This window comes from Onychomys torridus, chromosome 4 (assembly GCF_903995425.1).
Source record: "Onychomys torridus chromosome 4, mOncTor1.1, whole genome shotgun sequence".
In the NCBI taxonomy this organism is placed as follows: Eukaryota; Metazoa; Chordata; class Mammalia; order Rodentia; family Cricetidae; genus Onychomys; species Onychomys torridus.
In genome coordinates, this window is record NC_050446.1 from 140793403 (window position 1) to 140921256 (window position 127854).

The 127854-nt window shown below is 49.8% G+C and overlaps 5 protein-coding genes across 7 annotated transcripts; 1 reads left to right on the forward strand and 4 right to left on the reverse strand.

The window, feature by feature from the left end:
- Window positions 1-2507: 2507 nt before the first annotated feature.
- On the reverse strand, window positions 2508-27926 carry Bpifb4 (BPI fold containing family B member 4). The gene is made up of 16 exons (XM_036186676.1): window positions 27812-27926; window positions 26906-26968; window positions 25888-26401; window positions 24866-24970; window positions 24050-24193; window positions 22718-22781; window positions 22310-22370; window positions 21267-21358; window positions 19589-19792; window positions 17906-17959; window positions 15420-15590; window positions 12347-12414; window positions 10692-10734; window positions 8729-8792; window positions 5708-5784; window positions 2508-2778 (listed from the first exon to the last, which is right to left on the reverse strand). Exons 1-16 carry the CDS (start codon window positions 27915-27917, stop codon window positions 2755-2757), a joined length of 1854 nt encoding a protein of 617 aa, XP_036042569.1. The 5' UTR covers window positions 27918-27926; the 3' UTR covers window positions 2508-2754.
- Window positions 27927-34944: 7018 nt separating this feature from the next.
- Bpifb3 (BPI fold containing family B member 3) lies at window positions 34945-50597 on the reverse strand. Of its 2 annotated transcripts, none has more exons than XM_036186591.1 (16): window positions 50438-50597; window positions 48684-48809; window positions 47776-47932; window positions 46156-46260; window positions 45692-45832; window positions 44667-44730; window positions 43696-43756; window positions 42814-42905; window positions 42507-42686; window positions 40345-40398; window positions 38786-38956; window positions 38225-38292; window positions 37278-37320; window positions 36428-36491; window positions 35925-36001; window positions 34945-35225 (listed from the first exon to the last, which is right to left on the reverse strand). In XM_036186591.1, exons 2-16 carry the CDS (start codon window positions 48793-48795, stop codon window positions 35196-35198), a joined length of 1419 nt encoding a protein of 472 aa, XP_036042484.1. In that variant the 5' UTR covers window positions 48796-48809; window positions 50438-50597; the 3' UTR covers window positions 34945-35195. The 2 variants fall into 2 exon arrangements, with proteins under 2 accessions (XP_036042484.1, XP_036042483.1); XM_036186590.1 differs by lacking the exon at window positions 50438-50597 and adding an exon at window positions 50350-50396.
- A 5026-nt stretch (window positions 50598-55623) lies between these two features.
- Bpifb6 (BPI fold containing family B member 6) lies at window positions 55624-66780 on the reverse strand. Its single transcript, XM_036183273.1, has 15 exons — window positions 66681-66780; window positions 65507-65606; window positions 64543-64647; window positions 63932-64081; window positions 63718-63772; window positions 63211-63271; window positions 62450-62541; window positions 61604-61777; window positions 60128-60178; window positions 59602-59775; window positions 59033-59100; window positions 57465-57510; window positions 56691-56754; window positions 56270-56346; window positions 55624-55656 (listed from the first exon to the last, which is right to left on the reverse strand). Exons 1-15 carry the CDS (start codon window positions 66778-66780, stop codon window positions 55624-55626), a joined length of 1350 nt encoding a protein of 449 aa, XP_036039166.1.
- Window positions 66781-79662: 12882 nt separating this feature from the next.
- Window positions 79663-97311, reverse strand: Bpifb2 (BPI fold containing family B member 2). The gene is made up of 15 exons (XM_036183114.1): window positions 97206-97311; window positions 94580-94673; window positions 92966-93070; window positions 91598-91744; window positions 90242-90302; window positions 89137-89197; window positions 85062-85153; window positions 84675-84863; window positions 84398-84451; window positions 83706-83876; window positions 83121-83188; window positions 82993-83038; window positions 82331-82394; window positions 81946-82022; window positions 79663-79704 (listed from the first exon to the last, which is right to left on the reverse strand). Exons 1-15 carry the CDS (start codon window positions 97309-97311, stop codon window positions 79663-79665), a joined length of 1377 nt encoding a protein of 458 aa, XP_036039007.1.
- Window positions 97312-102419: 5108 nt separating this feature from the next.
- On the forward strand, window positions 102420-117199 carry Sun5 (Sad1 and UNC84 domain containing 5). Of its 2 annotated transcripts, XM_036183281.1 has the most exons (13): window positions 102420-102493; window positions 104114-104172; window positions 104327-104401; window positions 105242-105308; window positions 105980-106041; window positions 106581-106630; window positions 107746-107780; window positions 108376-108484; window positions 112447-112525; window positions 113393-113508; window positions 115202-115369; window positions 115824-115910; window positions 117056-117199. In XM_036183281.1, the coding sequence occupies exons 1-13, from the start codon at window positions 102420-102422 to the stop codon at window positions 117197-117199; spliced, it is 1125 nt and encodes a 374-aa protein (XP_036039174.1). The 2 variants fall into 2 exon arrangements, with proteins under 2 accessions (XP_036039174.1, XP_036039175.1); XM_036183282.1 differs by lacking the exon at window positions 104327-104401.
- The last annotated feature ends 10655 nt before the right edge of the window (window positions 117200-127854 follow it).

Genomic DNA, 127854 nt, shown 5'->3' on the forward strand with positions numbered 1-127854 from the left:
TTCATAACTAAGAATTTGTCTAAGACACTGGGCTTTTCAAGGATATTTGGAACTGACAAGGGTCTCTGGGCTCTTGAAGTTAGACCTAATGCGTTTTTCTCTATGAGATGGTCATAAACCTCCAGGAACCAAAAGAAGACTGTTATAGTTTGAACCTGAAATGTCCCCCCACATGCTCATGTTATGTCCAGGTAGTGGTACTGTTTGGGGATGCTGTGGGGCCTTTACCAGCCTTAGCTGGTAGAAACAGGACACTGGGTTTGAGCCCTTCAAAGTTCTAGCCTTACTCTACTATCAGTCCAGCTTCTGCTTCCCGTTCTGCCCAGATCTGAACATCATGCCACAGGCTCCCACCAGCACGGACTCCACGCACTATGCCTGCCCACCACAATGGACTGAAACTGAGCCAAGAAAACCCCTCCTCCCTTAGGGTATTTCTGTTTACTTACAGGGATGGGAGAAGCACCTAATACAGTTAGTTCAGCTCTTCTAATAGCTTCCTGCTTTAGGATTCACCAGGGTTGGAGAGGTGGGCAGTGGTTAAGCCAGAGGACCTGGTTTGGATTCCCTGTACCCATAAGGCAAATAACAACCCTCTGTAGTTCCAGGGAATCCAATGCCCTCTTCTGGCCTCTACAGGTACTGCACAAACATGCACAGGCATACATGCAGGCAAAACAGTCACATAAAATAAAGGAATCTTTAAAAAGAATTTGCCAAATCTGTTTCTAACCACAGTGAATATAGGTTGAGTACCTACTATGTGCCAGCCTCAATGCTAAACATCTCAGGAAAAAATGATAATTTTATTTAGTAGCCTCACATCCACAAGCACATGAGAAAATTGAGTTTCAGGAAGGCTGAAAATTTTACCAAGTGTCAGAGGTAGGATTGGAGTCTTCTTTTTCTTTTAATTAATACTTTTATTAATTCTTTGAGCATAATTATTTTTCATACACCTATACAGCGCATTTTTAGCTGAGGACCTTTTGAATGTTTATATAAAGTATTTTTTCATGTATTGTTTTATATGTATGGGCATTTTAGTATGTACCACTTGTCAATGCCTACAAAGACCAGAAGAGGTGTTGAATCTCCTGGGCCTGGAATTACAGACAGTTGTCAGTTGCGATATGAGTGCTGGGAATTGAGCCTGGGTCCTCAGGAAGACAGCAGTGCTCTTAACTGCTGAGCTATATCTCTCCAGTACCTATTTTTAATTCTTACCAAAAAAACTATGTATATGTGTGTATATGTTTCAGGGTGTATGCACATGTGAACAGATGCCCATGAAGGCCAGGAGAGGGTAAAGATGCCAGATCTTCTTGGAGCTGGAGTCCAAGGTGGTTATGTGCTACTCAGCATTGGCACTGGAGTCTGACCTCAGGTCCTCTGCAAACACAATATGCTCTCCTAATCCCTGAGACATCCCTCCAGCCTCTAGAGTCTCCTTTTTCTAATTCCAAACTCTTTTGTCTCAGTGAGCTCCTGATGTAATGAGTACAAAGCTGTCTGTCTGTGGGTTGCCTGCTACAGAACACTGCGTGGCTATTTTAAATGATGAAGAGATGGTTATTGCCCTCCAGTGTTTCTAGAAGTTTGGGAGTGTGTCAGCTGTGAGGGGATAATTCTGTGGCCAGAGCCCAGAGTTCGTTGAATGTGCCACCATTGGCTGTGTGTTTAGAAGCCAATGACTGGTACCCACAGGACTGCTTTGGGAACCTGCTTGTCCTCAGAGATATTGCCCTTCCTGTGAGGATTGTAAAACTTTAAGCCTACATGAAACCTTGTACAACCAACAACTTTGGACTGGAGGCAACAGAGCAGTGAACAGTTAAGGCATAGGTCCCAGAGCCAAGCCACAAAGTCCAAGCCTCAGCTGTGTGACATTGGTCAAGTCCCCGAATTTCTCAGTGCCTGTTTCATCACCTGTGAATGGGGGTCAGTCATCCTGGTTCCTGGCCCCTGATGCTCCCGTGGGGTTAAATGGCATCAAGTCCTAATAGCCCTGTACTGAATCTGCAGACTTAAGCTCTCAGAGGATGAGTCAGAAGGAAAGTGTGTGTGTGTGTTAGTTTGGGGAACCTGGGATACATCTGCCCACCCTTCTGTCCCTAGCAAGTCACAGCTGAAAACCAAGAGGAGGGAAGGAGAAACCAAAGGCACAGGCGACTGGGAACCCCGGTCATAATGGCACCAGGAGTTAGGCCGTGACGATCTTCTATAATGTGATCCCTGTTGGCTTTGAATTTATTATTTCTGGATCCAGACCCTTCCTGTGCATTGAGCAGTGATGGGGAAACAGGCAAGAGGGATGAGCCAAGGTGAGTGCAGAAGGAAGCCACTAAAAGCTGAATCCAAGTCCCTATCCTCACCCCCACTCCTCTGCGGGGTCCTCAGTATGTCAGATCCAGGCAGATAGAGCTTCACTGCCAATGTCCAAAGCACACTCAAGGACAGAGGAAATTCTGGGCCCCAGGAGGGTCCTTCATGGAGACACCCCAAATGCAGGGAAAGTGAAATGTTTTATTGAAAGCACAAGATCTCAGTCCCCATGCTGTCCTGAGCATGGCATTGTTGGCCAATGGGCAGTGGCTGGATCCTTTCCCAGGGTGGAGGCAGGAGGGGAGGAGGGTGGGAGAGTTGGGGGGAGACCTGTGGTGAAGACTGAAGGGACCTGGAACCAGGACAGTGTCCAGGCGATCCTCTTTGGAGCTGGTTCTGACTTCTTCTCACAGTATCTGCTTCTGTCACTCATGTGCTCAGCACCAGAAGGTCCTTCAGGGCAGAAGAGATAACCAGGTGAGCAGAGGGGGCACCAGCTGCATCTCATGGGATGAACAGTCGGTCAGCCTGTGGACCACCTGTGTGGACCTTATCTTGCCCTGAACAGAGGATCTTGGGCAAAGTAGGGGACACTTCACATTTTGTCCCTCATATTTTTCATCCAAATCAGAGAAGTGGGTCTCTGTATAACTTAAAGGATGTTATACAACAAAATAAATAGTTCATAGATTGTAACCTAACAAAATGCCCATTGTGAGTCTGTCTTAATACTGATAGTTGAATGAACACATAAATAATGAGAGTTGAGGGACAGCTTTTCTTACATAAGAATTCTGGTTAATAAGCATAAAGGGAATTACACATGCAGCAAACTGAAACAGACAACCCATGGCAATAATTATTGCTGACAGAAATCAAAGTGAGTGGAGATGCAATAGGAAGCTGGACATGTGGGTATCTGTGAATTCCCCCACAAGGTGTGTGTGAGTGTCACAATCCACCCACAAGGTGTGTGTGTGCCTGTCAGAGTGACAGAGGGTGGCTTCACACTGAGGAAGCCTAGCAGGAGCCAGGTAGTAACAACCAGGGAGACTGTCCAGGAGAAGCCAAGTGGATATACAGTGTCCTGAGAGGTGATGGTGGGAGAGACCACCCCAGCCTCATCACAAGGCCGTGTCTGCTCTGTCAAAGCTGAGGGCCCCCCCACAAACAGAAAATGCCACAGTTGTAAGGCCAAGGAAATGTGAGGCTGCATGAGATGGCAGAACGCAAAGGAGACCAGACAAGACAACACAATCTGGGACACTCCAGAGCAGATCCTGAGCAGCACAGAGGACATGTGGGTGGGCTGGTGGAGCCATGCACTGGCACTCACTGCTTGGCTTTGGGTGGCAAGCTCTAGTTATATAAGAAGCTAACACAAGGGGAAGCTGGGAAATAGCATGCTGGAACAATCTAGTCTCACTCTCTTTTCAAATTTTCCTGTAAATTTAAAATAATATCAAAACAAAAAGATAAAATAAATGCCTAGCTTTGTGTAAAAACGACAAGAAAAAACATCACAAGAGGCTGCAAGCCCAGGTCCAGAGCTGACCTTACCTTCAAACTTTCCACATGTGTTTACACCTCCTTACAGTACTGTGCTATTTCCTAATTATTCTGGATAAATTCAAATCATATAGTTTAATTTAGAGATCAACACAATTCCCTTACTGGGATCTGAAGGAGAACTAAAACACAAGTCATTAATATAAAATAATAGGTCTTTTGATGTGGAAATAATTTTTCAGGAAGGAAAAACTCATTGCTACTTTTTCATAAAAGCCTGGAGGGTAGGGACAGGCCCATAGAGGGGCAGTGTTTGGAGTCACCGCATATTATTTCCCCTTAAACTCCAGCAGAGTAACTTTGGGTAAGTAGCCTGCCCTGTTGATATTCATTCCTCCAAGTGTGTGAACTGTCCACCATGACCACTGCCACCACTGTATAGGTCCAAAAGTCAGCTGAATACTTTGCTGGGCCTGGGGCTGGGCTGTGACTGAACTCATGATCTGGTACATGGGACACATGCCCAGAAAATGGTGAAATGATGACAGGGAGACCAAATCCATGTCGGCCCTGTTCCTGTGTCGCAGCCCCTTGGTTACACTAGCCATTCTGCTAATGTGGAGTCACGTGATTTCTCCCTCAAACACCACGAGATGGGAACTGCTGTTCCCCATTGACTGACAAAGAAACAGGTTCAGATATTGCCAGTCCTGTAGACACTCAAAGGATGGGGCCAGGGCAGGCACCCCTGGGGATAGTTCCAGACATACACTGTCTGTCCAAGGTCACTATCATCTCCCTAATCTACTCTCCAGATGTGGAGGGAGTGTTGCTCCCCAGGCCAAGATCCAGTCACAATGTGTGTGTGTGCTTTGCACACCCAGAGCAGTGCAACTACATGAAGCATTCTGCAAGGCATAATTCCCCATGTGGAAGAAAGGGTCATTCAGTCCTTTCTGGGAGTATGTTCTGAGGATATAAACTCTGAGCTTAGGGTCTCAGATGTCCCTCCTGCAGCATTACACTGGTGGCGCTGGTAATGACAGACAGTTCCAGAAGGCCTACTGCATGCCAAGGGCTGTGCAAATCCCTTCCACATGAATCTCATTTTATTCTAAAAGTAGCCTGGTGACTAGTGACTCTGACCAGAGAGTGAAAACCAGAGAGGTTGTGTAACCTTCCCAAGGCAGAGGTTAGAGCCAGGCAGAGGTCCTCATTTAAGCCCAGTGCCCTGTGGATCGGAGCCATGACTGAAGTAGAAATTCTAGAAAGATCAGAATGAATGCCAGCAAGTATCTGATGGGATGACTTCTGGCTTGAATGTCCACCTAAGAGATACACAGACTGAACCATGCCTATACTTCCCACACACTGCATGCTGAGCATACATGTCTTTTATAATGAAAACAAAGCCCCTGAATTTGAACTTCAGGGCACCTGCCATCAGCAATTAGCCAATTACTTCATGAGTGTGGATCTCTGCTAGGCTGGGGTAGTCAGGTTGGAGCTAAGATTGAGCTTGCTTCCAGCCTCTGGTAGTGTGAGCACAGAGTAGGTGTTCAGTGAACTCAGTCACACTTCAACTTGGCATAGCTGCCGCTGCTTGGAGCCTCAGCTTTCCCAGCTGGAAAAGGGGGGCAGCAGGCACAGAAGTCTTCAGCTTTGTACCATGTTCTCTCACTTTGGTCCTGTGCTTTGAAAGGGAAAAACTCGAGTTGTCCCAACACACACACACACACACACACACACGCACACGCACACACACACACACACACACACACACACACACACACACACACACACACATTTTCTCTCAAAGTGGGCAAAGTTGATGGCAAGAGCCGAAAGCAAAACTGCCTTCATCTCTCCTTACCTCCAACACGTCAATGTCGGCGTTGCTGAAGTCAATGTTCAGGATTTTGGGCAGAGGGACTCCAGAACCCAGTAGAGCTGTAACAGGGGTGGGGGAGTCAAGTCAGGTATGGTCTATGTGGCCAAGAGGTGGCAGCCTGGCCAAAAGCAACCAGCATTTGCAAGACCATAGCTGCCTTTTCTGCCTCTCAAGCTTTGTCCTTGAGGTTCCTGCCCAGAAACCCAGGCTGGCCTCAGACTTGCTATGTAGCAGAGGTTGATTTGAACTTCTGATCCTCCTGCCTCTATCTCCAAGCACTGGAATTATAGGCATGCACTACCATGGCCACTTTATGGTGCTGGGGACTGAACACAGGACTTCATGAATACTAGGAAAGCACTCTATCAACTGAGCCACATCCCAGCCCCTCCCTGGTGGGTTCTGTGCCTCCCCTGAGACTGTTCCCAAGTCTTGTCATCTACAGTGCCTCCTAGACCTTAGGCCAGTAACTCCAGGCAGCTGCTACTTCTGCCCCATTCCTGACTTCTGCCATTAGAGAAACCAGAACGCATTAATTCTGCTTTTCTGTACTTGTCACACTTAACCCATATCAGTTCCTGAGGGACTATGTCCTTAGCATAAGAGAGCAGGAAAAAATATTTGCTGAGTGAAGAAACAGAATGATACATGTGGGTCCCCAACATGTGAGTCACCATGGAGTTTGGTTTGGTTTAAGATGTCAGAAGTGAAAAAGAAGGAAGAGGCTGGGATGACTCAGCCTGAGAAGGGGCTTGCTGGACAAACCTGGTGATATGAGTTCAATCAGAACCCATATAAAGGAAAAGAGAGAGAACCAACTCCACACAGTTGTCTCCACATATGCACTGTGGCACACACACACACACACACACACACACACACACACACACACACACACACATACACACCTCCTCCCATTATCATCATTATCATCATCATCAGAAATGAAACTTTAAAAACAAAGTCAGAGGCTATATAGATTTGCTGGTTAATGTTCTAGAAAGAAGAAAGGGAAAGAGGAAGGTGGAAGAAAGTGTAGTTAGCTTTCCTGAGGCCACTAGAACTTGAAGCTGGGGATGTGTGGTGCCTGACCTACACGGGTAACTACACTGTTTCCCAGTGTCCTTTGGCCACAGAATACTTTTAAGATTCTATTGTTTTGTGGACCTACTTTGGGAAGTGTATATCTAGTCAAATCTCTCACTTTTGAAGGGGATAGATTGTATTTGAACTTTCTAAGCCAAAAGGATTTTCCTCAAGGATACCATGGTGGTTTGAAAGAAAATGGCCCCAAAGGGAGTGGTACTGTTAGGAGGTGTGTCCTTGTTGGAGTGGGTGTGGTCTCATTGAAGAAGTGTGTCACTGTGGAGGTGGGCTTTGAGGTCTCATATATGCTCAAAATACCTACCTCACAGTGTTTTAGACTACTTTTTGTTGCCTGCAAGATGTGAGACCCTTGGCTACAGCTACAGCACCATGTCTGCCTACACTCTGCCATGTCCCACCATGATGATACTGGATTGGACCTCTGAACTGTAAGCAAGCCACCCCAATTAAATATTTTCCTTTATAAGAGTTGCTGTGGTCATGGTGTCTCTTCACAGCAATGAAAATTCTAACTAAAACAGAAGTTGGTATCAGGGACTGGGGTATTGTGATAAGCCTGACCATATTTTTGTTTGGAGGAATTTAGACTTTGGTATTTTGGGTTAGGAAAGCAATGACGTGCTTTAAGCACTGCTTAATGGACCATACCAGTAGGAGCATGGAAGACAGAAGTGCTAAATGTTATTTGAACTGTTGGGGGCTCACTCAAGAGGCTTCAGAGAAGAATATTACATGTGCCCTAGAGATCAACTTGTGATATTTTGGTGAAAGAATATAGCTACTTTTTGCCCTTGTCTTAAGAGTCTACCTAAGGCTAAAGTGAAGAGTTTTGGACTAATTCTGTTGGCAAAGGAAATCTCAAAACAGCCTAGTATAGACCCTGTCATGTGGTTATTAGAATTAACTCTAATGAAGATTTATAATGAAAAGGAGCAAACTGAGCAAATATAAGTACAAAATGTTCAGACTGAGAAAAGGGACCACCAGGAAATAGAATGGAGCTAAATCCTGTGAGGAAGTGTGTCACTGTGGAGGCAGGCTTTGAGGTCTCACACATGCTCAAGATACTGCCCAGTGTTTTAAACTGCTTCTCGTTGCCTGCAAGATGTAGGACTCTCACCTAGAGCTGCAGCACCGTGTCTGCCTGTCCTCTGCCATGTCCCATCATGCTGGTAATGGACTGAACCTCTGAACTGTCAGCTATGAAGTTAAATGTTTTCCTTTTTAAGACTTGCTGTTGTCATGGTGTCTCTTCACAACAATAGAAACCCTAACTAAGACAGATACCAAGCCAGGTCAAGAGCCTCTGGGGATACTTTACTCTATCCCTGCTGGATTTTTGTGGCACTTAAGGAGTCAGGAGGAACTTGAGGGTGTAAAAAACAAGAGAAAGAGAAAGAAAAGGAAATACTAAATATTTGGATGCTTAGATGACTTATCTCTGGGTGAAGCCTTCTAAAATTTATTCTGTGGTTCATAAAATTTACAGTTTTTATAGGAATCAAATAAATGAAGCCATCAGCCAAACATAAAGCAGATGTGGAAGCTGGGAACCATGCTGTTCCCTGTCAACAGAAATGTGGGCATTTGTTACTTGCTACATAAAGATAAATGTTAAAGTGAGCATGGTGGCATACAACTGTAATCCCAACATGTAAGAAGCCGAGGCAGGAGGATTGAATCTTGCTTGGGTGAGATCCTGTCTCAAAACAATCTAAGAATAATTCTTATTAACTTGTAAGCTTGAAGAGCATTTGCCTTCAGAAACTTATTCTATTTAATGAAGTCCTCAGAAATGGCACTGTACAATATAACTGTACACTCAATGTACCAAATAAGCCAGTCACTAGGTCCCTGACTCACATGCCCCAGAGAGGCTTGGATACCCACTCTTACCATTCATCGCTGGCATAAAAGCTAGGTCAAAGATCTTCTCAACCAGCATTTCCAAGATGAACACCTGAGGAAAAAGAACTGAGCTCAGACAGGCATGCAGCCAGCAATGACAGATCCTAGAGGACCTGGGGGACCTGGAGTCTAATGTGTAGGCCTAGTGCTGCTTGAGAGAACTCCAGAGACCCCAGATGGCAGCCCCTTGGTACCTTTGGTACACCTGATCACAGTACAGAAAGATGAGGATCAAGACTGCTAAGAGGCAAGTGGGAAAGGAGGCTTGGCCCTTCCCCCAGGAGGCTAAGGAGCCATAGCTAGCCTGCACATCCCAGCTCAGCCTCTAGGGGCCTGTGGAAAGGCTCTGTACCCCTCTGACCTTGAACTTCCTCAAATGTGCAGTAGATCCACCTGCAAGGACTCTGGGGATTATGTGGGAACCCTGTCACCTGCCTGGCCTTCAGCCATTAGTCACATAGGCCCCTGTGTCCATGAACCCTTGATTCTGAGGACTCCATCAATGTGCTTCAAAATGTTGGAAAACAGAATTACATCTACTCTGAGGCAAGAAGATTGCCATGAGTTCAAGGTAAGCCTTGGCTAGTAATATAAGACTGTCTCAACAACAAAAAAGAAAATTTATTTTTAATATGCACTAAATGTGTTTGAATTCATTCTTCTCATCATGATTCTCCAAGCAATGTAGATAATAATTAGTCACATATCACATCATCTAGATCAGATGGAAAGTTCGCAGAAAGATTGGATGGCCGCATGGAAACACTGCACCATTCATACACAGGGCATGAGCATCCTGGGGGCCCTGGAGCTGATCCCTCACTGCCCTTGGCTGCTCTAGGCTTCAGGTTCCCTGTCTGCAAACAGGAGTAGATGTGGACAATCCCTACTACATTATTGAAAATCAGAGCAAGTGAGGTGTGTAAACACACGCCACAGGACTCGGCACAAGCTGTGTGGTCACCCCTCCATGACTCTGCTACAAGTCACAGAAGTCTCTAAGTTTACAGTCCTTATTTAAAAGGGCAGTTTCCTAACTGCCACAAGAATGCTGCAAGAACCAATCGAGAAAAGCTCTGCAAGTTGGAAAAGGCTCATTTGCAGCTGTTGGCGTGCCTGGGGACTCTGCATTCCCATTATGCTCATGGTGTGGTACTCCTCCCCACCAGGAGTCGAGAGATGTCTGTTCTAGGTGGAGCTACACCCAGGCATCTGTGAAGATGGGGAGCGTTTCTCTGCCTAGCATTGAGCTGGTGACATTGATGTCACTGGTGACAGGGTTTGGGGGTGGAGAAAGCTGGAGAAGCTCAAAAACAAGGGACGGGATGATGGGTCTGCCTTTCTTATCATGTGCAGAAGAAACCCACCCAAGCCTGGCCAAAGCCAGTTATTTTGAGAGAGACTTGGGGGAGGGGCACCCTTAGGAAGCCTTAGTTAGGGAACCCAGGAGTAAAAAAAAAGCAATGTTGCTGGGAATCAGTCCTAACTCTGAATACCTCAGATTCATGGACCCTTAAAGGCAGCTCTCTAGGACCCAAAATTTAGAAGAGAAATGAATCCAAACCTATTTCTTTTCTGTAGGAGAAAATGGAGTCTCAGAATGTGTGGGTAATGTTCACAGTCACACATGGGTCAGCCCACAAATGTCAAGAGGAGAGAGGGACCCCAAGCACCTGGTTGCCCTGGGTCCTCCTTGTTCTGAAGAAAAGGGAGTTGGGTGAGGCCCTGGGTGTCAACTAAAATGAGCAGTGCCATTGGCAACAAGCAGGAGCTGTGAGTTCACACCTCGCCCCTTTCTCCATCCAGCCTCAGTCTCCCTCCATGAGAAGGGGTGACAGTGCAGTGCCAGCCCCCTGTGATGCCCACAACCAAGCTGGGCTCAGCTAGGTTCAGAAGACATGACCCCCTCAAAAGATCTTTTCTGATGCCTAAACCCGAAGTTTTTACTTACATCGAAGTTGCCCACATTTGAAGTTCTGAGGTTGAGGCTGGTCCTGCAGTGAAAGAAAGTAGCTCATTAAAAACAGCAATGGCCCAGGACTCATGACCACTGTCAGAAGCCTCCACGAGCACGCATGGGAAGACTCTCATCCTGTCAGGAATGATTACAGCAATTCACTCTCCTATACTGAGCACTGTGAACGTTTCAGACACCAGCCTAACAGCAGTAAGCCTGAAATTACAGCTTTGTCACAGACTGGCTATGCAATCTTAAGGACTTCACCTCTCTGTGCCTCAGTTTCCTCACTGTGAGAGTAGAGGTCTGCCAGGACTAGATGGGGGGAGGGTCCCTATGAAGTAGTTGGCACCATGTGCGTTATGTAGCCAGTGCCCTATGTGGATACCCACTGACTCTATCTCACTTAATCCTCCTTGCACCTCCATGCTGCTGGTTCTCTTGGCTCAGCCACAAAGCTAGGGAGGGGTAGCAGGATTCACCCTGAGCTCGTGCAATCCACGCCTGTGTTAAACTGGGAAGGGAGGCTTGGGTGTGAGCTCACACTCCACAACAAAGGGGTCTCTGTCTCACTGCACCCCACAGCCCTGCCTTAAGGGGACTCAGACTCTCCCCAGAGGCAGAGGAAAGAAGACTTTCCTGGCTGGACATCATGAGGTCCATACCCAGCCCGCTCCTCCCCACTCCACCCAAATGCCTTCTCACTGCAAAGTGTCCATGTCACTCTCCCCACAGAGAAGCCCAACTCTCCTCTCCAGAAGTCCTGGCTCTCCCATGGCTGTTCTTCTCACCAGACCTGGCTGGCCATCCCTGAACCATCCTGGGTGACCTGCTAGCACCACCTGTGAGTGTCTGGACTTCCTAAACACTGATTGTCAAAAGGAAAACTCACCCTGACCTAAGTGTGTGCTGAGGGTCCAAAGTGGGAACTCTTTAATCTTGAAATGGATGTGACAGTAACCCTTATTTCTGCAGAATTTGGTCAAGGTTAAATAGAGAAACTTCCCGAACCTTCCTCAGTCCTGCACCAGAGGCACCCAATGGATGGCAGCCTTTTGTCATGAATCTTATGAAGTAGAGGCTGTTGTCCTTATCTTCAGATGGGAAGCCTGGGGCTCAGAGAAGTCATCTGGCTGACATCACACAGTCAGTCAGTGATCACATCAGGATCTAAATGGTATTGCTGGACTCTAGACACAGTGCTCACCGTTCAGGACAGTGGGCACTGGACCTGCACTGGCTCCTGGCTCTACTCTGTGTAGCATTGAGCTAGCACATGCACCTCTCTGAACCCTAGTTTCTCGTCTCTAAAACAGGAGAATGAGGACCCTGATATCATGGGCCTTTAGGAAGGCCACAATATGTGGACTAAGGACTAAGAGCAATTTATTGCCACCAGCACTGTGGTGAGCCCTGAGGCACTTCTTGGCACAACAGGTGTTTTAGGCTCTATTTCTGCCTTTGGCCCATAGTGGTCTCAGCAGACAGGCTACGGTCACCTCTGTAGCCCCTTGAATTTAGTCAGCCCTCACAGCCACACAGGAGACCTCGACCCCAAGCCTGGTGGCCTTGCGTGAAGCAGCACCGCCAGCCTCAGTACAGAAGACACTCTCTGAGGAGCAGAAGCCCATGGCCACAGACTCTCTTACTTGTCCAGCTTGGCGTCAATCATGAGCTTGTCCCCCTCCACGGAAAATGAGGCCAAGAGGTCTGTGTCCTGGAGGGAGAGGAGGAGTATAAGCATCCTTGTGCTCATGCAGGCTGCTGCAGGCCGGGTGCTCACAGTGTTCAGAGCCCACTGGTGCCCCATTCACCTGCAGGCCAGATGCTCACAGTGTTCAGAGCCCACTGGTGCCCCATTCACCTGAGCATGGTGAGTCACTCCTTGGCCAAAAGGCCTGGCCTCCTCATAAGCACGAGACTACTAAGAGTACCCCAAAAGCTATGGCTTGCATTCAGGAGTCAGCAAGCACCCAGTACTGTTTCCACTTACGTCTCTGTACTGGCTGAGTGAACATTTCTCAGAGACATGCCCAAGACTTACACTGTGGGTGTTAACAGATACCCTCAAGATCCCTTCAGGAGAGGACTTGCAGCCTATTGAATTTGCTGGGAATGAGTCACTGAAGATGCAATTGGACAATATCCCTGCCAATCATAATCGCCCTGCCCCATAAGAGAGGCATAAAATGTCTAGTCTCCCCAGCCGGGCAGTGGTGGCACACGCCTTTAATCCCAGCACTTGGGAGGCAGAGGCAGGCTGATCTCTGTGAGTTCGAGCGAGATCCAGGAAAGGCACAAAGCTACACAGAGAAACCCTGTCTTGAAAAAAAAAAAAAAAAAAAAAAAGTCTTGTCTCCCCTCCCCAGCAAAAGTTGTCATAGGAAAATTTTTATTGTCCCCATAGCCTTCCCCTAATAAATAAAATAAAACAGCCTTCTGAAAATTAAAGTCTGCCTCCAACAAACTGAGGGAGCAGTGTTGGTAAGACATTAGTGGGGAAGACCTAGGGCCCCGGTGAGAGGCAGGGGTCTAAGCTGGCACAGGAAGCCATCCTGAGGAAGCAGTGTTTGTGCTGAGGACTGAAGGGTGTGTAGGGTTTGAGCAGATGAAAAGGGGTGGGAGAGTCATCCAGGCTATAGAAAGGGGGCACCTGCAAAGGTCCTGAGGCATGAAAGAGGGAAGTATTATATAACAGAAGTCTGAGCAACACGGAGATGAGAGGATTCGGAGGCTGAGGTAGAGTGATCTGGGCCAGGCCAGGCCGGACTGTGGGCCCAGGAAGCCAGGACTACAATCTCAGTGGTGTACCACTATGGCAGAGGGATTAGCTTGCTCACAAGGTAGGTAGAGCCCTTGTTCCCATTTCCAGATAAATGGCATCCAGATCAAATGGCCCCTCACTCCCTGTCCACTCCTTCCTCAGCCAAGGCAACCACCTTTCAGCCTAAAAGTAGCTCATTGGTCCCCAACCCTGGGAACAACCACTGTGAAGACACAGCAGATGGCACCAGAGCCCTGAGGGCCTGTCTGAAGCCTCCTTGGGAGGGAGTGGCCTCAGCACACATTCCTTTGCAAAATGGTGGCTCAGCAGCTACTATGTGTTGAGCCTGTGCCAGCCTCTGGGGACCTGACAGTGAGTGGGATCGATCTCTGCCCAGCAATAAACTTGCAAATTTATTTTGTAACATCAGGTTAAGGCTTCAAGCCTGGGAGACACAGTATGGGAGGGTTGTATTTCAGATGAGTGGTATGAAAAGAGAGGGGCTATGCCTAAGATGAGGAGTGTGAGAGACTCCTCTGAGAAGGTGGTATTTGGACAGAAACCTAGTGTAAGCAAGTGAATGAGCCATGCAGACATCAAGGAACAGCCCAAGCAAAGGCCTGTGGTTAGACTATGCCCGACTTTTCTGAAGAGTATTGTGGAGCCAAAACATGACCAAGAGGAGACCTTGCAGTACTTCAGGATGGGGGCAGTCATTTTTAGGAGATTTCTTTCTTCCAGAGGGTTAAGGAAAGCAGGAGAGAAGGATGGTTTTCATTTTTAGAAGACTCCTTGAGAAGTCTTTTGTAGTATGGCAAGGTGACAGGGGTTCACAAGATTTATCATACTTCAAAATAGATGGAGAAGAGAATGTTCAGTTTTTAAAATGCAAAGAAGTAAGTGTGTGAGGAAGATGATAGGGGTGTGAGGTAGGTAATGGGTGTGTGGGGTGATGGATGTGTGGGGTGATGGGTGTGTGGGGTGATGGATGTGTGGGGTGATGGGTGTGTGGGGTGATGGGTGTGTGGGGTGATGGATGGATGTAGTGATGGGTGTGTGGGGTGATGGGTGTGTGGGGTGATGCATGTGTGAGCTGATGGGTGTATGAGGTGATAGATGTATGAGATGATGTATGTATGTGTGATGATGATGGGTGTGTGAGGAGATGAGTGTGAGCTGATGGGTGTGTGAGCTAATGTGTGTGTGTGTCTGTGTCTGTGTGTGAGCTGATGGGTGTGTGAGATGATGTATGTATGTGTGATGATGATGGGTGTGTGAGGAGATGAGTGTGAGCTGATGGGTGTGTGAGCTAATGTGTGTGTGTCTGTGTGTGAGCTGATGGGTGTGTGAGATGATGTGTGTATGAGAGATGATGGGTGTGTAAGATGATGATGATGATGATGATGATGATGTGTGTGTGTGTGTGTGTGTGTGTGTGTGTGTGTGATGGGTGTATCAGCTGATGCCTATGTGAATAGATGAGTGTGCTGATGACCCTGGTTTTGTTACTGAAAACAATATATGTACATTGAAACATCTTATGTCCTATAAATATATCCCGTTATCAGGTAACAATTAAAATAAAGAGGGCTCTCTGCTGTGAAATAATTGTGGAGACCAGGGACTCTCTTCCTTGGCATCATGCAGAAGGTATAACACACAGTAGGGCCCAGAGTGCATTGTCTATGTGGTCTGTCTGAACACTGACAGCTACACTTTCATGATGTCCCCAAAACTGCTCTAAGCACCTTACTAAGGGCCAGCTGCCACTCCTCAAGGAGAAGGAAAAGGTCAGGTTCAGAGACAGAGAGCCTCTAACCCAAAGTCACACAGCCAGAGTGGTAATGGCTGGATGGGAGCCAACTCCCCTAGCCCCAAAGCTGGACAGCTCCTTAGTGAGGACCGTGGGGATGTGAAGAGGATGGAGCCTGCAGAGACTTTAGACCTCAGACACATACCACATCGATGAGGCAGATGGTGGTCTCTACATCATTGGGCTGGGAGACCACAACCTCAGAGGTGGCAAACACCTTCACCAGCGCCTTGTCCTTCTGCAGTGTCACAGATGGGGGATTGGGCACCTGGATCCTGATGGTGAGTGGGCGGGATTCGGGGTACTGCTGGAACACCTGTGGGCAGCATCAGATGGGTGGGCAGGGTCACCAGGAGTGGACTTTTGTCAGTCAACCTCCAAACAGAGTGGAACACATACACCCATCACCTCACACACCTATCACCCCACACACCCATCACCCCACACACCCATCAGCTCAGACTCCATCACAGGAGGCTTACACACTCCAGGAAAAAGCATGGACCCACTGTGGAGGCTGCCTGCCCTCTCTGATCCCCTCACATAGGACCACCATACTAACTACATGTGACAAGACAGAGCCTCAAGCTCAATGCCAGACACATGGAGATGCTCAGGAAATGGCTCAGATCCAAGTGAGGTCTCCTGAAGCCCTGAGCCAGGGGCTGAGCAACAGTCAAAATTTTGTTAATTCAACCACTCAAACTCTGGGACTAGAGGAGAAAGTAAAGGCCAGTGGCAGCTGTTACAGCACACAGTCTGTGGCCAATGAGGGGGCCCAGGGCCCTTTGCACCCTTCCAGGATTTGAAGGTAGCCCCAAGCCATCTCAAGGTAGAGTTCACCAGCAAGGACTGGCTAGGTCCCCTGAGAACCCCAATGCTCGCACTAGAATCTGTTTCTGTGAATCAGATCCCCAAAGCTAACTTGCTGAAAAGATTGGTTTATCACAGTTACTAAATGCTAAGCTAATTCCAGAGAAAACCCTTTCCTAAATGTGGAAAGCAGGCTCCAGACACTGCACAAACCCTTGGTCACTTTCAGAGGGAGAGGGAAGTAACTGTTTTTCAAGCAGAATTTGCCCACGGGTCGGATGAGGGAGATTAGGCCTAAGAAGACAGGTCTTGGTCTTGACTGGGCTGATATCTTCTGTAGGAACTCTTGGTCCATGAACAAACTCAGTAAATTCAGCCATTTAATTCACCCTGCAAACCCGCCTTCAAGGGCATGAACAATTAGTCAGGCGTTTGACCAACTGGCTTTTCACGGAGATTTTCAGGATCATTACCCCAAAACAGGCAGTGTCTCTGAGAGATTAGCAACACCTCCTTCAGAGAGGCCCTAAGGCAGTTGGAACTGTGTCCCTAGATAAGCAGGGCCCCAGGAGGCCACCAGAGCCTGGGTCAAGCTGCTCTCTGTGGCTCTAGCCACTTGCCACTTTGTCTAGCCTCAACTCTGTGACCATCTTGAGTCACTTAAAGCTCTGTGTCCTTGAAGATGGGCTGATCTCTCTGTGCCTGTTGCCCAACTGAGAACAGGAGTCTGTCTCCCAGTGAAAGAAGGGAATCCGGAACAATCTCAGGAGCTGTCCAGGGGCAATGAGCACAGGAAGTGTTCCAGTATCAGAGGTCCCTGGGGGAGCTGCAGAAGCTGAGGACTAAGGGAGCGTCTGCTATTCAAATGCCCACCACACGAGGGCAGTAGTGATCACTTGCTGAGCTTTGTTCCCAATCTCTCCTCACTCTGATCTAGAAGGGGCATATGGAAAGAGAAGGAAAGGTACAGAGGTTGTAAGGAGTATCTTCCACCCGGTGTGGCACTTCCTACCCATCGGGTTCTTTAATGCCAGGGAATAGTCCAAGAACTAGAGTTGGGAATTGAGAGGCATTTGTTATACTTTTACATGGTCGCTTGAAAGGGATTCTGTAAGTAACAGCAAGAACAGCTGTTAACATCTGCCATGCCAAACGCCCACTCTGGGCCTTAGTTTCCAGATGAGAAAACAAGCCTGGACAGATGGTATCATTGGCAGGGGTAACATGCGGGATATGCTGGGTCATGCCCTGCTCTGAACTCCTACCAACTCCCTTTTCAGCTGCCACAAGAATGTGTGTGCCCTCACTGGATATCCCTCTAGACAATCTGGACAAGCCTGTCTCTACAAATGAGGAGAATAAACTCAGAAACGCTAAGACTGTGTCCAAAGTCACACAGAGGAGAGATCACTTGCCTGGAATATGCAAAGCCCTGAGTTCAAACTGCAATACTATATATACCCATCCAAGGAGTAGCACAGCCAGGAAAAGACTGTGCAGGCTAGTCTACCACCAGGGCTCAGAATCTGTCATTCTCACCCTGTATGTGTTCTCTCATAAGTATCTGGCCTCCACACCTATCCTGAACTCCAGGGAACCAGGTTAGAAACCTGCCCAAATGCGAAGTCAAGGTTGTTCCCTGTTTCTTGGTTAACACTGTCTGCAGAGAGCTCTGACCATGACTTCTGTGGTCTCTTAACCAAAAGGGCACCGCTTAAAACTGCAGAGCACTAACTATATACTCCAGTGACATGGAAGCATTCCCCTCAAGACATAAAAGAAGCTAGAGACAAAGACACCTTAGGATCACTTACTTACCTTGGGTATCAAGGCCCCCAGTGTGGATGTGGTGAGTGGAGGGAGCTCTTCAAACTGTGGGACAAGGACAAGGTCATGTGAGTCCTGGGGTGATGGGGACAGGCAGATACTGTAACACAGTTCTTAGATTCCACTGCACAGTAAAACAAACAGATCCCCTAGAAAAGCACACAATCTGAGAGTACACTCCAGAGTGGCCATTGTGTAGCCCACACTGCAGTTGCATGGCTAAATGGATGGGAGCAGCCACTTAGGCTTTCTCTCTACAAATATGGCTTGATGTAGTGAAGGCAAGCCCAAATCTATTGTCGCCAGTGGAATTCTTTAGAAAATCTTTGCCAAGTCCATGTGCACCACTTAGTGTCTACTTGACCTCACTGTTATTCCCTTCATGTCTCTTATTCACTTCCTAAAATGTCAGATGCTAAACAATGAAAATGAGTGCCTCCTGTCAGAGAGAGTGTGTGGGGAGGGAGAGAGGGAGAGGGAGAGAAAGAGGGAGATGGAGATGGAGAGAGAGAGAGAGAGAGAGAGAGAGAGAGAGAGCACTGAACCAAGGCAACAGATAAAACAGCCATTACCTTTTTGCATAGGTGCACTGCTGTCAGGGCACATTAGTCACATGTTCAAACGGGACCTTAAACACTGAAAACAAAGAGTGCCACCTGCACTGGACCTAAATGGCCACCTTCTTCTAAGCAGAATTGCAGATTTTCAAGATTTTGGGAAAAAATGTTTCAAGTATCCCATTCTTAGGAAAAGCAACAAAACTTATGGATTATAATGACATGTCTCAAAACCTCAAATTTTCCAACATATTGGAGGATGGATGGATAGACTGACAGAATGGATAGGTATCTGGGTGGATGATGGATGGGTAGATTGAAAGACGGATAATGAATGGATGGGTTCAGAGATGGATAAATGGATACATAGAGAGATAATGGGTGGTTACCTGGATGGATAATAGATGAATGAGTGGATTGGCTGGTGGATAGATGACTGAATGGGTGTGTGAATGGTCGGATGGGAAGTGCATGGACAAATGGTGAATGGAGAAGCAGATGGACAGATGAGTGGGTGGGTGAGTGGATGGGTAGTTCATGAGAAAGGTATCTGGATGGATAGAAATAAATCGCATGCGGCAAAATATGATCTGGTAAACAGGGTGAGGCACATATGATTGAGACTGCACCATTCTACAGCTGTTCTGAACGTGAGAAATCTCTGAAAGGAGTTGGGAAAGTGGCTCCTGAGCACTGCTCTGGGGTGTTAGTGTTTTGTTTTCATGTCTCTTGATTACTGGTGTGTGCATGTTGACCAACTGAGAGGATTCTAAATATTCATATTAGTGTTACAGTGGATATGCTATGCCTTACATAAAGTACTGAAATAAATCACACCAAAAAGGGAACAACTGCCTCTTCCTGGGACCAGAAGCAGCTTACTGCTGTGCCTATGAAGCTTGAGAGGCTCTGATGGACAGATAATGGATGATAGGTGGGTGGGTGGGTAAAGGATGGATGGATGGATGGATGGATGGATGGATGGATGGATGGGTCACCATCTTTGGACTTAACTGGAGTACAGCGTAAAGGACAGGGCCATCCCCAGTCCTCCCTCTGAAGCATGGGCTAGGAAGACCCCAGACCAAGCACTTCCTGCCCTGCTGGGCTGACTCACCATGCCATCAGTGATGTCGATGTCCAACGCGCCTTGCTTCTGCAGCATGGTCAGCACAGAACCCAGGAAATTGGCTGAGATGGCCAGCTGGGAGTTGGTGTTGTCACCCATAGGAGGGAGTTCTGGCATCTGTGGCCTGGGCATCACAGCTGGCCGCCCCAGGGGATAGTCAATGAGGTCACCTCCTGCCTCCCCAACTAAAGTCTGAGGAGCATAGAAAAGGGGAGGGAAGAAGAAGAGGCTGGAGTCTGGAAGGAGGTGCCTGGGCAGCCCTTCCTGATTGTACCCATGATTCTGAGCTACTCTTGTGGGCAGCTCTTCCTCTACTTGAAAGGGAAGGGGGTCGTGGCAGCTCCTGCTTTATAATCCATTGCAACTACAATTATCACAGACAGTCGTGAGGCACACACATACACTATGGCACAGATCCCATGTCTCAGCCCATCACAGTAAGTCAATGTATGCATGCATCTGTACCTGCACCGTCCACACTGGCCCATCCGTCTCCAAAGAGGATGCCCTGTGCAGTGCTCCAGGTCTTCTCTGTACTCAGAGACCAGCTGCTCTGCCCTCACCTTCCTCCTGCACCTCAGCCACCAGGGACCAGCCACCCTCCCGCTCCTTGCCACCCCTGTCTTCCCCTACTCATCTGCTGTTGCTTTCCTCTCACTGGGCAGGACTTAGCTCAAGGGTTACCTCCTCTTAGAAGCCCTCACTGACTTTGCTAGTGCGTCCTAGTCTCTGTTTTAGGTACTGTCATGGTGCTGGGTCTGTAATTGACTGTTTGCTTAAATGAGTCTCATGGCTTCTCCTATGATAGACCAGAAAGTCCCTTAAAAAGAGGCTCTGTCCTGTTCCCTGCTGTGCTTTCAACACAGGACCCAGGCCTGGCAGCATGCCTCTCCAGTGGACATGTGTGTCCATGCACATGTTACAGTGCAGCCACATAACATGGGCTGCATCTCTGTGCTGAAGTCTCAGGGGAGCACCATAGCCACATGATCCAGGGATGGCCTGCCTGCACAGGGACTGTGCACAGTGAATGCCAGATCCAGGCGGTGCTGGAGGAGTTGTTCACCCAGCTCACAAGATCCAATCTCCCAACTTGACCTCCAGTGAAGTCATGCTCCCCAGGTCAGCACTGGCCACCATGGGAGTGTTTATACTACAGAAAGCAACAAACGATGCCAAACAGAACTTTTGAAAAATCATTAAGAGCAGGTTGTTAACTGCAGACGAACATGCTCATGGCCAGCAGACCATTGTTTATCCAGGGTCCAGCAGCAGCTGCAGACACTAGCAGCTGGATGCCTAGGTTCAGAATCCAGGCGTGCAATCACTAGCTCTCTGACCTTGAGAAAATGGAGCCACCTTTCTGTGCCAGTAAACAAGTCTCACACTGTGGTTCCTATGAGACCAGACTGAGCTCATCAGCAAGAAGCACTCACTTGGGATGTGCCTGGCCTCACAGTAATCACCAAATGGTGCATAAGGATGCTTCCCGGCTCTTTAGCCCTACCCTAATCTACAAAGGGTCCTGTTCAATGTTGTTCACAGCATGTGTAAATGCTGTGTGTGTGTGTGAGTGTGTGTGTGTGTGTGTGTGTGTGTGTGTGTGTGTGTCCAGCCCATGGTAAGTCCACAACTTCAGGGAGAAGGTTTCCAGTCCATCACTTACATTGAGGTCCAACTCGAGGAATTCCCCAGTCACTAGTGGGAGGCTGGAGAAGGTGTATTGCACACTCCCAAGTATCCCCAGAGGCACCAAAGCTGTGGCAAAGGAGAGGGTCACATTACAGTCCCCTTCTCCAGACAGACCCACCTCCAATGCCCCCACGCCTATGGATGTGGTGGGAGCACAGGGTGTAGACCAAAGCCCCAGCTCGTGCTTTAGACAGAGCCAGCTCTTTTCCAACCCCAGCTCTGCCTCTTCCTTGCTGTGTGACTTCAGGCATGTCCCTGCACCTCTCTGGAACTCACTTCCTCCTTTGTAAAGCATGTTTAACATCACCTTTTAGGTTCTGTGGTAGGGTTGGGGGAGAAATCCCAATATTGATGAGCCCTATGAGCTGCAAAGCACAGTGCACCAGGAAACGCCTGCAGCTGCACAATGTCCCACTTGGTTGGATCCACATCTCCCTGACTGCTTGAGATAAACCCTTTGTCTCCTGTGCTTTTTTTCCTCATCCCAGAAAATCATCCTCAAACTGCCTAGTGTCCAGAAGACATGGGCTCCCCAGCAGAGTGGGCTCCACTGTGTGGCTGTGGGAGTCAATCAGTGAAGCATTGTGGGTACTGCCATGTGAGAGATTTTACAGCGCCCATGACACACAGCCACACAGGACTGTCTTGCTTTCAGGATGATCTCCTGGAAATCCAGGACTGGCGGTAGCATTGAATCCTGGTCCTCAGGGCCTGTTCAGTGTCTACACTGACCCCTCTTAGAGAATGAGAACTCTTTCCAATTCCACAGCTGCCAGGGCAGAGCCAGGCTTCCATCCCAGATTCTGGCTGTTGTCTACACCAGGCCTCCCAGGCCCTAAGCAGGGCAGAGCAACAGTAACAGCCCGTGTGGAAGGCCTGGTTATTCTTGTGGAACTGCTCAAGCTTGCAAGGACTGCCCATCACCTGAGGACTCCTCCCAGGGGCTGCAGTGTCCCTGGGGCTAAGTCAAGCAGGCATCAGTAGACATTGGCCACACCACAAAGAAGGAATACTTACAGTCCACGAGACCCAGTTGGTCATTGACAAGACCCAAAACCACATCCACGATGGGGCAAAGCTGTGGAGAGAGACACCATAGAGCTCAGGGGGTGTGGAAGCTGGGGGGTACTGAAGCTGGAGAGCAACATGCACCCATGACAGAAGAAGCAGGTGTTGTAGGTGGATTGACTGTTATCTGTGGGCCCTGACCTCACCACAGCCCAGGGGAGAAGGATCTCTCCTTATTTCCATCCTTAAGATGAGAAATCAATTTAGGGAGGTGATGAGACCTGTCACACAACAAGAAGTATCCCATCTTGCCATTCAACTACCCCAACCCACATGGACATGCCAACCCCCGCTCTTCCCATCCCGCTGGGCCACCTGTCTGACCCTGGAGACATAATCCCTCTCACCCATCCTTACCAAGTCAGGGAGAACGTTGGCCAGCACTCGGTTCACTAAGTTGTCCACCAGGTTGGGGAGAAGTCTACAGATGAAGGGGCAAGATGAGGACAGACTCACAGGCATGGAGGGCTCTGGGCTGTCCACCTACGCCAGTGTCTGGCTCCAGCTCTGAGCACTGAGAGCCCCTGGGACCCAGACAGTGGCACCAGCTGGAAGGCTCTCCCACATAGGCCAACAGCAAACTTATTTCCCTCTCTGCCTCCTTCTTCCTTTCCTCTCTCTCTTTCCCCGCCCCCTCCATTCTCTCCTTTCTAACATCCCTTCCCCCTCATTCCTTCCCCCCTTTCTTCCTTTCTTTTCTCACTTTTCCTTCCTTCTGTCCACAAACCAAACATGTCAGGGGTCTGTCTTACCAGTCTGGGACATCCCAGACTCATAGCTGCCCAGACCTTCCCTCCAACTGTGTGCACCTGTCATTCGACATTCTGAACGATGTGGATGTAAAAGTCTGGGAAGATCTGGGTTCTGGACGTGGAGCCTTGTTTTTTTCTGTCCCTGCCTATCCTGAAGCAACAAGAAGAAAAGCTACACGAGGCAGGGTTTGGAATTCTGGTCGCACAGTGACTCTCTCACTCCTAGAGTCCACATGACATGATGGCTGGGGTGATGGGCCAAAGCCTCAGTCAAACAAGAGAGAAAACGGATTGGGGACACTGAAGACTGAAGGTATGGACAGACGCTCTGCTCTAAGCTGCCATGAGTGTGCCTTCATCCAAGGTCTCCCAGGCCTGGGGAAACATGCTGGCCAACACAGGAATGCCTGGCAGCTCTCTAGACAAAGGATAGGGGCTTGGTCGCTTTGTAGAAAAGATAGAAAAATATCTCACATACACCCTCAGTCAGGGGTACAGTGGCTGTAACCAGATGAGAAAATTCTCCACGGGTTGTGACATTCATGGACACAGGAGCCCTCTTGGATATATTTTCATAAACTGACAACATGCCAGATTCTGTATCAACTGCTTTACATTCATTATCTCAGTTCCCAAAGACAGAGTTTACCCCATTTCACAGATTCCGAATCTACAGCTAAGAGAGCAACAGAGTTGTTCAGGGTCACACAGCAACAACGGAACTGAGATTTGAATCTGGACAGGTCTCTCCAAGGTGGGTGGATGCCCACATCCTGGGCTCAAAGGCACAGCCCTTGAATTACCACCAAGCAGATGCCAGACCACAGCCGGAGCAACAGTGTAGATGTCTAAGCAGGAGTGGGACTATCTTATTTCCTGGGATGGGTGACCGCAGTGCCCTGCAGCCCTGCCCTGTCCCTCTCCATCTCACACTCACCCCCGAAGCAGTTTGACCTTGATGCCTCCCAGGAGGGTGTCGCAACGCTCGATGACCAGCCGCGGGTAGCCTGTGCGGTCCATGGTCAGGCGAACTTTGGCCGTGATGTTTACCTCTACTGCAATATCCAGGAAGCCGATGAGGCTGGAGGAGACCAAGGGACCAAGGAGACCATGAGCCACTCTGACCACCATGTGTCTTGGGACTAGGCAGGCCTGCAAGGCACCTGTCACCTCAGGTTTCAGCACTATTTCTTCTTGACGTCATGATTAGGAGCCCCGGACAAATGCTACCCCACTGCCTCAAGGCAACCTGATAAATCTCCCTCACCCTCAGCCAATGAGAATTTTAAAGCCTGGGAACAAGGTTTGGTACAAACTCTGCTTTGTAAGGTAACCATCCTGACATTTTAGATGTGACCACACCCCACCCCAAGGAAATGACTCTGTGCTAAGACCCATCCTCCAAGGTCTACATACTGGGTAGCTAGGAAGGCACTCTGCCTATGGCTGCAGACAGCCGGAAGAGAAGCATCCTTGCTACCCTGGGCAAGTGAACTCAAGAAGACTCAGTAGCATCAGGAGACTTATCTAAGTGTTGGAACCCAAGCTACTCCCTACCTCCAGCCTCTCAGGCCCTAAATGCCACATGGGCTGCCTTTCCTGCCAAAGGGACCACAGGCTAATTTGGAGTTCAGACACTTGTGCCCCCTTCTCCTCCCACCATGATGGATGCCACAACCATGCATGATGATGATAAGAGGCAACTTGCCCAAGCTCCCCTGTCAGGGACCCCTCCTGAGTCAAGGGCACGCACCTCTTTCCGTTGATGGCCACACGGGTATACAAGCTCAGGTAGACACCCACACCAGGCAGGAGCCGTACAGACACCCGGGGAAGGGTAAGCTCCACGATACGCAGCCTGCATGTGGTCAAAAGAAGTGAGCTAGCCACTGCTGCCATCCCCTGCCTCAGAGCACCCTCCCTCACTCCTCTGTCTCTGCTTCCTACAGTCTGTTCCCCTACCACAGAGATACCTGAGATCCATGAGCAGAACATGGAGAAGTTCAAGGCAGAACTCCATGGCCCAGCATCCCACTCACTGGTGCCATCGCTTTGTACATCTGTGCCTTCCATTCCCTTTGAATCCTTTGCAAAAATACTGCTCCCTGCCAGATCCTTCCTGCACACTCCTCAGACTTCAGCCACGGTACTCAAGCATGAAGCCACCTGCCCTGAACCCCAAGCTGGTGAGTCCCTCATTCTGCACATCCTTGTTCACCAACAGCTTCTGCCAGCCCTTGTGACTGGGATTGAGTCTAGCCTCTTTCTCCAAGCCCACACACCCTACTGGCCAACAAGCTCCCTGGGACTTTGTGCCTGTCCCTAGGTCAACAGTGTCCCTCACATCATAAGAACTCAGTATATTTTTCTAAGTTAAATGACTATGGCAGGGAATCTGGGCATGGCTGGAATTATAACACATAATTATAAGGAATAACTCTAATGTACTTCATAGTGGGATTATGGCATATGGTGTAGTCTGTATGCCACACAGTTTTAAATCTTTGTTTTATTTTTTTTTTCATAAATTGAGTTACTGTGACCATTCTGCAGACCAGTAAACTGAAGCATAAAGATGAAAAGAATGCCCTAATGTCACACACAAGTAAAAGAGACAGTGCTGGGTCTAGGTTTATAGCCTCCTTCATGTGAGCACTGCAAACTGGGGACCTTGAACCTGCCAAGATGGCCAGTCCTTATATCTCCTTAGATAGCCTCAGCACATGGTCACCTGTTTGTGGCTCACCAGTCAGGAGGTAGAGCCCAGTTCCTTACCCAGTGATGCCTTGTACAGTGCTCAGGATGCCTCCTTCACCCAGCACACCAAGCACACCACCTCCTCCGAGAAGTCCTCCATCTCCAAGGAGACCACCTCCTCCAAGCAAGCCACCTTGGCCTGCCAGAATGCCTTCATTCGCCAGGATGCCTCCAGTACCCAGCAGGCCTCCAGGGCCAAGTGCCCCAGTGGCCACACCAGCTGGGATCTCTCCAGGCCGCAGCTCGCGCCGGTGGAGCCTGCTCACGGTGGACGTGTCTGCTGCAGACCTGTACCGCCCGGAGTCCCGGTGGTAGGCATAGTCCGCGTGACGGTAGTCTTCATGTCGTAGGTCCCTGAGGCTCCCGTCAGACTCCAGGATCTCCCCATAGCGATATTTGCCCCCCAGCTGAGCAGTGTTCTCATTCTTCTCAACGTGACCGTATTTGTAATTGCCACCAAGCTGTCTGCCATTGGTGTATATGGGAGGGGGCTCTCGGACATGGAAGTCGTTGTAGGGGACACCACCAACACCTCGGGGGAATTCAGCTCGTCTGTAGTCATCATAGTGGTGTCGACCACCACCCAAAAGGCCACCACTGCCCCCCAGCAAACCCCCACCACCGCTCCCTCCACCCAGCAGGCCCCCACCACCACCCAGCAGCCCCCCACCATGGCTACTACCACCACCCAGAAGCCCTCCACCACCACCCAGCAGCCCCCCACCATGGCTACTACCACCACCCAGAAGCCCTCCACCACCACCCAGCAGGCCCCCACCATGGCTACCACCACCACCCAGCAGCCCCCCACCACTGCTACCACCACCTCCCAGCAGCCCCCCACTACCACCTAGCAGCCCCCCACCACTGCCACTACTGCCACCCAACAGGCCTCCACCCAACAGGTCACCACCACCTCCTCCACTCCCACCGCCAAGCAGGCCCCCCAAGAGACCTCCTCCCCCACCACTGCTCCCTCCACTTCCACCAAGCAGCCCACCCAGGAAGGGCCCACCACCATCACCACGGGCTTTACCCATGGGCACCTCCCTCAGGGCGGAGCGGAAGGCGTCACTCTGCTGCATTGTGCCTGAGATGGCTGTGGAAAGGCACAGGTGTCGGCCAGGGGGCTCCTCTTCCCAGTTCCCAGGCACCTCCTTAAAGCATCACCCTACTTGTGAGGTCTCATCCTGCCCCCCACCCCCGCAAGGGAAAAAACAGCAATAGACCAAGAAAAACGGAGCATCACCCAGTGAGCTCGTGTCCTGGTGTTACCACTGTGCCTTTAGCTAGATTTCCACATCTTTGGGCCAGACTTCAGTGGGATTCCTTTGTATGCCTCCCTTCTGAGTATCCCTCACTTCACAGCGTGGTAAAGTCTACTTTCTCATGAATTATAAATTCCTAGGGAACAGCCTGGGCCAGAATAACAGCCTCCATTTGATGGAATGAAGCTCTCCGATTACTAGGTAAAAAGTCATCTTGAGTCCTCACTGGAGCCCTGGGCAGGGACTGGGGCCACAGCAGGTCCTCGTTTCTCAGGGTACAGAGCAAGGATTTGAGATCTGGAGGCCCCTGTGCCTGACCTTCTGTGTCCTGGGGACTACACACGTCTCCAGAAGTCATCCTATTCACCCTCCTCACACCGGCCCTCAGAGGTGGGGATGGCTCCACCCATTTTCCAGATGAGGAAACTGAGACTTAGGCTTTGAATCTCAGGAAGTCTGGCTCCAGGGCCCAAGTTCTTAACCTCTGCTGTCTACTACCTCGAAAGAATGAGCTGGTGCCTAGAAGGTGGCATCCAAGAGAAAGGGAAGCCATAGCCCAAAGGGAAGAGGTCACCCAGTCACTAACCATGGGGTCTACTGGCATGGGGAGGGTCCTCAGGTACCTCCCCTGCCCCTCCCATGCCACTCATGACCCCCATTGGGGCTGGACTCACCATTGCTCAGCACATCTTTTGTAACTCTGAGGACTGTGTTTGTGCCTTGAGGTGTACCACACACAGCTGCCACAGACAGAGCAGCCACACACCACGCAGTCCACATACTGATGTTGCTTTCCTGTTGAAACAGTGTGTGTCACCACTATGACACATCCTCTATGACACTATGACTATCCTCCCATCCATCCCTTTATCCACCCACCATTCATCCATCTGTCCGTCCACCCACCAATCCGTCTATCTACCCACCCATCTATCCTATCCATCCATCCATCCATCAATTCTCTTACCTATCCACTCACACATCCATTCATCCCTCCATCATCCATCTCTCCTCCTTGTCTTTCATCCATCCAGCTCTGGGCAGTAGGCAGAGATAAGCACCCTCTGCCTAAAAGTCATATGAGAATCCCAAAACCCAGGAAACTGGCAAAGATCACCCATTAGGACATAGTCCACTTTAAAAATTTTTTCAGGTAAAAAAATTGATCTAGTGACAAGATCACTCATTAAACAAATGATCCTAGAGCATGGAAATCTATCACCCAAGACAGAATTTAATAATTGAGCTGCGAGGGCAGGGATGGAATTTTCAAACCAAACAGCACTCTGGCAGCTAGCAGCTCTACAAAGCTCTCCAGCATCTACCATCTACTCATCCACCTACCTGCTCCTTCATCTAGTCTTCTACTCGTTCTTTGCCTCCTATCCAGGCATCCTTCCAGCATTCTAGCCACCCTCCTGTCTATCCCTCATCCAAACAGCTACTAAGTTGTACACCATCCACCAATTCACCCTCCAACCCATCCACCCTCCTATCCATCCATCTATCCATCTGTCTGTCTGGCCACACACCAATCCATACACCTATCTACTCTCCTATCCATCCTCCTATGAATCCATTGGTGCATTTACCTCCCACCCACACATCCATTTTCCTGTCTATCTGCTATCTAAGCAGCTAGACATCCAGTCATATATCTACTCATTCATTAATCCAACAGTTCCCAACCTTCCTAATGCTGCAACCCCCAATACAGCTCCTCACATTGTGGTGACCCCCAACCATAAAATTATATTTGTTGCTACTTCCTAACTATAATTTTGCTACTGTTACAAATCATAATGTACATATTTTGGGAGACAGAGGTTTGTCAAAGGTGTTGTGACCCACAAGTTGAGAACCACTGCAATTCATCCATCCATCCATCTGTCCATCCTTCCTTCCTTCCACTCATCCACACATCCATCAAGGCACTCTCCATACTTCCAATCAGCCAGCACTCTTCCCTCCCTTCGAGTAATGGGATCCATACCATATGCTTGAGGCCATGGCTCTGAATCAAAGCCCTCTAGATTCTGACCCTTAGGCAAAAGACTTTGCCTTTTGGGACCTCTAATTCATAACCACAAAAGTGAGGTATCTAAGCCACACAAGTGGAGCTTAGTAAAGAGCAGTTGTTCATCTTGTTTTAGAGCAACCACCTCCGACCCTCAGGAAGTGAGGGGCATGCTGAGGTGGGGTGAGGCCTGACTTAGGCTTGGTTGCCTGGCTCCCAAGAATCTTTGCCAGCCTCTGCGCCCTTGCCTCCTTCACCCACTTCATCTTCCCAGGCTACTCATTCATCTGCCTCAGAGTATCAGCACTGGACAGTCTCCCATTGTTAACATCAACACCTTCTACTTACACACTCTCTTTTCTTCAACTTGTTCCCACCACTCCTTGAATCTCACAAAACTTCCAAGCTCCGTATGCCCATCTGATCCCAGGAGTTTGGGGGACACTCAAACTTGTGCTAGAGTATTAAGAACTAATATGTCCAAGAACTTTTATCTGGCATCCTCACCTCATCTTGACCTCATGCCTAAAGAACTATGCATTTAAAAAATAATTCTTTTGTTATAAAAAGGACATCAGTGGAGGCATTTCCAGCATCAGCAAGCAACTGAGAGGCACCACAGAGGTAATAAAGGTCCCATTTGGCTCACACTCCTGGGAAAGGTGGGCACAGTTATTGCATGTGTGTGTGTGTGTGTGTGTGTGTGTGTGTGTGTGTGTGTGTGTCCTGATTTGGGCCTGTTTGCTGTTCTCTGAGGTTCTGACAGCTGGCAGGGCTTCCTCACAAGGCCTCAGCCTCCCCTACTAACCTGGACCTGTAACAGGGAAGGGACTCTCCTTACCCTCAATGGGGTGTACAAGTCAATCCTGAGAGTCAATCCTCTGCTATGGCCTGAGTCTGGTCACTGGTCAGCCTTATAAAGTGGCCACAGTCCAAGCAGGGACCCGGACAGGGAAGGGCTGTGCAATTATGACAGACTAGAATTATAAGACCGGAATTCAGATTTTCTCTACAACTTGAGCATTGAGCCCTAAAACCACAAGTTTGTGGTTTGTGGCTAATTCCAAGAAGTGTGTTCAGCCCCGGATGGTGTCATATGAGCTGGAGTTTATCACCCTGATCTGGGCACACTCCTGGAGATCCCAGAAAGACCTTCAGGTGAGCATATCTGGGTTCTAGACCCCCCCAAGGCAGGTACGACCCATTCCAGGTGGCCTGGTGGGTAGATTGGACCTGCTCATCCTCACAGCCTCACCCTGTATGCCCTGTCCTCTCCAAGTTTACATTATTTCTGTGAGGCAAATGGAGGCAAAACATGCCTCATGAGACTGGTTTGGGGACCCTGGGAGGGGGATACAGCTCCAACTATTCACATGTGGGGCAGCTCACAGGTAGAATGCTTTAGATGTACAGAAGATCCCCCTGGCTGACCCAAGTGTTTCAACATGAGAAAAAAAATTGCATGGAGGGCAAAGCTGAGAGAGGCATCCAGTGAACACCACACACCAGCCAGCTCTCATCGGCCTCACCAACATTTGCGTTCTGTGGTACATGCTCTGTCACACTTTATCCAACCACAGAGCCACCTTTAGGTTTCATGATTATCTTACTTTTTATGTATTGAGACAAAGAAAGCCTCATGTATCCCAGGCTGGCCTTAAATTCACCTTGAACTTCTGAGCCTCCTTTATCCATCTCCCTGGGATTACAGCCAGTCACCAGCATGTTAGGTCTGTGTGATGCTCTGGATTCAATCCAAGACCTTCTGTATGATGCTAGTGAGCCCTCACCCAACTGAGCTCCGTCCTCAGCCCTATTTTTATATATTTCAAAGTGAGGTGCAGACAGCAGGATGTGACACTAGCACTCCCACACACAGGCCACAAGTTTTATATAAATTTCCACACAGTGAAAGCGCCAAGCCTGTGATGATTTTATGTATCCATGTAGCCTGCCTCTTAATCACACTATACAACATCCCCTTCCCCCAAACTCTCCTCTTTCCCTTCTCCAGTCACTCCCTACTCCTGCTCCCCTAGAGGCATCCATTGACCACTCTACTGCCCAGGCTCCCCTTGACATCCAAGACACTCTACACTCCTGTCCCTGTCCTCTCCTCATGCTCCTCCCTGTTCCTTGTTACCCTCCTTCCTGCCGCTGGGCCTTTGCACCTGCCAGCCCTGCTGTCCTCCATGCATTTTATCCCCGCTCTGGACCACTCGGCAATCCCTGGACTTCATCTGAGATGTGAATTCTCCAGGAAAACCAGGAGTGTACCCAGCTCTCAGCCCAACACAATCACTGTCGCCAGTATCATGCACAGATGATGGCTGAGTCTCCAGCTGCCTGGGCACTCACTGAGCCCTCCTGCTCCCCACACTCTGCCCCAGACTAGGCCCTGCTCCGCATCTACTTGCTACCACCTCCTCCAGGCCACAGCCCCACCCCCACCCGCTACAGTGAGAGTCCAGGGTGTTCTCTCTCCTGCCAAGGCCAGACTCAAGCCTCCATTGCCAGCCCCACACCAAGCGATGCTTCTTGCCCCTCCCTGGCAGCAAAGGGACTCGGAAGGCAAGTGGCAGAGATTCAAGTCCTGACAAGCTTGGCTTGCGTCACCACAGCATAGTCTGTTTTCCTTGTCAGCTCCTTTTCAGGACTCGGTTTCCCTGTCTGCAGCAGGGGCATCAATGGAACGGCTAAGGACAGAGTCTGGGCATGAGTTCTGCTGCCGTCTTTCTGCCTGCTTAAAGCAAATTGGTGATTGAATCCATCCTGGCCCATGAAACTGAAGTTGGGACCTGGCACACAATGCTTCTAGGGACAGAGCTTTCTCGGCTTCATCATCTAGGGTCCTGGTAGGCTCCACAAGGCCAGACGGGGCATAAGGAAGAAATCCCACGAGAGCTCTGGGATTGGATGACTTCCTCCTCTCTGGCCTCAGCCTGACTCTGGACAGTGAAGAGAGCAGAAGGCTGAGTAGGAAACATCTGGATTATGCCTGAAGCCCCAGGAGACCACAGCCCCTCGTGGTTCCCCGAGTGAGAGCCACTGCCCTGTGTAGAGTGGTTTCTACCCCACCTGCTCTGATCACCAATTTGGACCGCACCTGACCTTCCCTGTGCTTCTCTCTGCACCTCTGTCATGAGAAGTTAGGAGTGGCATTTCCAGTTGATGGTCCCATCTATGGCCCTGGGCTTCCACTGTGTAAAATCTGAATCTCTACTGCCTGGCACCAAGGAGTTGTGCCCCAGACACTGGATAAGCAAACACATCTATCACCATTTAAACTTAAGAAAAATCCAAGAATCCAAATACGCTTTTCTTCACCCGAGGCAGCAGAAACCCATGTGACCTGCTGAAGGCCAAGCCTGGTGTCTGTCTGGGGCTGTCTGTCATTCTTACTACCTTCAGTTCTGAGGCCAGCCCAGCCCCAGTGGCTCTGAGGCTGGCCTGTCTCCCGGGCCACCTTGGCTGTCCTGGAAGGATTAGTGCAGTGGCGGCGCCAGGGAGATCATACGGGCTTAGTGTCCAAAAGGCCCTTTGTCTAGAGCTACGCCGTGAAGTGAGCATGGCGGAAGGACATCCAGATCTCCCAGGAGGTGACTCACCCTGAAGGTGACCCAGCCATGAAGGGAGCCAAGTGTGTGCACGTGTGCTGGGTCACTCTGTGGAGACAGAGAGCCCCAGCTCCACCAGAGCCTCCTCCCCTCAGCTCTGTCCCCTGTATGAATGGTCAGTTCACTAGAACTGCCCATAGGGGGCACTCTTCACACTGTGTCCTATCCCCTATCCTAAAGGTGGAAGTTCAGAACCAGGGTTCTGTATCTGAAGAAGAGACACTGAGTTCAAATCCTGATCTATGTAGCCTTGGCTTGTCACTTTGATTCCCTGCACCTCAGTTTCCTGTACAATAACTGGAAAGCAGGGCTAATTCGAGAAGTCGAACATAAGAACGCAAAGGCGTATGGGAGTGTGCCTAGCCCTCTGTGAGTGTGCGGCACCAGCATCACAGGGTCGCAGCATCACAGTGAACAGCCCAGCTTTGAAATTAGGGTCAACAGGATCTTATGTGAGTCACAAACTTCCTGCTTCTGCCACTTAGGAGCTGTCTGATATCACTTCCCAGAAGCCTCAGTTTCCCAGTTGTAAAACCAGGATTTGTAGCATCTTTTAGCGCAGAGGTCTCAGTCGGTGGTCACCTGGCTCCATTGCTTTTAGGCCTGTGGAATGGTGGGATTCAGTGCCTAGTAGAGTGGTAAGCAGACTCCATCCCTGACTTTGGGGAACTCTCAGTCAAGCATGAGAATTAGACCAGGTGTCTTGATGTGGACACTAAGCACCCCAATGGTGGGGACAAGGGTTCCAGCCTAATTCAGAAGATCCAGGAAGAGGAAGCCATGTGAAGGCCTGGCCAGGTTGCTACTCACTCACACATGCCAGGCTCTCTTTCCAGCACCTGACAAGGGCTGACTTCAGCCCTCTGAGGAACTGGGTAAGAACTGTGACTTCCCCATATCACAGACAAGCACCTGCTGTGCTCTGGATGTGTTCCCTGTATGATGGCGCCAGGTGGAGGTGTTAGGTTTGTGGGGACTCCAGCCTCATGCACAGATGAGTACCACTCCAGCAGGCAAGAGGTGAATTCCACAGCGTGAGAATGGTTCCTAAAGAAAGTATTCCCCCCATCAACCATCACCTCTGTGTGTGTGTGTGTGTGTGTGTGTGTGTGTGTGTGTGTGTGTGTGTGTGTGTTTCCCTCTCCTTTTTCCTCTCCCTCTTCATCTCTTTCCTGTCTTTGGCCTGCTGTCTGGCATTATGGGATGGCACATCAAGAAGAACCCCAACAGACATCAGCCCCTCCATCTTGGATGTCCTGTCCTCTAGAATGGTGAGCCAATAAATTCCCATTCATTGTAAACCAGCCAGTCTTAAACATCTTGTTGCAGTCCATCAGCACATATGGGAATATGGCACTGAGACAGAGCCCAAGGCCGGGCATCTGAGCCCCTTTAGCTGCAATAGAAGACTGCCTGGACCACAGAGTGGGAGCTTGGATGGCTTCCTACCATGTGCATTGGGTGATGCCTGGAAGAAAACCTACTTTACTAATCTTTTTTTGTTTAGTGATGAATTTGTTTGAGCAATGAACTTGAGGGGAACCCCATCCCAGATGTGAGCAGCACCACCATTCCATAGGCTAGAAGCCCAGGGAATAGGACAGGAAGGAGGAGGAAGGAATTTGTGACACACCCCAGTACCATGACATCTGCCTCAGTTGCAGTCCATAGGATGGAGCCAGCCTGTCATAGTCTGAAATCTCCAAAAGCATGAGCTCAAATAAATCCTTTAAACTGTGTCTCCTGGAGAGCTGTCACACTGGTGAATGAAGCTGACCATGCCATGTGTCAAGAGCATTTGACAGTACTCTCTTGTTCTAGAGACATCCCTGTCTTCTCTTTGGGCATCTCTCCAGGGCAGGGTAAGCCTCACTCAGCCTTGCTTCATGGAGTTCCAGCTCCTTTTCTCCTTGGAAAACTCCTACTCATCCCTCAAAATTCAGCTCATATATCCTTCTAAGAAGTGTCCAAAAGTCAGAGACACAGGTTATGGAGGAGGGAGAGTGGGGAATGGACCACAAGGGGAAGGAGAGTTGGGGAGGCAAGACAAGGACTAAGAACTAGGCCCCAGGCCCCTTTGTCTCTTAATAGTTCCTGCTTAGAATGAGGGAGGTCAATGGAAGCCAAGGCCAACGCTGCTCCTGCATCATTAGGGAATGAACCAGCAGGCGGGCACAAGACCAAGGATCAGTTTATTGAAGTTGGGACTGAACCAAGGTGCTCTGTGCTTTGTGAAGCAGACCTGTGGCTGCCCAGCTGTTCCCCACCCTCAAACAAGCAGAGTCACAGGGACAGAGGGCAAGGTGGACCCAGGTGGATAGGGGGCACTTATACTGTCACCAATGCAGGCTAGAGACTGGGAGGAAAACTGAGTGTAGCAGACAGGACTCTGAAGTGCACAGGAAGAGCAGCAGCCATATTGCCTCATGGAGCCACGGTCAGCACAACTGCATTCTGCAAGAACAGGAAATCTCAGTTAGGTCTCCAAGCCCCAGCCCTGCATATCTGTCGCACCTTGTGCCTGGCCACCTGCTCTGAGACCCAGCATTAATGAGGGGTGAGCAGATGAATGTGTCTAAAGTGGGTCAGATTGCTAACTCAGACTTAAGTTCAAGGGCCATTTTTACAAATAACATACTGAATAACCTTAACATCCCCTGGTCTTTATCCTCACCTTAAAAGTTGGTATGGAAACCCCTGTTCTGCTCACTTCCTAGAGCTGTCCCAAGACTCAGAAGTAGACTGATTTGAACAGGTTTGTGGCCAAAAAAAAAAAAGTGTGTTGAGAGTGTGTCACAATCTATTAGTCATGCCTGCCACAGGCACAAGATGAGAGAAGATCAAAACAAGTATTTGCTATCCATGAACCAAAGAACTGTGAGTTCTGTGAGTATATTTGAGGTTCCTTCTTCAGGTCAGACACATCATAATTCAACAGAATTTGGTGATTGATTGACAATGTCTGCCACGGGCAAGGAAGGAAAAGGTAGAAATACATGTGCTATGTATTAGCTGTTTCTAAGATAAGCACTATAGAAATGATACAGAGGCAGGTCAGAGGGTGAGGCAGAGCATGCCCCTCAGAGGTGTCAAACATGTCTCTCCAGGCATAAGATTCAGCGTCATCTGGGGCACATCCACAGGGAAACTCACCTCAATGATGTCTACTGCTGAATTGGCAAAGTTGACATTGAGAATCTTAGGCAGGGGTATCCCAACTTCCAAGTGTTCTGTGAAGAGAAAATGGTTGAAGGCAAAGACGGGGGTGTCTCAAACCCTGACGATGGACAGACATTTCTCCCTACGGGGACTCAGCTTCTTATGGCAAATTCCTACTTACCCTACCATACCCAAACAAAACAAGACAATACCCATCTTTTCTATGTCGCATTTGTGGTTCCCCTTCAGCCACATCTCCTAGAGGAATCAGTCCCTGCACCCTTTGTCAGCTCTAGTTGATACGGCTGCTTCCCACTTGACTGTGGGCACTTAAGCAGGGCCCCGGTGAGGTTAACTCTGGAGGCCCAAAGTAGAGCATGATGGTGCTGGTCACTGCTGTGTGAATGGAAACACTGGCATCTCTCTGGCCTCAGTGCTTCAGTATTCTCATCAGTGCAAGGGAGCGAGGAGCAAATCAGTCTCCAGTTCAGCCATACCATTGAGCCTCTGCACATAGACAGCCCGGGCCACATCACTTAGCCAATCTTCTAGACGGGATGCCTGCAACAGAGGATGGTGTGGGAGGGACTTCATGGGAAATGAGACAGAGAGGCCTGGAAACCTTCACCAAGCCTGAAGAAACAGTTTCTGGCAGGTAATGAATCACCTGAACTGGGCTGTCTACCCAGCACCAAATGAGACTCTGGTTAATGCAGGCTTCACCCTTAGCCTGGGATCTTAGAACACATTTTGTTCTAGAAGATTCCGTGGGTTAGGGTGGGCATGCCTGACAAAGCGAGAAGAAAATGTGTCCAGCTCCAGTACAACTGTGTGAGGTCTGACCTTAGAATTTAGACAGTTTGGGAGCCTTCAGAACATTCTAGAATCTGAGGCTGTCCCTGAGATTTCAGAACCTCAGAAGTCTCTGAGAATCAGGAGCCTCAGGGCTCTGTGGGATTCTGAAATGCTAGAACTTTCTGGGCTCGGGACTTGGTGTGAAGTTCCAGATCTTTGGACCTTGTGAGCCTTTGGACATTTACAAGTGAGGATCCAAGACCTTGGAAGAACACGGGATTGGCTTTTCTAAGATGATCAGTGCCACCTTCACACACACACACACACACACACACACACACACACACATACACACACACACACAATGCATGCACACACATACACTGGTGCACAGGCAAACATAAAGCATGAACACTAGCACACTCCCTCTGTTTTTCTGCTCTGATCTGTTGGCACTGAGCCCACACAGAGGCAGCCATGACCTTGACTCAGCCCCCACTCCCCACCCAAATGTTCTGCCCTCTGCCAAGCTCCTTCTTCCCAGGAACTTACATCAAAAGGTTGGGAAAAGGAGGAGGCCAGCTGGACACTCAGCCTGGCAGAGAGAAGAGAAATATTGAGAATTCCTAGCAGCTCCTCCCTTTCCTGCTGAGACCTGTTCATCTAGCTTACCCTGGCCCACCCCAATCATGGCTTTCCATGGACAAGAAATGGGGCTCGGGCCTAGTTCATCTCTCTCCAACCTCAGCCCAGGGTCTCTGTCTTCCTCCCTGTGAAATGAAGTGCTGTGGCATGAACTGCCACTAGGAGGCAGAGATGAGCAGGCGGGGCATCAATGGAACCACAGGGAAGTTGTGGGTGCCAAAGCAGGGAGCTGTAATACTGGGTGCTGTGGCTCAGGACAGGCAAATCTCAAAGACATCTGGGAAATTCTCTACCACGGGGCCAGGGGCCAGACAGACTTCATAGCCAGAGCACCAGCTGGATAGGGAGGCCTAGATCAATGGGTTTATTGCTTGAGTCTATGTTACAGTGTGCTTTACAAACTGTAAAGTGCTGTGCTGGGAAGTATGTGAAAGTATGAGGAGAATGGTCTTCTGCCTTCATCTTGGCTGTCTGGATTCTCTGGCTATCCAGTTAACATGGGGAAACTAAGGAAGGGGTCCATATGAGGCAGAAGCATCTGCTAGCACTCTGGGGCTCCTGTCCCTGTGGACAGCCTCAGGCTGATGGTACAGGTTACAGCCTCCATGTCTTGGGGCAGGCTCACTGCAAGGGGCGGTCTCTGAGCATAGGGAGCAGGGACGGGGCTAATCAGAGCCACCTACTCTGAGCCCTACTGCTTCATCTGTGACCACCACATCCCCTTTCTGCGGGGCTTAAGGTGAGACAAATCCACTAAACACCCAGCTCAATGTTGTGAACCAATACCAGGTAGCCCCCATGGTAGCCAGTTCCTGACTCTTGTGTCTAGAGGCCACCCTAGGACCCCACATTACCGTTCCAGAGACAGGGATATGTGCAGCTTAGTAGTGGATGGAGCCAGCTGGGCATTTAGAGTCATCACCTGGGGAGAAGAGAGGGCAGATGTTTTGCCTGACTCTACAAGGCATAGGAACAGTAGCCTGGCTGCTAGGAGAACCTCCGGCCATTCCTGCCATGGGTTGCTCAGGTCCTGCTGTGTGGCAGGAGCTGCGGGAGTTCTTGGCTGCAGACCTTGGAGACACCCCCGTTTCACTCAGGAGGGAGCTAGAAGCTCCCCCAGGGCACTTGAGCTAACCTAGAAAGATAGCAGAGGAGACAAACAGGGCAGGTAGAGCACAAGGCATGCTGGGACCAGCAGGCTGAGGCAGGCAGCAAGTTCCTCAGGAGACAGCTGAACAGAGGCAGGCCACTGGGGAGCAACTCCCAGGACTCAAGGAAACAGCATGGGCCCACTGGACCAGAGAAGGATCAGGGGCTGGTGGGAAGCTGGCTAAATGGTTAGGTCTAGTTAGGAGATAATGTGGGGGATCTTGCTGCGCCACGTGGGGCTTCCCACCCTCCTCTCAACCACTTACCCCATTCATCTGGAAGAGGGCTACAGGACTTCCTTGAGGGACAGAAGACAGCACATGGATGGCTGCTGGGATGGAGACTGAGGCCTTCTTGCTCTTCAGCACGACCGTGGGTGCTTTTGTCACCCGTATGGAGAGCAGGAGGTGCTGACCAGGGGGCAGCTTCCCAAGGGCCTGGGAGAGATGAGGAAAGCACAGTGGGCGTGAAGGCAGCTTAGATGCCCAGTATTAGAAACAGTCAGACAGTCAACAGACAGACACATTAACCATCTACTAGGTAAGAGACGCCACGATTGGCATCAAGGGTACAGCCTGACCTAGGCACCTGGTCCCATCAAGGTGGCAAGCCTCTAATCTGTGGAGCCACCAGATCAGACTCCGTGCACGGGCAAAAGCTCCCCCAAGCAAGGTGGGCGTGGTGACGCACATCACAAATCCCAGCACTTGGGAGACAGAAACAAAAGGATCAAGAATGAAAGCTAGCCTTGGCTAAATAACAAGTTTGAGGGTAAAAAGAAAACAACAAACAGAAACTGCCGCAACCCGAGGGCCCTCCCAGCTGTCTTTGCCACCCAACCCCTAGTGCACCTGCCTCCTGCCCTCAAGAGGATCTCCTGAATGTCCAGCCCAGGTCCCTCCTCTCCTGAGACTCCTCTGCCCTTCAGCCTTGAGTCTCTTAGAGATGCAAGTCCCCCTCTCCCTGCTCCCTGAGGCTGCCTAAAGCCATCCCCTTCATGGACTCACAGACCTTGTCCATCACACCCAATGAAGCAGCCACCTGCATCCTCTGTCCCTCTGTCCAACCCCCCTCAGACTCTGCCGCTACTCAAAGATCCCTAAGGTAATAGTAGTCATCTCAACATCAGCATGATTTCTGATTCTCCCAGCTGGACAGTGGTGGGTCCAGTCCCAGATGAATTATGGGGAAGCTGGACCCTAAGATCTTCTTGTACTAATCACAATCCTCGTCCATGACCCTTCCTCTCTGTCTCTCCAGGACAGAGAAGAGCAAGAGCAGAGGACATCTTCAGGTCTGTGGGACCCTTGGGGATGAATCTTATGATTTCCCGCATGGATAATTCAGTAACTCAGGAATCTGGGCTTGGGACATTGGCCTTCAGATTCCAGCATGTGAGTGTCCTGGGGTGGGGGCATGGCTCTGTTCTAAACTGCTGTGTTGTCCTGATTTCCATCACTTCTCAAAACCCAGCTGTCAGTGGGACACACAGAATGCTCTGATTGCATGCTTCCTCCCACTGAGTGTCCACAAGTAATTGGAGGGACCCCAGCAATCAGTGGTCTGGGAAGACTCTCCTGTCCTCTGCCTGCGGCAGTGGCTATGACCACCAAACTCAGGTGGCTTCTAGGACACTCTGGTTCTTTCCTCAGTCAGTCGTGCTATCAGGAAAGAATGTGGTTGTTAGTACTCCACACTTTAGTATGAATTTGGACTCAATATTTATCATGGGTGTCTAGAGAGATGCCCTGGGAAAGACTCTGGAGTCCATTCAGGTCCATGGGGAAAGAGCAATGCTGATGGAACCCCTAAGAGGGCTACGCACCTCTGGAGCCAAAGCTGCCAGGTCGGTCGTTGTCAGTGGGATGTTTCTGGGAACCTGGACATGAGAGCAAACAAGAGGTTAGGGGAAAAGGACAGAATCCCCGCGCATGTGTGCAAGACAGGAGTATGTCCCTCCCACCTTGGCTCGCTACAGACACTCCCACCTATTAGTAATAACCCTGACCCTGTACCAGGTGCCAGATGGTGTGGAACGCTCTTCCCAGCTTCCCTTGCACCGCCCACACAGCAGTTCAGCAGCTGAGCTAAGACTACCCTCACTTTACACAAGGGCTGCTAAAGCTCTGCCCAGGGTTTATCCTTGGCTAGTGACAGACCAGGATGTGCAGGATATGCAACTGAGCTGCCTGTTATCAGACCCCTCTCATTGCTGCCAGACCATATCATAAAGTACAGGCTTGGCCCCAGGTGCTCTTTTCCATCACCCCAGTGATCACTCATGAATATGACCATTTTCAGTCTTTACACATCAGGGGGTTCAGATAAGATTTCCAGCTCTAGCTGAAATGTTAGGAAATGTGATCACACTGGGCCCTTGGGATAGCTAAGTAGTAGTGGTCACCATGGTCCTGTCAGATTGCTAAGCAACAGTGACACCACATAAACCACCTATAAGAACAGATCTGTCCACACTCTGACCCCAGGGCTCCAGGAGCACTCTCAGGCTCAGCCAACATATCATGATGGTGACAGCATAAGATGTGTTCTGGGATGACTTCTCATCACAGAGCTCACAGCCCCAGTCATAGGTCATTCAATGACACATGTTATGAAATATTCCTTTACATTGTGTGAAGGTGTGTTGCTGTGATTGGTTAAATAAAGAGCTGAATGGCCAATAGCTAGGTAGGGAAAAGATAGGCAGGACTTCTGGGGACACAGATGATTCAGAGAGGAAGAAAGTTGGGGTCACTAACCAGAGGCAGAGAAAGCAGCATGAACAGTACAGAGATGTAAATTATAAGAGCTACTGGGACAAGCCTAAGGTAAGGCCAAGCTTTCATAATTAATTACAAGTCTCCATGTTGTTATTTGGGAGCTAGTGGTACAGAAAAAGACTTGCTACATATGGCACCCAATGTATGACACCATATATACCAAGTCTTTCTCTATTCTGCCAGGCCCCAAATAATGACATGGAGAATTATGATTAATTATGAAAGCTTGGCCTATAGCTTAGGCTTGTTTCTAACTAGCTCATGTATCTTAAATTAACCCATATTTTTTAATCTATGTTCTACCATGTGACGTTTTACCTTTCATTCTGTACCTCCAACTTGTCTTGTATCTCCTGGTGTCTCCTTGATTCCTCTTCCCCTCTCTCTCTCTGCCAGGAAGTCCCACCTATACTTCCTGCCTAGCTATTAACCATTCAGCTCTTTATTAAACCAATCAGAAGGCACCTTGGGAAAAATACATCTTTATAATATAAACAAATATTCCACAACACATACATTTCCCCCCTTTAGACTCTGCCTTATGCTCAGCTAAAGACTCCTACCTCTGTCCCCTGGAGACTCCTTCACACCCTGTATGAGGTGACAGGCCAACCCTCTTGCCTTAAGCCTAAGCTATATGTGAGGACTCCCCCATAGCTCAGAGATCACTCTTCCAGGTAAGCTGAGACCAAGAAAATGCCTCTTGTGGGGCTTCTAGAGGCCAGGCCTTTTAAACCACTGGAACAGAAGCAGGGAAGCCCCAGAAGCTCCAGAACAAAAGTGCAAGTGACATCAGGCAAAGTCTAACCCTAGGAGTTTTTTTCTCCAACTCAAATCTACTCTTAAGAAAGTAGATGAGATGTTAGCCATTCCTACATTCGTGTAAAATAGCTTACACTCAAGAAAGGTTCATTGGTGCAAGGACGGGAGGAAAGGTGGCTTCACTCTATGCCAGTTCTGGCTGTGGAGGTGGCTTTCTGGAGGGCTGAGTTTAGAAGGCTTCAGAAGTGAAAGTATGAAGGATTGTTGACATCCTCCTCTAGGACAGGGTGGACAACAGTGTGTGTGCTCTAAACACACCCAACCCTCACTTACAGAGCACAGGCTAAGCAAGGCTGTGAGTGACTATGGGAAAACTCAGCACCAGCCCTGCCAAGGCCGGGGAGCAGGTAGGTGTCCCTACCCAGCATCCCCATATCCTACTCACCACCTCAGGGGTTATGTCTAGATCCAGGGCACCATTGGTCTGCAGGAGCCCAAACACGGTGCTGAAGAGGTAGAGTGGGACAGTCACTTGGGAGGTGTGGTCCTCCTTGGGGGGCACCTTGATGGGGAGGCGTGGCTTGGGGAAATCAATGACATCACCACTTATGCTCTTCACGATGGGCTACAGGGCAGAAGACAGCAGAGACAGTTGGGTCCATGACTGTTCAGCCTCCCGGCCTTGCCCAGGATCCCCATCCACCTTTGTGGCTCCCTCGTTGACCCTGCTGACTTGGTCTTGAGACACTCACGTTCACGTCCAGTTCAATGTACTGGTTGGAGATGAGGGGCAGTGTAGCCAGAGTGAACTCCACAGACCCCAGAGGCCCGAGGGGCACCAGGCCTGCAGGAGAGAGGGGAGAGGACAACCTCAACCAGCTGCCAGGAACAGACCCACTGTCATTTACTGAGCACCTGCTGCATACTTACCTTTAACCCAGAACTCACTGGAGTGCTGCTGTCACCCCACCTCACCTAGCTGGTGGAGGTCCACAGCCCGCAGCTACACAGTGACAAAGCTTGTATTCCTGTTTTTAGGCCTGCTGTGGCTGACCCATGCCTGCCCGATGGTGGTGTTGCCAGAGCACCATCCTGCCCTGTACCTTCTCATACTTTCCCGAGTACAGAGGTCTCCACAAAGCAGAGAGATGGAGTCACTGGGCTGCACGGCTGTGGCTGCCTTGCTAAAGGCTCTGGGCCTGCGGCCTCCATCTCCACAGAGAAACTTTGCCTCCTGTTTCAGCCCCAAGTTCTCAGTGTTTGTCTGTCTGTAGACCCTGGGTGCTCAGTGAGTGTCTGTCTGTCTGTCTGTCTGCAGACCCTGGGTGCTCAGTGAGTGTCTGTCTGCAGGCCCTGGGTGCTCAGTGAATGTCTGTCTGTCTGCAGCAGCTGGCAGGTGGAGATCTCAGATGCAGCTGCCCTGAGGCTCTGCACCCTGTGGCAGGTGGACCTCCTCCCTAGACATCCTCCTTTGTACCCCTTCCTAGGTCTCCACCCTAGGGCTTCCAGTGATTGCCCCAAAGTGGAGTGGATAGTCTGAAGAGAAAGAGTCCCCTCTACCCCCACTTCCCTCCATGGCCACTTGGTCAATGGTAAGAGAAGGATCACAGAGGAGGGGCAGGGCCCCAACTTACTCAGAGTAGCCCCCAAGAGTTCGTTCACCACACCTAGCACGCTGTCCACCACTGGGCACAGCTGTACAGAAGGAGACAGAGGTCACTGGAGAGATAAGGGTGCACCCTGCTTGGGGCAGGAGACAGCTGCCTCTCTCCAAAATGGCTGGTTCTGTGGGGCTGAGGCTCAAAGCAAAGCAGAGTGTGGATTCAGGCTGGGGATGGAGGGTGCAGCGCACATGGGCACCCAATTTCACATCTTTGTTACATGAACCCCATTGGGAAGTGCTAAAGGTTGTTGGGGGTGTGGTAGAGATTAGAGATCACTGAAGCAAGGTCACAATAGCTGCTCTTCCCTCTACAGTCGCAGGTTCGTCCTGCCACCCCAGTGCCAGAAGACCTGTGGTCAGAAGTCCCAAGGTACCCATCACACCCTGCCCTCCACTCACTGAACCCTGTGCTGAGAGTGCACCAAGCAGGCACTTTGCCCACCCAAGTGAGACTCCAGCCCAGCACCTCAGTCTACAGTTGGGGTCAGAAATGAAGGGGCTACCAGCTAAGGTCACAGTTATTGGCAGACACATAAGACAGGGTGAGACAGGACTGGTGCCCCAGCTCCAGCTCGGCACTTGGGGGAGAAGGGCTGCAGGCAGGCGGCTGGTGTAACCTGCAGCACTGGGCAGTCCAGGAAGAGGACCAGACAGAGAAGCCACAGCACAGCCCACCCAGAGTAACAGCCAAGGACTCTGGCAAAAGCGCTTAGCACCGCACATAGCACCAGGTGCCCACTCACAGCCCCAGAGCCCAGGATGAACTTCCTTGGGTCCACCTGAGGTGTCCTCTCCCCTCCCATGGCTCGCTACTTCCTTCAGTCCAGGGTGGACTGTCCATCCGCTTCTACCCACACAGTTCTCCTCACATGTCTTAGGGATGCCAGCTAACTGTCCTTGGCAGCCCTCCCGGGGGGAGTGGGAAGAGGGGGACACACTCACCAGTCCGGGCAGCACTTTGCCCAGTGTCTGTTCTATGAGCCCAAAGATCGGTGTGGGCAGCAGCCTGGGTGGAGGAGACACGAAGGTGGATGGCAGTCCAGGTGGAGCAGGGGTTCTGCCTTTCTCTTGTCTCTTCCTTTGGTGAGGTTGCCAGGGACTTCGGGGACCTATGTTTAAGCCCTGGCTCTGTCCACCCAAGGCTTTAGTTTCTCTGACTAGGCAGCCTCACCCTATCCTATGCCACTGCCAGATTAGAGAGGGACCCACAGATGCCTACTGTGCAGCCTGTGCTCCAGAAGTATCTAACCACCCCTACCCCCAGCCCCTGCTGTCTCACCCAACAATTGTAGACAAGGATCATTTGCATGCACAGCAATGTCTGGCTTAGCATGGGACTCAATAAACATGAATGAATGAATGAATGAATGAATGAATGAATGAATGAATGGGTTGATAGCCTGAGGATAAGCGATATTGGTTGGGCTCAGACCTGCCTGGAGACCATGGGGGTACAGGGTCGTACCCACACAAAGCCACATTCCCAGACAGTGGCTGTACCCTAGGCTTACCACCCCAAGACCATCAGAACAGACACTGGAATTTAAGAAGCCCAAAGCACCCACCCTTGTTAAAGCCTTTACAGAGGACCCCCATCTTTTACTGGAGCTAACACTAAGCGGGCAAGGTCGGGGAGCTGGGGCCTGGCCTAGGATGAAGACAGTGCCAGGGAGACAGAGGTGTGAGCCAGGGGAGGACAGTGCAGCAGTCAGAGACTAGCTTCCATGCCTGCCTCATCTGTGTCTGAGACCTTGGGCAGACCCTTTGCCCTGAGTGGGCTCTGCTCCACTTCTCTAGAGACAGGAGAAGGATGTCACTTGGGAGTAGGTGTGTTGTGAGCTACGGCTTGGTTCTCACTCCTGGGACAAAGCCTGGGACTGCAGGGTACCATGACATTCTCAGGCAAAGCTGGGAGACAGGCACCCCATGATGGATGTGTTCAAGCTGGTCCCAAGCCGGAGACTCACCCTGATGTCAGACTGATGTGGCCCAGGAGTGTGTTGCAGCGCTTAAGGACCAGGATGGGTGTCCCCCGTGGGCTCATGCCCAGGGCCACCTTCGAGGACACATTCACTTCAGCTGCCAGCTGCAGGAGGCCCACCAGGGGACTGCAAGAGCCCCCAATGAGTATGGCCTGCCTCCCAGACCTTCCCCATCTCACCACGCCCAGGTCATGCCCACTCCATCCTTGGGCCTGGATGGCAGGGGACCTGGTCCCCAAGCATCTGCACCCCACTCTTCCCCACCTCAGGCAGTGGAGGAGGGCCTGAGAAATGCCATGGAAGTCTGGGGATCATCAATGAGGTGGGGTTCTCTGAGGGAATGGAATAGAGTGGAGCCTGAGAGGAACAGAATGGGAGTCCCTTGGGAAGGAAGGAGGGTAGGGAAAATGGGGGAGGCAGTGGATAGGGGCTCCCAGAAGCACACTCACCCGGAGCCATGCAGGCTAACCTTGGTGTGCAGGCTCAGCTGCACCCCGAACCCTGCCAGCAGCTTGATTGACACTTTGGGCAGAGTAAGTTCCTCTATCCTCAGCCTAGAGAAGGGGTGAAGTAGGTTGCTCACTCCTACATATGCCGGGGCCTGGGCAGACCCTGACCAGCAGATTCCCGGTATGATCCAGGCTGAGCCATGCATCACAGTTGGAGGCCCTGTCCTATCTGGCAGCCTCCTCAGCACCAATTAGGTCTCTACCTGTGACGTTGGGCCCCACCCAGAGAACACCCTACAAGGGATTTCTTATTATCCTTCCAGCTCATTCTCACTGTTCCTGTCTGGAGCTCCCATTCCTGACACCCTTTTACTTGGCACCCTCTTCCAGCTGGCTGAGGCCTCCTGGCTTTCCTGATTTCAGACAGACATCCCCTCCTCCAGGAAGTCCTCCTTCCTGGTTCTCAGCCTGTAGCTTATAGCCCTGTCATATCAGGCTTTGGCACGTTCTACAGCTCATTGAAGCAAGTACAATATGAGGCTCATTCAGCCAAGTAGGTATGGAGAGATGTGGAATTCAATAATAGTGATAGCATTTACTGAGTGCTCACTGAATACATGGTTCTATTTGGCCTGCTGCATACATATTAACGCCGTCCCGATATCATGGTATCCAGCCAGGACACTTCACACCCCTGCTCTGTGGCTGCCTAACTGTGACTAGGAAAACATCACACTGCTGCTATGTCTCAATGTCCACATGTGTAAAACCCAGACATTGACAAGGTCTACCTCAGAGTGACTCAATGAAGCTGAGCACTCTCAGCTGTCACCAGCCGCCCTCATAGATGTGGGTGCTAAGTAGGGGCCAGGCCCCATCTCCTCTGTCACCACAAGCCTATGCTCCTCGACTGACTAGATGCCCTGATTCACTCCGGCCGTGGCTAAGCAGTGTGAGCTGCAGTCATACACAAACATGGTCCCCTCCACCACTGAGTGAGCACAGCGAGGAGCTTCCCTGTGTGACTTCCACCCACTCACCTGTGGAGGGAGTTAACACGTGTCTCATCTCTGCATTTGGTAGACTAACTTACCAGCAGTGCTTAGGGTCACCTAGAAACCCCTGCTGCTGACTGTTCTGCTAAAAGTATTAGCCACTTGCTCATTTCTTTCATTCTAAACTTACCACAAATCCTGTTTATACAATGAACAGCTCAGATGAGAATTCTTCCCCTCCTTGGTTTTATAATCTACTGTGGTGACAAACCAGTAAAATGTACAGTGTTTACAGACTGAGTGTCCCCTAAAGACCCTCAAGTGTGGGCCAGAGTCTTCTGAACAGACACCCCAAAGAGATGAAGGAAGGAGCCAGACAGACATCTGCCTTAGCCCAGAGAAATCAAGCAACCTTCCCAGGGTCAGACAGCAAGCAACTGCAATTGTCTGCAGCCACACCTGAGGGACAGTGGCGTGAGGCTATCTGGGCCCTGCCAGGCTCACAGTTACTTTCTCCCCCACCTTCCTGCACCACCCTCTGCCTACCAGTTATCCCAGTCCCTCTTCCCAGTGGTAAGTGGGGGAAAGCCTTCCTGCAGAACCCCTCAGAGCCCTGAGGCCTCACCCAGAGAGTTCCTCCACAAGACTGAAGATGCCCCCGTAGCTCAGCAGGCCGCCACCTCCAAGCAACCCTCCTGCGCCCAGGAGGCCCTGGTTCACCGATGTCACTGTTCCCAGCACATTTTGTAGAATAGGGCCCCCAACCAGTGAGTTCTGGATTGCTACAGAGAAAGTAGAAAGAAGAAGATTCAATAAACTCTTCTACCCTGAGAACCAGAACCAAATCCTTTTCTTTGAGCTTAGGAGCTGTTTCCACTAGGATTGACATGTCACATTCAAGAGGTGGGAACTCCTCCCACTGGCCCCACTTATGGTACCCAGGGAGTGTCAGGAATAAATGATCACGCCCCCCTGACAATCCCGGCATCTAAAGACAGACAAACAAAAGACCGGAAAGGGGCAGACACTGCCTAGTGTCAGAGCAAACACCATGTGAGACCCTGAGTCAAACTCAGGCTCCAAATCCCAGTGCCACCTGCAGCCGGAATGGAGAGGGGATCGGGGGATTTGATGGCAGTGCAGGAGCAACCCCAACCTTGAGGTCCACAGCCTGACTCTGTGACTGTGGGCAGGGTGAAGGAGCCCCACTATGGATAGCCCTGCACTGTCCCCGAGATGGTCACCCCAAATACAAGAGGTGGGGATAGACACAGCCAGTCCCTTCTCCATGCCCGTCCCCAGCCCCAGGCAGCTCCACACAGCCCAGTTCTCTGCTCGAGGAAGAGGCATCATGGCCACTGGGGGAGCTGGAGAGCAAGCCCAAGCCAGAGTGTGCTGCTGGCTCCTCCAGGGTCCTCACAGAATATAGCAGAATATGTCAGCTGAGCATTGAGATCCTCAGCACAAATATCTGTCTTGATGCAAACAGTCATAGTCGGATCCCTCCCAGCCTGCCCAACTGCCCCGGCTCACCTTTGCCCAGTTCATCTTTGTCAATCCGAGCAAGTGTGCCCACTGTCTCAAGCAGCCCCAGGCTCGGAGTGGCCAGGCCCCAGAGCAGAAGCAGGGTGTACACACCCAGCATCGTCAGCTGCACACCTGTGGGGGAGGGGGAAGATTTTCCAGGTCTGCACACCTAGCCTGTTCCCTCTTGCTCTCCATCACTGTCACTGTTGCTCTGGGGTCCTCTTTCCTTCCTGGATAGCCAGGTGCGGCTTTATTCCTGCCCTATCCAGCCACCTCATAGGGGAAGCATTGCATTGCCCAGCACAGCTTCCAACGCCAGCATGGAATCCCTTTTTGCAGGTGGGAAAATTGAGGCCCAGAAACTGGAGGAAACTCAACCAAGAGCTAACCACCAGTGGGACCAACATTCCACTCTGAATCCACGTGACTTAATAGTTGTCATGTGGCTCTGTAAGCCTAGCAGGGTCTGGGGTAAATGCTTCAGCGAGACCCTCCTTGACAGCAGGGAGGGAGCTGAGGCTCCAGGTTGCTTCCTTGTGGGCTGCCAATGCCGTTTCAGGACTAGCTGGTCAGAGACACACAGCACTCAGTCTAATATATCCCTCCTCTCCACCTCTATTCCAGTTGTCACTGGCATGGAAAACAGGGCGAAGGCAGAGTGTAAATAGCTGGTTATAACTATAAATCCACAGAGCTGATTTCCCTTTAGGTGTATGTCCATCTATTCCCTCACACTAGATACCCCTCAGTGGCTCCCACTACCCAAGGGATGAGCCCCAGGGCTCCTCACCATTACCCACAAATCTTTCACCATCTTAGTTCTAATATACTAAACCCTGCCCCACCCCAGGGCTTTTGCACATGTTATTCCAGTTGCTAGGAGGTCTCTGTGTCACTTCATGGCTAACTACTAGTCTGTCAGATTTGCTGTCTTCCGGGAGAGGCCCCTCCCCTTGCCCTGTCTGGAGAACCCTACCAATCACTGGGAGATTTATTTTGAGGTCCTTCTCACAAATCGCATTTACTCAAATGTGCCCATATCCTTGCTGGCCAACTCTGTAAGCTACAGGAAGGAGGGGACTGTGTCTTGGGCCTCCATGCAGCTCTCACATGGGCTGGAAGGGCACCTGTCATGGGTGAGGGTAGGATCCAGGAGCTCTTTATTCACTCACCAAGTTGCAGGTTCTAGTACAGACTGAGTCAACCCAGACCTTCTCCTTGGCACGAAGGTACTCAATAGGTACCACATGACCCAGCAATAAACTTGACTGTAAATCCTGTTTACTAAGATGTGGCCCTGAGTGGCCTTGCCACCCTAGGGTCTCTCATAGGAAAAAAATACCAGGATGGTAGGAGGGCAGTCAAATCCCATCATTTAGAGAAAGAAGCTGGCTGGAACTCTGTCATGAGTGATTTGGGCCCTAGCTCAGCCAGCCCTGCCATGGCCTTATATAGCAAGGACTACAGATCTGTAATATGGGTGATTCCCTCCTCTTTCCTTCCAGATGCTCCCAGGCCCCTCTTCCCATTAAGAGTGATTCATTCTGTGCCCATTATTCAAATGAGACAGTAAAAGTCACTACGTCTGTGAAGAGGGTTAGGATGGAGCCAGGCCACTTGGAGCCACCTGGAGCCACCTGGGACCACCTAGGGCCACATGGGGCCACCTTACCAGCCTGTTCGTCCTGCTCTGCAGGTGGGTTCCCAGCCCCTGTCAGCTGCTCTACACCTGAGCCCAGGGGCAGCCCTTATATATCTACAGCAGCTCGCGGACACAAAAGGGGCATGGCCGCCAGAAACCCGTCAGTATGTCATGTCAGGAGCAAATTGTGGTTTTCCCGGAGGACTGAACTAAGCCTTCCTTCTGTGGGGAGAGCCAGGGGCTGGGGTCTGTGCCCAGGGGCGGGAAGAAAGGCATAGGGGCCACAGAGGCCAGTCCTCTCCCCAGCTAGGGTGGGTGGGGCTCTGGCAGCCCCGTAGAGTTCTCTTCAGGTCCCTAACAGCCACCCCAATGGCACAGGGTCCACCTTGCCTCCCTTGCCTACCCTCTAAAATGTCCCAGAGGGAAGGAAGCCGCCTTAAAGCAACTGGACCCTCCTGGTCTCTAATCCAGACACAGGCCTAACATGGAGAAATCCAGGCTGGGAAAAAGGTGGGACCTATTTGAGGAAGGGTCACCAACTCCAACCACCTGCCCCCATGGTTTGGGACCTCCAAGAGTCCAGAGCAGGCAGTTTCAGGAGAATGGTGCAGAGACATTCATTCATTCAATCAGTCAGTCTTTCTATAGCAGGCACTTTGTGGGGTGCCTACTGTTTACCTCATGTGGAGTGTCCCTATGAACAGAAGAGCAACCATGCTCTCAGGGGCTGCCACACCCTTTGGTATTTCAGCAGCCATAAATTGAAAATGATAGAGGATGATAGAATTAATCTTCATAGTGTGATTGATTTAACACCACACACACACACACACACACACACACACACACACACACACACACATGCACACACACACATGCACGCGCACACACACCACACACACACACACACACATACACGCACACACCACACACACACACACACACACACACACACACACACACACACACGACATTCAGCAGCCAGGGAGAGAAAAAATGAGAAGATAAGTGGTGTTGGGGTACTGAGTATGTAGTCAGAAATTCCAAATGGAAGAGGGACCAGCTGGACCCAAAGAGGAAGTGGGAGGGAGTGTAATGGGTACTTGGGAAGGAAGAGCAGTAGTGAGCCCCAGGGTGGCTACCGCATGGCAGCAGGGAGGCCAGTGGGAGTCGTGGAGGTGTAGCCAGCAGGCTACAGTGTGCACCCAAGAGCTGTGGCTGTTTTGTTTTCTTTTGTTACAATCATTTTTTGAGACAGGATCTTTCCGTGGCCTAGACTGGCATGGAACTTGTGACCAGCCTGCCTCAGCCTACCCAGTGTCTGGATTACAGGTGTAAGTCACATGGCTAGCTGGCTTTGGTTTTTATGTGTACAAGTTCTGCAGGTGTCTGTCCCAGCATCCCCTCCTCCAAGAAGCTTTCTGGAACTCTACACTGAGTGAGACGCCACCTCTGAGTTCAGCTGTGCCCGCTGGGCCTACCTGTGTGACAGCCTGTGACAGCACAGGTGGCCACCATGTGTCTGTGGTGTCTCCTTCAGGGCCTTCCAGGGGGATGAGAAAGAGTAATGCCTCTAACCTGGCTGCTCACAGCCATGCTGAAACAGGGACCCACCCTCTTCCTGAGGCAGGCCTGGCCTTTTCCTCCACCACATCTCTCTGAACAGGAAGCATCTTGAAATATGAGACCTGAGCAGAAAGGGACTCTGGGTTCCAAGTGTGTAGCTTGACGAACTTTTAAACTGGGTGCTCCCAAAGCCCCCTAACGTCCCCTCCAAACCATGGCCCACCAAAGTTGACCTCTGTCCTGACACAGTGGATGGGGTGTAGAGTACAATGGTGTGTATGTCCTTCTGTGAGCTCCCTCCTCCTGAACACTCCATGGCCACATAACTGCTTCACATGGCCATGTGAGGAACAGTGTTTCTCTGCCAGGAGCTACTCCACACATGGACGCTCCATGGTTCAGTCGCTTTTACCATCTTCTGTCTGGAAGCACTGGGGCCTTCTGGCAGTTGGTTATTATGAAGGAAGCGACAATGTACATTTTTGTCACATCTTTCTATGGACGTGTGTTTACAGTTTCCATGTCTTGGGTGAACAGTGAGGAGCAGAGTCCACGAGTCCACTCACAAGCCTGAGTGGGGATGAGGGACCACTTTGCATGACCACAGCTATGCCTCTCCTGAGTGGTTATGCTAAGTGGTCCCTCACTCCCAGCCAGGTGCGGGAGTGCTGCCATTACTGCTGCATGGTGCCTGCCAGCACCCAGTAGCCACCATGCACTGAAGACACTGTGAAGGAGGAAGAAGGAACAGCACCTCCCTCGTTTATTCAGCATGGGCTGTGCACACAGCCTCTGCGTATGTAACCGCATCTGGTGCCATCCTGACCCAGTGGGCTTAATTATCATTTCCTACTCCCCCAGGAACCAAGGCCAGGCCAAAGCAGCTGGCCCAAGACCATCACAGCCCAGCCTCAGCCTCAGCCTCCAAGTCACTGGCCACCCAATAAACTCCAAAGACATGAAGGAACGTGAGGGGGTCCAGGGAACCTCAGAGAAGGACGCAGGCACTATTGCCTTGCAGGACCCTCATTTGCCACGTCACGATTGCTGTGACTCTAAGGCCAACCTGGGCTATCTATAGAAACCTTGTCTCAAAAATCTACAGCGGGGGGAGGGAAGCAACACTCCCGAGCTCTCTCTCTCCACACTGACCCTTCGGACCTGCCTGGCCCATCTGTGGTGGGTTCATGTCCTGGGACTGCTCCTCCTGCAGACTGATGCTGGGCAAGAACGTCAGGGAATGTGGGGGCAAGGGTGGTAATGTCCTGGAGGCACCTGAGCAAGCAGTGGACAGAGATGGAAGGCAGGGTAGGTGAGACGCCGCTTTGAGGAGCATCACCATGTCCTTCCCAGGTCAGCTACCCTGGCAGGTCCCTGGGCATTGATAGCTGTGGATCAGCATTGAAGACCTAGCTCAGCTCCCTGTCTGTCTGGGACCTTGCATCTCAGTTACTTTACATGATATATGCAGTGCTCAGAGCTTAGAGAAGAGCGGGGAGGAGACTGGGTGGGACTCAGGCAGGTGAGTTCAAATCCAGCCTCCCATACATGTGTGGGCCCTCGGGGAAGTCACCTCATTTCTCTAGGGTTGAGGGAGTTTTGAAAGGTGAGAAGTCCAGAGGCAGAGGACATCTGTTTTGGAGCCCCAGGAATAGGGTCACCAGGATCCCTTGCCTGGTCCTGTTCTTCCCAGAGCCAATCTGGAGGGTTCTACCACACAGCAAGCATCCAGATCTTTCCCAAAGAAACAGAGACCCTGGCAGGAATTGCCATACGTGAGAGGCTACGCTGTGCCTAGGGTCCCAGTAGAATGGAGGCCTTCCCTCCAACACAATGTGCCTTGGTTTCCTAGCTACACACCGGACCTGGGAAGGTGGCTGTAAGGCTGTAAGTGGCTGTGAGAATGTTCTTGAACACACAGGGACAGTTAGAGCATGGGAGGAATCTCTAACCTACCCGTCAAGTGTGGGTGTGTCAAGTCCCACCCATGGATTAACTAGACACCGGGACCTGCCAGCACTGCTTCAAGGTTGCTATTGTCCCACAGCCCAGGGGATGATGGCTGATGGGATTAGGTGACAGTGAGGGACAAGGGCATGGCCCTGGCATCCGGGCCTTCCTCCTCTGTGGTATGGATCTATGCCAGGTTGGAAGAGAGCCACCTGCCAGGCCTCACGAGCTTAAGAAATCCTGGCCTCCTGGCCAGTCTCTGCACAACATAGGTACCTGCATGTGCCAAACTAAGGCCCACCCACACCCACATCTGTCCCCAACTCCTACATCAGAGACTTGCCATATGCAGACACAAGTGTTGTGACACATGTACATACCAGAGTATGGATGCACACTCAGCCATCACCCTAATCATCTCCAGGTCTGAGCAACAGTGGGTCATAGAAGATGTCTAATATACATATTTTTCAAAGAGATGGATAGTTTTGTATGATTTTACATTCTAGCAGTTATACTAATTTTCAGCATCAACTTAAAATATACACGTTTAACTTAGCTATGTATAAATGTGCATTTATATTAAAAAGAGTCAATTTAAAAACCATGGATCTGGGGATGTAACTCAATGGTAGAGTACTTCCTGGTTTATATGAGGCACAGGTTCCACCCGTAGCAACACAAAAAATGAAATATATATATATAATTCCAAGAAAGGAGGCAGATGGGAGGCACAGGAACACTCTGACAAGGTTTTATGTAAACAGAGGGGTATATACAAACACAGGCAAACAATGCAGACACACAGGCCTTTCTTACATATGACCTGCTGGTGCTATGGTAGCCCCAAATCCCAAACCCACTGTACATGGCCAAATGCTCATACATTTGGTGTTCCCAGACACACCTGGCTCAGAAACACCTGTTTACTTTCTTGAGGCCTCAGAACTCCAGCTGAGGTAGTACTTGTTATACCAGATGGTGTCTGGGCACTGCCTATGATGCCAGTTATATATATATATATATAAGCTTTACAGCAGCCCTGAGGGGATTGGCACTGGTACAGGAGAGGAAATGAGGTTTCCACTGGTGCTATGATTCACCCAAAACACATAGAAAAGAAGAGGCAGGATTGAGTTGAGCCAAGGCAGGCTATCTGTGCCCTGTGCCCTGATGTGCCTTAATGTGACCTGATGTGCCCATCAGGCCACTCTGAGCCTCAACTTCCCTGTTAATGAAATATTGACAGTCATCTCCTCAGCCTTAAGGACTAAAGGAGGTAGCATGGAGAGACTCTGGGGGCACGGGCCCCACATGAATAGAGACATCTTCAGATTACCAAGACCTGGGGCACAGAATTGAGGCAGAAAGGCCCTGGAGAGGAAGTGTGCCGCCCTGGGCTTCCACCATCTTCTCAGTGAATAGGGGTGACCTCACTTGTCTTTCCTATGGGTTCTGGAAGAGTGGGGGAAGGAAAACCATGGGGAGTAACTATCAGCAAATGTTTGGTGCATGCCTAACCTAACCCACCCCAAGGCTGGGCCAGCTTCCCTTCAGATTCCAAGCTGGTCTTAGACCCTAAAACCCATCAAAGAGGACCAAAAACCACACGTTTGTTGGCTACAAAAAGAGACAGAAACACTGCATTGTGTGAGTCTTCTCCCTGTTTATTGCTGAGGCCCTCTAGGCCTCTTATTTTCTCCTGGTCACAGGAAGTAACCACTGGCTGCACGGCCAGGCCCATCTGGCTCACATCTGGGTTCCTCCGCTGGCAGAGTCTTGCCACGGTCATTCCATCTTCAAGCCCAGCACCAGGGCGTCCTGATGGGAGAAGAGAGCTGGGTGAGGAAGTGGTGAAAGGAGTCTCCCAGGCTCAGGAACAGATGGAACCAGCCATGCCCCGGACATGGAAAGCAACACTGTATCAGCCAAGGCCTTGGGACCTGGAAGGTACCTTGGCCCCTCTGAGCCTTAACTTTCTCAACTGTCAAATGGGGACACACCTTGGCACCTCAGAGTAGAGAGAGGGCATGAGAGAAATGTTCACTTAACACCCCAGGCTCAAAAGCTAACATGCCATGAGAAGCTCATATTTGTTGAGCACTTACTATATGCCTTCAGGTCCCTTGTCTCGGAAAGTCAGGACAGCTCTGTGAGGTTGATGTCCACATTCTCACCCCCATTTAAACCCACAAGTGGGGGAGGGGCATAGAGAGATCATGGAGACAGTGCAAGAGAGTTGTAAAATGAAGTCTTCTTCTGTGCAGTCCTAGCCCAGGCCCTTGGTGTGGTACTGGAGGGATTACAATGATGGCCCTCTGCCTTCCCCCATCCTTTCTCTCCAGTTGGCCAGAGGCCAGTTCTTGCTGATCTCCCATTGGCCAAAGTGCTAATTGACGTGGACTGACATGGCCTCCCCCAGCCCCTCCCTCACCTCTACTATGTCCAACTCAGCCAGGTTGTAATTGATAGCCAGAAGGTCTGGAAGTGGGAGCCCAACATGGAGTACATCTGAGAAATAAACACTGGTAAACTGCTTGGCAATCAATTAAGAAGCTGCCTGGAGCTGAATGGTAGGGATTAGTGTCATGATCGATTCATGATGTCTGCTGGCTACACAGGCAGAGGACACCTATCTGCCTTGTGTTTATAGCACAAACCAAAATCTCACTCGTGATGGGAGGTCAAGGGTCAGAGCCCAAATTATGAAATGAGCTTTTGTCTCCAAGAAGGTGACATTAAGACTATATTGGCCTCAATGTTTAGGCACTGGTCATCTACTTCCAAGGCTTTGAGACCACACAGGTGGGAGCCCCCTTTGATAATGTGCATCCTGATTCTTAGAGAAGCCTCACCGTTCACCACAGGGATGTAGGCCTTCTGGAGATAATCAGTGATGAAGCCAGTCAACACCGTCTCCTGGAAGAGAAAGACAGGGAAAAACCCCAACACAGTTCAGCACCCCTCCTCAGCCTACCCTCACCTAGGCCTGGGAAACACAAAAGAGGACATTAGGGACAGCAAACAGCTTGTCTAGCCAGCCTCAGACCTGGGGGCTGGGCCCTGCCTTGCTCCTAATCTCTGTTTGGGTGACACACAGAGCAATGGGTCTTGGTGCAGGAATGGGGACACTCAGGAGGCAGGAGGGGGTGTGTGGCCTGCACTCCTGATGTGACAGAAAATTCAGAGTTCATACTGGCTGTGCATCCACCAGCTCTTTGGGCCTATGAATGTGAGTTATGGCAGCGCCTACCCACAGGCTTTCAGGAGGACTCACATATCCACAAGGTAGTTGCTGATGTCATGTTAGTACCCACTTGATTGGGTGCTGTGCTGGGGGCCCTGTAGCTAGAGACTAATTGATATGACAGCCTGGCTAATCAAGGCCAGCCAGGCTGCTACCATGGTGATTCTTTTAGAATCAACCCATAGAGCTATTCAAGTTGTAGTTGAGAAAGGGAACAAGGACTCAGAGAGGTTAAGAGCCTTCCCCAGGGTCAGAGTGTGTCAGGAGCCCCAGAGAACATGAGTGGCCTTGATCTCTTTACTCTGGCTCCACTGTGGGGCCCATTCCCTGTAGACTCAGTGTTACCTTCAGATGGCCGGGCAAACGCATTTGGGACACTTACATTGAAGTTGCCAACTGAAGAAGACACCCTGGACAGGCTCAGTAAACTGTAAAGGAGAGGGGAGGGTGTGGAGAAAGCATGGTCAGAGCAAGCCACTGAGAGGTGGCCTCCTCAGCTTCACAGCTGCCAACAGGTGCTCCTCTGCAGCCTGTTTGCATATTATCTGTGATGGGACAGTGACCACCACTCATTACCTCCCATTCTGTCCTCACAGCTCACAGCCCTCCTGAATGGCCTCTCATGAACCCTGCTCTTCCAAACTCAGGGTCCTTGGTCATGTCCATAATTCCATTCACAACCCAACAAGCCAGACTCAGATCCTTGAAGGACACAAGGGAAGTCCTTCTTTTCCCCTCTTCAACACAACTCTCAGGAGACCCTAAGACACACCAGCAGCAGGACAGGCCATGAGCAGTCATCTGAGCCTGCCTGTGCATGCCGCATTCTAGCAAAAGACCCTGCATCTCTCCAGTCATTTTAAGCCAGCCATCTGGGCCAACAGTCCCCAGCAGAGACAACAGCCCTGGACCAGGTCACCCAAGCATTCCATCTCTTGGTAACTATGGTTGGTCTAGCCTTGCCTTCGTGACCCCGACTAGACTCCAAGCCTTGGTGGCTATGAGAAGGACTGGACCAGGGCACCTCTTACTGTTGAGGTCCTTTACTATCCAGTGGGGAGGGGCTTCCTGAGAATGTAAGCAGAAAAAAGTTCAGCAGAGAAAGGGAAGGAGGAAGCCAGATTCTTGAGAACTTGGTGTACCTGGATCCCAATGTCACATGAGCCTAAAGATTCCCTCTCAGGCTGTAAGGCAGTTCCAGCTGGAATTCTGCCTCTTGCCTCTGAAAGAATCCTGACACAGCTTAATTCAGATGAATGACTGAGGCAAGTACAGGCATTGGTGAGTGGCTAAGTGTATAACCAGGTGTAATGCGTCATTTCCCCAAGAGTGTAAGAATGAAACAGGATAGTGGACATAAGGTATGTGACTAGCGCTTGACTACAGAAAGCAAATAGAGCTAAAGATGCCCAAAGGAAGTAGCAGCTGAGCTGGACCCTGACCCATTTGGAGGAAATAACAAAAGCATATGAATGGAGGGGACCAAGTTTCAAATCCAGATCCACGATGGAAGAGCAAAGTGAAAGAGCGAGGGCAGAGATTTGAGAAAGGCTCGGGGGCTGGAGGGATGGCTCAGCTGTTAAAGGCTAGGCTCACAACCAAAAATATAAGAGAAAGGCTCAGAGTGTCGAGCTGAGATTTTAAGATAAGATAGTAGGCAGTGTGGGGTCCTTGAGGGTTCCAGAACAGGCTGAATGATCAGAGCAGTCTAGTCATGTGGGCTATGGGAGATGGATCTGGGTGAGAACCTGGAGTTGGAAGCCAAGCAGTGTCACCAGAATGGACAAGAGGAAGAGTAGACAATGGCCAGAGAAGTGTGGTGACAGTGGCATAGAGATGCACTTGTCTGCCAGTCTGTGTTGTAGATGGTATAAAGAGATAGAAGGATGTGAGGTGGGGAATAGAGCCAGGGTTACTACAGAGTTGGCATCATGGGACCAAAGCTCCTACCTGTCCAGAGAGGTGGCCATCTGTAGCCGGTTCTCATGCACTGAGTAGTGTATTTCCAGACCAAGGTGCTGACATAGAGGAGGGAGCAGAGAAGGCAGTGGGTCCTCCATTTGGCATGTCTGCTTCCTGTCCTGTCCTGGAACTGAACCCAGCAACCTCTCCAGGACCCTAGCCCACAATCCTTGCCTCTCCTATCCAGGATCAACATGAACTTAGTAAGTACCTGACCCATGGTTAATGTCTGCACATTACAGTGATAACAGTCTGGGCCTTTGCTCTCTGACTAGGGTGTCCCCAAGCTTCTCAACATCAGCCCCTCCCATGCATAGCTACTGCAACCCTTCAAACATCTCTCAGCCAGCCCTGGGTGTGGGGTTCCTCTAGGCTTCCACGGTTCTCCCGAAGCAGGCTTTACTGTCCTTGGGGGCTGAGAAGTGTGGGAGGGAGAGGAGGCACTAACCCACCATCCTGCATCCACCATCTGTGCCTGACTCTGAACTAAAATCCCAGCACTCTGCAGACTGGGAGCATGCCCAAGGTAAGAGTGGCTACTGATGGACCCCACTCACAGTCTCCAGGAGGAAGAGTGACTTTGGATGTTTGCCGTGTCGACGCACTGCAAACATCTCCAGGCTGCCGTGGAGGTGCATCAGGCTCTTTCCAGCCTTCATGGTGACCTTGGGGGGTTTGTTTATCTTGACCTTGATCAGCAAAGGCTTTGGTTTGTGATAGGCCTTGGCCACCTGCAAAGACCAAGGCATACTCTCAGAGCCAGCCCTTGGACTTCAGTCCAGGGCTGTCTTGGAAAGTAGCTGATTTCTGCTGAAAGTCCAATATGCAAAGGCCCAGCAATGCCTCTTAGGGAAGGAAAGGGGTAAAAAATGACATTTAACTATTTCTGTGATGAATGCAGGACTCACAAGATACTACGGCTGAGCTGTCTGTAGGCTGGACCCAGAGAGTGCTCTGTGGAAAGTTTGGGCTGTCTCCACATTGGGCAAAGGACATGCACATTGAGCAGTTGCCTCTCTAGCCAGTCCCCTTTGCCTGGAGTGCCAAGTGAGTACAGTGGTCACAGGTAACTGGGGCACTCACCTCCGGGATGAAGCCAGCCAGTGTCCTAGTAGTTTGTGACAGCTTACCAACCTACAGAGCAAAGTCAAAATGGGCACTGTGTAAAGTCCAGTTATCCCAACATCCACCTCTCGGCCTTAGGAAGGTGGGGCCTCAGAATCTTCCTTCACCTGCACACACAACTCTGTGCTCAACTAGGAGAGAAACATCCAGCTCCCAAACATCATTTACACACCCCAGATCTCATGGCTCCTGACCCAAGGTCAAACACTGAGAAAACGTTGAATGGCAAAGCAGGGAGATGATAGGAGAATGGCCAGGTGTGATGGATGAGCAGGCAAGGCAAGTTTATGGACAGGTAGGCAAATGGAAGGGAGGACAGTAAAACAGATGAGTGACAGAATGGGGAGGGTGGGCAGATGAGTCGATGGAAGTGTAGGGGGAGGTACCAGTGTGGATGATAATGGGTGGAGTGAAACGCTGAGTAGCTGAGTGGAAACCAGATAGTGCCAGGGAAGAAGATAGATGGACTGATCGGCAGAAGTTGAGTAGATGGTGAGAGGATGGGAGGTAAGATGGTGGGATGGAGCAATGGAGGAAGTGGGGAAGGATGCACAGGTGAGTACCCAGCTGGATGGACAGGTGAGTGGCAGCAAAACCATTGTTGAGAGGTGTGTGGTAATGGTGATGGAGAGGCACACTTATCCACCAGCCTGTGGTGGGTAATGGTGATGGAGAGGTGCACTTATCCACCAGTCTGTGGTGGGTAATGGTGATGGAGAGGCACACTTATCCACCAGTCTGTGGTGGGTAATGGTGATGGAGAGGTGCACTTATCTATCAGTCTGTGGTGGGTAATGGTGATGGAGAGGCACACTTATCCACCAGCCTGTGGTGGGTAATGGTGATGGAGAGGTGCACTTATCCACCAGTCTGTGGTGGGTAATGGTGATGGAGAGGTGCACTTATCTATCAGTCTATTAATGGTATGAAGCCACAGAAGGACATGAGGTGGGGAACAGAACCAGGTCATGAAGACGCAGTGGGTGGGTGATGATTTGGGTAAAAGGAAGGGAGTGGCTTCCAGGGCATGAGAACTGTAAGGAGAGAGGTGCTGTGGTTTCTCAGAGGGTGAAACCTCCTGCTACACAAGCCTTGACCTGATTCCAGTCCCTTGACCCCACAAGGGAAGGAGAGAACCAACTGCAGAAGGTTGCCTTCTGACCTCCACATGTACTCTTTTTTTTACTTTAAAAAAATGTAGGTGGGTCACCAAATGGTTGGTTGTATGGACAGTCAGATATGCAGATGGGTAGACGCAGGTCACATGGGCAGAGGAGTGAATAATAGGCAGGAGCAACTGCCATTGAAACCCCAAGCAGCCTCACATCTCCCGTGCTGTTTCTGCATTTGACCCCTGAGTCATTCCCAAGTACACTAGGCAGACAGAGCCTGTCACTTCTGGAGTAAAGCAGTTGGGGTGTGGTGGCGGCTTACCCTTCTGTCCCTGAGGTTCACTTCCAAAGACTTCTGCAGAAGGGCCAGCTCAGCCGTGAGGAAGGAGGCTGAGAGTAGCAGCTGTGAGTCTTTGGCTGAACCCTCGGGGAATTCCAGTGCTGACCCATCAGTGGCAAGCTGGATGACTTGGCTTTCCTGAAGCTGCACCACAGGCTGGGGTACAACAGGAGCCACGTGGGAATGAAGCCACGGGAGTCTTGATTCTCCAACCACTAGGGCTCAGGTCAGACCTCAAGTCAGCAGGACAGTGTTAGAGCAAAGCAGGTTGCAGGTGGGTAGATGCGGCTTGAGAAGACAAAAGCATCAGCCACTAGATCCCTGGCAGTCTCTACTAAGAGTGTTCAGGTCATCTTAGTGGCTCTGACTCTGTCTTGGGCTCTTATGTGTGCAGAGCATGATATGAGCCCTACTACATCACTCTCAAAAGCAAGGAGACCGGCCCCAGCATGGAAGGAGGAAAGCCACCCAAAGAGGTGACTTCCTGGCCCTGTCATCTACATTCTTGCAAGAGGCTTGCTCATGTGTGTGAGGACCCAGCTCTGCCACTAACTTACTGCAGAAGCCTCTTCCAGCCTGGTCTCTTCCCTGTCTCGGTGTCTCTATATACAATGTCAGGGCTCAGCCACTCTCTGAGAAACATAAATAGTCCAGCAAGAAGTGAGACTAAAGCCACCAGCCTCAGCAGCCTCACTTTGAGCAGGGTGAGAGGGAAATCCTCATAGCTAGGCTCCTCCTACTCATCACCTCCCGGCCACCTGTCGCAGAAGCAGCCACACAAATCCCACCAAGCCCGAGCTCCGCACCCTAGGGACCTTCACTACTTACACTAAAGTCCACCTGGATGTGGCTAGCTGTGGTGGCTGGGGAGGCTGTCAAGGCATATTTAACAGTGCCCATCTGGTCCACAGGCATGGTGTCTGTGGAGAGAGGTTCCTTTCAGATAGGTTCCAGCCCCAGGAGCAGCTAGAAAAGTCAGAAGTAGTTACTGCTTCTGAGCTGGTCTATTCCTCTGTGTGACCCAAGAAGTGGTTTAGACCTTGGTAATCTGTTGTTCTCCTTGCCCAAAGTCTGGGCATTTATTCTCCAGGGCTCTTGCAACAATGATAATATATATGAGGTTGGAATTGTGGGCTGTTCGCAGGTGAGTAAACTGAGGCTGGGGGAAGTAAAGTGACTTCTCTCAGACCCACTGCTGAGGACATGAAGGCAGGGGAGGATCTTCAGTCTCAGCTATTGGATTTCGCTCCTCCTACCCTGGGGGGGGGGGGCCCTGTGGACCCCAAGCGGTCGAGACAGCAGACCTCCTCAGCAAAAGATCAGGAATGCCCAGTTCAGACAATTCATTAGGTCATGAGGCACTAGGGAATGTCTGTAGAGCGGCTGTCATGGAATTCGGGCAGAGAAATGAGAGGTCTCAGGCACCCTGTGGGGTTTCAGGCTTCTCATCTAGATAGTGTGGGGACACCATGTTCTCAGCCTTCCTCTTGTCCTAGAGACAGGCTGGAAACAGCCATGTGAATGGAGGGCATGGGCATTGAAATCCAGCTAATGTGACATCCTGGGTGAAAGAGGGATGATGTCCTCACCAGTCAAATTGGTCCATTTCTTGTTCACATACACCAGGACAGCATCAATGGCTGGACACATCTACAAGCAAAGAAGGCACCAACCTGAGTGTGTTACACACACAGGGAAACTCCACAGTACTCCACAGGGAATCCTCAGACCCCCCCAGCAGGACAAGGGCAGGGGCAGGGGGCACTAAGGCCCAAGTCATGAGACTATCAACAGCAGAAACTGGCCTAGAATTCAGATGACTGCACACCATGCAAAATTGCCAAGGATTCTTTTCCTGGGGCTGGCCATCTGAGCAGGGTTGTCAAGCTGGCACACACATGCTGCTGTTGCCTATGCCTGTGCTTGTGGCAGACATCACTAGATGATCATTGCACTTCTCCTGAATCAGCCACAGACTCTGAACTCTTCTTATACTATCAACCCACCAAGGTCCCTGCCTAAGGGCAAACACACTGGCTGCCCTGGCCACAGCAATTGCACCAAGAAGGGATGAAGACTTGCTCAGGATCACTCACCAGGCCAGGGAGGACCTTGCGCAGGGTGCTGTCCACAAACTTGTTGATAGCCTTGCTGAGACACAGATATGGGGGTGTGGGTGAACAGTACATCAATGATACCAAGTTGGACAGAGGACACAAAGGGACATGGTTATAGTTCAGTGGCTCAGGAAGAGGAATGATAGGGAGGAGCAGGGAGGACCATAGGCTCCCCAGACACAGGACCCCTTACTTGTTAGGCAGATTGGTTTTCACGCTGACCAGGATGACCTCACAGCCCTCACTCCTGAACATGGGGGTGCCTGTCTCCTCATCCTGCAGAAGCCTATCTGTAGCTGTGATGTTCAGGACCACATTGATCTCCATGTTCCCTCCTGTGAAGCTGGAAGACCAGGAAGGCAGGCAGGTGGGCACTGTTGGTATCTCTGCTACTGGGGCTGCTATCCCCACCCTCTTTGCCCACAACTTCAGCATCTAAAAAGGGAGAGGGCAGGATCTAACCCCACATGGTGAAAAAACAGAAAGACATTCTCATAGTCATGCAACCGGTCTTTCTACTCCCCTCTTTGATGGAACTCCGATGCATCTGAAACACTGATCAACTGTAATCACATCCCCAGAGCCTCCCTGACTTCTTCTCTGCTGCTCAGTCCTCTCCCCTTCTACCAATGATTTTTTTCTGTGGCTCTGCTTCACCTGGTTCCCATCAATAGGGAACCCAAATCTTCAATCACCTCAGATCCCAGCACCCACACAATAAACGGTTGATATTCAGTGACTATGCATGGGAGGGCGAGACAAGGGGACAGTCTCCTTCCCCCATTTCTTTCCTCCCACACCAACCTCTTGCCGGTGATGGTCATGCCTGTGGACACACACTGGAAGATGCCCACTCCAGGTACGAAGTTCAATGTGATGACAGGTTCCAGGACATCTTTTACCTTCATGCTTAGAGGGAACAGACATGCACAGTGATGAGAACTGAGAAGATATGACCCAGGTCCTCAACATACTCCTCCACCACCTCACTGGGAGGTCTCACTAAACTTCTTTCCCACGTCTACTAGGACCATCTGAAATGTAAACCAAAGGCTTGGACACTAATCTATGTACAGAAAACCCTCATGTGTGAAGGGAGACACATGGCTGACTCTATGTGACCTTGAGTTCTTCTCTTTCCCTCTTTTGTCCTCAAGTTCTCCAATAACAAACTAGGGAGACTGGATTGGATCGAGGTTTCCCAACAGTGTCACCTTTGATATTTGGGGCTTAGTAATATCTCTGACCTCAACTCATATACACTAATAACACTGGCCTGCTCCTTTGCAAGTTGAGGCCACCAGAAGTATCTCTAGGCAAATGCCCCCCTAGAGACACTGCCACCTCTGGTTCAGAAACACCATTGAGAATCAGGATTACAAGGATGTGGTACACATACCTCCACCTGCCCATCCTGAGCTCTTGATAGACATTGCTAATCTATCCTATTCTGCTAAATCTAGATAGTGCCTCAGAACCCTCCACAGGACAGCAGTCCAGGCAGCCCCAACCAGCCACAATGGTGCTTGCAAGGAGCCCTTTCGTCCCATTACTGGATGACTGTCAACACCCTTCCAGCCCCACTATTTCAAGACTTGTTTCCATTTGATTTCATGTATATTTAATGAGTTCACTTTCTCCTCTAAATGCCCCTGAGCAGAAATGGTTCTCAAGGCATGACTGAGGAGTCCCAGGCCAAAGCAGGAAAAATGCTTGCCTGTACCACCCCGCCTCAATGTCTTGTCCTTCCTGTGGACCTCCTGCTTACTTGCTGAGGCCTTTAATGGCCTTTCCCCCTGGCTGCGGATTGCTAGCCTCAGCAGCCATCTTCTCCAGGATGTGGCTCTCTTCCATGGCACTCTGGACCTCTGGAGGGGAAAGGGTGTCAACTGACTCTCAGCCAGAAAAGGATAGCTGCCAAGAGGAGATGGCAAATATCACCTGGTCCTTGGAGGAAGAATGGGACTCCGCACTGGATGTGAAGAAACCCAGGGCTAGCAGATCAGGCGGAGGGTGTGGCAAGGACAAAGACAGGGAGGGAAATGGGAAGAGCCAGAGAGGGGGCTGAGACAGTGGGGGTTTGGGAATGTTGAGGCAGGGCCATGTGAGGAGAGAGAGGAAGGATGGGAAGAAGGAGGGAGAGGGGCAGGGAACAGACCAGGGGTGAGGGCAGTGAGAGTACAGTGAGAAACCTTGCTAAAGGGTGAGGAGGCAATACAGAACACAACCATGGAGACCTGGAAAGACAGCATAGTAAGTGACCAGAGCACCTCTGGGCGCTGGTTACAACAGGTTTGAGCCTGCACCAAAAGAGTCTGATTTCTCAGGACTGGGGTGTCCAAACCTCAGATGATACTCTGTTAGAAATACCCCCACCCCAGCCCACCAGAGCCATGGGCTAGTTCCCAGAGAGAAAGCAAATACCAAGCCACCATTGACCTCTCACACCTGAACTCAACTGTTTCATGGAGCTGGGCCCGGAGTGAAAAAAGAGCAGCATTCCTAGAGGAGGTTACTCTCACCTGTCACTCAATCCTGCCAGGGAAGAGCCCGTCACCTTGTTTGTGTTTCTCTATACAAACAACATAGACAGGTCACAGGACTTGCCTGAGTCACGCAGCAAGTTGTCAGAGCTGGGACTTGCCCCACACCTGTCACCTCCACAGCCCAAACATGGGCACCAGCCCCTTCCACTAAAGTGAAGGAGGGACTGGAAGGGAGCAGGATTTCTCACTTCACATCTAACTTGAGGGAGTCTGGGAGGTTGGCTCATTTTCTCTGGGTCCCCACTTCCCCTTCTGTAGAATGGAAGGCCGAGAGTAGCTTGTTGCTCCTAGACTGGCTTTGTAGATCGTAGATGTTCAAGCGCCACAGACTTGGAAATGATTACCTATCACCTGCCCTACGTCCCCCGGGCCCCAGCCCAGGGCCCACCCACTCACCATGGTTCATAATATCCATGCCCAACCTCAGAAGAGCCCCAGGGTCAGCTCGAGTTCCAGCCAGCAGGCCACAGAGGACCAGGCACAGGATCCACAGCATGCCTCCACCTGTGCAGAGTACATGGAGTCACTTCAGGGAGTGTACTCTTCATGAGTTCCCTCTCCCTATGGCCATAAAGCAATGTCCAGGCCACACTGCCATATGGGTAATGGGAAGACCAGCTGCAGATCTGTATGAGTTCAAGTGCAGTTCAGTGACCACAGTGCTGGACCCACAGGGGACTCCCATCCATCTGCATCAAGGAGTTTGTCCTGCAGTGTGTACATGGCCACCAAGTCCCTCACTTACTCCAGCCCAGCCTCACTTAACTCTGGAATCCAAATTTCAAACTCAGCCCCTGGAAGTCCCCTGAGACATAGTCTTGCCAATAGGGAAACTGAGAGACACAAGAGGCCTCATAGCCAGAGAATGGCAAGCTGAGTAATGACCTCCTATCTTGGTCCCTCACTGTTCTTAAGAGAGCCATGCTCTACACTGGCCCTCCAGGAATCCTGCCCTCCACTTACCAGCTCCGGAAGTTCTCCCAGCAGGGACCAAGTATGCAGTTCTGGTTTGAGCTATGACTGGAAGGAATCAAGGAGAGGCCAGGCAGCTGGCCTGTGTCTGCCTGGAGAGGGAGTGCCATCTGGACTCACTGCAGCACACTCAACCCACCACTCTCCCCTGGGCATACCTTCCCAGCCCTGGTATGAGCTTATATCCATTCTTTCTTTCTTTCATGTATTTGTTCATTAATTCATCCATCCATCAGTTCATCTATTCACTCCTCTGTTCATTTGCTCACGCATCTGTTCATTCATACATTTGTTTATCTAGCCATCCATCTATTCATTCACTCTCACATTCATTCTTCTATTCACTCCTTCCTTCCCTCATCCATTAGTTCATACATCCACTCATATATTCACCATCCATTCACCTGTTCATCCATTCATCCATCCATTTATTCATCCTTCCACTCACCTGTTCCTTCATTCCTTCACTCGTCCACTAGCTCATACATTCACATATTGAGTCACCCATCCACTCATCCAGCTCCAGCTTATGGCACACTGCCGCAGGGTGGCCCCAGCAGACAGTCCTGCCACTTCTGGATCTGAAAGTCAGGAGGGCAAGTCAATGAGAAGGGTTAGAATAACAAAGAGGTCAGAGGGCAGCTAAGGAGCCCCGGGGCCCAGAGGATGAAAAGAGGCAGAGTCTGCAGAGCAGCCCTATAGTCTCTAAGTGAAACCTATCCAACTGTTGTCCCCATTGTTTCTAAAACCATGTGGGCCCAGGGGTTCCCCAGCCCTTGTGAATCACATGTGTGTGCCCAAGCAAGCATTCATGACTGACACTCCAGGGTGAAGCTCTCTGAAAGTTGCCGCAGGGCTCTGTGCAAGGCAAGGGAGCTCAGAAAAGTCCCCTCCAACCTCACCCATCCCACAGGTGGGCAGACAGCCCTGGCAGAAGACTTCCCATTCCCAAGCCAGCCACACTTCACTGCGGGCTCACGCAGAGTTTTCACCATTTTAGAACAAAAAGGCCATGCTGTGTTCCCAGGAGACATGAAGATAGCTGGATTCTGGTTTGGGCTGCACTTTTGTCTGAGCTCTGCCTTCCTTTTACAACCCCTGCCCTCCACCCACCTACGTCTGCCTACCCTCAAGGGCTCCTTTCAGCCCTCCCCTCCACCGTCAGCAAGCTTCCTTTCCTGCTCACAGCCTCAACGACGTCAAAACCAGTAGGAACTAACCACCGTGTTGCCCCTGCTGCCCACCCCAGCCCTTGAATGCCCAGCACCCGTAGCTCAAACTAGGCTTCCCTCCTTCCTCAGTCTGGGCCCCTGAGCCACAGAGGCCTGCCGACTCTGCTGGCCACTTGGTTACTCTAAGCCCTATGTGTTTGAAGACAGCAGTGTTCAGGGTTACCTGTGAATGAGAGCATGAGACAGGGGACAGACATAGACATGAGCCCTATTCCCCCCTCCCCTCCCAACACCATTTGCTGAACAACTGCAGGTAAGTTCCTTCCCTCCTGCAGCCTCAGCTTTCTCATTTGTAAAATGTCAGTTCTGGATGAGACACTCAGGGAAGAGCCACAGGTGGGGGACTGTCCTTACCTTGCCAAGCTTGGGGAAGTCCTGCAGCTGACTGACCCCTGCCTCCAATCCTGTGCTGAGGAAACCCTTATATTCTGGAGCCTGATTAGCTGCTTGGACAATTAAGGGCTTAATAAGGGACAGATAATTATCTAGAGTCACAGAGAACAGGAGACCCAGAGCTCACATGAGCATTTGTTCTGTTCCAACATAAATAGTACAGAAGATGAAGGTGGCTGGGGAGCCCAAGGGCTGCACTAAGACCAGTATTTAGAGATAGATGTGACTGTCTCAGAGGACGGCAGTGCCCCTGATGTTACCCTCTCTAACTCATACCTTTCCCAAGGCTGAACACACACTAGGTTCTTTAATCAACACTTATTGAGCACCTACTGTGTCCCAGGCCTATGCAGGGCACTGGGATGACCACAGTGAAGACAGTTGGGGTTTCTATCCTGAAATGGGCATTGTGCAAGTCACCAGCACAAGTCCACGTCATTCCTGAGGGAGATGTGGCAGGTAGAAGCCACTAAGCCAGGGGGATAGGGCAGATGGAAGGACAGGATGCTGTGGGGACGGGGAGATCCCTGTAGAAGGGATGTTGCTGCTGATGTCCAGGAGAACCGTGTCCCTAGTAGGCAGGTGCAAAGGAGATACTGGATGGACCTGGGGGAACTGTCCCTGAGATTCCATTCTTGGGGGGACTTGAGGAGGTAATTATCAAGTCAAGTATCCCAGAAGGAACCCTCCTGGAAGTCATATGGGGATGTGGTAAGGGAGTCCTGTGCCCATAAAGGCAGAGATAACTCCAGGGTCACAGCCCTCCAGGTGCCCAGCTTCAACTTTGGTCCCCAGGAGTTTCTGGGAAGGCCTAGCCCAGGGACACTTCAAGGGTCTCTATGCTTGGTGAATAATCCAAAGAGCTAATGGGGCCTGGGGTCTTCCTGTTCCCCCCTCAGGGAACCCACAGTCTGGAAGCTGGCAGGAACCACTGTGCCCATGGGCCTTGAGTGGATGAGACCAACTGAGGTCATGGCAGGGTTGATATAAGGCAAGAGCCAGCTCCAGGCAGCCTGCCCAGGCTCTGCCTTGATCTGCAAGGTGCAGCAAGCATCTCTCTGTCCCTACCACTGCACTCCACCACACGCACAGAGTCCAGATGGCTCAGCCTCCTGAGCCCACGAAACACCCACTGTCCCTTGGCCAGACTGGGCACTTGGGAAGGTGGAGGGGGCAATGGGAGGATGTCAGTGTGGGAAGACACAAGAAGCCCCTTACAGGGTTAAGGGATCTGAAGCCCGATCCCAGCCAAGTCATGGCACCCTGGCAGCAATCTCTATCTCCTTAAGCTATGGTTTTCTCCTATCTAAGGGCAGAACTTTATGATCCAGACAGTGATAAGCAACTGTTTCTTGATCAGCTGGGTTGGGCCAGAGTCAAAACTAACCAGTGGGGTAAGCACTTTGACAATCTCCCCCTTTTTGCACATAGAGAAACTGGCTCAGAAAGGCCAAGTCATTTGTCCAAAATCACACAGCAAATAAGTGTCCTGGCTAGGGGTTGCCTCTGCATCCAAGAGACCATCCAGACACACCCATGGGGCTCCTGCCTACCTTTCTGGCATTCCTTCACTGTGTTCTCTGCCAGGACCCTTACAGCTTGTCCCATCATTGCTCCAAGCCTAGGCATCCTTCTCAGTCAGTGGGACCTCCTCCTCCAGAGAGACTTCCTGTATCTTCCCCCTTCCCTCCTCTCAGACTCCTGAGACTCAGCATCCTCTTTCCTTCCCCTCAGGCCCTCAAGGACCCAGCAAGAGTGATTCAAGCCCAGCAGGCCCCATCCACCTCAGATGACTCCACACATGGCTCCAGCATAGACACGCACAAGCGATTCACCCCTTGCAAAGTTATTATGCACCTGCTGTATGAACTCAAGTGTGAAAGAAGCCCCCACTATCTAGCTCATCTACTCTAATAACCACAGACTGCAGTTGAAGGACATCAGAGTGACCTGGAAAGAGGCTTGAGGACTAAAGGACAATACACTGCAGGACCTATCCTCTGTGACTAGGTGAGGCCACATCACAGCTGGTGCCCAGGGGTATCAGGCTCTGGTGGGCATAGCCACAGAGAGCAGAGTGGCAGCAAAGGCTTCAGAGGAGCTGTGCGGGGTACAGGTTGAAAGTTAAAAGGGGACCATGCAGGGGGACAAATGGCATGTTTGTCAAGGAGCCAGACCTGAGCTGCCCTCTGCGTCATGGTATCATGCAGCAATTTGCTACCGCTCTACTCTGAGGAGCCCATCTGTGCTGAGCTGTGGACCTCCTCAGTCTCCACACCATGATGAGGCTTCCCACTGGGAGTGCCCATTGATGCTCTGTGGTTATCTCTTCCAGCTGGCCCCACACTGCCACACTCACCACACCTCTCAGCAGCCAGTGCCCAGAGGCACTTGACTGAGATGCTGGTACTTAGGGATCAAGTCAGCTCCTTTGAGGGAGGCCATGAGCATCTTTCTGGATGTGAGAGTTTGACTAGTTTTATCCTCTTCCTCTCAAAGGAACATGTTAGAGAACCAGGTACATCATGAATACAAAGACTGGTAGGAAGGAAGGAATAATGGAATAGGCAGATTGATAAATTGATAAGAAGGAAGATGATTGATAAGGAAGGGAGGGAAGGAGAAGTATTTAGGTAGATGAATGGATGGGTGGGTGGATGGATGGATGGATGGATGGATGGATGGATGGATGGATTAATGGATAGACAAATGAATGGAGGTACATATAAACTGATAGGTGGATAGATGGATGGATACTTGTATTAGTGGGTGGATTGGACTGGGCAAGGTGGAGCACACCTGTAATGCAAGCAGTTGGAAAGGTAAGGCAAGAGGGAGCTCATAAATTTAGTGCCAACCTGGACTAAATATTGACCTGTCCTGCAGGCCAGGTTATTAGGTCAGACCCGAGGAGGCACCTCCTGAAAGACCAATGGGGGCGAGAGAGGAAGGAGACCAGGTGCATAAAGAAAGACAGAGACGATCTGAGTCACGTCAAGGTCTCATTTATTGCAAAGTAAAGCAAGCCTTATATACTGGTGGATATGAGGGGAAGGGAGGGAGATGAAAAATTGTTAGAAAAGGGTTCAGGATGAGGTCTCTTTGATCCAGTGCTCAAGCAACAGATCAATCAATTAGGAAAGGGTTGGGGAGAGGTCTCTTTGGTCCGATGCTTTGAACAACTGATCAATCAAACATACTCCAGGAAGTTTAATCTAAAAGTACACTTTGTGGCTTTTCCGGGAATGATTGTTTTTGCAATTCAATGGGTGCAGTTATGCCAGATCATCCAAGCAAGAAAAGTCAAGGCACAGCTATCCAACTTTTGGTTCCCAACAATTCCCCCCTTTTTCTTTAAAATGGCCAAAGCAGGCTTTGGTCATGACTCGAGAGGGCCCCTGTCTTAGGCTATATGGGGTGCGTCCTGTGTCTGGCAATGTGCCATGTTGAGCTGGTCTCGACGACCTCTGTACGTTGTGCCTCCAGCACAGGCCCCATACTAATCCCGTCATTGAGTACCCTCTAGCTTTTAGTTGTAAGGGGTTTTTAGGTTTGTGGGGTGGTGAACCTTAGCCTTTCACCCATTTTGATAGTTTGATCTGGAGTCTCTAAACGATGATAGTGTACTGAGATGGTTTTTGATAGAGCTGAATCAATCTGATTTTTTATGAATTGAGTTAATTGTTGAAAAGCCCAAGGACCAAAGGTGAGGAGGAGAAGGAAAATGATCAGGGGGGCCAGGAGGGTGGGGATCAGGGTAGAAAGCCAAGGGGAGGGCTGGAGTTGGTGTCAACAGCAGGCATCAGCGCAAGCCACATGATAAGGCAGGTAAGGGCAGAATTCCTCATTCTGTAGGAGGCTTCAACCACACCTGAAGAGAGAGAGAGAGAGAAATCTTTGTCTCAGGGTTAAGGCCTGGACATCATAAAGAGTGATGATCATTAATCTTGGCCATCGATTTTAGATTGGGTTTTTGGGGCAGTATATGGCTTGACCAGTCTCTCAGGTAGCCAGCGAGCCCCATTTTCCTATGACTGGGTCTTTCCAAAGGGCCTGAGCATACCCTTGTTTAGTCTCTGGGTACCAGTGCCGTTCTGCCGCAGATTTTTCAAAAATATCCAATGTCAAAAAATTTAACACAAAAAGAGCATGAGAAAGCAGAGCCTTTTGGTTCCCCTTAAAGGGAAACAGTATCTCTTGTGAGCTGAGTTTACTAAGAGTATTTTTTAAAGTTTGGTGAGCTCTCTCCACGACCCTGGCCTTGAGGGTTATAGGGCATTCCAGTGATGTGTTTAATTCCTAATTGTAAACAAAACTGTTTAAATTTATTACTAGTATATCCCGGGCCATTATCAGTTTTTACACATTTTGGCTGGCCCAGCACTGTGAAGGCATGTAACATATGATTGATAACATCTCTAGTGGCTTCTCCACTGTGAGCGGAGGCACAAATAAATCCAAAGAAGTTGTCTACAGTAACATGTAGGAACTTTAATTTACCAAAAGAGGGAACATGGGTGACATCCATCTGCCATATTTGTCCAGGTATAAATCCATAATGGGGTTCAGGTAGGAGCATCAGGCAATTTTTACAGCTTTTTACAATTTCCCTAGCCTGCTCCCTGGTAATTGAGAACCTTTGTCTCAAAGTTTGAGCATTGAGATGATGGAGGCAGTGAGCCTCACGAGCGGCTGCTATCTGGTCATGTTCCAGATGAGAAATTAAGATAGAACGTGTAGCAGAATCAGCAAGCTCATTTCCCTGAGCCAAGGGTCCAGGCAGGCCTGTGTGGGCACGAATATGGCCAACATAAAAGGGTAATGACCTCTGTCGGATTAACTTTTGCAGTTCAGAAAACATTTGGAAGGTAGAAGTAATAGGTTGAATTACTGGGACCATCTCCAGAGCCTGTAAAGCCCCTACCACATATCGACTGTCTGAATATAAATTAAAGGAGCAATTTTTAAAATCTTTAAAGACAACAAGTGCAGCATATAACTCCACCAACTGAGCTGACTTGAAAGGAGTTGTTATAACATTCTTTTGGCCATTGAAGACATAGGCAGCCCTGCCATTTTTTTACCCATCTATAGAAAGCACAGGGGAATCTGGGATTTTTGAGAAAAACAAAAGAAGTAAGGGAAAAGAATTGTAGGAGTTTATTACTGGGCTTTTGTGTATCAAATTTCCCTATATAGGTACAAACAAGGATGGCCCAATCAGGACTATGGGTGCACAGCCATTCAAGCTGTTCTTTATCATATGGCATAACAATGACATCAGGGTCCCGCCCAAAGTATCGTGTGGAAGTTTTGATCCCCAGCACGATCAATTGGCAAACCAAAGAGGGGTAGGTGGGAAGGATTTTTCTTTTTGCAAAAGGAAGGTGTACCCAGAGTAAGGGCACGGGTTCTTGCCAAAGCAGGCCCGTGGGGGCAAATTCTGTAGAAAAAACGATCAAATATAAAGGTGAGGCTGGCTCAAAATATCCTGTGTATTGTTGGGAGATGGCTGACTCAATTTTTTTGTAGTGCCTTTTCTGCATCTACAGTAAGATATCTGGGGGACCGAGGATCGTAATCCCATTTGAGAATATCTTTGAGGGGATGTACTTCTCCCTTGGTTATTTTTAAATAAGGTCGTAGCCAGTTGATATCGCCCAGAAGCTTCTGGAAGTCATTAAGACAATGGAGCTTGCCTCTCTTGATCTGAATTTTCTGGGTATAAAGAAGGTCTGGATATAACTCAAAAACTAAAAACAAGAAGGTGTTTTGGGTCTGTATATTCTCTGGGGCTATATAGAATCCTCGGCCTTGATGTAAAGTAATTATCTTTTGGGTTATATATTGTGTATTTTCTTCAGACTCCCCTGCTATTAATAGATCATCCATATAGTGTATAATATAAGCATCAGGGTACTGGGCCCTCACTGGATCAATGGATTAAGCTACATATTTTTGACATAGTGTGGGTGAATTGGCCATACCTTGGGGCAATACTTTCCATTGAAATCGGGGGTTAGGTCCAACATGATTCACAACAGGTATAGAGAAGGCAAATCGTTTGCAATCCAGAGGATGCAGGGGGATAGAGAAAAAGCAATCTTTGATATCTATAACAAATTTAAAAATATTTTTTAGGGATGGCCACAGGAGATGGTCCCCATGGGGACCATAGTCTTATTTACTTCCCTAAGATCCTGTAACAACCTCCATTTTCCAGTTTTTTTCTTTATTACAAAGATGGGAGTGTTCCATGGAGATGTGGAAGGCTCAAGATGCCCTTGCTCTAATTGTTCCTGCACCAACTGGAGGGCAGCTTGAACTTTTTCCTGAGGCATGGACCACTGGTCTATCCAAACCGGGTCGTCCGACTTCCAAGTTATTTTATCGGCTTGGTGTGCAGACAGGGGCCTGAGCCACCTTGGTGCTCTCTGCAGCCCAAGAACAAAATGACACCCCTGACTGGGGTTTCCCTGCATCTGTGAGATTTTATTTTCTGTAACTCTCTTCTCCCAAGGGCACTACTAGCAAAGGAAGGAAATGTTTCCACGGGTCCTCTCAGGCAGCAGGGAGGCTGTGCAAGGTGACCTGCAGTCTGTACTCTGACAGTACATTTCGTATTGCAATGTCACTGTCATTTTCAGCCCCCAAGAGTGTCGAACTTTCAAATGTTATAAACAATGGCACATTTACTATCTGCATTATTAGTGTAGCTAGTTTTATGTTTTATCTAGCAATCTTAATACTGGTCTTACCTTAGCAACCCAGCTCATACGATCACTTTTTGTATACCAGTAACCAGGAGACATTAAAGACAAAAAAGATTCATATTCTGTCCTATTTGTTTGCTGTTTTAAAACTGATTCCTTGTTACAATTTTCTCTGAAGCAAAGTAGTAATCTAGAAGGCCAACAGCACCCTTACTAGTTTACAGGCCATAAATTCAGTGTGGTGACAACACCCAGGCCACCATGCTACCCTGCAGATAACTAGTCACATAGACCTCTCAGGTCCTGCTTTTTTTTTTGGTCAGCATCTTGCTGCTAAAATGATTCTGCCATTTGAAGAATTCAAACTGATGGCAATTTTCACTGTTTGCAACTCTATCTTTTTATCTGGCATATATTAATATATTTTGCATGCTAAAAATGTGATCATTGAATTAGGGAGGTCACTCAGTTGGTATAGCACTCGCCTAGCATGCATGAAGTCCTGAGTCTGATCCTCATCACCAACAACACAACTGGGTATTTCTAGCCGACCTCACCCTCACACCCGATCACCCCCTCTATCTGTTAGGTAAGATCTCTCAATTCTCTTTTCATAGAGAGGACATCCTTTAGATTGGTGATCAGGTTTAGAAGGGATTCCTTGGTCTCTAAGAGGCCCTGCATTCCAGGTATAACAGGGCCCATTTGTATTGTCATTGTCTCCCTATGAATGGGGGCACTCGGGGCGTTGGGAGTGGGAGTAACATAGGCAGGCGGAGAGTGCCAGTAAAGTCTCCTCTCGCCTATTTGGCCGCTGGCGAAAAAGGCTTGGGATCGGGAGAGGGGAGGGGGAGCATATCTCTTTCATAACATGCTGCCGCTTCTTCCAGCCTGATTTCTGAAGGGTCAAGCCAGTCATTGCCTGTTGCATTCGTATGAATGACAGGGTAAATCTTTTTATAAGATTTGATCTGGGTGGGAGGCTTTAACAAAGGAGGGATTAATTCAGCTGCAGGGACAGGCTCATCAATAAGGGAGGGGGTGCACGAGGCCTAGGCAGCGGCAGGGCTGCCTGTGATCTCAACGTCCCCATTAGTCTCAGGCAGAGCGGCTGCCAGGGGTAAAGTGGCTGTCTCCGTTTTACTTTCCTTCTTTGGCGGAGCAGCCACCGCGGCTCCGGACTCATCATCAGGCGTCGGCAGAAGGACTCTGAGAGAAAATCCTCCGCAAGGGCTAATAAATGCGAAACACGCCCGTCTCCCTCTGCCTCTTTTAAAATATCTCTGATCACATCATAAAAGCTAAAGAAAGCATCTGGGATATTTTCCCCCTGTTTAAGTAATTTGTTGATGTCTTTTCCAACCTTATTCCAAGTTAGTGGGTAAATCCCTGGGCCATTAACTACCAGCCAAGGGCACTTCTCCTCCACAAAACAGAAGAATTTTATCAGTTCCTTTTTCTTAACTCTTAGTCCTCTCTCCCTGAGATCGCCCTTCATTTCCTTAATAAAAAGAACCTCTTTTGATAATCCTTTGCCCATGGCTGTGGGACGACTGTGCTTACCTCAAGACTCCCAGGTTGCATGAGTGATGCAGTCCGGGCATCTCTACCTTGCGTCTCTACCTTGTGTTGTCCGGAGCTCCGTCTATCCATCCTCCAGTAGGCCACTGTGCCTCGGGCCCCACGTTAAGGCGCCACTTGACCCGTCCTGCAGGCCAGGTTATTAGGTCGGACCCGAGGAGGCACCTCCTGAAAGACCAATGGGGGCGAGAGAGGAAGGAGACCAGGCGCATAAAGAAAGACAGAGACGATCTGAGTCACGTCAAGTTCTCATTTATTGCAAAGTAAAGCAAGCTTATATACTAGTGGATATGAGGGGAAGGGAGGGAGATGAAAAACTGTTAGAAAAGGGTTCAGGACGAGGTCTCTTTGGTCCAGTGCTCAAGCAACAGATCAATCAATTAGGAAAGGGTTGGGGAGAGGTCTCTTTGGTCCAATGCTTTGAACAACTGATCAATCAAACATACTCCAGGAAGTTTAATCTAAAAGTACACTTTGTGGTTTTTCCGGGAGTGATTGTTCTTGCAATTCAATGGGTGCAGTTATGCCAGATCATCCAAGCAAGAAAAGTCAAGGCACAGCTATCCAACTTTTGGTTCCCAACAAAATATTATAATAAGGCCCTGTCTTTAAAACAACAAAAATATAGGTGGGGTGGATAGGTGGAAGGATGAGTAAATGAAAGGAAGGGAAGAGGATGATGGGCAGGTTGGATCCTGCATATTGAGTTCATGATCTTTCTCTATGTCATTAACTTCCTTACAGGCTCAGGCTGTGCTGTGGCTTCAATGTGAACCTTCTAAATGTTCCCCACTCTCAGCACCCATAGGCTCTTGTGTTTGAACACTTGTCCCCCACTGGTGCTGTTTGGGAGGATATTCAACCTTTGGGTCACAGTGCCTGGGCCACTAGGAGAATGCCTTGAAGGTTATGCCTGCTGCCAGTTCTGATGAGCTCTCTGTTCCCTATCAGCCACTTTGTGAAGAAATGACAGCTCCAAGCTCCTGTCACAACAGGAGCTGCTCTTGTCACCACGCCTTCCCTGCCATGATGGGCAAAGTCCCCTGAAACCTGAAGCAGAGTCAAACTCTCTCCCATAAGCTGCCTCTGTCACATCTTCCCTCGCAATGAGGAGGAAAGTCACCAACACAGTTATAACTTGGAGTTTTGTTCTCCAAACCCCAACCACCCAGCTTCAGGTAGAGCCTACACATGAATGTAGAATTGATAAATTAATTAAACTGAGCAAACCCCCCCCAAACTAAAAGGCACACTGTCCTGAGTGAAATCCCAAAGGAGGATTATGTAGCCTGCTCTTCTTACACTTTCATCCAGACTCCTCATCACCAAGATGGAGCTGAGTCTGCTCACTCTCTGCCACCCTTGAGTCCACAATGACCTTGCAAGAGGTGGGTGGGTGGAGTAGCACCATCCTGTCCCAAGGCTTTGCTGGCTGATGTTGAAAATCCAGGCACCTTCTACTCCCCCTGAGGGAGAACATGAGCCCTGTGTTCAGCCAGGAAGGAGTCGTGGCTTAGAGATTAGCCTATCAGGGAGAAAGATCACAAGGCTTTCACTTGCAGGTACTGAGTCCCCTGCTCTGCCCAGCCCATGCTGCAGTGCGTCACTGCTGGGTCTCAGAAGCTCTCCGGCGAACAAGAATTAGACAGGAGTCTGAGAGCAGAGCCCAGACACGGATCTTGCTTCCTAGAACAAAAAGCTTGCTCATAACGAGAAAGCCAAAGATGGAAAGGGTGCCTGAAAAAATCGTGAACTTTTCACCTGAAATTTTGGAAACAGGAACAAGACTGAGCATAGGGGATGCTGGTAAATGAAGGGGAGACCTGGGCATATGCTTCAGATGCTGGGAAGATCACAGTCCTAGATCTGCCTGGCTCTGAGACTCGGTGTGTGTCCCCTTCTTTGCTAGACGTTAGTATCTGCATCCATCAGAAGGAACTCAGAGCCTGCCTTCCTCCCTGTCTCCCAGGGATCATCTGAGCATCTAATAACAAGACAGAGAATGCCGCCACCAGCCATAGTGCCTGAACATGTACCACTCATAACCTCCAGCCCATCTTTGTCACTCTCCAGGGTCCTCTTTCAGAATAGGAGCTTTCTGAGCAAGGAGTAAGAGTCATGATCAGCAGAGATGGACCCCCATCCTCCTCCTCTCTGGGGCAGCTTAGGTGGCTCTGAAGATAGCCCGGGGCTGCACACACAAAGCTGGCCTCAGGCACACAGTGTCAGTTGGGAGCTGCAGCTCAAGAGAAGACATTTAATGCTGAAGTAAGCGGGTCTGCACAGCTTGCAGCCAGGAACCTCTCCCCTGGGAGGAGTTCAAGAAGGAGGGAGGAAGCAAGAGAGAGATCCAGGTGTCCAGCAAAGATTAAGCAGCCCTGACAGGCAGTCGGACTTGCTGATGATGACTTTCCATGGCTCTGCCTCAGTGTCCTCAGGCTTGGGGAAAGAAAGCATTTGAATAGCTGGCTGTCCTCATGTTCCTGCTCAGCACTGGTAGGTGAGTCCACTGGATATCACAACATAGCCCTGGAAGACCAAGAAAAGCACAGGCTAACTCGGAGGCCTGTGGGGGACTCCTGACAGCCCCTTCAACCTGTTTCTGGTTAGCGTTCTTATCAAGAGAGGCCATTACCTCACTGGCTCTCAGTCTCCTACTCCATCACTTAAGTAGCAGCATTTGCTAGGCAATGGTGGTGCACACCCTTGATCCCAGCACTTGAGAGGCAGAGGCAGGTGGATCTCTGTGAGTACAAGGACAGCCCAGTCTACAGAGAGAGTTCCAGGACAGCCATGGCTGTTACACAGAGAAACCCTGTCTGGGTAAAACAACAACAACAACAAAAAGTAGCAGCACTCACCTCACAAGGCTACGGAGGGGGAGCCCTCAAGGGGTGGGTCAGTATGAGACTGGCACACATGCTCTATACTCCAGGCCTAGAGCCCATGCCATTGCTGGTCCCTAACCAAGAGTACAGAACCCCTGGGCTCCTTCTCCAAGCCCCAGCTTCCCTAGCAGAGACAGGCACTCCTGTACCTCACATGCTCTCCACAGTGCACTATTGAAATCTCCACTCCTGAGGCTGCTCACCATTCCTTCATCATTCATCCATCCATCCAACCACTGGTTCCTTCATTTATCAAGCCTCCACTGAGCCTCTGCCACATGCCAAACCCTATGGAAGATGCTGAGGATTTGACAGAGGACAAATGAGACCCAATCCCTGTCCATAGATATAGCTCAGGGTCAAGGGTTAGTGATCTAGTCTAGTGATCATTAGCCTCATGTGGCTAACACAACTAATTTTTTTATATTTTTTTAATTAGGAGAGGGGAGAAGAGGCCTCAGACTAGCCTCAAACTCTCTATGTAGCCAAGGATGGTCTTCTGGTCCTCTTGCCTCCATCTCCCAAGTTCTGGGACTACAGGCATGTACCACTAGAGCCTGCTAAGTTTTTGAAACATTAAATTTCAGGTTTTCACTAGCAGAGTCCCATTTCAACAGTCCCACGTGCCAAGTGACAACTTTGGACAATGCTGATTCAAGTCATTTCGGAGAACTCCATCGTGCTGGGCTCAATGGAGTGTGTGTTATGGCAATTCTCAGCAACAGTCCTGACTCCTCTGTGTTTCGACTGTCCCTCTTTTTATCCTTTTTTTTTTTTTTTTTGCATGTCCATGTCTGTATGTGGTGTGCATACACTGCATACATTCATGTTCACGTGTGTGGAGGCAGGAAGTTGATATCGGATGTCTTCCTCAGTTGCACTCTGCTTTATTTACCATGGTGGGATTCTTGCCATACCTGGAGCTCATATCTGACTAGTCTTGCTATCCAGCTCACCCTAGAAATCCCGTCTCTGCCTCCTGGGTGCTGGGATTGCAGTTGGGTTACCACACCTGACCAGTGTGAATCCTGGGGCTCTAACCAGAGTCTTCACACTTGCATAGCAGTTCTTATCTACTGAGCCATCTCCTCAGCCCCTAGACTATCCATCTTCATGAGAGCGGGTCATCAGAACCTGAGGCCACCATTTTTAAAGAACCAGGGTAAGCATCCTCCCTGAACATTCACTGATAAGCCCCACTTTAGAAGTTTGTCCCTTTTCTTGTCCTGTGCTCAGCCTGTTGAGGGAATTTGCTCTGAGTTCCCAGGTTAGGCAGGAAGAGATCATAGGGAGTCAACCTGGCTGTGTCAGGATGAATTTCCTCCTGGGGCCTACTAGTCCAGACCCAGGGACAAAAATCTCAGAAGGCTGAGGAAGTTGCCTGCCACCCACCCAGCTGCAGAGTTGCCTGCCAGGCTGCAAGGAACCTCTCTACCATTCACCTTAGCTACCAAGGGACCACGCCCATCTCAGGACACAGGATCCTGAAACAGCTGAAGACTTGAAGTCTCTGGTTTGAGGTTGAAGAGAAAGGGAGAGTCCCTCCCACCATGGTCTCTCGGGTCCTGACTCCTCCATCTCATTGCAATTAAGGTTTGCTGTGTGGTCTTGGAAGATGCAGGGTGAGCTCCCAGAGGGGTGACGCTTCCTCCCCTATAAAGAGACTTTCATCCCAGCACTCGGGTGGCAGAGGCAGGTGGATCTCTGTGAGTTCAAGGACAGCCTGGACTACAGAGTGAGTTCCAGGAAAGGCGCAAAGCTACACACAGAAACCCTGTCTCAAAAAACCAGAGAGAGAGAAAGAGAGAGAGAGAGAGAGAGAGAGAGAGAGAGAGAGAGAGAGAGAGAGAGAGAGACTCCCTGGCCACTCAACAGCTCTCACCTCACAGACGGAGACCTCAGGGTGGACGTAGTGGAGATTGAGCACGCTGGGGAGGGTAATCCCCATGCCCAGGAGAGCTGCAGTGAGACAGAAGTGTCCAAGTTAGTCAGAAGGAAGAGCCCTGCCTTCCAGCCCTGTGCTGGCAGTTTGTGAACACTGTGAGTGGGAGGTAGGGTCACCCTCACAGCACAGAGGGGAAACTGAGACAAGATCAAGAGACCATGTATTGGCTACACAAACATGTGCCAAGAGGCAGAGGCAGCAAGCCCCCAAAACCACCCCCTTAATCTTTGAGCCTGAGAGGTCTTAGGGAATCGGACAGACAAAGAGGGTTGGGGCTCAAGAGGGCACCAGAGGGGCCATAACAGTGGAGAGCATGACTCACCATTGAGGTGATCCAGCAGGGGTTTCTGGAATACTGTGCTTATGAGTGTATACACATGATCCATCTGTAGCCACAGCCGTGGAACCAACCGCCAGAAAAGACCAAGAGAATGCAGTTAAACATACAGATGGACAGACATCAGAGGCACAGGAAGAGGAGGGTAGATCTCCCACATCAGCTGAACCTTAAACCAAATCCCCAATGGATCAGCCTTGGAGGTCGGGCAGCCCTGGGACAGCTCTAGCTCTCACACCAGAGTTACCAGCAGCAGGGCTGGCCAACAGATTCTCTGATGACCCATGGAAGTTAGGCGGGCAGACTGGCAGCTGGGTGGAGAGCTTAGGCGTACTAACTTACATCCTGTGGATGCATGGGGATAAAGGAACATGTGTGTGGTGGCAAGCACCTGACCATGTGACATGATGAAGGACTAGCCACTGCCAACTGTCCTACTGTCCAATGAGCTCAGACTGAGGGCTGGGCTGAAGAATCAACCATTTGCCCACAGGCAGAGAGACAGGCAAAGAAATGGGGACAGATGGAGAGCAGGTAGGTCCCTGTCCCCAGGCATCCAGGGGAGCTATGGTGGCACTGAGGTATGTGTCCTTCTCATACTTCCCCATCCCTTCCCAAGGCTTAAGGCAGCCCAGTGTCCCACTCACATCAATGGAGCCCACATTGGAGTTGACCACAGAAAGCAGGACCCCCCTGAAAGAAAAGCAAGAGGTGGGCTCAGGGTGGGCCAGCTTCCTCTGAAGGTCTCATCACTGTGTGATGACGGCATGCTTACCCCAGCAAAGATGTGGTCCCCCGAAGCTTTGCCTTGGACACAGAGAGCTGAAGGTTCAGGTTCACCTTCTGGGTGCGTGAGGAGACAGAGTCAGAAGGTATGTTGTGGAGCCTTCTGCCCCTCCCCGACCAGGGCAGACCACACCTGTTTATGGAGCTGGCTAAGTGTCGGGTTGTGACTTTACAAGCAACTTTACAATATAAAGAACAAGTGGGGTCCTTTCCCTTCTTCCCTGTGGGGACCCTTCAGAAGTAACCAGAGGAGCTTTCCAGAAAGTGGAGACTGCCACAGAGGCAGAGAGTGACGGGGACCTCCTTACACAGGGTAGCCCAAGAAGACTGCTCTGAACAAAGCTTCAACACTTAAGCTAAGCATTGAAAATGAAGAAGAACAGCCACGCCAAAAGCAAAGGAAGAGGGCTCTGGGCAGAGGGTTCCACATGTACCAAGGTCCAGAGGCAGAATGTCCTGGCATGCTCAGGAGACAGGTGTGAACAAAACAAAGCGAATGAAGAGGGCACCGAGCATGTAAGGTCTCGAGGAGCACAACCCCAACCCAACCAGTCCGGGCTGGCCCATCACTCACCACATCCAGGGAGAAGAGGAATAGCAAGTTTGAGTGGGGGGACGCAGCCAGGACCTCTACAAAGGGCCGCAGCTGTAGAGTGGAGTTGTCTGTGTGGAGTGTGGCCACGGGTGTGGCACCCAGCTGTACCTTGAGTACCACGGGCACGGGTTCAGGGAACTGGTGGGCCACCTGGGGCATTGGATGGGGAGACAGAGAGGGCTGTACAGGCTCCTGGTTGTCAGTGTCCCTTGGTGGATATTGATAAGCCATCACCCTCTAATTCATAACTGAGCTCAGAGGGAGGTCCAGCCCAGGCCTCTGGACCAGACTTGAGCTTCTCAGAGGGGATTCTGCAGCTGGTGTTTTGCTTTGATCTCAAGTCAAGATTTTGCTATACACCTTGGCTGGCTTTGAGCTAATGACCTTCCTGCCTCCCAAGTGCTGGGATTACAGGTGTGTGACATTGACTGAGCTAGGTCTTACAGGCATCCAGGGCCTAGGAAGGAGAGTGAGGTGACCCAGCAGACTCACTGCAGGCAGAGGCAGAGAGAAGCAAGTCCAGCTGCCTGGAATGGGTGGTCCTTAAGCTCAGGAGAAAAGATCAAAGGGCAGGTACTGACAACCCCAGCCCCTTTGAAGTAGATGGAGCCCACAAAAGCCCCACCCAATCCCTGAACCTATGGCCTACAATGAGCAGAAATATCACCCACCTCAGGGATGAGCTGGCCCAACGTGGAGGTGTTCAGAGGGTTGTTCTTTGAATTCTGAAATCAGTCCCCATCATGACAGGATTGAAGGCAGTTTCACAGTGAAGGCCACAACTTGGCCTTATGGATAGAGTTCCTTACCCACAGGTTTCTTCCAAGGGCCATCCTGTTGCCCCAACTCTAGCTGCCCACTGCCCATGACTCCACATGCACAAGATATCCCCAAAACAGGCCACAGGGCACCCTGCCACAGGACCTGGGTAACAGATCCAGCCCTCACCGGCTGGCCTGTGATTTCCAGGTTGAGGGAACCAGCCTTTTGCAGCATCAGGAGGGCACAGTCGAACAGGTGCTGGGAGAGCCCCACGGTCGCCATGGCATTTTCATCACCCGAAGGCCATGGCAACACGAAGGGGTGAGCACCATGCAGAGGCAGGAGGATGGGCTTGCCAAGCAGGAAAAGAATAGCCTGGATAAAGGCAGGGGTGCACATGCAGGGCATCAGGAACGGCAGGCCTGTAACAGACCCAGGGCTCCCAGGCACCAACCTAGCAGTGAAGACTCCCACCTGGAGTACCAGCCACTTTCTTCCCTTCACCTTCTACCCTCTCAGGATCCTTCCAGGACACCAAGGACACCAGCACCAAACTGACCTGAAGGTACTTACTCTGACATCCATAGACATATAGTTACTGGTGACAGTGGGCATGCTGGTCACAGAGTATCGGATCTGGGACTCAGGGCCCACCGGACTGAGTCCTTCATGAAAACAGAAAAACATTAAACATCAGTCCCTCACTGAGCCAGCAAAACAGCTACCAATGACCTTTCTCAGCCACAACCAGGAAACAAAGTCAGAAGCCCAGCTAGGCCTCCTCTGAAGGCATGTACCCAAATCTGCTGCATGCACCCAGCTTGTTGACTGATTAATGACACAATTCTAACAGGTATGTTTGCTAACATTCCCAATCCATGGAAGACTATTGAGTCCAAGTTACAGAAGGAGAAGGCTCATCCAGGCACAAGTACCATCTAACAGAGTCGAGAAGGATGCACAGAAAAAAAGGGATTTGATCAGCCAGAAAGTGACTTCCACTCTCTTTTCTCATCACCTCAGAGTTCAGCAAAGTTATTTCACTGCACGTACAGTGTGGTCAGTTCCTTCTTGCCTGAGACTGCACACACACGTCAATCCACTCCCAAAAGCTTTGGCCTCTCCTCCTGAACACACATCTCCTTCAGGAACTCCAACACCAGAGCAAGGACATCCAGAACTAACTTAATACAAAGCCTCAAGGAAGCGCTCAGGGAAGCACAGCCAAGAGGCCTGGGATGTGAGTCTACTCACAAGTCAGAATATTCTGACTTTGAAGATTGCAAAAGTGATCATCACATCCTCAGAGATGGCTGCAAGTATGGCAGACCAGAGCTCAGGGCTAGGAGAGCCTATGGTTCTACCCTCAAAGCCCTGGGTCACCCAGGGATTTTTAATTGTTTTATTTATTTTTTATATATATGGGTGTTTTGCCTACTTGTATGTCTGTGTGCCACATGTGTGCCTGGTGCCTGTGGAGGCCAGAAGAGGGTATCGTGTTGAATTCCCTGGAACTGAAGTTACAGACAGTTGTGAGCTGCCATATGGTTGCTGGGATTTGAACGCACATCCTCTAGAAGAGCAGCCAGTGCTCTTAACTGCTGAGCCATCTCTCTAGCCCCAGTGGTCCAGGTCTTCAGTGATGTAGTTATGTGTGGACTTACACGTATATTTTGAATACCTATTCATATATATTTATATACCCATTCATTATAAAATATCAATTATGGGTTTATCTTATGTGCTTTGTATAGTTTTGTTATATTTAAGCATGTAAATATATATTTAATAGTATATATGAAAATAGATTACATATTAAAATATATAAAGACATATTGACAGCTTTGTTTTCCTGTTGTCTCAGCTGGATTTAATTTCACTAATATTTTGAAGATTTTTTTTATTGTGAAAACAATGTAGTGTGGCTCCCTTCCTTGTCTGTCAGTGGGTCTCACAGTTGGGAGGCAGGAGGAAAGGGCAACAGGAAGGGATTTGGAGACTGGTGGACTGTCCTGTCTCCTGAGTTACCTCTCTGCATTTACCAACACTGTGGACACTACAAAGGTCAAATTGCTGCATGTTTAAAAATGAACAAAACATTAAGGTCATGGTGGATATTTAGAAAATATAGCTGGGCAGTGGTGGCACATGGCTTTAATCCCAGCACTCCGGAGGCAGAGACAGGCAGATGATCTCTGTGATTCCAAGGCCAGCCTGGTCTACAGAGTGAGTTCCAGAACAGCCAGCACTACACAGAGAAATCCTGTCTCAAAAAAAAAAAAAAGAAAGAAAGAAAGAAAAGAAAAGAAAAGAAAAGAGGGAGGGAGGGAAGGAAGGAAGGAAGGAAGGAAGGAAGATAAAAGGGAGGTGGAAAATATGGCCCAGCATCCCAATGAATTTTTTTTTCAATATTTTCTTACACCACAGTAAAAGACACTTTTGTTACACAGCCTTCTGGAGACATGTGGCTAGCTGACACACCCCTTTAATCTGTGCTTTTTAATGGACTCTAAATATCTGAGGTGATGGAAATGTTAATGTACTTGATTTCACTATTCCACATTACACCCACAAATTACGGCATCACTTTATATACTGTAAATACATACAGTCCTGCACTATCAATTTACAATACAAATATCTTTTCAATAAAATAAAGAAATCACAGCTTCTCTCACTGCACACTCTGGGTGTGCATGACTCACATAATCATCCTCCAGGGCTGGCCGCTTGGAGTCCCTTATTAGATTTTTTTTTATTCCCCAAAGACAAAGGCAAGAGTTGATCTTTGGGATAAACACAAACACAGGGCACCTGAAGGTAAGCCTGCTGAGGAAGGAGGAACATACACTTGCTTGTTAAGCCCGCTAGGCCCTTAACCCATGCTGCTTCATGACACCAACACATTCAAGAACTGGGAATTCTCATCCCTGTTTTCTGGATAGGATGGTGTGGATTAGTGACTTCCCTAAGGTCACACAGCATAGGAACAATGGGACTATAATTTCAATGTGTGCCCTTTCATTCCAGTCCAGTTACCTCAGCTTCTTGCCACCTCCTATTTAAGGTAAGATGGAGGTTGAGTGGAGAAGGGACCCAGGAAGTCAAGGAGACAGGATAACTCTCAGAACTGGCCAGAGCAGTGGATGGATGTGTGAGGAGGTCAAAACACAGCATGGGCCTGTTCCTACAGAGGACGTGGCTCTAATCCTCTACTTTCCCATCATAACCTGGGGTTGATGACAGCAGAGCCTATCTACTAAAGAACGCACTGTGAGAAAAGTGAAGCCCTGCCCTGTGTCCCTGGGATGACCCCAACCTCTGGGTCCTCTGATCCCCTTACCCCACCCTCACACTGTCCCAGCTTGTATCAACTGAGCATCACTGAGGCAGCTCCAGCCTGACAAGACCAATCGCAATACCAGGGAAAGGACGTCAGGGTCAAGGCAGCACTGGTGGGTACCAGGCAGGTGCAGCTTCAAAATTGCCCATGGGGAAAGTGATAAAGCCCTTGGTAAGCCTCAGACCGAATGGTTTGATGAAGGGAGAAGTTGTGTGGGATTTGAAGCAAATAAGATGTCCCCAAGTTATCTTGTGATGCCTTCTGCAATTAGATCTTAAGTACTGATGCCTGTGCTAAGAAGATGGGACAGGCCTGCTCTCCAGCTGCCATATCCTACCATAACTAGTCTAGGAAGCCACATGGATACCTTCCAGTGTCCTCAAACAGTAGTGCAGGTCAGTGTGGGGACAATGAGGAATACATGACAGCTGAGGTTTGTGGGTAAGCACTCAGCTCCTTGCATACCAAGGCATTTCCACTCAGTCTCAAAAAGTGCCCCAGTGAGAGATGGCCCCAGCTGTTCACACAGTTCAGCTCGTCAGCAACAACAGCAACAATAGCAACAACTTCTTCTCCTCCTCCTCCTTTTTCCTTCTTCCTTCTTTTTCTTCTCCTCCTCTTACTCCTCCCCTGCTCCTTCTTCCTTTCTGCCATTGTCAAGACTTAGAAACCAGAACTAATGACCATGCAGTCCCCAGGGAATGGGCACATAGGTGTCCTTTTCCTTTTTGAGAGGGCTGCAGAACCAGCATACAAGTATCCAGGTAAAGGACATACATCATACCCACAGCCACCTCATGATAGCCAGGGTGAGCCTTAGGGCCCAGCACCTCCAGTGACATACGCACCCCTCACCACAGTGGCTAGCCTCCCTGTGATGGTGCAGGTGGGTTCCCTGACTCTGAGGCTCTGTCTTCTAAAACAGAGACTCCGACAGCGAGAATGGCTCTAGATCCTGAGAGTCAATGGGACTCAGTTTCTCCAACAGCAACACTCATTGTTTAAACATGTGGTTTGATTTTCATTTGGGGCAATTTGACCTAAAACTGTTAGATTCTAGAATCAAAGAGTTAATTCTGGAATCTGTAGGCTGCCAGGTTCTGTGAATAGTCATGTGTTTTGGGGAGTCCTAGCTCAATGGCCTTCCCAGGGTCCTCCTTTTTCTCAGATAAATTGAAAAGAGAACACTATTTATAATCAGAAGCCAGCAGTAAAGACCATACCACCAGGTCCAAGCGGGGCATCTTTGAAGGTTCTTAAGACCCATAGGCCCATCCCTCCCATCCCCTGGGGTCCAGGTCTTACCGATTAAAGTGCCCAAATGGACATTGAGGTCCTGCACCAGGCCAGATACTTGCAAACACAACTGTAACAACAGAGAGAAAGCTGTGTGAGGGCTGTTTAGAGCTGTAGTTGGGGAACAGCCGGGCTGCAGGTCCTTGCCCCAAAAAGCCTCCCAGGTGCACAGCAAGCTGGAATCCTCTCCTCTCCTCCTTGAAACGGCTGGCTTCCACCCCTCCTCGGGTGCTGAGGAGGCAAGAAGAGCTGCCAAAGGCTGAAGAGAAAGACACCAGCACACGGCCAGGAGAGGGCTTCAAGGCCAGGGTGCTCACAGCCTGGGGACATTGCCATCACCTCTGGGGTACAAATGACACACACTAGGTAGACACACACACTTCTGCTGCTGCCCCTTATGGATGGGCTGAGTCAGGCCAGGGAAAAAGAGCTTACTTCCTGGCAGTGAGACCCAGGGCCCATGGGTATCATCTCTCAGCAAGTTAGCTGCGTGTAATGATCAGACCTTCGATTTCAACCATCGCAGCAGACTGGATCTGCAGTCCCCAGTCCTGAATTCCTCTCCTCCATTAGTACCCTCATCCAAAGCTAGCCTGTCCATTGCACAGCCTGGGGGAGGGGCATCAAACATTTGTTTTTAATTTGTCTCCCCAAAGCATCTCCCCTATCTCCACCTTCCAACATGGAATCAGGACTGCCTGGGAGATTTGCCACCATCTCCCTAGCTCCCTAAACTCCACCCATTACCCCACTCTTCCTCGGCACTGCATATAAGCCTCTTTCTTGCTCTCATGAAGAAATTGGAAGTACCCCATGAAGGGTCTTCTATTTAAAAAAAACAAAACAAAAATAAAAAACACTGGCTGAGGTAAAGTTTGAGTGGTGTGTGTGTGTGTGTGTGTGTGTGTGTGTGTGTGTGTGTGTGTGTGTTTCACCATCACATACATGGACACACACATGCACAAAACACACATGTACAGTACACTTACATGCATTGAAACCCATGCACACACATATGCACATCAAGATACAATGTCCCCTCCTCCAGGGCTTAAAGCCCCACTGCTCATGCCTCTGGCCTTCCAAGCTAAGTCATCTGCCAGAAGCCCCTTACCTTGCTGCTCAGGTCCACTTTGATGTGTTCCTGCACCAAGTCCAGCAGCTCCTGGGAGGTACTGGGGAAATGGCACAGAAAGTGTCCCTGAGCTCCCTGGGCGTGGCTCTTGGCAGAGCCACACAGACAGCTGGGACAGCAGTCTCTGTCCTCAGCCAGCTGCCCAGAGATCCCATCTGAGACCTTGTCATGCTCCAGATGGTGTTAGAACAGTGGTCCCCCACCCCCACAGAGGAAGAGCTTGAGTCTCAGAGAAAGGATCCTTCCTCTCGAGGTTTGGAAGTAGCCAAGATGGTGGTAGTGGGGGCCAGGCTCGGGAGAGACAGATGACAGACACCAGATCTTGCAAAAGCCCCATGTGGCCATGTTCTCAGCCAGCTGGCTCCAGGGCTACTGGGGTGAGTAGGCTTGGGGAGTGGAGCTGGAATCCCTGGTCCATTTGTCACTGTGGCTCCAGTGCCCTGCTGAGTATCTGCCCAGCTCTGCACTTCAGTTTCCCTTCTGAACTAGGGTGGAAGCTGGTGTTTCTCAACAGCAGCCCAGAGGAACTCATGGTTCTTTGGTTTGATCTCAGCCACAGCCTACTTCACTCTGGGAGGAAAAGCTCTATCTGTGTTTATAGCACCCGGCTCCCTTCTGCAGCCGGGAGGGACCCAGCATGGTTGAGTTTCTGTGCTCACTGCTCTCTGGTGGAAAAGTCAAGCTTTGTGGGACTAGTGCACTTCTTTTAGGGCTTTCCAGTGCTCAGCCACCTCAGAGTGAACGAAGCTAAGGGAAGAGCAGGTATAGTGAGGGGCTCACAAGCAATGGGATGGTGAGATCTGTCATGAATCCCTTGTATTCTGGGCCTCCATTTGCTTCCTGTGGCATGGGGACCCTTACACGGCTCTGATCAGACACTGGAGCTCATAGAGATGACTCCTGTGAGGAGCCAAGAGTGGCATCCACAAAGCAGTTGCAAGTGACAATTGCTGTTAGCCTCACATTATGACTTTAACAGCCACCTGCCACAGAGCTTGGCTGGTCCTACCCCACCTCCTGTGCCTGGACTGTCAACTTCTACAGGGAGAGGTGACCTGCAAGGTTTCCAGCAGGCAGCCCAATTGGCTTCATCATTACTGGGTAGTGTGTCCTAGTAGCTGATAGAGGTAAGTGGCCAAGACCCAGGCTGTGTGGCATCAAGCAAGTCCCTGGTCCTCTCTGAGCCTCACTGTGCTAAGTCATAGAACAGATGTAATGGTGGAGTCTCCTTGATCCTTTGTGGCCATTGGATAAAGACCTGAGTGAGAAACTTGAGCAATGGCCCCATAGCCTTGGTGTCAGGACCCCTGAGGCCCAGTGCTCCCAGGAACCCACCTGTCACTGCTGTCCAGCATGCTGGCTGGGCTGAAGAGCGAAGAGCAGGTGGAGATGCTGAGCACAAGGGTCCCAATGGAATCCCGGGCCACGTGCACATCAGCCAGCAAGGCCACAGGCAACACTAACTCCACGGGCTCTGGGACTCTGCGGGAGGTCAGACCTTAGCCCACTCTGGTGTATGAAGACTGCATAGATCCCCGGGCCTGGGCCATCCCTCTAGAGCCACCAAACTCCACAGGACAGCAGAAGAGTATGACTCAGGCTCCTGTGACAGGGCTCTGGGCCAGACACTGGCTAGAGTGAGCATCAGTTCTCCCTTCTGTGAAATGGACATGAGATTGGTGGTGCCTACTTCTTAGCACCATGCTAAGCTCTCCAAGACCTAACCTGTGAGGTAAGAACACTAGCCCAGCCACAGAGAGCTAAACAACATCTCAGCACTAGGGTTGGGGGCACCCATGACAATACCACTAATACAACACAAAGGCACTCATGCCATCATAGAGCCAAAGAGCACCCACACCATCGCAGAGCCATGGAGAACTCATCATGACAGGACTAAAGAGCTCCCTAACATCACACACTAAGGAGAACCCATAACATCACACACTAAGAAGCACTCACCATCACACACTAAAGAGCACCCATAATATCACACACTAAGGAGCACTCATCATCACACACTAAGGAGCACCCATAACATCACACACTAAGGAGGACTCATCATCACACACTAAGGAGCACCCATAACATTACACACTAAGGAGCATTCATCGTCACACACTAAGGAGCACTCACCATCACACACTAAGGAGCACCAATAATATCACACACTAAGGAGCACTCACCATTACACACTAAGGAGCACTCACCATCACACACTAAGGAGCACTCACCATCACACACTAAGGAGCACCCATAACATCATAGTGCTAGGGCAAAGCAATAAAGATAAAGGATTCCTTGAAATGTCAATGTACAACTTGAGCATTAAATGCAGTTAGACAGAAGGTGCCCGGCACAGAGAAATAATGATGCTAACACAATTTATTAAGCACCTACTCCGTGCTTTGCACTGTGGAAGAGGCTGGATGCCATAATTAAAGCACCAAATCCATTCAGTTCAACTCTTACTGACCCCTGCAAGGTTCATCTCCCTTCAGATAAAGAAACTGAGAGCTGGAGAAGTCATGCAGCTCCACCAGCTGCACAGCTGTTGGGGAGGGACTTAAGGGCTCCAGGGTTCTCTCCTGTCTCTCTCCCCCAGAGGGTGGGAAGGAGCATGAGACGTTATTAGCCCCTCCCTTCACTCTTCCCTGGTAGAGACCATGAAACCCCTGCCCTCCAACAAGGAGACTCACTCACCGAAAGACTTTGACCGTGAAATTAACTGCCGCTGATAAGCGTACCCCCAAACCAGCAATAAATTCCAAGTGGAGGCGGGGCAGGTGGACATCCAGAATCTGGACCCTGTAGGGTTGAAATCCAAGGGACAAGGTAACTCCCATTAAACATGGAGTCAACTCCAGGGAGGCTTCCTTGAGCCAACCCCACATGTTGATGTTAGAAAGGACTTTCTGGTGAGTGGACCATAGGTGGGCGAGAGGTGGTAAGCATTCCAGCACAGTAGGCATGCAAGACACCCAGCTGGTACAAAGGCAAGCAGAGGGGCCTGGCGTTAGCCAGGGCTTAGCAAGATGATCATGTGGGTTTCCAGCAGCTTCTGACGATATGCCAAGAAATCAAACATTGGGGAAAGAGACACTGACATCTCTAGAGTATGCTAGCATCACCTTTGCCCCCAGCAACAGGAAATGCCCAGTGAGTGACTCCATGACTTCCTTTTTGCCTAAGTGAAAGTCATTTTCTCCCTGCCCAGTAGTTGGGAGGGGTAGGGTCAGTATGATTCAGACATCAGAAAATGGCCCCACTTTCAAATGCCTCATTTTAGCCTGGGGTGATATGGACCCATGACTATTCCCACTACATGAGCCAACCTTAAGCCTACTGCATTCAGCCACAGCCATCCCGGGATGGCTCCTGCTGCTGAAAGCCAGGATCCTCTGGTCCAGGTGGTTTGGTACTTACCCAGTATATTGTTAAGGTCATGGCCATCAACATTTAAACAGCACTCCAGCCCTACCTCAGGGGTCTCAAACTGGTGGCCCCAAGCTGCCTATTTGTTGAGCTGTGCACTGTTCTGGTGTCTTTATGTTTTTGTATTAGTTTCCATCATTCACAATTATAGATAAGTTAGGCCCAGTATCTCAAGGCCTTGATCAGTGTATTTCAGGAAGCTGAGGCAGGAAGATTGTGAGTTTAAGGCTAGCCTCAGCTACAATAGCGACACCCTGTCTCAAAACAGGAACAAAAAAAGAAACTTATAGCTGATAGATAAGTAAGTAGGTAGTATGTAAGTAGGTAGATAGATAGATTTCTTGAACACCCAAAACTTTGGCAATAGCCAGTTGGTATCCCCATAGGGATAGGTACAATAGCTACTGTGTTTTGAGTTTGGGATGTCTCCATCCCTTTGGGGCTTTATGCGTTAAGGGAGTGAACATATAGTTAAGATTGTCCTTGTATTTAAACTTTGTGTCAAGCATTTGAAGAAAGATGATAGTCTTTACCAAATCTGTGGGCCCCAGGGCCAAAGTCTGAGCCCCTGAGATCAATCTTACCAGGTGACCCCATCTGCCAAGTCTTCTTATAATCTTGCCTGCTGGTGGAAGCCTCTAACCTGGGAAGGCTTACTCACCTATGGACCCAGATGCTCATCTGATAGTCCAGAGCACTGTGTCCAGTAGATGGGAGCACTTCATTAGGTGGAGTATCTACCAGGCAGCTGGAGAACTCTTGAAAGACTCACTCAGGATCCCCCTCCTGATGAGCCAAAGCACTCACTCCCTTGGCCAGAAGAATATTCCACCTAACAGAAGGAGGACTGGAGCACTCTCTCTGGAAGATGGGAGCACTCACCTGGTAGACTGAAGTACCTCACCACTCTGATCCAGGAAATCAGAGACAGTGACCTGCAGGGCCCGCTGGAGAGGGGCTTTCCCGATATCCGACACTGTGGATCAAGGGCAGGGCGAGGTCAAGTGTCTGGATCCACCAAGCATGGAGAACACATCACCTATCCCCTGTCCTGCCCTTCAAGTAGAGGCACTCAGATACCAGATGGAATAAGCTTGGAGTAGCACATGGGGAGAATGGCTGTTCCATGCAAGCCCATGAGGTGTTCCCTATTCATCATGTCCTCCATTTCCCACCGCTTCTTCATCCCATTCCTCCAAGACAGTAAAAATCCTTAGCCCTCTTGTCCATCTGAGCCCCAGTTGCACCCAGAGCTTTCCCAAGTCACCAAGCTGAAGGAGCCACCCACCAATCCTGGTTTCTGAGGAGGCATCCCCTGGGAGGAGAGAGGAGCAGCAGTTTCATCACGACCACATGTGCCCCAGGTGCTGGACACAAACCCCAGCTCTGCTGTTCACTGCCAGCATGGCTGCTCTGTGTCATGCTTTCTCTACATGTGCACTGACAGTGCTCATCTCTCAGGGCCATTGTAAACAGTCAGTGCACAGGCATGCTCCTCATGCTGGTGCTATGGACCTTTACACTAACGGTAGCTGTCCCCACAGGGTGCTCCAGGTGTGCCAGGTGCTGTTTGGAGCACTTTTGTCTATTCTTATGCCTAGTTTACAGGGAGGTGAAGACCTGGATAAAGGAGTGTGGTTCTGAACCTGCTGACTTCCCCCTCACCTGTACTATTGGGCCCCAGCTAAGTAGACAGTGGAATCCAAAAGAGAAACAATGGTTCTAGAAGAAAGCATGAAATCAAGCCAAAAGGATAGAACTTGGCTCAGACTCACTAACGTAATGAAAAGTAATGATCCTATCTGAGCCTCAGTTTCTCCAAGCAATGAGAAGAAAGGCCATGGTGTCCGTGCTCCTGATGCCCACCCAAGTCTTCTGGTCATCTGTTGCTGAGCTGAGACTCCATCCACAGTGCTCTCTGACACAGGGCCTGCACTCTGGGCCTTGCAGGGTAGTGGGGAGGACTCCAGAAGAAGCTACTCATCCAGGCTTGGGAACATTGTGGGCTACATAGGCCTTCTGCCAGGTTTCCACCCACAAAGGACAAACACAGGCAGATGAGCCAGGGAGGCCTGGGGACAAAGGAACCCTGCACAGAACAAGCAGAGGGCAGGGCAGACACCCCAGGAAGCCATCCTCAGGTCCCTGTCCCAGGTGTCCATTCCTGCTGTGTGTGAATCATACTCCTGCATGGACCACTGACTACTTTCCTTGTCCGTCCATCTGCCCGGATGCAAGGTCCTACAGAGCTGTGTGTGTCCTGGGAAAAGCTGCTGAATCTCAGCTTCGTGTTCTAGCCATTAAGGTCCTTCTCTGATCTGGTTGGAGTCCCTCACATGCTAATCAAGTTGGATTTGACCTTTGGGGAAGCAACTCCAGAACCTATTTCAGTGGAACCCCCAAAGTTTCCTGAGAGGCAGCTGTGGGGAAGGAACAATTTCTGTGCTGGGATCTTGGACCTTTGTGACTTTGTTCTTCCCTGTGGGCCTCAGTTTCCTCATTGTGCCTTTGCCATGGGAGAGGGCAGGGCTTGAAAGCACCTAGCAGTAAAGCCACAAGGGATAGACCTGTGCCACCCTCCCCCAACCCTCACCACTACCTCCCGAGCAGCACAGAGCAGCTGGTTCTCTGCAGCTGATCCCTGCAGAGATACAACTTCAGGATGCTCCCTGTCTTTCTGTACTTGACACCCCTCTCCTGGGGCCAATGTGAGCACAGACACAACACATGTACATACGTGCATTTGGGATACAAGGCACACCTGTGCACACACATTCAGACACATGCCATAGGCACACACCCTCCCCAGTGCTCAAATCGCATCTCCCTGACACTCCAAACTCTCAGTTATAAAGTCAGCCACTCAAGTTAACTAGCCTCGGTCCAGGCGTAGCACATGCCTATACTCCCAGGAATTAGGGATGCTGGGGTAGGAGGACTGAGGGTTTGAGGATAGCCTGAGCTACCTAAAGAGACTCTGTCTCTCTCTCTCTCTCTCTCTCTCTCTCTCTCTCTCTCTCTCTCTCTCTCACACACACACACACACACACACACACACACACACACACACACACACAAATATATATATGTTTAATGTTTAAAAGGAAGTCCTCTTTCGTTTCAGGGGTTTTTGTTTGTTTGGGGGTTGTTTTTGTTTTTAAGTATGTGCCTACACAAGGCACAAGGGCACAGCTATGTGTGTGCACTTGCGTGTTCACACTACTTGCTCACCACAGACTCCCTAATTAGCTACTGAGCAGCAGGACACAGTGACACATTCAAACCCAGGTCCTCTGCTGGTTCACACCTATAACCCTAGTATCATGAGTTCTAGGCCAGCTAGGAGGGAGTTCTAGGCTGGGATGCAGCTCAGTGGTAGAGCTATTGCCCAGTATGCATTGGGCTCTGGGTCCTATCCCAAGCACCCCAAAAATAAAAAGTACACAGGTCTTCTGCAATGCCTGTGTTCTCACCTACGCACAAGGAGGTAGGTCGGCAGGTCTCTTACCATAGTTCAGTGCTGCCTTGTTGAGTCGGACCACAGTGACAGGCAAGGAGGCACCGACCCCGGCTAGCAGCAGCAGCAGCAGGCCCAGACTGCATGCCCCAGCCATGGCTGTCCCAGCCACTACACCAGGATCTGTAATCAGGGTAGCAACAAGCATTAGGGAGCTTGGGCAGCTATTCATCCCACCCTTGGGCACCCATGTCTCATCCCAGCCTGTATCCATGCTGAGTGGTGCCCTGCTCCAAACCTCAACACATCCATCTTTGCATTTCTGTTATGGGAACTAGCTGCTTTGTAAGACACGGTGAGAGTGTCTAAAAATAGCCAAGAGTCCCCCCACCCCCAAGAAGATGTGGCCTTTCCTGAAGTGACCCAGCAGACAGGGGTTGAGAGGGGGGTGCAGAGGGGTAAGACTCAAGCAGTGTCAGAAGAGAAGGGTGAGGTCATGATGGGCAATTGCCTGTCCTGAGCAAAGGATTCAGCCATACTAGAGTACTCGTATTCTACAGTCCAGTCACTGGAAGCCAGGTGTCCAGCCCATTGTGCCAGACTAGCCTGGTGTTCAGCTGTCTAGACCTTACCAGGGAAGACCCAGGGCAGCTCCCATCTCCATGTCATCCTAGCCACGTGAGGAATGTCCTAAGAGTGGCCCAGCTCCCCGAGACCAGATCAGCCTAACAGTCAGGTGTGGACCCAGCTCTGAGAGAGGGGTTCCCATCCCAGCTGCAGGAATGAGAAGTCAGTGCTCCAATGGGCTAGCTGAAGCCCAGCAAGATGGCATTTGTCAATGTTCCCCACAAGGCCAGCGACAGGGGGTGCCTGTTGCAAGGCGGTGGCTGGAAGTGGCATCCCCATGGACTAGAGGGAGGGAGAAGCAGCCACCCAGCTCATTCCTACCTCAAAGGTTATGAAGGCAAGTGGACACTCAGCCTTGGGAAGCTTTGCCTGGAAAGCAAGTGCACCAGCTGCTTTTTGAGGCTCCCCACTGAGGCCTGCAGACCACGAGGCAGGAGCGAGGGAGTGGCCAGTTTGCTTGTGGTTGCAATGTTTTCCCTGCAAACATGGCCTTGTCAAGTGTCTCCGTTCCCCTGTATAATGGGTCTGCCACGCACACAAGCATAACTGCCAGCTGCTGAGGGACCCTGGAACTGGGCCGTTTCGGCTCAAGGATCTGTAGCTCTCTGGAAGGAGGACTCTTCCCAGGAGTGTTCCCTCACCATCCTCACCATCCCAGCCAGGACCGTCAAGGTCCAGGAGTAAGGGTGCCCAGGGCCAGGAGCATAGCCCTGTGTCTCCAGGCTCTTCCAGAAATAGGACTCTTGGAAGAAGAGCAGGAGGCTATCTGAACCCTGATTCCCAACAATGAATCCTAATCTTGGTCACACATTGAGCCTTCGTGCAGGAAAGGAACAGAAGACAGTGTGGCTGACCCACTGTTCCCTGTCACACCTATCACTCTCCAAACTCATATCTGTCACAGTGGGTAGGCATGACCCACTGTGTGTGGAAGAAAAGATGGCATGTATGTGAGCATGAGGTTGCATGTGCACCAATGCATGTACACACATGTAAGGTCACAGGGAAATGGGTCAGAGGGAAATGGGTGTCTGAGGATGGGTAGATGGTATGGCATGGTGACATCTTGGCTAACGATGTCACTTCATGGGCGCAGGTGTGAAGAGTTCTGTGTATGGATATGTTAGGCTGTGAGTCTAGGGTAGTGATTTGAGGTGCCTGTATGTATGTGAATGCAGTGTACTGCTTTCTGGGGTAGGGGGATCATACACATGTACTCACATGTGTACACACATGTGCAATGGCCTGGCTGTAGGAACTCCCTTCCATCCTTCTGAGTGAGTCACCTGGACCACAGACACAAGTGACCTGGGAGACATTCTCCTACTCTAGAGTCCCATGTGGCTCCTACTGGGGCTGGATCTTCACTGGCACATATGGAACTAACTGCAGACACCATCAAGTGTTCTTGGAATATCCCTGCCTCCCAGCCAGTGCTCCTGGCCTGGTTCTCAGAGGCAGAAAGAATGAGGCGTCAGAGATGGCTAACATCCCACTCCCAGAAGCAGTTTGCCTACCATTGCCCAAGACTAGGTCCTTTTGCTCACTCATCAGACACATTGAAGAGACATACAAATATTGACCGATGCCATTCTCAGTGTTTGCTTTTGACATGAATACTTCCTCTTCTTCAGTTCTTCCAGTACAAGAGACTCTTGGGTAACATCCAGGTGACGTAAAGGGAGAGTCTTCACCAGCACCTTCTCCAGAACCTGCAGCCTCCACACAGCAACACAAATCCTGTTTACCAAGCACCTCCTACATGTAAGGGACTCTGCCTACAGGTCTTCAGCCCAACTCTGTGCCTGTGCTGGCACATACTGAGTACTATGATTATGTTGAGTAAATGGATGGTTAAAAGGTCTTGTAAGAATTAGTATCAAGAATTGAGTTTACCCTCCACTGGGCATTCTCAAGGGACTGCTATGACAAATCACCACACACTCAGAAACTCAAAGATGTATCATCTTTTTTATTTTTATTTTTTAATATAGGGTCTTATTATATCCCAAGTTAGCCTCCAATTTGCTATGTAGTCAAGGATGACCTTGAACTTCTGATCATCCTGCCTCCACACCTCCCAAGTGCTGGGATTACAGACACACATCCCATTTTGTTGGCCAGGGCTTCATGCATGCCAAACAAGCAGCCTATCAACTGAGCTGCATTCTCTATACCCAAAAATACGGTTCTGGGGGTCCGAAGGGCAAGCAAGTCTCACTAGAAGAAATCACTGAGGTATTGGCAGAGCTGTGGTCCTATGCTAAGACTTCTTTTTCCCAGGAGCTGAGGAGAAAACACATCCTTGCCCAGTGCCATGCCCAGGACTCACACACATGCCCAGGCTAGTCCACCCTGGGTGCCAAGGAGAAAACAGAAGCCCACCTGACACCTTATGGCACCAGGCAGTTGGGCACTAGTATGGTGATAAAATGTATGGCATGGTATGGAAGAGAGAAACAGAATGGTTCATGTCCTATGGACAGAGGCATATCTAAAAAGGTGAAAGCAGTGAGGAGTGGGCTGAGGTGGGTGGCTTGATTGACACCCAGAGCCATGATGATGTCTGGGCCTGGGTTGCTGGGTTCATGTGTCCATGTCTGGGTTCATGGCTCTATTGAAGCATCGGTCTATGTTGGCATCCAGGGCTTCTGATACCACCATCAAAGAACAAGATGATAGGGCAGAGTTGGCCCTGCCCCTCACTGGCTGCAACACTAGGGAGAACTGGTCCTGCCCTTCACCAGCTGCAGCACTCAGGAGAGAGGGTCCTATGCTTCGCCTGGGCAGCACAGTAGAGCTGTCCCTGTAGACAGGGGCATAGGTGAGCAGGCCCTGAGGGTGTAAGAGTGAGATAGCTAGCACCCCCCCCATCTGCACTGTGATGGTGAGGGCGAGGGAAAGATGCCCCCCCTTTGCCCTTGCCACTTGTGACAGGCGAGGGAGCTGACCCTCCCCCTTACCAGCTGCAGCACTCGGGAAAGCAGGTCCTGCACCTTGTCTGGAAGTAGAGCTGACCCTGTTGATGAGGGTGCAGGTGAGCCGACCCCAAGAACATGAGGGTGGGAAATCTGCCCCCACCCTTCATCTGCCATATGGTGGCATGGACAAGGGAGGCATGTCCCACTGTGGGGCATACATGGGCTGCAAAGATGGTGCCGAGAGGAAGTTACAGATAGAGCCCAAGATTAGATAACAAAAATCAGGAGATGATGTCAGTGCATAAACAACTCGTAAACAAGAAAATGAGTATAGGGTGACCTTTAAAATGATTGGTTGGTTCCTTCTGCCCCCTCCTGGGGTTCTGAGGTTTTTGCTATAAAAGAGGCTTACTGTTTGACTTGACTTCCCGCTACATCTAATTGTCTCCAGGTAAGAGGAAGGCTAGGAAACAGGCGAGCGGCGCACTTACCTTTCCTCAGTTCCAGGCCACCTCTTCAGAGGTGACCTAAGTTCCCGGTGGGGCAAGACTCCACACCTCACCGCCCCCATCCCCCCACCTCCCCTGCCCCTTGCCACCTGTGGCAGGTGGGAAGTTGACCCTGAGGTCATAAGAGTGGGAGAGCTGTCCCTGCCTCTCATCGGCTGTAACACTCAGGAGAGTGGCCCCTGCACCTCACCTAGGCAACACAGTAGAGCTGGCCCTGGTGGTGTAGCGTTGGTGAGCCCTGAGGGCATGAAAGCAGAAGTGACCCCACCCCTATTCATTGCTGCATAGGGTAAACTAGCCAGGGCAATGTCGGAGAGCTCACCCTAGTGGTGAGGACAGGAGACAGCTGGCGGGCTGATCAACCCTGCAAATACCCAGGCCCCAAACCAGGCTTGAGTTGGCCTACCCCAATATCTACTCCAACTATGGTCTGCTGGAGCACATGAAAGGGCATCTGCAGGATCTCCACGACACAGGGCAACAACAGAATATCCAAGAGGAGCCCTAGTGAGGGCCCAGTATGCCTTATCCCAGACCAATGACTCTTTGCAATGGACACTTACTTGTAAGTAAAGATATATGGACTAAAGGGTATGCTATACTATGTGAGTCAATGGGCCACACCGCAGCTTCCACAACAAGATTTTTTTTCTTAAATTTTTTTTTTTTATTTTAGCGGGGAGGTTGCAAGAGCAGAGGACAGATACGAAAGGATGGGAGATGAATGGGCTCAAGATGCATGATGTGAAAGACACAAAGAATAAATAAAAAGAAAGTTTAAAAAAAGAAAAGGAAATCAATTCACATGCAGCCTGAGAAGGCAGTAAGCCCAGGAAGCATGGGGCAGCAAAGAGTCTTAGGAGCAAGGAGGGTGGCTTAATTATGGGCACCTCCATTCTTGCCTCTGCCCAGCCTCTGCCCTGGCATGGCCCTCCCTGGCTTACAACTTCATCCTTCACATCTTCACAATGGAAGGTCAGTCACAATGGCATCCTCTGAGGGGAGGTTCTGGAGACGGGCTGCAGATGTGGGATCCTCCATTTAAGAATTCTATGAAGTCACAGAGCTGACAGTTCCACTTGACCCAGTAAATTCCATGTCACCTTCCAGGGAATACTCAGAGGTGGTGGTGGCAGTGGTGGCCACTTCCTCCTCCTTGACTCTCATAGATCTCCGTCCTCATCCTCCATCCTTAAAAAAGGAAATCAATGCCCCGGTCAAGGAACACTGGGGACTCATGTGCCGTACCTGAAGATGTGAGCCACAGCACCAGGCACAGGAGGTGAGGCCAGCAGCTTTTTCCCAGCCTGTTAGAGTTCCTTAGGGACAAACAGGCCTTGTTGACTGTGCTTACAGAAGCAGACGCTGAGGACAGAGAGCTCAAAGTAACTTTCCCAAGGCCTCCTGGCAATGGCAGAGCACAGAGCGCTCATCACCTCAACACGTGTTTACTGAGTACCACTGTGAGCTAGGAATGCTATATTTCAAGCTCACTGCCCTAATGCACCTCGGGCTAGTGTTGGGGACGAGGAGACAAATATCTCCACCCTCTTTGTTAAGAGTCATCCAGTTGCATGTGACAGAAATTCCAATTTGAAATGATGCCTACTTCCAAGAGGGCATACAAAGCAAAGCATGAAGGAAGGAAGAAACGCTTGGAAACTTCAGCATTTTAGCTCATCTTTTTGTATAATTATCTCATCCCTTGTTTTTAAGTTGGTACACAGTATTGGTGTGTTTATTGGGTGCTATTTGGTAATTTGGTACATGTGGCACATGTGTGATGGTGAGGTCAGGGTAATGAGTAGGGCTTTGTGCTGGGAAACTTTAAAGTTCTGTCTTCTGGTTATTTTGAGAAAGGCTGGTCACCCTGCCATGCCACATAGTCCTCAGGAATATCTTATATTTGGGGAGGGCCAACAATATGTTCACACAACCAGCCACTGTGTGAGACTATATTCTATCACTCTAACAAAGCACCAGCAATTGCTGAAAAGGTTTGCCTCGTGGTCTGGAAGTTCTAGTCCACAGTCATGGGCCCAGTAGTTTCTGTGATGACACAACATGATGAGAGTGTAGGAAGAAGGACATTCACTTTAGGAGCCAGGAATCAATGGCAGAAAAGGGAAGAGATTAGGAACCCACAATCCCTTTCCAGGATATGTACCCAATGACCTAAGAACCTCCGACTAGGCCCCACCTCTTAAAGGCTGACAGCACCTCCAAAAACCACCACCCTGGAAGCCAATTCCTTAGCCTATCTGGAGACATTTAGTATCCAAAATACAACAGCTAGATGTGTGATTTCTTAGTAAATACACACAAATATAGAGAGCATCAAATAAAAAAAAAAGACTAGGGATTGCTATCTTACAAAATAAAGATGCTCTATCTCCCTAACCAAGAGGAGCTAAGGTGAGGGTAGTGTCCGAGTGAGAGGACTTGAGAGTTCTCTGATGCCTCCCAAATTCTAGGCTCCCACTGCACTGTTGCTTTTCCTTCTAGCATCCCATGTGGCTCGTCACCAGGCTACCTCGGGTCCAGTATCATGGAGAAGCATGACTGTCTAGGAAGGGAGGAGAGTGGGCATGGCCTCCTATGGGCCTCACTTCCGCAAAGAAAAGCTTTTATCAGTCTCACACCCCCAGAGCCACCCACCCCTCTCCCCCAATGCTCCTTGAGCTAGCAACCACAAGGGGAATGGAAAGACTGTGACGGGCTTTATCCAGTTAGGACCATCCCATGATGGCCATAGTACCCACACACCTTGTCTCAAAAGAGACCCAGGTTTGAGGTCAGCCAGACCTCATCTGTCCCTGGTTCACAGCTTCTTAGTCTGAAACGTGGTGGCACCATGGACCTCATGGGATGTAAAATGTGGTTTGATCCTTGTCATCCTCAGGGGCGTCCAAAGAGGCCACACCACCAGCAGACCAACAGAGGCACCCACAGCAAATATGAGTGAGCAAGAGTGGAGTCTCGGGGCTTCACTGGCACCTGGTGTAAAGTTGGGGGTAGAGCAGCCAAGAGGCTCACACCAAGCCCTGGACCCCCAGATCTCTGCAAGCCCATGCCTTGAGGCTGGTAGGGACCTTGGGCTCTATGTTCTCTGCAGATGACGCTCTCCTGTTGCCTCTCCGCATCAACAGCCCAGGCCTCAGCCTAACCCAGTTCATACTGGGATATATGTGTATGTATATATATATATGGAAGAACTAGTTGGAGTAGTAGGGGCCAGGGGAAGGGGAGCAGCTTCAGACCAGGCGCTTCTAGAATTCCGGCTACCCTGGGTGGCAGTGCATACAAGGAACTACAGGATGCCCCACCCATTCCAGGCAGGGTCTTCCTGGAAGCAGAAGTTAAGAAAAAAAAAAAAAAAAAAGCTTGCTAGCATAGGAGAAACTGTCCCCAAGTCCTTCTCTACTATGGCTCCATGAATCCGCCCACCAATCCATCCAATGTCCATCTACACACCCATGCATGTGTTCATTCTCTGTCTATCCACTCAACCATTGAGCCATTCATCACTTGCCCCTTATTTTCATTTGTTCATATGGACAGTCATCCCTCTGTCCATCCATCAGTCCTCTGGCTCTCCATGGCCCCATTTTACTCTACCAATCTTCCAAGCCAAGAACCCACCGTCTTTTCCGTTCTCCCTCCCCCCATGCATACACCCACCTTCTCACCTATCCTGAACCCCCACTTACTAACTTAAACCATGCTGCACTCCAGAGATGAACCCTAGAAGGACACAGCCCTCACCAGGCCCCCGGTGTCCAGGGATGGCATTAGCACACCCCATCTTTTGTGTTGCTGAGTATACCAGGCTCCATTAACTGCCATCTTCAAGCAAGCCTTGCCCATAGGCCTTGAACTTACACCTGCTTACATAAGCTGAGACAGGGGCTATCCTGGGCTCAACCATCCAAAAAAGATGGAATCCCAGCTCCAAGGACAGTCAGTAGGTACTTACAATGGGGCCAAGATGAGGGTACAACGCCTTGCTGCCATCCTGTCTCCTCTTCAGCCTGGCTCACCTGCCTGGCCTGCTTCCTGAGGACTCAGGCCCAGCAAGTTCTGCTCAACACCTTCAGGTAAACAGGAGAGAGGGGAGAGTGGCAGCACCTTCATTAGTTTGGCTCTCCCCCTGCCAGTCAGACCAGATGAGCCCTCCTCAATCTGGCTTCTGTCACATCCCCCATCGCAGACCTTCTGTGGCTCCCTAGTGCTCAACTCCCCAGCGTGTACCTCGCCCGACTCTTCTCCTCGATGCCCTTATTCTCCTTTCTGTGGAACCACAGGGCCTGCAAGGCTGGGGTCCTCACTCCCTGAACACCCCACCCAGGTTCCCATGTCAACCATTTGCCAGGATTCTCCCTGTCTAGAATAACTCCACCCCACACCCATATCTCTCCCTGTGCCTGCTTGGTCTACATAAACTCCCTCTTCTGAGTGCCCACCTCATTCACTCATTGAAACTTTACATTTTAAATGTTACCTCACGGCTCCTCTGGGCCCAGCCTTGCCCCACCTCCCACCACCACCATGGGCTTCCAGCCAGGTGGGAAAACAGTACCAGGCTAGGATTGCAGGGTGGGGTGACTCTGGAGGTCCCGAAAGGAGGGGGCATTGGAGCTGGTCCCAAGGACAAGTTCAATAAGGAGAGGAACAGGAAGGGACAATGGACAAACAGAACAATGGAGTGGAGACAAGAGGAGCCTGCCAGACTGCAGCTGACCTTGACAGTGACCTTTCTGCTTCTCAGGTGCAAGTTGCTTTGCCAGAAACTCATGGAGAAGATGGGCCTTCTGGTCCTCTGTGCTTTGGGTGTGTCTCCGGGCCCTGCCTGGGGGGGGTACACCCCACGCTCGGGTCAATTCTGGGAGAGGGAACCCAGAGATGACCCTGTCTCTCACACTAGCAGTTACCCCACCTGTCTCTCTCGTGAGTGCTGCCCTGCAGCTTAAGCACAATGAACAGCTCAGAAGTCAGGCAATGCTTTGACAACTTTTTAGAGTTAAGAACAACAGATACATTTTAAGAGCTTTTAAGTAACAGATTCGAGCCAGCCTGGAGCTCATAAAATGCAGGAAAGACAATGCTGCCTTCTCTGAGCCCACTAGGCATCAAGGCTGAGATATGAGATGGAAGGAGGTGTGTCATTTAGCTTATGTGGCACACATCTCACAGAGGACACCATTTGAGCATGACTCTATTCCCATCTTATAGAGAAGGACACTGAGTTCTGGAAAGATTAAGTAACTTCTCCTGAAGTTACACAACCCTAATTTATATGCCTTAATTCCAGAATCCAAGCTTTCAACCTTTTGAGTTAAGTGGGTCATTCTTGTTCTCGTGGCCCACAGGCTTCTGGATATTTTCCATGCACTTACCCTCAAAACTGGAAGTCTGGCAGGTGAGTGTGAGACCCCTGCAGGCCCCATAGGTGACCGACCAATCTAACTCATCAATATCCCTCTGTAGTCCCACCTACTCTCACCAAGTCTGGATCATGGTCCATTCTTGGCTCATCCCAGATCCAAATCGCTACCTTTGCCATCCTACCCACCTGGAACCCCTCTCCTGACTCTCACAGACCACACACAGTCATCCCTCCACCATAAGGTAGCTTTCCTGTCATTCAGCCCATCAGTGGCCCATCTCCCTTCTCTAGACTGCCCCCGCTGCCCCTAAACCTCACTAAAATAAGGTGTAAGGAACCATCACTCTTTCTACTGTCTCTACTTCAGTGAGTTGAGACTTACCCATCAGGTTTTGTTTTCTGGGGAAGAAGGAAGAGGAAACCAGTGGCCAGAGCTACTGACGGAGAAAGTCACAGAGACCTATAAAGAACAGGGGCCTGAGGGACCTGTCTCTGTTCTTCCTCTCTCCCTGTGTAAGCTGATGTATTTTAAGGTCTAACTGAAAGATCACAAACTCCAAACACAACAAAGCAAAGGAGGTCACCTTTTTCTTTTTCCTCCATTTTCTGTAACCGTAACCATCTCTCCAACTGCACTGGAAACCCCTTAAAGAAAGCAGGCAGGTTTGATTCATACAAGTAACAGCCATTTCAGTGCTAAGCACAGGGGACTGCCATTATCGGTGTTGGGTGGCTGGTTACCAGATGGGAGTGTGATTAGAAAAATAGAAGAATGGATAGAAGGATGATTGGCTAGATGGATGGATAATTACGAAGGAAAAAAGCTTCAAATGTGGATAGATGGTAAGTGGGTGGATAGGTGGGAAATTAAATATGAAGGTGGATGACTGGGCGGTGGTGGCACACGCCTTTAATTCCAGCACTCAGGAGGCAGGGGCCAGAAGATTTCTGTGAGTTCAAGTCCAGCCTGGTCTACAGCTAATTCCAGGACTGCCATTACAGAGAAAAACCTGTCTCAAAAAAATCATTAAATATGAAGGTAGATGAATGGGTTAATTAACAGCCATGAGAGAGCAGAGAGATGAAGCTCTTATCAGGCCCCTATTAGGTCACCTGACAGAGATCCCTGCTTTCTTCAACTCCACCAGGATGACAGCATAAATAGCCCACTGCAGAGCCTGAGGTAAGAGCAAGCTACTTATCAGTCCTACTTTCTTCTAAAAAGCACAGCTGTAGTTGGAATTCAGGGTATATGGACCCAACGCTCAGACCAACCCAGACTTAAATCCTAGCTCCTGTAAATTCTGTTACTGAGCTTATGCAAGTCATCTCTTTTGTTCTGGGCTTTTGACTCATTTGTGAGAAGAGGTATAGCTTTCATGTTGTTCCGGGTAAATAGGTATCAAAAAAAAAAGAAAGAAAAGAAAAGAAAAGAAAGAAAGAAAGAAAAAGATGTGAAACATCCTGAAGAGTTACTGGCTCATAATCGGTGCTCAGTAAATGGTAGCTGAAAAGAAATAACAAGTCACTACCTGGTGACAGCATTCTTAAACAGACTCATGAATATTTTGGGAAGATTGAGCTGGACTTACGGCTATTCCAAGCAAAAGGAAGAGGAGGAGTAAAGCTTTGGGCCTAAGGACCCGAGACGGGTGTAGACAGGATGGACAGGAGAGTGGGAGGTTTTAAAGGTTGTTCTTTGAAGGCTTACTCCCAAAAAGGTAGCAATAGCAACATCATAAAGCAATCAGTTTTTGTTTTACTTCCTTGTTGATAAGGATGTACCAGGAGAAGGTACGACATCACACTGGGGAAATCCAGGACCTACGAGGTAGCATGAACCAGCTCATTGCCAAACTCCAGGAGATGGAAGCCATGTCCGATGAGGTGAGATGCTGCCATTGGCCCTTCACCACCCAATGTGTTGATGCCCTGATTTTTATATACCAAGTTATTTTCTTCCTTTGTTTCATCCCTCATTTTGATAGAGCATATCTTGCCAATAACTTCATGCAAAAGAGTGAAGGGAGAAAGTTATATATTTTTTTAATTTTTTAGAACCTGCATGTTTTAAAATATTCTTATCCTACCCTTACACCTAATTGATAGTTTTGCTAGATATAGAAATTTAGAAAGGAAATTTTCTCCTGAAAATTCTGAAGGAAGCCCATCATATTCTGGTTTTCCCATTGCTATTGAAAATTGCACAATTCTGAACTTTCACCCTTTGGGTCTAATCTGGTGTTTGTTTTGGCTTTATTTTTACCCCTAGAAACTATAATGTTCTTTTTGTGTCCAGTATAACCTGTCTGGGGGTTTGCTATTATTGAATATATGCATTGGTGTTTTTCAATAACTTCTTAAAAGTCTTAGCTTCTATCTCTTAAAATATTCCTTCTAATCTATAAACTGTTTCCTCTAGTATTCTGATTACATATAGGCTAGACCTGTGGAGTAGGTTACAAGTGCTTCCCACCTGATTTGTTTCTTATTGTTCTTCATTCTTTTTCTCTATGACCTAAGTTTTGACAGTTTGTCTCAACTTTCTTCAGACTCACTTGCAGTACTGTATTCTGTATATAAAATCAACCATTCATTTCACATACTGCATTATTTCATTTTAGAATTCATATTCAATATATTTTCATTTCATAAATTTAATTCTACCATCAATTCACCATTTGTCTGTGTTTTCTGTCTTTTCCTTTATTTAAGATATAAATCATGGTTGCCTTTAAATCTTTGTCAGCTAATTCCAATATATGGGTGATCTATAATATTCTGTTCCTATTTTTCTTTTTTCTCACTTGATATTAAGCTTTTGACCTTATCTATTAATATCTAGTAATTTTTAGTGTTTTCTGGACATGATATAAAATAACTCTACTTGCCTTACATAATTGCAAATATCACTGAGAAAATTCCCTTTGCTTCATAGGAAAGATGAAGTACACATGCCACTTCTTTCTTGGTGGGTATTAAGCTGGTTTAGACAGACAGACACAGGCTGAAATTTTTATAAGACCACTTAGAGGTTTTTTGGCTGATTTAAATTCCTGCTCATTCATCTTCAAAAGTTTGCCAAATGTCTCAATGGAAAAGCCTCACCATATGTTTGAGGGCTCTTAAGTCTTCTCTTTTGACTTCTAGCCCCACATGAACATAAAATCCCTAACCCTAGTGGCACCTTCTTTACTGGGGGGGGCAAGTATTCCATCCTCCTGGCATCTCTGACTTCCTGGGCTCTCCATTACTGCTCAAGCTTCAATCTTACAGCTTCACACATCACTCTGGGGATTCTGATCCCTCCATACTTTACCTAGCCTCCCGGGCCCTCCTTTAAAATCAGGGTGGAAACCTCTGTGATTCTGTAACTCTTGTGTTCTATGCCTTTACAAAATCAACATCATACGGATGGTACCAAGGTCTACTACAAGCTCAAGTAGAAGCCAAGCCTCTTTGGACCAGGCTGTTGGCTCTGAATGCCTAAATAACTGAACACAGTGAAACCAGTCCTGGATAAGCATTGCTCTGCACAATCATTTATGAGCAGGGTACCCCAGAGGCACTTTCTTCTCCAGGATAAATCCTTAAAATGAATTTGGTCTTTCATATCCTTGTACCTGCTGTGGTGGGGTCTGGCCAGATCTTGAGATACCTTTAAGACACCATTCCCATTGTCCTGATGAAAAGAAAGCAGGTTTTTGTTTGTTTGTTTGTTTGTTTGTTTGTTTTTAATGGAGTTAATCTTCTAAGAACCAGGACCACCTACAACTTTAAATGTGTTCTTTTTCTAACCAAATCAAATATTTCTGCTCTGTTCTTTGCTCCCAACCCTTGCTGTGACCCCCGTTGAAAAGCAGCCAGCAATAGCTATGCCATTGATTAAATACTGTACTGTCCTAGAACTTCCCTGTCACATTTAAACTCAGCCTTCCATAAAGGGGAAGAAAGTTCCATAAAGGGGAACATGGAAAAAAGGTAGACACATTCTTTAGCAGAATGCCCCTTGGTCTGAATCCTGGTAGGGTCCTCAGTCCCATCTGAAACCTCATGAGCCTGCTCTGGTGCCTGTCCTCAATATGATTACGCTCTGTAAGCCTTGGAGCATCCTAGGGCTTCTCTAGACCATTTTGTTAAACTCTTCCAAATTGCTCCCACAAACCAATTTCAAAGGCTCAAGAACTGCATGGTCAGGTTTAGCCACAGCAACAACCTCCTTCTTCTGGTACCAATTTCCTGTGTTTATTTTGCTGTCATTGTGACTAAATACATAGTGTAGCAACTTAAAAGGAGGGTTATTATTTTTGGATCAGGGTTTCAGAGGACTCTATCAATGCTTGCTTGGCCCCGTGTGCCTCGTCAGAACATCATGGTAGTTGGGGTGTATGGCGGAGGCTGTTTTATTTACCTCATGGCCAACAGGAAGCAGAGCAGAGTAACAGGAAGAGGCAAGAGCAAAAGAGAGTCCTCTTTGATTTATTTTTATTCCAGTTAGACACAACTCCTATAGTTTTTAGAACCTCCAAAAACAGTGTCACCAGTTATGAACCATGTGTTCAACACACAAGCCTGTAGGGTACACTTCATATTCAAAACATAATCACCATTAATCAAAGCACTCACAGATGGCCTTGTCACCTGGCTTCCTCACATGTGAATTTGAGGGAGATCCTAGAGATACAAGCAACATAGTAAGCCCTTAGGACTCAGTCACAAAACCTCTTTTCTGCTCTAGTCCTGACTGATGGAAAGGGGACCTTGGACACACACACACACACACACACACACACACACACACACACACGCACATCTCTTTGAGAAGATATCAGTATCAGATTGAAAAAAAATAGAGCTTGGAGCAGGAGACATTATTGCAGCCATTGTTGGGAAGCAGAACTGGCCTCCACTGGAGGTGACTAAGAAGAATAGCTAGCATGGCTGAGCACTGACTGTACACAGTGCTTTCCAGCCTTCCTCTGCCAGGCCAGGGGAGTGCTCAAGGGCCCAGAACCTGAAGCTGCTAGCTCTGTTTCTCACACTGTGTGAGCACCAAAGCTGTATGCCTGTGGGCTGCTGTATTCTTACCTCAAAGATGGAGCAGCAATTTCCCAATTTTCCAGGCAGGTCATAGGGGACGACAGAGAACATGATGGATTTCTCACAGCTCTCTAATCCCTAACAGCATTTCACAGCCATAGTGGCAGACAGGATTTTTGCCCCATCTTTTTTTTTTTTTTTTTTTTTTTTTTTTTTTGTCTTTTTGTCTTTTTGGAGACTGTCCTGGAACTCGCTTTGCAGACCAGGCTGGCCTCGAACTCAGAGATCCACCCACCTCTGCCTCTTGAATGCTGGGATTACAGGCGTGTGCCACCACCACCCGACAAAACTTTTTTTTCTTTTTTCTGGAGCTGAGGATCAAACCCAGGACCTTACGCTTGCTAGGCAAGCACTCTACCACTGAGCTAAATCCCCAGCCCCAATTTTTGCCCCATCTTACAGATTTAGGAAATCTAGACTCAGAGGCACCATATTGCCCAAGACCCATGGCAGTAAGGGCTGTCTTCCCCTGGAGGCCCTGCCTTTGACTCCACTAAGTCTCTAGGGCCTCTGTGTGACATCTTGTCACATGAACTTGAAAGCTCACACAGACCCAGAGAATAGGGGTGACTTTGTGTCTCAGGGCTTCCTTGCAGTATAGCAACTGAGTCATCCTACTCAGGGCCATCCACATGCTCTGATGGTGGGACAGGTGTCCTACAACCACCTGTCATCTGCCAAGGACACCGATGGGGCTCATAACCTGTAAGAACATACCAGGACACAGCCTGTGTTTTCTGCCTTCTCAGCAAAAAATGGCCCAGAAAATAATGAAGATGATACAAGGTGATTACATTGAAAAGCCAGACTTTGCCCTGAAGTCCATAGGTAAGTGACCTGCCTCCCACATTGGCCCACCACAGACCTACCTCAGAAACCCTTCACGAGGCGTCCATGATTCCGCTACTGTCAAGTTCAGCCTCAGAGCTGCCCTCTGCTTCCACCTGGCCTCTTGCTACAGTCTCCCCTCTCAGACAAGGGTGGGCAACCGGAACCCCTGACCCTCAACTCTGCCCGTGTCCCTCCACCACCCCCACCCCTTCCATTCCCCACACCCGGGGCTTGGTGCACGGAGGCGGCCCTGTGGTAGGAAGGCTGACTTTTGAAACAAACAAGTAGCCCCAATGCAGCCGAAGAGTGACTTCAGGAGGAATGGAGCAGGCGTCTAGGGAGGGGGGACCCTTTCCTTGGGAGACAACTTGGGTTGAGACCTAATGAGGAAAGGACATTCCAGCCAGGAGGATGAAGTGTAAGTCGCCCATGGGATGAGGCTGCAAGAGAGAGCTCAGGCTGCTTGAGGGTGGGACTGGGGCCCAACCAGGCAATACCAACTGACCCAGGCACCTCACACCTCAGTGAAATGTGGGATCAGACCCAAGAGCCCCTCTCCAGAACCACCCCAGGCCTCCTTTTCAAACCAGAGCCCCCCCTTGCACCCTGCACATACATGCAGCTGTTCCCAGCACACGGGCCCAGTATCTGGGAAATAGAAATGCATTGGTTCCCTTGGCACACAGCCTGGGTAAGCCACTTTTACACTACTAACTGCAATGTTCATCCCATTGCCTAGAGGGACACACTGAGCTCCAGAGATGGCAGGGATTCAGCCCAAGCAGGAGCGTGCCCCTCAGTTAGGAGTCCCCCTCCAGAAGAGGCTGAGACATCCCCTCCTCCCCTCCCCCCTCCTCCATACAGGGGCCAGCATCGACTTCGAGCACACATCAGCCACATATAACCACGACAAGGCTCGCTCCTACTGGAACTGGATCCGGCTGTGGAACTACGCGCAGCCCCCGGACGTGATCCTCGAGGCAGGGGGCAGGGCAGGCGACAGAGGGAGGGTCAGGAGAGGGCTAGTAACGGGAGCTGGCAGCAAAGGTGGGGCAAAATTGAAGACAGAGGCAGGAAGGAGAGAGGAGGCAAAGACTGGGGGAGGGGTCAGTGGACAGGATGAACGCTGTGAGGAGGGAAGACAAGAATGGAGAAAGACCCGGAGCCACAGGAAAAGGACACAGTGACCCTTACCCAGTCCTGACACTCGGTGGTCTAAAAATCCTCAAGCCACCTTGGAGAGTGGGCCTGAGATGTTCTTCCTTTGCAAAGGAGGACACCAGGCCAAGAAAGCAGATCACTTGGGCATGTGGTATGTGGCAGAGCCAGTGTTCAAACACTCACCCCTCTGAAAATGCTTACAGATGGGGGAACTGAAGCCCAGAGAAGGGAACAGGCTTCTCCAAGCCCCAGACCAACTACAAACCACTGAGACCTCATCAGCTTGGGGCAGTGCCACAGCTACAGGCCACCCATCAATGGATCCCACCTTCAAGGAACTCCCAGAGTCCATTTAGGACAGTGGCCTCTCGAGTGGGGAAGCTTCCTATTGGAGTGGACCGGGACAAGCAAGGTCCCTTGTGTAACAAGTTGACAGTGAGGGCCTGGGACAGGGGAAAGGAATCACAAGCACTGACCAGGGAGACAGGTGGTGCAGCCCAGGCAATAGAGGGGCCAAGCCTGGCTGCGAAACACTGGCTTCAGTGAGGTCTGGGGCAAAGTTTCCGCTACCTGGGCTTCTGCACTTCCAAGCCTGGCCAGCCAACTCCAGCTTCCCATTCCACCAGCCCTACCTGACTTCCCTTGTTGGCATGCCTCTCCCTGCTAACTGCTACTCTCCCTTGTCCCAGCTCCTGCAGGAGTCCTTCCAAGATCCCCCCAACCCTTATCCTAGCACCACAGCTCCAGATCAGGATGGTGTGTACTGTGTCTTCAAGAAACCTAGCACCTACTGAATGCCTACTGGATGAGTAGCTTCCCTGTGTGCTGTGAGGCCAACCCTCTTTCCATCCCGGGCTTCTGTTTCTCGTTTTGTGGGTCAGATCATGGTAGTTAACAGCGAGCCCATTCCAGGGCCAAATTACCAAGTTACACTTAGAGCTCTGCATGATCCTGGGCCACTCACTTCCCTGCTCTGTACCTCAGTTTCCTCCTCTGTACATGGAGAACACATTCAAGCCTAAGTCTCAGGGTGACATGTTGGGAGTGAGGGATGAATGAATGAAGGATGAAAGGAAGGAGTGAGGGATGAAGGAAGGAAGGAAGGAAGGAAGGAAGGAAAGGAAGGAAGGAGGGAAGGAAGGAAGGAAGGAGGGAAGGAAGGAAGGAGGGAGGGAAGGAAGGAAGGAGGGAGGGAAGGAAGGAAGGAGGGAGGGAAGGAAGGAAGGAAGGAAGGAAGGAAGGAAGGAAGGAAGGAGGGAGGGAAGGAAGGAAGGAAGGAAGGAGGGAGGGAGGGAAGGAAGGAAGGAAGGAAGGAAGGAATGGACAGAAGAACAGGAACTGAGAAGAACAAGGCTGTGAGGCCCGTCTCAGGCCCTGCTCTCCCTGAACTGCTAGAGCTGAGCTCTGTGGATGGAAAGAATGGTCACCTTCAGGAGGTTAAGGAAATGTGGGAAGCAGGAAAAGAGGGACCCCATCCACCCAACACAGCCCCCTCACACCTACCTCTTCCAGCCCAATGTGACACCTGGCAACTGCTGGGCCTTCGCCGGTGACCGTGGCCAGGTGACCATCCGTTTGGCCCAGAAAGTCTACCTGTCCAACATTACACTGCAGCACATTCCCAAGACCATCTCACTGTCGGGGAGCCTGGACACCGCTCCAAAGGACTTTGTCATCTATGTGAGCACACAATGACAGGGAGCCAGGCTGGGCTGACGGGTCCACCTTGGAAGGCAGTATCCCAAACCTTAAGAGAACCCATCCACAGAGCTGAGGGAATGTGGCTTAGCTAGCTTGGGAATAGCCAGAGTGGGGCACATCTCAGCCTTCCAGGCAGCTGCCTAGTTCAACCAAGGCTTTTCTGAGACAAGAGAGACCAATGGGCTTCATCATGCTGAGGCAGTCCATAGAGTTAGGAGTAGAAGGGGATCCAGAGAAGGATTTAGAAGCAGCCTGATCCTTACTGACGGGGTTGGAAGACCTCAGCTTCCGACTCCCCATGCAGTGTTCCTTCCTGTCCCAGACACCAGGCTGTGACACTGGCCACATTGATGAGGAGCCCCCCACCCCCACCCCAGAAGTTGTACAAGTCTTAGCCTGCTGCATTTCATACCTCCATTGTCTGGTTCCACAGGGCATGGAGAGCCCCCCCAGGGAGGAAGTGTTCCTGGGGGCATTCCAGTTTCAGCCAGAAAACACCATCCAGATGTTCCCACTCCAGGTACCTGGGGAGGCCACAAAGGCACATCTGCTGAGGGTACCCCATGTGCAGCTCTCCCCAGTCCCCTACAGCCCTGAGAAGTGCATAGTCACTTCTTGACAGATGATGAAACCGGAGAGACTCGGAGCTGCTGCCTGGGGCCCAGAGTAGCACCCGGGGGAGCCCTCTGACCCTGGCTAGTCTTCCCCGTTTTCGGGTCCTTCCAGGAGCCCTCTTGCTGCACTCCTTCCTGGATAGCAAATGTTGAATACCAAGTGCCCATCAGGTAGGGCTCCTGACTCCAGACTTAAGACCTCTGTGCTAGGAGCTCCTAGTCAGAACTTGATCTGGCCGTAAGAGAGGAAACTGAGGCCTGGAGAGGAGGATGTTGGGGGACAGACAGAAGCAGGACTGGATGAGCTGGCAGCATGACTGTCCAAGTTTGGAATCTGGCTAATACTGGTCCAAATCTCAGTCTCACCACAAGGTCTGGGCTCCAGGCTTCAGGATCCCTTCTGTACTTCTCTGGGAGGCTAAAACAGGCACTGGGTTTTAAAGCAGAACGAAGGGGTGAACCTAGGATCTCACACTTCCTAGGCAAGTGCTCTGCCACTCAACCATATCCCCAACCCTCATTTCTGAGACAGAATCTCACTATGGGGCTCAGGCTGGCCTCACTAGTAGATGGAATCATAGGCCTGAGCCACCAGTCCTGCTCTGCCTTTTCCATACTAGGCAGGGGGCTTAATAATCATCATCTCCACCCACTGTGGGCACAGAGAATGGAGGAGCAAAGTTTACAGAGAAGCCACAACATGCCAGGGGCTAATGAGCTGAGTTCCTTTTATGTCCACGGTAAACCTGGGGAACATGTATTAGCACTCCCGTCTTACAGAGGGGAAACTGAGGCCCACACAGTGGCTTCCTGAGGACCCCACAGCATCACACTGCCAAAGTTCCATGGCTGAGGCATCTTCACTACAGCACTGTGTCTGTGCTTCTGGCCTCAGCACCTTCCATCCTAGCCCCCACGTGCCAAGCCCATCCCCCTCTCTAGGACTCCATTCCCACACCTGTGAAATGGGAAAGTTCCCTTCTTCCAAGGCCCTTCTGCTGGGTAGAGCAGAGGCCTATGGGGGAGCTGCCACTGTCTGGCTCTGTTCCAGAACCAGCCACCCAGGGGCTTTGCTGCAGTCAAAGTGAAGATCTCCAGCAACTGGGGGAACTCTCGTTTCACCTGCCTGTACCGTGTGCGTGTGCACGGCTCCGTTACCCCTCCCAGAGACTCCCATCTAGAATCCCTGTCTTAGAGATTAAAGTGTGTTCTTCGGTCCTAGCCAAGTCCGAGTGTCTTTAGTTCGTGATGTAGTGAGGTAGACTGCCTTGGGGGACACTATAGGTCATTGCCTGCCAGGCACCTAGGTATCTTCATAACAGTCCCAGCTGTCCCCTTTCCACATAGGATGACAGTGACAGCTCAGAGTAATCCAGTGACTTAGGGGAATTCACAGTCAGCAAATGGTAGTCCCTGGAACAAACCCCAAGCAATCTAGCTCCTGCACAGAAGACATCTCTCTAGATTTAAATAGACCTCTGTCTCCCCCTATGGGTTACCTTCAGCAAGATCCCACCCTCCGAGGGCCTCAGTCTCCACACCTGTACAATAGGGACAGGATTGAAGGCTATTAGAGCATATGTAGTAGATGAGAGGTCCCAACCCTGCCCACCCTGTGATGTTTCAATATCTTTTAAACTATTTGCTGTGTGATGTTGGGTAAAATGCATACCCAGTCTAACTTCATTTTTTCCAGGTAGATACACCTGGTCCTCAAACTCCATCTTTTCCTGTGTATCCTTGCCATGGCTGCTTAATCTTTCCCTGTGCTAGCATTTACTTGAGAGCATACAGAAGTACTAGAAACAGTGCCCACCATTGCTGTTGGCTATAGCTCGGGCCACATAAGTCCTAGCCCATATCATAGCACACAGCAGATGCTGGACGGTCACTGCTGTTACCATCAACTTCCAGCTGCAGGCAGGCAATAAGAGAAGCAGTCCTCTCAGAAGGACCTTGCCCTAGAACAAGGTCCCAGCAGGATGGGAGTAGAGTCAACTGGAGCCTGCAGGCAAGCACAGGGAGGTAAAGGCTGGCAAGGGCCCAGCTGGGCATTGGAAGGGCGGAGAAATCGGAAATGAGCTTGTCTCCAGGGAAAGCACACTGGGCAGCCCTGCCCTGCTGTAGAATCTCCCCCTGGGCCATGTGCCAGACCTCCAGACAGCCTGGTTCCTCCAGCACTAGCCTTGGGGCCCTTTGGGTCTCCACGGTAGAAGGGACTTCTGGAGACAACCCACACTCCCACTGCCCTGCCCAGCAGTCAGCCTAGAAGCCAAAATTTGTGGAACGTTTCTCTGGCTCTTCCGTGTTTTCCTGAGGCAAGCTCCCAAGTATCCCGGGGCGGCCTTGAACTTCTGATGCCTCTAGCTCTGTCTCTTGAGTGCTGAAAAGTACAAGCACTGAAAAGTACCTGGTTTATGTGGTGCAGGGGATGGAAGCCGGGGCTGTGCAAGCTCTCTCCCAACTGAGCTACAGCCTTGGCCTGTGTGAACTGTTCTTGAATGGCAGACACCCCACTCTGAGTTGCTGTAATCTAGAAGTGTGTCCCACCTGTGCTCTGGTGAGCAACCCTCTCCTTCCAGGATCACCTTGGCAGTTCCTCTTTTCCAGACAAATGGAGTCAGCTTGCAGAACTGCTTGTTGGGTTTCCAACATCTTTTAATAAGGCTCATCTCTTGCCTCGAATAAATTCTGCACTTTTCTTGGCAGGTGGAGTCCTGGCTGTCTCAGGTGTTCAGGACTGTCACAAGTGGGGGTCTTCACCCTCGGTGACATTTTCCATGGAGTGATCCCCGCTGCTTGTCACTCCTGCATTTGTCCAGCCTTGGTTCCTAGGGTTCAAGTTCATTCTCTGAGACGTTCTAGGTGGACACTCACACGATCCACTGTGTGTTCACACCCACTGATGCGGTACTTGCCAGGGTCAGCCAGTGAGCTGTGGTGCCGGTGTCAGTCAGCTGGGAACTGCCATGGGGACATCTCCATAGCTCCTCCAAGTTACAGAAGATTCCAGGGGAGATGTGCCTGGGGAGCTTTGCCTGCTCCATCATGGAGAAGAGTTCATTGACCCTTCCCCAAACAAAAGGACACAGGCCATAGCTGGCAGACCCTCTGCAAATGTGACTCCCACTACACATGTGAGGAACCACCATGTGCTGCCCTCAGTCCTGCCCAGGTAGCCAGGCCTGCTGATTCCCCACCCTTTCTTCTAGCTCACTCCATATCATCTGCCAAGGCCAATGGTCCTAGGGCAGAAGATACAGGTCCCAGTGCACCTGATGTGCCCAGCAAAGCACAGGGGTAGGGCTTATTTTAGGGGAAGCCTCTATCAGAAAAACAAAAGTGGCCCCCAGATCCTCACCACTCAACCCCATCAGCATTAATCAGACATGTGGGCCACAAGCCAGGGTAGGAATCAGATGTCCCAAGCCACTGAGACAGACCCGGAGGTATAAGACGCCAAGTCACCCCCAGGCCCCCAGAGTGGCGCCTCTGATAAACCCAGCTCCAGTCCCAGGATTTAGCTAATCCCCTTAATCTCCAGAGCCAAGGCAGTGTGATTGGGACAGAGACATACAGACTCCTGGAAAGACAGAAGGTCCCTGGTCCTACCCTTGGCCTGTCACCTTGCTGTGTCACCTGTGGGGGTCACCCTCTGATCTTCAGTTGCTCAGTCTGAACCAGAAGATGCTAGCTAGCTTCTGCCACTTCCTTGTCCTGAGAACTGAGGCCCTGGGTGCGGTGTGAAAGGTCCCTGACAGCTGAGATGGTAAATGAGCTGCTTAGCAAGCACACCTATAATTCCAGAACTTGGAGGTGGAGGGAGGATTAGAAAGTTCAAGGTCATCCTCAGCCACATAGATCAAGGTCAGCCTGGTTTATATGAGACTCTTTAAAAAAAAAAAAAAAGAGAGAGAGAGAATGAATGAATGAATGAATGGACTGCTTGAAGCACAGTGAGGAAGTACCAAGTCATTGTTCCTCCAAACGAAGTCTGCGTCTGAGCCTGTACACACCAGCACAGCAGGAAATCCCATAGCCACCATTTCCCAGGTCTCTGTCCCCTCCTGAGACTAGCTCTGGAGGGAGACCCTGAGACTCTGGTTACCTGTCCATCACTCTAAGATTAAAACCATCAGGGGATGGTCCCAAGTCACCCTTTTCTCAACACGGGGCCCCAAGGCTCACAGGAAACTAAGCTCCAAGCTCCTCCAGGGCCTATGGTCACATGAAACTGCTTCTGCTCCCAGCAGCCTATGGGATCTACTGTGCTGACCATCCCTACTCTCCAGCCCTGGGAGCCTGGGGCTGGGGCTCCAGGGTCTCTGGTCCCGGGGAGGAAACAACTATGACCAAGAAAGGGAATTAGATAAGTTTTCTGTCTCTGAGGCCTTCCCTAGGAGAGGCCAAAGGAACCCTAACCTGCTGTGGATATTGCTCTGTATAAGTAATATGCTGTTTGGCCAGTGGCCAGGCAGGAAGTATAGGCAGGACAAGAGAGAAGAGAATTCTGGGAGGTGGAAGGCTGGGGCAGAGAGATGCTGCCAACCGCTGCCATGACAAGGAAGATGTAAGGTAATGGTAAGCCTCGAGCCACGTGCAAAGTATAGATTAATAGAAATGGGTTAATTTAAGATATAAGAAGTAGATAACAAGAAGCCTGCCACGGCCATACAGTTTGTAAACAATATAAGTTTCTGTGTATTTACTTGATTGGTTCTGAGCGTCTATGGGCCTGGCAGGTGAGAGAGATTTGTCCTGACTGTGAGCCAGGCAGGAAAACTCTAACTACACTAACCAAAGTGCCCTTCTAGCAGAGCTGGCCTAGACAAGGGGGCAGAATTGGGTACCACCTAAGAAAGGACATTGCAATCATGCCACTGTGGATGGCTTGCCCCCTCCCAGAAATGTGTGTGCCCAGGTGGACAGGCCACTTGAGAGCATAGGAGTCTGTGGATTTTTTTTTCCTGGTTCTGAGGTAGCCACTTCCCCTTCTGGAGGAATTCTGGGCCCAAGACTGACTAAGAGTGTCACCCTTGGAAGGTGCCATTTCTTATTTTAGTCATCTGAATCACTAGGAGGGGCTGCCTCAGTTTCTAGATGAAACTGGGAGAGGTTAAAAAAGACCAGCTCAGTGTTACCCAGCCAGTGTGGAGAACCAGGAGGGCACCTGGTGAGTATAATGGCAGAGATGAGTCAGGTTCAGGACCTGCCTAGCCTGGAAGGTCAGCCCTGCTCCGGGTTCTGCATGTGTAGCCTTAGACAGGTCCCTTTTTCTAGGTGAGCCTCTCTTCTCTCCTATAGAACAATGGAGAGTCACCCTCTCATGTCCACAACAGGGCAACAATATCCCCATTAGCACAGACTAACAAATATAAAGTGCAGAACTAGGAATGGATTACTTCTTTGGGATGCCATTGGCCAGTGAGGTCCCATAGCGCCCTAATACTACAGGCTATTGCCAGTGCTCTTGGTTACCTTCCAAAAGCTGACAGACGACCCTATTGCTGAAGATACCACATACTTGAGTCATAGAACACAGAGAAATTGAGCTGGTATTCACCCGGAAACTTCATCCCTACTGGCTAGCTCTCATAGTTCTGGAAGCTGCTGTCCACACGGCCAGAGGTGAGAAGCAATCACCAGTCTTACCCATCTGTGAACCTTGTGAGCGCTAATAATGACTGGCCTGCCAAGACATGCCCACTGGTGCAAACGTGGCATGAATGTCACGAGAGTAACCGACCACTTTCTGATTGGATTTAAGGTCCATTCTACAGGTTGAAACCCATATGGGGTCAAAAATCTGTGGCTAGACAAGTCATAAGCCCTTGGAGATAACCTACTAATATGACTCTGCTAAACTAAACTAAACTAAAGACTTACCATCATACACATAGATTAGTGCATCTCTCAGCTTTCATCAGAGAAACTTCTTTTTGCAGTAAATGGTAATTACCAGACCCACAACTAATCAACATTCAGAGAATAAGAAACTACAGTGTGCTTAGTCCTAAGTGGATGTCTATATCACACACCTTCTCCAAAGCTCAGGGATCCTTGCAAAATGGGGGACAGAAAGACTGTAAGTGCCAGCAGCAGTGGATGACTATAGGGAAACTGTTTTCTGGATACAGCAGTACAAATGCATGTAGGGACTCACAGAGGTTGGAACAGTGTGTGCAAAACTCATGCAAAGCCAAGGAATGATCCAGAGCTTCCTAGACACCCCCCCCAAAAAAGGGGTATCAAGACATGACCCTCTACCCCCACAAATGCTATGGTTTTCTGTGCATGGAGGACCCTTATCCCAGAGGTGTGTCTTCCCACCCCCTCTCAAAAGGTGGTGAACATCAGAGCTGTTGTTAGAGACATGTGGCTGAGGAAACAGTGTACTTAATCAAGTGCCTGCTGTGCAAACATGGAAGACTTGGGTTTGATCCCCAGATCCAGCCAGGTGTTGCAGTGTGTACTTGCAATTCTGACAGCTGGAGGGTGGACACGGGTAGATCCTTAGGATAGTTTCCAAGCCAGTCTAGACTACTTGGTAAGTTCCAGGCCAATAGGAGATCCTGTCTCAAAAAACACAGTGAGCATCATCTGAAGAACAACATCAAATGCTTACCTCTGGCCTGTACACTCATGCACACACATGTATGTGTCACCTGAACACACACACAAAGAATTGTCAGCACCAAACAGACTTTATCTTTGGTTTTGTCAGAAGAATTTTTAGAAAATTGAGCATTGATAATTCTAGTTTTCATGATCAAAAGAAGAAACAAATTACTAATATCAAATTAAAAGGAAGCATCACTACAGCTCCTACAGATAACAACAAAAAAGGAGAAGTTGTGAACAGCTTTATGCCAGTAAATTCAACATCTTAGTAAAAAGAACAAAATTCTTCAAAAATATGAGTGACACAACTGACTCTAGAAGAATTAGCAGCGAAGCCAGACATGGTAGTGCACCCCCAATCCCAGCAACTCAGGAGGCTGAAGCAGGAGAATGGCAGGTTCAGTGCTCAGCTAGATTACTGTCTTAGGGTTTCTATTGCTGTGAAGAGACACCATGACCACAGCAGCTCTTATAAAGGAAGACATTTAATTGGGGTGGTTCACTTACAGTTCAGAGGTTTAGTCCATTATCATGATGGTGGGGAGTATGGTGGCTGAGAGTATGACAACATGCAGGCAGACATGGTGCTGGCTCCATCTTGGTCAGAAGGCAACAGGAAGTGCACTGAGACACTGGGTGGTATCTTGAGCATAGGAAATCTAAAAGCCCATCCCCAAAGTGACACACTTCCTCCAACAAGGCCATAGTTACTCCAACAAAGCCACACCTCCTAATAGTGCCACTCCCTGTGAGCTAATGGGAACCAGTTACATTCAAACTAACAGTTACATAGGGAGAGTCTGTCTCATTATCATTAGCAAAATGTAAAAATGACAATTATACAGACGTTTATTAAATTTCAAGGCCAGATTTTTTTCACTTGCAGAAGCTGTGGAGGCCTCCTTGAGTCTCGTTTTCCTATAATTCCATTGCTCAGGATAAAGTAACTGTGAAAAACTGAGTGTGCCCTGCTTCATGTTTGACTACTCTGCATCCCTGGCATCTGAATCCAGAGTGTGCCATGGAGTGACTCACAGATGTCCTCTGAGCTGGTTTCCTAAACTGTAAAAGCTGATCTGTTGGGAATGTAACTCAGTGGCTGAGCCCTCACCTGCTGTGGCATCCATGAGTGTGAAATGTTCTCAGAGGGGTGGCAGGACATTGTCCTATAGAGCAGAACAGCCACCAGGAGGCACTAGAGACCAGCAGACCTGAGGCTGACACTCTCTGCCAGGGTGACCTGAAACGTCTCTCTATGAACTACAAATGAAGCTAAGGGAACTCCAGGAATGCTTTACTCTCAGATCTAGCTGCAGTGTCCCACTGTGTCCTGTGTCCAACACATCAACTCCCAGTCAACTTGAGTTTGTTTCCCAGTACTAGAAACGCACGTGCACGCGCACACACACACACACACACACACACACACACACACACACACACTTGCCATCTTGCCTGCCAGAGAGCTAAGATAGGAGAGGCCACAATGACTTGGCAGTGCAAAGAGGCACAGAGCCATCAGCAGACACCAGAGAGCTCCTGGCAAGCAATCCTGAGAGCTGTGTACCCTAGGTCAGTTGTCCTCACTGGCCCAGTTCTGGTGCCTGTCTCGTCTCTAGTCTGACTATAATTCTCTCCAAAAAGGATATGGCTCCCTCTTCTGGCCATGTAGAACTGTAAAAACTCTACCTGCTGAGTACAGAGCTATCATCATCAACCTTGGCATCAAAGTTCTGCCCTGAGTGCAACTGTGCCCTGAAGTCACGTGCCCTTCCCTACTGCTTGTTATCTGTTGGAATGTCATCACAGTAGCCCACAACTGCTGGACATCTGTCCATCTATCCCCTCACCCCCAACCCCCACCCTCAGAGAGTCAAGACGAAGACATGAACTGTTGGAGAGTTTTGTGTTTTGTTTTGTTTAAGGCTCAGAGGGCTTGAAAGATGGTTCAGTGGTTAAGAGAACTGGCTGCTCTTCCAGAGGACCTGGGTTTGATTCCCAGCACCTACATGGCAGCTCACAACTGTCTGTAACTCCAGTTCCAGAGGACCCAGAGCCCTCTTCTGGCCTCTGCAGGCACTGCAGACACATGGTGTACAGACATGCCTATAGACAAAACACCCATACACATAAAATTTTGAAGAATTTTCTTTCCCGATAGGTTTTCTCTGTGGTGTGACCCTGGTTGTCCTGTAACTCTCTGTAGACCAGGCCAGCCTCAAACTCAGAGAGCTGCCTGCCTCTGCCTCCTGAATGCTAGGACTCTAAGACATGCACCACCACACCTGGCTAGGAAATTTTTTAATAGGCTCTGCAGTCAGTCTCCTTCCTGAGTTCAAATCCCAGGTTTACCTAGAACCTGCTATGTGACCCTGGGGCAAGAGACATAACCTCTCTTTGCCTTGATCTCATTATCTGGTAGGTTGGGAAAATATCAGAACCTACACCTTAGAACTGTTTCATAGCAAGTGCCATTATTGTCTTGTAGGCTAAAACTATTGCTTCTTCCTAGCTGTTTGAGAACAGGGTAGGAAGGGGCACAGTGTTCTCTAGGCCCTATGGCTCAGAGCCATACTCTACCAGGAGAAGCCCACCACAGGAAGCCTACCAGAAGCCCACCCAGACTCCCCAACCCAGCCTAGGCATAAGTGGGAGGCTCAGAGAGAGCAAAGACAGAGGCTAGAATCCCCACAGGGGAGCCAAGAGCAGCCAAGATCCAGAGGCCTGGGTCATAGCCAGCCACCCCTGAGTCTAATCATGCCTGCTTCTCAGTATCTCTGCCATGGCAGATGTAGAACCCTAGGGCTCAAGGAACAGAAGAGACCTGATCTGGACCCCAGAGGGAGTGATGGTTGGTACCAAATGTCAACTTACCACAATTTAGAATGACCCAATTAAGGAGCCTCAACTGAGAAATTTTATACAACCTGTGGGTTGTCACTCCTTAAATGTGGGTGGCACCTTCTCTTAGCAGCCCAGGTAAAAAAGGAGAGGTGTCTTAGTTACTGTTCTATTACTGTGAAGAGACACCATAACCAAGGCAACACTTACAAAAGAAAGCATTTAATTGGAGGCTTGCTCACACTTTCAGAGGATTGGTCCATGATCATTATGGTGGAAAGGAAAAGGTATGGTGCTGGAGCAGTAGCTGAGAGCTTTACATCCTAATCTGTAGGCAAAAGGCAGAGGTCCTTTTGAAACCTCAAAGCCCACCCCCTGTGATATGACTTCTCCAACAAGGCCACACCTCCTAATCCTTCCCAAACAGTTCCACTAATTAGGGCCAAGCATTCAAACTGATGAGCCTATGGAGGCCGTTCTCATTCAAACCTCCACAAGAGGGAAGGGGAAGATCATTCCCTTGTTACTCACTTGGCCTTCCCTCTTACCAGCGAGTTAATTCACCCCACTGCTGCCACTGCTGATTTCTTTGCTGATACTAGAAGCAGCTTCTCTGGTCAGTTTCCAATATGGACTGAGGACCAGTGGCTCTTCAGGAACACTCCAGACCGTAGGTGACAGAATGGGACTGCTGAGAAACTTAACATCACAGACTGAACAACCACTGGGCTCTTGGCCTTTCAGATGTGAGACAGCTATTGTTGACAATTTTACTATTGCATAAGCTGATTTAATAAATCTTTGTGTGTGTGTGTGTGTGTGTGTGTGTGTGTGTGTGTGTGTGTGTGTGTGTTGGTTCTCTTCCTCCAGAGAACTCTAATACAAATTGTGGGACCAGAAGTGGGGATGTAGTCTGCCTCTTCCTGGTCCACACTTTCTACCTCACCTTTGGGGCTTATAGTCTGGTCATTGGTCCAGAGGCAATGATGGGTGGACCCTGAGAGATGTACGCATTGACTTGTCTGACGTCTCCTTCAGGGAAAGTCATTGCCGGCTCTATAGATGCATAGGATTAATTCCCTCAGGCAAGGGCAGAGAGGGCAATCCTGCAGGAGGTAGGATTGGGGTGGGGGTGGGAATTCACCCTGTGCTAAGAGTAGGGAGAGTATTTCATTCAGCAGAGTGAACACATCAGACCACCTTCAACCTCCATAGGGTCCTCCCACACATCTCCATTCATTTTCCAGTCATTTTAACTTAAAACATCTTTTGATGCTGGTAATTAATTTGCATTGTAAGTCAGTCAATCATATATTGTGTGATGAAGACTTGGGTTTGGTTTTCTGAAACTTGAGATCTATAGCTGCTGAAAAGATGACTCTCTTTCAGGGCACACTTTAAAACATACATTTATTTATTTGTTTATTTATTTATTTATTTATTTATTTATTTATTTATTTGTACCCATTTGGAGTTGTTCAATTTTATCACTGAACTCATTTTTTTTCCATACTGTGTCCAGAGATGTGAAAAGGAACCAACCAGTGACCCAGTGACAGGTTGGCCACACTGAACCATTTCCATCCAGAGATGTGAAAAGGAACCAACCAGTGACCCAGTGACAGGTTGGCCACACTGAACCATTTCCATCATGGAAAGGGCAGCATTTTGTCCTTACAGGAATAGACTCCTAGTCTGGTTGTGGAATTACCTTTCCTGTGTACATAGTGCTTCTACCAGGAGGCACAATAAACATCCCTTTCAAGTGGAGGCTAAGACTCCCTCCTGGACACTCTGGGCTCATAATGCCCTCAAGTCAACATGTTAGGAGGTATGATTGATCAAGAGGAGAATTGGACTACTTCTCCACAGTGGAAGGAAGAGTATGTCTTGGATGTAAGAAATATGATTAAGGTCAGTGAAAAACTACAACAATCCAATCCAGGAAGGATGAGAAATGTCCTAGAGCAGTGGTTCCCAACCTTCCGGATTCTGCAGCCCTTTAATACGGTTCCTCATGCTGTGGTGACCCCCAACCATCATTTTTGTTACTACTTCATAACTATAACTTTGCTACTGTTATGAATCATAATGTAAATATCTGGTTTTCTCATGGTCTTACTCAACCCCTGTGAAAGAGTCATTTGACTCCCCGCCCAAAGGGTTTGCAACCCACAGATTGAGAACCACTGGCCTAGACCCCCCCCACCCTAGGAATGAAGATATGAGTAACTTCTCCAAGCAGAGAACCAAGACCTCCTGGTATGCTTACTGAGAGTGGAGGAAATACAGAATAGGTAGTAGAAGATGGTGTCATAAATACCAGCTAGGGTCACATGACCAGTTACAGAAATGATTATGGTTGACATGAATGTTTTTGTCCTATTT

What these genes read in the sequence shown, in the direction of transcription:
- Bpifb4 (XM_036186676.1), bottom strand. Translation starts at nt 27,917, where the DNA reads ATGTGGACTGCGTGGTGTGTGGCTGCTCTGTCTGTGGCAGCTGTGTGT. An exon ending in TGGGGGCCTTGATACCCAAG is followed by an intron (nt 15,591 to 17,905) that starts GTAAGTAAGTGA and finishes TGCTGCCCACAG; the next exon opens with GTGTTCCAGCAGTACCCCGA. An exon ending in TTTTATGCCAGCGATGAATG is followed by an intron (nt 5,785 to 8,728) that starts GTAAGAGTGGGT and finishes CCCCTGTTACAG; the next exon opens with CTCTACTGGGTTCTGGAGTC.
- Bpifb3 (XM_036186591.1), bottom strand. Translation starts at nt 48,795, where the DNA reads ATGCTGGGTGTGTACACCCTGCTTCTGCTCTGGGGCCTGGCCACTCCG. An exon ending in CAAAGATGAACTGGGCAAAG is followed by an intron (nt 47,933 to 48,683) that starts GTGAGCCGGGGC and finishes CTTTCTCTGTAG; the next exon opens with CAATCCAGAACTCACTGGTT. An exon ending in GTTAGCCTGCATGGCTCCGG is followed by an intron (nt 45,833 to 46,155) that starts GTGAGTGTGCTT and finishes GGGCTCTTGCAG; the next exon opens with TCCCCTGGTGGGCCTCCTGC.
- Bpifb6 (XM_036183273.1), bottom strand. Translation starts at nt 66,780, where the DNA reads ATGCTGTGGATCCTGTGCCTGGTCCTCTGTGGCCTGCTGGCTGGAACT. An exon ending in GCCATTAAAGGCCTCAGCAA is followed by an intron (nt 64,648 to 65,506) that starts GTAAGCAGGAGG and finishes GTTCCCTCTAAG; the next exon opens with CATGAAGGTAAAAGATGTCC. An exon ending in TGGCTGGCTTCATCCCGGAG is followed by an intron (nt 59,776 to 60,127) that starts GTGAGTGCCCCA and finishes TGGTCTTTGCAG; the next exon opens with GTGGCCAAGGCCTATCACAA.
- Bpifb2 (XM_036183114.1), bottom strand. Translation starts at nt 97,311, where the DNA reads ATGGCTGGGGCATGCAGTCTGGGCCTGCTGCTGCTGCTGCTAGCCGGG. An exon ending in TTCACGGTCAAAGTCTTTCG is followed by an intron (nt 91,745 to 92,965) that starts GTGAGTGAGTCT and finishes GACCTCCCGCAG; the next exon opens with AGTCCCAGAGCCCGTGGAGT. An exon ending in TCCTCTTCTCCCTGGATGTG is followed by an intron (nt 83,189 to 83,705) that starts GTGAGTGATGGG and finishes TCACGCACCCAG; the next exon opens with AAGGTGAACCTGAACCTTCA.
- Sun5 (XM_036183281.1), top strand. Translation starts at nt 102,420, where the DNA reads ATGCCCCGGTCAAGGAACACTGGGGACTCATGTGCCGTACCTGAAGAT. An exon ending in TGGAAGCCATGTCCGATGAG is followed by an intron (nt 108,485 to 112,446) that starts GTGAGATGCTGC and finishes CTGCCTTCTCAG; the next exon opens with CAAAAAATGGCCCAGAAAAT. An exon ending in CCCCGGACGTGATCCTCGAG is followed by an intron (nt 113,509 to 115,201) that starts GCAGGGGGCAGG and finishes TACCTCTTCCAG; the next exon opens with CCCAATGTGACACCTGGCAA.